At 43.7% G+C, this 144,179-nt stretch overlaps 1 protein-coding gene across 3 annotated transcripts; it reads left to right on the top strand.

The window, feature by feature from the left end:
- Positions 1-52,598: 52,598 nt before the first annotated feature.
- On the top strand, positions 52,599-140,712 carry LOC134351825 (voltage-dependent calcium channel gamma-3 subunit-like). 3 transcript variants are annotated; one of them, XM_063058565.1, is made up of 4 exons: positions 52,599-52,929; positions 90,963-91,046; positions 114,071-114,211; positions 139,834-140,712. In XM_063058565.1, exons 1-4 carry the CDS (start codon positions 52,716-52,718, stop codon positions 140,349-140,351), a joined length of 957 nt encoding a protein of 318 aa, XP_062914635.1. In that variant the 5' UTR covers positions 52,599-52,715; the 3' UTR covers positions 140,352-140,712. The 3 variants fall into 3 exon arrangements, with proteins under 3 accessions (XP_062914635.1, XP_062914633.1, XP_062914634.1); XM_063058563.1 differs by lacking the exon at positions 90,963-91,046 and having other exon boundaries at positions 52,612-52,929; XM_063058564.1 differs by lacking the exon at positions 114,071-114,211 and having other exon boundaries at positions 52,612-52,929.
- Positions 140,713-144,179: the final 3,467 nt, after the last annotated feature.

Raw genomic sequence — 144,179 nt, 5'->3', positions numbered from 1 at the left:
CTGCAGGAGTCAGTGCTGGGACCGCTTCTTTTTATGCCGTATATCAATGATTTAGATGATGGAATAGATGGCTTTGTTGCCAAGTGTGCAAATGATATGAAGATTGGTGGAGGGGTAGGTAGTGTTGAGGAAATAGGTAGGATGCAGAAGAACAGACAGGTTAGGAGAATGGGCAAGAAAGTGGCAAATGAAATACAATGTTGAAAATGCATGGTAATGCACTTTGGTACAAGAAATAAATGTGCGGGCTATTTTCTAAATGGGGAGAAAATCCAAAAATCTGAGATGTAAAGGGACTTGGGAGACTTTGTGCAGAGCCCCCTGAAGGTTAACTTGCAGGTTGAGTCGGTGGTGAGGGAGGCAAATGCCATGTTAGCATTCATCTCAAGAGGTCTAGAATACAAGAGCAAGGATGTGGTGCACTGGTGAGGCATCACCTTGAGTATTGTGAATAGATTTGGGCTCCTCCTCTAAGAAAGGATGTGCTGGCATCAGAGAGGGTTCAAAGGAGGTTCACAAGGATGATTCTGGGATTGAAAGGGTTATCATATGAGGAACATTTGATAGCTCTGAGTCTTATGTTTCAATTTCATTAGCTCAAGCTCATCTGACTGACCTGTGTCAGCTTCTCATTAGATCTGGCCCAAGGCTATAAGCAGTATTGCTTTATGGCCTTTTCCCTCAGATTTGTGCCCTAGGTACTGGCTTTTGTTGTTTTTCAACTCAGACTGGTTCAAACCAGTTCAACCAGGTCAGCCAAACACACGGCCCTGATGACCTAATCTCAGGCTGTTCCTTCATCAAGTCTTCCATTTTACATAATAAACAGCTTTTGATCTGAAAATGGCCTCAGGTTTATCAGATCTTTAGCACAAATCTCATTGTAGTTGCTCTGATTAAGATATCTCTCAGCAAGGACCAGTTCACCAAAGTTTTCAAAGTTGCAGCTGGAAGAACCGTCTCATAAAATGGCTACCTTCATTCCAGCAATAACTTGGTAAGAACAAAGTATTTTGCTTTGTCTGGCTTTACCTGATTCCTGTTCGCTCATCTGTAGATTTTAGTTCTGGCAACAATTATTTCTTGCAAATATACATCTACCTTGCTAAGTTTAAAATTATTGAATATCCTGGGATGTAGAATCAGATATTTAAAATGGGTTTAAGGAAGGAAGTATCATATCAACCTATCCTCACCCAGCTATATATTTTTTCACAATTCTTGGCAACCACTGAATTCACTGCTGTGAGATTAAGTTGAAAGAATCATTGGCAGTAGGAATGATCTGTTTTATATGCCGTTAGCATCTATTGTATGTATTGTGTGCATCTCAAGCCTTTCACAGGGGTTAAATGGTTTTGGTGATCAAACACCCCACCTCTCCCAGAAGTTCCGGGAGTCACCCGTATATTGAGAGTGGCTCCCTGATGCCCGCAGATTATATACAATATCCTGGAAATCGATTTTTTTGAGAGTGAGCGAAGAAAGAGCACGAGAGCGAGAGAGAATGTGTGAGAGAGAGAGCAAGAGCGAGAGTGCCATGGCAGAGTGTTCCAAAAAAGGAAAATATAAAACGTACGTCACCCCAGACTACACTAAAGTGTATGCCCACCTAATAGGGGTCAAAAATAATGACAGTGTTGCTCGCTGCACTGTTTGCAACAGTGATTTTTCTATTGCCCATGGTGGATTAAGACAGTAAAAGACATGTTGAGGTGAGTTTAACAGGTGTCATTCGTTCATTAGCTTCGCTAATGTTATTTAAACTAGCTGGCTAGCTGCTAAGGAGCTACTCTATTGCAGACATCCCACTTCTCCCGGAAGTTCCGGGAGTTTCCCGCAACTTGATGGTGCTACCTCCCTGAAACGAGTTTTTGTAGTGTGGGATGTCTGGGTGATGCAAGTCACCAGTCCTGGAGTCCAGGGCATTTCCATTCTACAAAGAAGACCTACTCTGACTTGTCCTTTCAAAATGTAATACTTTGCACCTATCTGAATTAACTTCCAGTTGCCATTTCTGAGTCTACCGATTATTATCACACTGCAGATCTTGATACTCCTGTTCATTGTTTATGACAGCCCCTATTTTAATGTCACCCACGAAGTTACTAACTATTACTCATGTATTCTCCTCCAAACAGTTATTATTGATGACAAATGACAATGGGCCCAGCAAAGACTCCCTAAGGAACACTTCTACTCACAGACTTCCAATCTGAGAAACACGATCACCCTCTGATTCTTACCATCCAGCTAATTTTGCATGCAATTTGCTATTTCTCCTTCGATGCCATGCAATGGATCAGCCTATCATGTGGAACTTTATCAAAAGCCTTACTGCAATCCATATAATCTGTGTTCAATACACTCTCCTTGTTACTTCATCAAAAAACTCAATCCTTAAACAAGATTTCCATGAACAAAGGCATTCTGGGTACCCCTAATCAACCCCGATCTTTCCAAATGTAAGTATTACCTATCCCTCAGAATGCTTTCTAGCTAGTTACCTACCACAGATGTTGGGCTAACTGGTCTACAATTACCAAGTCTATCCTTACAATGCTCCTTAAATAAAGGCAAAACAGTTGTTATCTTACTGACTTCCAAATCCTCACCAGAGAATAGTGATGTTGCAAATATCTTAGCAAGAGTTCTCTTACTTCCCATGGTATTCTTGAATATACCTTATCAGGACCTGGATATGTATCTACCTCCATACATCATAACACATTCAACTGCTCTCCATTAACTTTGTTAAGTTTTCCACTCCTTTTCCATGGTGAAAACAGAGGAAAAATAATCACTGAGAAATATACTTTCTTTAAAGATAAAGGTGAGCTTGATTTGTCAGATATACACTGAAACATCAAAACATACGGTGAAATGCACCATTTGCGTCAACAATAACACAGTCCGAGCATGGGCTGGGTCAGCCTATAAGTGTCGATATGCTTCCAGCACCAACGTAACGTGTCTATAACCTAATCTGTACATCTTTGGAATGAGGAAGGAAACTAAAGCATTTGAGGAAATCCATGGGATCACGAGGAGAATGTACAAGCTCCTTACATATAGTGGTAGGAAATGAATCTGTATTGCTAGTGCTGTAAAGCATTACACTGACTGCTATGTTACTATGCCAGTATCTCCAGAGGCTCTGCACATGGGTCTTAGTATTGATCTTTGAGAGGTTCTATTCTCTCCGGAGTCCTTACCACTTAAAAATTACCTAGGATCCTTCTTAGTTTCTGTCAAACCCATCTTGTTGCTTCCTTTTAGTCCTACTAATTACTTCTGTGAGTAGAGTTTGGCATCCTCTATATGCTTCTAGTGATTCCTTTGATTCTAGTTGCCTGTATCGACCCAAGCCTTCTCCTTTTTCTTGATCAGTGTTACAATATGTCTTGATACCTAGGGTCCCCTGCTGCCAGCACCATTGCCTTTTACTTCAAGAGGAACAAGTAGCCCTTGAACTCTTGTTATATGACTCTTAAAACCTCCCGTTTGCTAGCAGTCCCTTTGCCCACAAACATCCTAGTGCAGTTAACCTTTGCCAACTAATATGTAATACAGTCAAAATTCCCTTGCCTTAATTCTGAATTTGAACCTATGGACTAGTTCTGTCCTTTTCCATAACTATTTTAAAACTAATGAGCTATGGTCATTTGTCCCAAAGTGCTCTCCTACCATGACATCAGTCACTTGTCCTTCCTTATTCTCCCGTAGTAGATCAAGGTTTGCCCCTCCTTGATAAGACCCTTAGATATTGCCTGAGGAAATTATCCTGAACACATTAAATAAATTCCACCCCAACTAGACCTTTAACATTATGGCAAACAAAGTCAATGTTCAGAAAGTTTAATCCTGACTATTTCAACCTTGTGTTTCTTACTACTCTCACAATCTCCCTACCCGTTTTGCTTTCTAATTCCCAGGCACTATTTGGGAAACTATCGTACAGTCCCAACAATGTGATCATACCCTGCTTATTTCTCAGTTCCACTCATAAAATCTCACCAGATGATCCTTCAGGAATGATCCTCTGTGATAGTTCCCTTAATTAAATAAGCAACTCACCCTCCTTACTCCCCTCCTCTTTTATCTTCCCAGAACACTAAGCTGTCACTTCTGCCCTTCATTTAGACATGTTTCAATAATGGCTATAATACCCCAGTATGTAGCTATCTGTGCCCTACGCTCATCCACCATACCTTCAACCCGACCAAATGTGAAGTGTTGCACCTTGGTAGGTCAAATGCAAAAAGAGACAGAACACTGTTCAGGGCAAGATCCTTGACAGTGACAATGAGCAGAGGAATCTTTGGGTCCAAGTTCATTGTTCCCTAAAAGTCACTGCCTATGATGGTAGGGTGTTTAAGATGCAAAATGGCATCCTTGTCGTTATCAGTTGAGGCACTAAGTACAAAAGTCAGGAAGTTATGTTGCAGCTTTGTAAAACTCTAGTTAGGCCACATCTGGAGTATTGCATACAGTTCTGGTCACCTCACGAGAGGAAGTATACTGAAGCTTTGGAGAGGATGCAAAAGAGATTTACCAGGATGTTCTGATGAAGGGTTTCAGCCCAAAGTGACAACTGTTTATTCCCTTTCATTGATGATGCTTGGCCTAATGATCTACTCCGGCATTTTGTGTGTCACCGGGATCCTCCAGTATTTTGTGTGTCAGTGAGATCCTCCAGCATTTTGTGTGTCACTGGGATCCTCCGGCATTTTGTGTGTCACTGGGATCTTCTGGTATTTTGTGTGTGTGGTAAACCATATTTATATGTTGTAACTGGGTTAACTGTCTGGACACGCCCCTCTGCTGACTGTCCCTGTGGCTTCTCCCACATACCCCTGAATAAAGGCGACTGGGCCTTGGCTCCTCCTCTCAGTCCAGGGGCAGACACTCAGCATGCTGGAGGTCACATTTTACTGCTAATAAAAGCCTTTCAGTATTTACTCTACTTCCACTCTTTTGGAGTTATTGATGGTGTATCAATTTAATTAGCAGTAATTTTAAAGCATGGAACACGTTCTGAGACCCGACAAGTTAAACCTCGACCTGAAGCTGGAAATGCTTTCGGCCTCTGGCTGGCCTGCTTTGAATCATACCTAGAGGAAATTGAAGTGACTGAGTCCACAGCGAAGCACAGAGTTCTCCTCTCCAGGGTCAGTCCACAGGTCTACTCAATGAATAGAGACCAGCTGAGCTATGACAGCGCGATGAGCACCCTCAAAGGACAAAACCTGCGGCCGGTAAACACCATCTACATGTGGCATTGCTTAGTGACACAGCAACAGCAGCCCTGAAAATCAAGTGCTGAGTTTGTCCGGGCACTACAGATACTCGTGTTGACCTGCGGCTGCCAAGAACTGACGGCAGAACAGCATGCGGAGCTCCTAGTGAGAGACACCTTCGTCACGGGAACCAGGTCAGTGTATGTACGCCAGTGGCTGCTGGAAAAAGCTGATCTTACCTTATTTTCGGTGATTGAGCTGGCTGACACGCTGGAGGCCGCTCTGCACAACTCTGAGGCTCAGAGCAACACTTTCAGTACGCTGGATGAACTCAACAGGTCGGGCGACATCAGTCAGAAACGATGAGTTGAGGTTTTGGGCCGGAACCCTTTGTCAGGTCAGGTTGTCCTGAAACGTCAACTCATCGTTTCTGACTGATGCAGCCCGACCTGCTGAGTTCATCCAGCGTACTGAAAGTGTTGCTTTGATCTTTTACAGCATCTGCAGATTATTTTGTGTTTACAACTCTGAGGCTTTCCAGGCACGCGATCCCCCGATGGCCTCTTGGGCGCTGCAGACCCCGCAACCTGCCGGTGAATCGACCTCGGCTGCTGCCAGTCACGAGTCTGCGAAGTGCTACTTCTGCGGACTCAAGAAGCACCCTCGGAATCGCTGCCCGGCCCGAGAAGCTACCTGCTCCAGCTGCGGAAAGAAGGGCCACTTCGCCAAGTACTGTAGGTCCAAACCGCGAGCGGGATCGAGCAGCGCCGTGTGTGAGACATGGGGGTCGCCATCTTCCCTGCATGCCGCCACCACGTGCGAGACATGGGGACGGCCATCTTGGTCGGCACCACCTCCCACCGCCTACGACCAACGGGTGCTCAAGGGGCACCCCACCATGCCGGACCAAGACAGCGACTCAACCCTGGCTCCGTGACCCTCGACCAAAGCGCTCCCCAACAGCTCGCCAGGTCAATGATGGACATCCTGGTGGAGGACACAGGACAAGCTGCCTGTTTGACACGGACAGCACGGAGAGTTTTATCCACCCAGACATGGTGCAGCATTGCAGACTCGCGATACGGCTGGTAAGTCAGAGGGTTGCCATGGCTTCCAGGTCGCATACAACAGACATCCGGGGGGGTTGCGTAGCGACGCTAGTGGTGCAAGGCACAGAATATCGAGACTTTACGTTACTGATCATGCCTCAACTGTGTGCCCCTGTGTTATTGGGGCTCGACTTCCAGAGCCACCTGAAAAGCGTGACAATGGAGTATGATGGGCCCCTCCCACTAATCACTGCCGTAAATCCTCAGTTTTGTAGGGATACGTCACATACCCCACTACTGACCACCCACACACACCGACCCGCACATCCCACCCAACACCATGCCAACTGCCGCACTACTGACACCACTTGCGGCCTCTCCACCCTCAAGATCCCTCCCCACCGCTGTTCGCCAACCTGACCCCCGACTGTAAACCTGTGGCAACTAAAAGCAGGAGGTACAGCGCGGGGGACAGAGCTTTCATTAAGTCGGAGGTGCAGCGGCTGCTCAGGGAGGGGGTCATTGAGGCAAGCACAAGTCCTTGGAGGGTGCAGGTGGTCGTTGTTCAGAACGGGGAGAAAAATAGGACAGTCGTGGAAAATAGCCAGACCATCAGTAGGTTCATGCAGCTCTACGCATACCCTCTACCCTGCATCGCAGATATGGTCAATCAGATAGCACAGTACAAGGTGTACTCGACCATAGACCTAAAATCCGCTTACTATCAGCTCCCCATCCACCGGGAGGACCACCCTTACACCGCCTTCAAGGCGGAAGGCAGGCTTTATCACTTACTGTGCATCCCCTTCGGTGTCACGAATGGTGTATCTGTTTTCCAGAGGGAAATGGACCGGATGGTGGACCAGTGCCAACTGAAAGCCACTTTCCCATATCTGGATAACATCACCATCTGCGGTCACGCCCGGCAGGATCACGACAACAACCTCCAAAAATTTCTCCAAGCGGCCAAAGCTTTCAATCTCACCTATAACCAGGACAAGTATGTGTTCGGAACCACCCAACTTGCTATCCTTGGGTGTGTCCCAAGGACTCCCTCTTCCCAACACCCTCAGAGCCCTCAAAAGGTGCCTGGGCTTCTTTTCATATTACGCCCAATGGGTCTCTAACTATGCAGACAAGGCCCGCCCCCTGGCCAAATCCACCACATTCCCCCTCTCAGCCGAGGCCCACGCGGCCTTCAGCCGCATAAAAGGGGACATTGCCAAAGCAGCAATGCATGCAGTGGATGAGGCCATTCCCTTCCAAGAAGAGAGTGACGCCTCCGACTTAGAACTGGCTGCTACCCTCAACTAGGCGGGAAGACCGGTGGCGTTCTTCTCCCGTACCCTTCAAGGCCCTGAAATTCGGCACTCTACGGTGGAGAAAGAGGCCCAGGCCATAGTGGAAGCTATTAGGCACTGGAGGCACTATCTCGCCGGCAAAAGGTTCACCCTGCTGACTGACCAGCGCTCAGTCGCATTCATGTTTAGTAACCAACAGTGGGGCAAAATCAAAAATGATAAAATTCTGACATGGAGAATCGAACTCTCCACCTTCAACTATGACATCATGTACAGGCCTGGGAAGCTCAACGAGCCCTCCGATGCCCTATCCCAGGGAACATGCGCCAGCGCGCAGATCGACCGGCTATACGCCCTACATGTAGATCTTTGCCACCCGGGGGTCACCTGGATTTTCCACTTCGTGAAAGCCCGGGACCTGCCTTACTCCCTTGAGGAGATAAGGACGATGACCAGGGACTGCCAAGTCTGCGCAGAGTGCAAACCGCACTTCTACCGACCCGAAAAGGCACCACTCATCAAGGTCACCCGTCCCTTTGAGCGACTGAGTGTTGACTTTAAGGGCCCCCTTCCCTCCACCGACTGCAATGTGTACTTTCTTAATGTTATCGACGAGTACTCGCGGTTCCCCTTCACCATCCCCTGCCCCGATACCACGATCACATCAGTTATAAAAGCCCTGCGCAAGCTCTTCACTCTGTTCGGATACCCATGCTATATCCACAGTGACAAAGGGTCCTTGTTTATGAGTGACGAGCTGTGCCAATACCTGCTGGCTAGGGATATTGCAACTAGTAGGACCATGAGCTATAATTCCTGGGGGAATGGACAGGTGGAGAAGGAGAATGCCACGGAAGGAAGGCCACACTCTTAGCCCTCAGGTCAAAGGGACTGCTGGTCTCCCGCTGGCAGGAGGTCCTTCCCGAGGCACTCCACTCCATCCGCTCCCTGTTATGCACGGCCACCAATGCCACCCCTCATGAGCGACTCTTTTCTTTTCCCAGTAAGTCGACCACTGGGACTACCAACTTGGCTGATGTCCCCGGGGCCAGTGCTGCTCCAGAAACATGCAAGGAGCAATAAATACTCCCCGATGGTCGAGAGGGTTCACTTACTTCATGCGAACACCCAGTATGCCTATGTGGTTTTACCTGATGGGCGGGAGGACACAGTCTCCATCCGCAACCTGGCGCCCGCAGGAGCACCGGGCCCCTACCCTGAACACTCCATGGTGAGTATTAACCCCGTATCCACCGATATATATACCCATGAGACACCGTGCACTCCAAGCCCTACACAGACACCACACGACACTCCCATACCGGGCGCAACGCACACGCACAAGGGATTACCGATGCCTAACGTGCTGACACCTCAAGTCAGGCCGGAGCCAGCACAACCACCGTCGTGGGTGCAATTACCACCGGTGCTACGTAGATCACAGCAACGGACTCGACCGCCTGATAGACTTGACCTGTAAATATACTTGTTTTAAATATTGTCAGTCACTTCACCCCACGGGATTCTTTTTAAAAAAGGAGGGGTGAATGTGGTAAACCATATATATATGTTGTAACTGGGTTAACTGTCTGGACACACCCCTCTGCTACTGCCCCTGTGGCTCTTCCCACAGACCCCTGAATAAAGGCGACTGGGCCTTGGCTCATCCTCTCAGTCCAGGAGCAGACACTCAGCATGCTGGAGGTCACATTTTACTGCTAATAAAAGCCTTTCAGTATTTACTCTACTTCCACTCTTTTGGAGTTATTGATGGTGCATCAGTGTGTCAGTGAGATCCTCCGGCATTTTGTGTGTCACCGGGATCTTGCCTGGATTAGATGGCATGTACCTTAATGAGAGGCTGGACTAACTTGGGTTGTTTTCTCTGAAACAACAGAGGATGAGGGGAGATCTGAAAGAGGTTTATAAGATTACGAGAGGCATGGACAGAGTAGACAGACAATATCTTTTATCTTAAAATATCAGAGGGCATGCATTTAAGGTGAGGGGTGTAAATTGAACTGAGATGTGGGAGTTAAGTGTTTTACACAGAGAGTGGTGGGTGCCTGTGCCTGTGCTGTGCTGCCTGGAATAGTGGTAGAGGCAGAAAATAGTAGTAGAAGGAGGCGTAACCATGAGGGAGGTGATAGGCAGCCAGGGGAGGGGACAGAGTGAAATAGGGATAGGGGAAAGGAGGGGGAGGGAATTACCGGAAGTTGGAGAATTCTATGATCATACCAAGGGGCTGGAGACTACCTAGACGGTATATGAGTTGTTGCTCCTCCAACCTGAGTTTAGTCTCATCATGGCAGTAGAGGAGACCATGTGTGGACATATCTGAATGGGAGTGGGAAGCAGAGCTGAAGTAGGTGGCTACCAGGAGATCCAGTCTGTTGTGGCGGACGGAGTTGAGGTGCTCAACGAAGCAGTCCCCCAATCTGCGTCAGGTTTCACCGATGTAGAGGAGGCCGCACCGGGAGCACCAGATGCAATAGATGACCCCAACAGACTCACAAGTGAAGTGTTGCCTCACCTGGAAGAACTGTTTGGGGCCCAAGAGAGGAGGTGTAGGGACAGATGTAGCTCTTACGCTTACAACTTCCGGTAATTCCCTCCCCCTCCCTTCCCCATCCCTATTTCACTCTGCCCCCTCCCCCAGCTGCCTATCACCTCTCTCATGGTTTCACCTCCTTCTACTACCCATTGTGTTTTCCCCTACTCCTTCTTCACCTTTCCTGCCTATCACCTCCCTTTCCCCTCCCCCACCCCTTTATCTTTCCCCTTACTGGTTTTTCACCTGGAATCTACCAGCCTTCTCTTTCCCAATCTCCCCCCACCTTCTTTATAGGGCCTCTGCACCTTCCCTCTTCAGTCCTGACGAAGGGTTCCAGCCCAAAACGTTGACTGATTGTTTCCACGGATGCTGCCCGACCTGCTAAGTTCCTCCAGCGTGTTGTGGGTGTTGCTTCAGAGGTGGAGACTAAGTTGAGATTTCTCTTTCTATCTTTATTACAGCCTAGCTAGAGTAATGAGAAAGAATCCCATATCAGTGGTGTATTCCTTATGTAAGATCTGCAATATCTGGGAGAACTCCAGTCTCCCTGACTGTTACATCTGCCTTAAGTACATCCAAACTGAGTTAAAGAACTGGAGCTGGAGTTGGATGACCTTTGGCTTATTCAGAAGACTGAGGATGTAACAGATAGGAGCTACAGGGAGGTGATCACACCTAAGTTGCAGGAGTCGGGTAGCTGAGTGACTGTCAGGAGACGGAAGGGGAATAGGGAGATAGTGTAGAGTACACCTGTGGCCTTTCCCCTCAATAGTAAGTATAAAGTTTTGGATCCTGTCCATGAGGATAACCTGCCAGGAGAAAGAAACAGCAACCAGGTCTCTGGCACTGAGTCTGGCTCTGTGGCTCAGAAAGAAAGGAGGGAGAAGAGGAGAACAATGGTGATAGGGGAGTCATCAGTTAGGGAACAGGCAGGAGATTCTGTGGGCATGAAAGAGATACCCAGACGTTATGTTGCTTTCTAGGTGCAAGGTTAGGAACTCTCAGATTGGATCTACAGTATTCTCGGGGGGAGGGTGAGCAGCAAGAAGTTGTGTTTCTTATTGGTACCAATATCAAAGCTAGGAAACTGGATGAGGTCCTGAAGAGAGAATATAGGGAACTAGGTAGGAAGCAGAAAAAGAAGGATGGTAATCTCTAGATTACTGCCTGTGCCACAAACTAGAACAGGATGATGTGCAGATGAATATGTGACTGAGGAGGTGGGACAGATGTTTACTAATAAGGGACAGCCGCAGAAAGGGAGGACTGTCTACCGAGTCAGTGTGAATGGAAGTATGAAAGAGGAAGGGAGCAAGGGAGCATTCACTTTTTGGAAGTAATCTATGGAACCGTGGAAGCAGGGTTGTGGTCACAGGTCACTTCAACTTCCTGAATGTTGATTGGCACCTACTTTGTGCAAGAGGTTTAGGTGGGACGGAATTTGTTATGTGTCTGGGAAGGATTCCTGTAGACAGGCCAACTGAAGGAGAAAGGCAATGATACTAGGCAATGTACCTGGACAGGTGTCAGATCTCTTGGGTGAGCATTTCAAGGATAGTGACCACAAGTCCCTGACCTTTACCCTAGCCTTTGCCAGTGATAGGAACTGATGGTGTGGGAAAGTATTTAGTTGGAGGAGGACAAATTACAATGCTATGAGGCAGGAAGCCTGGAGCTTAAATTGATAAAGGCTGAAATCCATTTAATCTGGTTCATTACAAAACACTGAATCCAGAATTGCCTTTTCCCTAGTGAGCTCAGCCACAAGCAATCTCATAAACATTCTACAAACTCCTTCTCTTCACGTCAAGCATCAACCTGTTTTTCCAATCTACCTGCACCATTTCTATCCTAACATTGCTCTTTTTATCTGTCTTTTTGAACTCCCATTGCAATTTGCACATCTGGCTACTGTTCAGAGGCCTGCATATATGTCACGTTAGGGTCTTTTTACCCTTTCAGTTTCTTAACTCTACCCACAATGATTCTACCTCTTCTGATCACATGTCACCTCTTTCAGAATCAGAATTAGGTTTAATATCACTGCCATATGTCATAAAATTTGTTGGTTTTGTAACACCCTGGGAAAGGTTTCACTGCTAATGTAATGGTTTCTCTGTAGCAGCAGTGTGTTTGGGTTATGACGAGAGATAACGGGGGCTTTGGAATGTGCGGAGTCCAATGTTTTTCTTTCTTGTGTGCTTGAGAGCGAAGGATTTGAGAGCTTTTGTTGGCAAAAGATGGAGAGAAAAGATGCCAGAATGGAGAAGCCATAGACTGCAGGCTGAGTGGACGTGGAATGGGGTTGGGAGTCGATGACACCCAGGGGAAATCGATGGAGAGTGAACGGATGGGAAAACCGTGAGCTCCAACATGTGCATTAGACTGTTTCATTAAAATGGGACCTTTTTCTTTTTGTTTTCTTTACTAACCCTCTAGTCAAATTAAGAATTATAAAGCTAAATTGTTTAATTGCATACTGTTTGTTATTTCATTGTACTGATTTGTAACAGAGGAACACATCACGCAGCATCCACACAAACAAGATTTTGCAAGTTTGGCCGGGCCAGAGAGTGTCTTTTCCTAGACTAACACTACCAGCCGAACCTGGGGGTTACAATTTGTAGCAGCAGTACAATGCAATACATAATAAAAACAAAGAATAAATTACAATAAAAAATTAAAATTAAATAAGTAATGCAAAAAGAGAGCAAAAGGAGAAAATAATAGTGATGTAATGAGTTGATTCAGAAATTTGATGACGAAGGGGAAGAAGCTGTCCCTAAAACATTGAGCATGTTTCTTCAGGCCTCCTCCCTGATGGCAGCAATGAGAAGAGGGCATGTCCTGGGTGATGGGTGTCTTTAATGATGGATACTACCTTTTTGAGCCTTTGCCTTTAGAAGATGTTCTCAGTCTTGGGGAGGATAATACCCATGATGGAGCTGGCTGAATTTGCAACTCACTGCAGTCTTCTCTGATCCTGTGCAGTGGCCCCTCCACCCCAGATGGTGATGTAACCTATTGGAATGCTCTCCACAATATACCTGTAAAATTCGCTAGAATCATTGGTGACAGAGAAATCTCCCTAAACTAATGAAATATACCCACTGTTGTGCCTTCTTTGTAATTACATCAATATGTTGGGCCCAGGATAGATCTTCAAAGATGCTTATACAAAGAAATTCGAATCTGCTCACCCTTTCCACTGCTGATCCCTCAATGCGGATTGGTGAGTGTTCCCTTGCCTTCCTCTTCTTGAAGTCCTCAATCAACTCCTTGGTTTTACTGACTTTGAGAGCAAAGTTTTTGTTGTGACACCACTCAACTACCTAATCTATCTCACTCCTGTACAAATTTAGAGATGGCATTTGAGCTGTGCCTAGACACACAGTCATAGGTGCAGAGAGTAGAGCAGTGGGCTGAACACGCATCCTTGAGATGTGCCGGTGTTGATATCCTGAAGTGGGAAGAACAGCCAGAGGTTGTGGTACATATTGGTACCAACAACATAGGCAGGAAAAGGGAGAAGGTCCTGAAAGCAGACCACAGGGAGTTAGGAAGGAAGTTGAGAAGCAAGACCTCAAAGGTAGTAATCTCAGGATTAGTGCCTATGCCGTTGTGATCATTGGGACCTCTTTTGGGGCAGGTGTGACCTGTACAAAAAGGACGGTTTGCACTCGAATCCCAGGGGGACCAATATCCTGGCAGGGAGGTGTGCAAAGGCTATTGGGGAGAGTTTAAACTAGAATTGTTGAGGGGTGGCAACCGAAATGGAGAGATGGAGGAAGAGGCGGTTGGCTCACAAATAGAGAAAGCTTGGAGACAGTGTGAGAGGGAGGATAGGCAGGTGATAGAGAAGGGACATGCTCACCATTGGTTTGAGATGTGTCTATTTTAATGCAAGAGTGTTATGAACAAAGCAGATGAGCTTAGAGCGTGGATCAGTACTTGGAGCTATGATGTTGTGGCCATTACAGAGACTTGGATGGCTCAGGGGCAGGAATGGTTACTTTGAGTGCCAGGCTTGAGATGTTTCAGAAAGGACAGGGAGGAAGGCAAAAGAGGTGGAGCATGGCACTGTTGATCAGAGATAGTGTCACGGCTGCAGAAAAGGAGGAATTGTCATGGAGGGATTGTCTACGGAGTCTCTGTGAGTGGATGTTAGAAACAGGAAGGGGTCAACAACCCTACTGGGTGTTTTTTCACAGACCACCCAATAGTAACAGGGACTTTGAAGAGCAGATAGGGAGTCAGATTCTGGAAAGGTGTAACAGGGTGTTGTGGTGGGAGATTTTAATTTCCCAAATATTAATTGGCATCTGCCTAGAGTGAGGGGTTCAGATGCGGTGGAGTTTATTAGGTGTGTTCAGGAAGGTTTCTTGACACAATATGTAGATAAGCCTACAAGAGGAGAGGCTGTACTTGATCTGGTATTGGGAAATGATCCTGGTCAGATGTTAGATCTCTCAGTGGGACAGCATTTTGGATATAGTGATCACACTTCTATCTCCTTTACCATAGCATTGGAGAGGAATTGGAACAGACAAGTTAGGAAAGCGGTTAATTGGAGTAAGGGGAAATATGAGGCTATCAGGCAGGAACTTGGAAGCATAATTTGGAAAGAGATGTTCTCAGGCAAATGTGCAGAAGAAATGTGGCAAATGCTCAGGGGATACTTCCGTGGAGTTCTACGTAGGTATGTTCCAAATAAACAGGGATAGGATGGGAGAGTACAGGAACCGTGGTGTACAAAGGATGCTGTAAAGCTAGTCAAGAAGAAAAGAAGAGCTTACAAAAGGTTCAAAAAACTAGGTAATGATAGAGATCTAGAAAATTATAAGGCTAGCAGGAAGGAGCTTAAGAATGAAATTAGGAGAGCTAGTAGGGGTCATGATAAGGCCTTGGCAGACAGGATTAAGGAAAACCCCAAGGCATTCTACAAGTATGTGAAGAACAAGAGGATAAGATGTGAGAGAATAGGACCAATCAAGTGTGACAGTGGAAGAATGCATATGGAACCAGAGCAGATAGCAGAGGTACTCAATGAATACTTTGCTTCAGTAATCACTTCGGAAAAGGATCTTGGCGATTGTAGAGATGACTTACAGCGGACTGAAAAGCTTGAGCATGTGGATATTAAAGGAGAGGATGTGCTGAAGCTTTTGGAAAGTATCAAGTTGGATAAGTCACTGGGACCAAACGAGATGTACCCCAGGCTACTGTGGGAGAAGAGGGAGGAGATTGCTGAGCCTCTGGCGATGATCTTTGCATCATCAATAGGGACCGGGAAGGCTCCAGAGAATTGGAGGGTTGCAGATGTTGTTCCCTTATTCAAGAAAGATAGCCCAGGAAATTATAGACCAGTGAATCTTACTTCAGTGGTTGGTAAATTGATGAAGAAGATCCTGAGAGGCAGGATTTATGAACATTTGGAGAAGGATAATATGATTAGGAATAGGCAATATGGCTTTGTCAAAGGCAGATCATGCCTTACGAGCCTGATTGAATTTTTTGAGGATGTGACTAAACACATTGATGAAGGTAGAGCAGTCGATGTAGTGTATTTGGATTTCAGCAAGGTATTTGATATGGTACCCCATGCCAGGCTTATTGAGAAAGTAAGGAGGTAAGGGATCCAAAGGGACCTAGCTTTGTGGATCCACAACTGGCTTGCTCATGGAGGGCAAAGATTGGTTGTAGTCGGGTCATATTCTGCATGGAAGTCAGTGACCAGTGGTGTTCCTCAGGGATCTGTTCTGGGACTCCTTCTCGTTGTGATTTTTATAAATGACCTGGATGAGGGAGTGAAGGGATGGGTTAGTAAATTTGCTGAAGACACAAAGGTTGGGGGTGTTGTGGATAGTGTGGAGGGCTGTCAGAGGTTACAGCAGGACATTGATAGGATGCAAAACTGGGCTGAGAAGTGGCAGATGGAGTTCAACCCAGATAAGTGTGAGGTGGTTCATTCTGGTAGGTAAATATGATGGCAGAATATAGTATTAATGGTGAGACTCTTGGCAGTGTGGAGGACCGGAGGGATCTTGGGGTCCGAGTCCATGGGACACTCAAAGCTTCTGCGCAGGATGACTCTATGGTTAAGAAGGCATACGCGGGATTGATCAACTGTGGGATTGAGATTAAGAACTGAGAAGTAATGTTGCAGCTATATAGGAACATGGTCAGACCCCACTTGAAGTACTGTGCTCAGTTCTGGTCACCTCACTACAGGAAGGATGTGGAAACCATAGAAAGGGTGCAGAGGAGATTTACAAGGATGTTGCCTGAATTGGGGAGCATGCCTTCTGAGAATAGGTTGAGTGAACTCGGCCTTTTCTCCTTGGAGCAGCAGAGGTTGAAAGGTAACCTGATAGAGGTGTACAAGATGATGAGAGGCATTGATCGTGTCTATAGTCAGAGGCTTTTTCCCAGAGCTGAAATGGCTAACATGAGAGGGCACATTTTTAAGGTGCTTGGAAGTAGGTACAGAGGTAGGTCAGGGGGTAAGTGTGTGAAATGGGCTGTTGGCGACAGTGGTGGAGGAGGCTATGATAGGGTCTTTTAAGAGACTCCTGGATAGGTACATGGAGCTTCGAAAAATAGAGGGATATGGGTAATCCTAGGTAATTTCTAAAGTAAATATATGTTCAGCACAGCATTGTGTGCCAAAGGGCCTGTATTGTGCTGTAGGTCTTATATGTTTCTACGTTTCTATCTATAACTGTGCGACAAGATCATCTACCTTATTCCATGTAATGTGTGCATTCAAATATAACATGTTCTGTGACTAGACACTAGACATTAGAATACTACAGCACAGTACAGACCCTTCAGCCCTCGATGTTGTGCCGACCCATATGTTCCTTTAAAAAAAAGTAATAAACCCACACTACCCCGTAACCCTCTATTTTTCTTTCATCCATGTGCCTATCCAAGAGGCTCTTAAATACCCCTAATGTTTTAGCCTCCACCACCACTCCTGGCAAGTTATCCCAGGCACCCACAACCCTCTGTGTAAAAAACTTACCCCTGATGTCTCCCCTAAAGTTCTCTCCCTTAACTTTGTACATATGCCCTCTGATGTTTGCTATTCCTGCCCTGGGAAATATCCACCCTATCTATGCCTCTCATAATCTTGTAAACCTCTATCAAGTCCCCTCTCATCCTTCTACGCTCCAAAGAGAAAAGTCCCAGCTCTGCTAACCTTGCCTCATAAGACTTGTTTTCCAATCCAGGCAACATCCTGGTAAATCTCCTCTGCACCCTCTCCATAGCTTCTACATCCTTCCTATAATGAGGTGACCAGATACTCTAAGTGTGGTCTCACCAGAGATTTGTAGAGTTGCAACATGACCTCTCTACTCTTGAACTCAATCCCCCTATTAATGAAGCCTAGCATCCCATAGGCCTTCTTAATTATCCTATCAACCTGTGCAGCGAACTTGAGGGATGTATGTATTTGAACCCCAAGGTCCCTCTGTTCATCCACATTCTGAAGTAACCGACCATTAACCCTGTACTCAGTCTTCTGGTTTGTCCTTCCAAATTGCATCACCTCACACTTCTCCGGATTGAACTCCATCTGCCACTTTTCTGCCCAACTCTGCATCCTGTCTATATCCTCTTGTAACCTTCGACAAGAAAAAATGAGATACGAAGGTAAACTAGCCAAGAATATAAAGGAGGATAGTAAAAGCTTCTTTAGGTATGTGAAAAGGAAAAAAATAGTTAAGACCAAAATTGGGCCCTTGAAGACAGAAATGGGTGAATTTATTATAGGGAACAAGGAAGTGGCAGACGAGTTGAACAGGTACTTTGGATCTGTCTTCACTAGGGAAGACACAAGCAATCTCCCAGATATAATAGTGGCCAAAGGACCTAGGGTAATGGATGAACTGAAGGAAATTTATAAGGTGTTGGATAGACTGTTGGGTCTGAAGGCTGATAAGTCCCCAGGACCTAATGGTCTGCATACCAGGGTACTTAAGGAGGTGGCTTTAGAAATCATGGACGCATTGGTAATCATTTTCCAATGTTCTTTAGATTCAAGATCAGTTCCTGTGGATTGGAGGGTGGCTGATGTTGCCCCTCTCTTCAAGAAGGGAGGAAGAGAGAAAACAGGGAATTATAGACCGGTTAGCCTGACGTTGGTGATGGGAAAGATGCTGAAGTCAATTATAAAAGATGAAATTACGACACATCTGGATAGCAATAACTGGATCGGTCCGAGTCAGCATGGATTTATGAAGGGGAAATGGTGCTTGACTAATCTTCTGGAATTTTTTGAGGATGTAACTATGAAAATGGACAAGGGAGAGCCAGTGGATGTGGTGTACCTGGACTTTCAGAAAGCCTTTGATAAAGTCCCACATAGGAGATTGGTGGGAAAAATTAGGGCACATGGTATTGGGGGCAGAGTACTGACATGGATTGAAAATTGGCTGGCTGACAGAAAACAAAGAGTAGCAATTAACGGGTCCCTTTCGGCAGGCGGTGACCAGTGGGGTACCGCAGGGTTCCGTGCTGGGACCGCAGCTATTTACAATATATATTAATGATTTAGATGAGGGAATTAAAAGTAACATCAGCAAATTTGCCGATGACACAAAGCTGGGTGGCAGTGTGAAATGTGAGGAGGATGTTATGAGAATGCAGGGTGACTTGGACAGGTTGGGTGAGTGGGCAGATGCAGTTTAATGTGGATAAGTGTGAGGTTATCTACTTTGGTGGTAAGAACAGGAAGGCAGATTATTATCTAAATGGAGTCAAGTTAAGAAAAGGGGAAGTACAATGAGATCTAGGTGTTCTTGCACATCAGTCACTGAAAGCAAGCATGCGAGTACAGCAGGCAGTGAAGAAAGCTAATGGCATGCTGGCCTTCATAACAAGGGGAATTGAGTATAAGAGCAAAGAGGTCCTTCTACAGCTGTACCGGGCCCTGGTGAGACCACACCTGGAGAACTGTGGGCAGGTTTGGTCTCCAAATTTGAGGAAGGACATTCTTGCTATTGAGGGAGTGCAGCATAGTTCACAAGGTTAATTCCCGGGATGGCGGGACTGTCATATGTTGAAAGATTGGAGTGACTGGGCTTGTATACCCTGGAATTTAGAAAGCTGAGAGGGGATCTTATTGAAACATATAAGATTATTAAGGGATTGGACACGCTGGAGGCAGGAAGCATATTCCCGCTGATGGGTGAGTCCAGAACCAGAGGCCACGGTTTAAGAATAAGGGGTAGGCCATTTAGAATGGAGTTGAGGAAAAACTTTTTCACCCAGAGAGTGGTGGATATATGGAATACTCTGCCCCAGAAGGCTGTGGAGGCCAAGTCTCTGGATGCTTTCAAGAAAGAGATTGATAGAGCTCCTAAAGATAGCGGAATCAAAGGTTATGGGGATAAGGCAGGAATTGGATACTGATTGTGGATGATCAGCCATGATCACAGTGAATGGCGGTGCTGGATCGAAGGACCGATTGGCCTACTCCTGCACCTATTGTCTATTGTTTATTGTCTATTGACAACCTACAGCTCCTCCAATCTACATGTCGTCCGCAAACTTACTCACCCATCCTTCCGCCTCTTCATCCAGGTCACTTATAAAAATCACAAAGAGCAGGGGTCCCAGGACAGATCCTTGTGGCACTCCACTAGTCACCGATCTCCAGGCAGAATACACTACTACCCTCTGCTTTCTTTCTTTAAGCCAATTTTTTTATCCAAACAGCCAAGGTTCCACTGATCCCATGCCCCATGACTTTTTGGATGAGTCTCTCATGGGGGACCTTGTCAAATGCCTTGCTAAAATCTATGCAGACCACATCTACCGCCCTACCATTATTAATTTCTTTTGTTACCGCTTAAAAAACTCAATTAGGCTCATGAGGCATGACCTTCCCTTCACAACGCCATGTTGACTATCCTTGAGTAGACTACTTCTCCAAATGCTCGTAGAACCTATTCTTAAGAATCCTTTCCAATAGTTTGCAGACCACCGACGTAAGACTCACCAGTCTATAGTTCCCAGGATTCTCCCTATTACCTTTTTTAAACAAGGGAACTATATTTGTAATTCTCCAATCCTCTGGCACCTCCCCTGCAGCCAAAGAGAATTCAAAGATCATAGCTACTGCTCCAGCGATCTCTTCTCTCACTTCCCACAGCAACCTGGGGTATATCACATCCGGCCCTGGGGACTTATTAATCTTGATGTTTTTCTCTTTCAATATTTTTATTAATATTATACAAATTGCATAAATACAAATACAAAATTCATAAGGATTCAAGTAAGTAATACGAATTACATTACATTTAAATCACAGTAATATGATCACAGTATCCCATATTCCAAATCAATCATGTAGGAAAAAAGATTGAATTATGAAATGAAATAAAATAAAATAATTGTATTTTATTTTAAAAAGTCTACCCCCACTACCAAATTGAGCTGGTTAGTAAAAAAAAGAGAAGAAAAAAAACTTACCATAAAATATTATAATAATAATGGCTCAGATCCATACTTTAATACAGTAACAGTTCAAAGATTATGAAAATAACTCAGAAAGGGTCCCCATAACATTAGAAAATCATGTTTAAAATCAGAAATTGAACAACGAATCTTCTCTAGATCAAGGCACAACATCAGATAGCCATTGAACATGAGTGGGCGGGGCAGCCTCCTTCCACTTGAGCAAGATCACCCTCCTGGCCATAAGAGACATAAAGGCCAATACCTGCAAATTAGATGGCTTCAGTTTTGTAGCACCACCCTCAACAATACCAAACATGGCAGTCAAAGGATTGGGCTTAAAACTAACATTGAAAAGTACAGGAAAAGTTTGAAATACATCTTTCCAAAATTTTTCAAGGCTCGGACATGTCCAAAACATATGAATTAGTGTGGCCACTCCATTAGTACATCTATCACAGTAAGGGGAAATATCTGCGTAGAAATGAGAGAGCTTGTCTTTAGACATATGAACTCTATGTACCACTTTGAATTATAATAAAGAATGAGAAGCACATAATGATGAAGAATTAATAAATTTTAAAATAATCTTCCAGCTCTCTTCGGATATGAAAATCTGTAAATCCTTTTCCCAGTCTTCTTTAATTTTATCTAAAGAGGCCTTTTACAGTCCCAACAGCATGTAAGGTATTGAACCGTTGTCAAAGGGTTTCAGATTAAAAATTGTATCTATTATATTCTTATCTGGGCTTGTAGGAGATGTATGTAATTGAGATCTTAAAACATCTCTAATCTGTAAGTATCGAAAAAAGTGGGTACTGGAAAGGTTAAATTTCGTTGAAAGTTGCACAAAAGAAGAGAGATTCCCTCCATTAAACAAATCCTGAAATCGTTTAATACCCAATCTATCCCATTCTTTGAAAGATAAGTCAATTAAAGATGGTTTAAAAAAACAATTAGAAAAGATGGGACTCGAGAGGGAGAATCTTAATAAACCAAAATGTTTTCAAAACTGTAACCAAATCCTCAAAGTATGTTTGACCGCCACATTGTCAGTTAGTTTATTTAAAGATAAAGGAAGCAAGGATCCAAGTAAAGAAATAACGGAAAATTTCATAACAGAGTTGACTTCCAAAGAATGCAAACACGAGGAAATCTGCAGATGCTAGAATTTCAAGCAACACACATAAAAATTGCTGGTGAACCCAGCAGGCCAGGCAGCATCTCCAGGAAGAGGTACAGTCGTACAGTAAACGTCGACTGTACCTCTTCCTAGAGATGCTGCCTGGCCAGTTGCGTTCACCAGCAACTTTTACGTGTGTGACTTCCGAAGAAACCCATATAGGGCAATTCTCATGGTTAATGTAATATATCCAGAACCTAATATTTCATATATGAACTGCCCAATAATATAACCTAAAATTGGGTAAGGCAAAGCCTCCATTCTGTTTGGTTTTTTGAAGGTGCGCTTCATTTATACGAGGTTTTTTATTCTTCCATATATAGGAAGAAAGAATTGAATCCAAAGAGTCAAAAGAAGATTTAGGAATAAAAACGGGCACAGCTTGAAAAAGGTATATAAATTTAGGTATGATATTCATTTTAATAGAAGTTAAAAAATTTTTCTTAAATAAATCTTTATAATTCTTAGTAATTGTGACTCCTAAATACCTAAATTGTTTTCTTAAAATTTTAAAAGGAAGGTTAATATCAGTTGGTATTAAATTGTTTCAAGTGTTACGTACCCCGTAACTGGGTTGCCAAACCAGCAGAAATGGAACACTCGTTGGAGTCTGGATTACTAGGAACAAATAAAGTTTTATTAAAGAACTAAGTAATATAGTACTCTAATTGTAAGGATATAAATGTGACAGGTTAGCAATGATAATACACATATACACACAGAACTAGGGTAATAGGAATCAACCAAGCTCTATCCCAGTTTAAGGGTAAAATGATCAGTCTTAAGTGACGCAGAGTTCAGTTCAGTTTAGTGCAGTTCGCAGTAATCGCTGTTGTGGTACCATTGGCGGGTGGGGGGGGGGAGAGAGAGAGAGAGAGATATGGATAGATGCAATTTGGATCAGGCAGACCTTTGATGTCTTCTATCCTGCTGTGGTCACCGACTGTGACCCCTCCGTTCCAGATACGATCGTTCTTCCGCGGTGAACCCGGCACCCAGGCAAGGGAGGACACACACCGATCGTACCTCTACACCTTGTGAGCCTTTGGTTGGTTCCCGCAAACCGGTCCTCCAAACTCCTACCACTTGTGGGGCACACCGCTCTTTCCAGGGTCTCGTTGTCTTGTGGTGTCTTGGTGTGTCCTGTGCCTTAGCGAACCTGCTCTTTTTATCCCCCTGCTGGAGTATCACCAGTCCATCGAACTTCAAACAGTTCAGGTTCAAAGTAACCGGTCTGTCAATATTCTGAATTGTGTTTCTTTTCCGTTAATCCTTCTCTTCTCTCTTATTAGCATTTTGAATGTTTCTCCATTGTCTCTCTCATCTCTCTCATTAGTATCAATCGTCCGATAGCTTTGTTTGGCGTCACAAAAGGAAACAGTTCACTCTTATGTAAATTTAATGTATATCCTGAGAACTGACTAAAATGAGTCAGTAACTGGAACACAAATGGTAAAGAGGTTGTAACGTTAGATATGAAAAGCAATAAGTCATCAGCTTAGAGCGACACTTTATGGATAGTACCTCTCCTTAAAATACCAGTAATCTCTTTAGACTCTTGAAAAGCAATTGCTAAGGGTTCTAATACCAAATCAAAAATCCATCTACCGCCCTACCCTCATCAATTTCTTTTGTTACCGCTTCAAAAAACTCAGTTAGGCTCGTGAAGCATGACCTTCCCTTCACAAAGCCATGTTGACTATTCCTGAGTAGACTGTATTTCTCCAAATGCTCGTAGATCCTATTCTTAAGAATCCTTTCCAATAGTTTGCAGACCACCGACGTAAGACTCACCGGTCTATAGTTCCCAGGATTCTCCCTGTTACCTTTTTTAAACAAGGGAACCACATTTGCCATTCTCCAATCCTCCGGTACCTCCCCTGTAGCCAAAGAGGATTTAAAGATCATAGCTACTGCTCCAGTGATCTCTTCTCTCACTTCCCACAGCAACCTGGGGTATATCACGTCTGGCCCTGGGGACTTAACAATCTTGATGTTTTTAGGAAGACTCAACTTTTCTTTTTCCTTAATCTCCACACTGTCCAGCACACAGGCCTGTTCTATTTTGACCTCACCCTGATCAAGGTCCTTTTCACTTGTGAATACTGAAGCAAAGTATTCATTTAGGACCTCCCCAACCTCCTCCACCTCCAGGCACATGTTGCCTTCTTTATCCTTTAGCGGCCCCACCTTCATTCTTGTCATCCTTCTGTTCTTCACATAAGCATAAAACGCCTTGGGGTTCTCCTTAATCCTACATGCCAAAGCCTTCTCGTGTCTCCTTTCAGCTCTCCTAAGTCCTTTCTGAAGTTCCTTCCTGGCTTCCCTATATTTCTCAAGAGTCCCTCCTGCTTCCTGCTTCTTATATCTAACGTATGCTTCCTTCTTCCTCCTGACGAGTTGCCTCACGTGTTTCGTCAGCCACCGTTCCCTTTTCCTCCCATTTTTTCCTTGTCTCAGTGGGACAAACCTATCCTGAACTCAGCACAAGTGGTCCCTAAGCTTCCTCCACATTACTTCTGTGCTTTCACCCTTGAAAATCTGTTTCCAATTTACTCTCGCTAGTTCCTGCCTCATCCCTTCATAGTTAGCCCTTCCCCAGTTAAGCATTTTCCCATTTTGTCTGTTTTTATCCTTTTCCATAGCTATGCTGAAGCTAAGGGAGTTGTGGTCACTCTCACCAAAATGCTCCCCCACCAAGAGGACTGCCACCTGACCAGGTTCATTACATAGAACTAGATCCAGTATGGCCTCTCCTCTCATCGGCCGGTCCACATACTGTATCAGGAATCCTTCTTGAACACACCTGACAAACTCAGGCCCATCTATCCCCCTTGCAGTCAGGAGGTGCCAGTCAATTGAAATCACCGATATGTACAACCCTTTATTTCCTGCACCATTCTAAAATCTGCCTGCTTATCCATCCCGAGGGCTATTTGGGGCTATAGACTACTCCCAGCACAGTGATTGATCTCTTCCTATTTCTGACTTCCACCCACACCGACTCAGTGGACACGCCCTCTGCAGCGTCCTCCCTTTCTATAGCCGTGATACTATCCCTGACCAGTAATGTTACTCTCCCCACCTTTTCCACCTCCCATCCTATTACTTTTAAAACACCTAACCCCCAGTACCTGCATCAACCAATCCTGTCCTGAAATTATCACCCTTTTCAATTCTGTCCTCATTTACCGGAAGTTAAATTCTTACCCCTTTTTAAACTTTTTGTTTTTATTTATTCTGAAGACTTTTGTAGCCTGTCCTGCACTTTCCTTCCCTCACTTTCTAAACTGTTGAACCTACTACTCAGTTTAAAGACATACTTCAAACCATCCCACTGACTGAAATTTTCCCCTGTCCTTCCTTGCAGACTCACAACACATTGCATAGACAGATAGATAGATAGATAGATAGATAGGTATACTTTTTTGATCCCGAGGGAAATTGGGTTTCATTACAGCCGCACCAACCAAGAATAGAGCATAAATATAGCAATACAAAAACCACAATCAAACAACAAAATGCAAACCTATGCCAGATGGAAAATAAGTCCAGGACCAGTCTATTGGCTCAGGGTGTCTGACCCTCCACGGGAGGAGCTGCAAGTTCGATGGCCACAGGCAGGAATGACCTCCTGTGCCGCCCAGTGTTGTATTTTGGTGGAATATGGCCGAAGTCCAACAGTAAAAAATTCAATATCCGGTCTACAAACACGTACCTCGATCATAATATGACCCAGATTGCACCATCTGTTGTTAACCAGAACAGTAGGCACCCAACTCCTTTACGTTTACTGCTCTCAGTGCACTTCCGGTCAGTCCGAACAGTCTGGAAGCATCTACTTGTATACCAACTAATCCATCCTCTGCCCCATCACTCCAGTTCCCATTGAGGGAGGAGAAGATGGCAGTGCGACACAGCTCGCAGCGGCCACTCCAGTGGTGATGTCTGTTATTTGTCAAGTTGGGTGCTGTGCACAATCCTGATTTGATGGAGACGGATGTGAGAGCACGGAGGAACATCTGGTGAAACTTCTGAAATGCCTGCTTTGCTGCTGCTGCTACTGTGTGGTCCAAAATCTCCAGAGGGGAAGGCTCCGAGTCCTCGGCTTCGCTTGTTGCTCAGCAGCCGGGACGGGGTCGAAGCGCTTGGCAGAGGATGGTGCTCGGAGGGGCTGGTCAGAGGCTCGAAGTTTTTGGATGGACCCAGAGTCCGCTGTGGTTGGTGCTTCCAATGGTGCTGCATCGGCAAGGTTGCGGCACTTGGAGGTTCATGGCAGGGAGAGTTTCTCCTTTCTACCGTCTGCGTGAGATGATGAGGCTATCGGGACTTTGAGACTTTTTTTTTACCATGCCCATGGTCTGCTCTTTATCAAATTATGGTATTGCTTTGCACTGTTGTAACTATATGTTATAATTATGTGGATTTGTAAGTTTTAGTCTTGGTTTGTCCTGTGTTTTCTTGTGATATCATTCTGGAGGAACGTTGTGTCATTTTTTAATGCATGTATTTTTAAATGACAAGGAACGAGGATTAAGTGTCCTCAATCTAATCTAATCCCTGAAAAATCAATTTAAACCTGATCACAAAGGTATTGGTCCCCCTTGAGTTCAGGTGTAACCCGTCCTTTATGTACAGGTCTTCCCTTCCCCAAAAGAGATCCCAATAATCCAGAAATCTGTAATGCTACCTCTTGCACCAGTTCCTCAGCCAAATCGTCTGCCAAATCATCCTATTCTTACCTTCACTGCCGCCTGGCACAGGCAGCAATCCAGAGGTTACCACTCTTGAGGTCCTACTTTTCAGCTTTCTACCTAACTCCCTATATTCTCTCTTCAGAACCTCATCCCTTTTCCTATCTACGTCATTGGTACCAATATATGCCATGATTTCTGGTTGTTTACTCTCCCCCGGTACCAATCCGAGATGTCCATGACTCTGGCTCTTGGGAGGTAACATACCATCCAGATGTCTCTTTCACATCTACAAATTTTTCTGTCTCCTTCTCACTATCTGAACCCCCTTTTACTGGGCGTCTCCAGAAACATGGCTGGTTAGCCCCTCACAAACAGCACCAGACTCAGCGGTGAGAAAACCACCTTTCTCAAACTGCATACATCTTGGGTCAATATGACTTGGGGCCCGCCAAACCCGGGAGGAGGGATGTCTCACCCACCCAAACCTTGATCTATGTGAATATTGTGTAACTTACTGCCCCATGCAATCGCTCATCAGCAAGAAATAACAGCCCATACACTGCATACAATTATAAAGAAAGTATATTTATGACCAAACTGTCATTAAAGAAAAAAACAAAAAAACAAAAGGGCCCATCATAATAAAAACAGTCAAATGTGCACAAGGTTGGATCACAAATCTTCCAAAACCTGATGTATCCTGATGTACTTGCGGCGCCAACTCCTATTCAACAATCACCAGTAGGATTTCCCCTTTTGGACTCCATCAAATTGCGCATTCCCATTGGATCAAATTCCTGTTGGTACATGGAGCTTAGAAAAATAGAGGGTTATGGGTAACCCAAGGTAACTTCTAAAGTAAGTACATGTTTGGCACAGCATTGTGGGCCTAAGGGCCTGTATTGTGCTGTAGGTTTTCTATGTTCTATGTTTCTAAATCCTACAGCCATTCTCTCAAGCTTCTTATCTCTCCATCTCCTCCTACGGCCGTTCTCTCAAGCTTCTTCTCTCTCCATCTCCCACCGAAAAGACCTTGACCCACCCCAGTCTGTCACAGAATCTCTTCCCCCAGCATTCTCTAGAACCTTCTCCCAATTCCACCATCCTGACTGAATGACACTACATTCCTAAGTATGAACATCATAAACAACAGGAATTCTGCAGATGCTGGAAATTCAAGCAACACACATCAAAGTTGCTGGTGAACGCAGCAGGCCAGGCAGCATCTCTTGGAAGAGGTGCAGTTGACGTTTCAGGCCGAGACCCTTCGTCAGGACTAACTGAAGGAACAGTGAGTAAGAGATTTGAAAGTTGGAGGGGGAGGGGGAGATCCAAAATGATAGGAGAAGACAGGAGGGGGAGGGATGGAGCCAAGAGCTGGACAGGTGATTGGCAAAAGGGATACGAGAGGATCATGGGACAGGAAGTCCAGGAAGAAAGACAAGGATGGGGGGGGGAACCCAGAGGATGGGCAAGGGGTATATTCAGAGGGACAGAGGGAGAAAAAGGAGAGTGAGAGAAAGAATGTGTGTATAAAAATAAGTAACAGATGGGGTACGAGGGGGAGGTGGGGCATTAGCGGAAGTTAGAGAAGCCGATATTCATGCCATCAGGTTGGAGGCTACCCAGACGGAATATGAGGTGTTGTTCCTCCAACCTGAGTGTGACTTCATCTTTACAGTAGAGGAGGTCGTGGATAGACATGTCAGAATGGGAATGGGATGTGGAATTAAAATGTGTGGCCACTGGGAGATCCTGCGTTCTCTGGCGGACAGAGTGTAGGCGTTCAGCAAAGCAGTCTCCCAGTCTGCGTCGGGTCTCGCCAATATATAAAAGGCCACATCGGGAGCACCGGACGCAGTATATCACCCCAGCCGACCCACAGGTGAAGTGTTGCCTCACCTGGAAGGACTGTTTGGGGCCCTGAATGGTGGTAAGGGAGGAAGTGTAAGGGCATGTGTAGCACTTGTTCCGCTTACAGGGATAAGTGCCAGGAGGGAGACCAGTGGGGAGGGATGGGGGGGACGAATGGACGAGGGAGTCACATAGGGAGCGATCCCTGTGGAAAGCAGAGAGGGAGGAAGGAAAAGATGTGCTTAGTGGTGGGATCCCGTTGGAGGTGGCGGAAGTTACGGAGAATAATATGTTGGACCCGGAGGCTGGTGGGGTGGTAGGTGAGGACCAGGGGAACCCTATTCCTAGTGGGGTGGCGGGAGGTTGGAGTGAGAGCAGATGTACGTGAAATGGGGGAGATGCGTTTAAGAGCAGAGTTGATAGTGGAGGAAGGGAAGCCGCTTTCTTTAAAAAAGGACATCTCCCTCGTCCTAGAATGAAAAGCCTCATCCTGAGAGCAGATGCGGCGGAGACGGAGGAATTGCGAGAAGGGGATAGCGTTTTTGCCAGAGACAGGGTGAGAAGAGGAATAGTCCAGATAGCTGTGAGAGTCAGTAGGCTTATAGTAGACATCAGTGGATAAGCTGTCTCCAGAGATAGAGACAGAGAGATCTAGAAAGGGGAGGGAGGTGTCGGAAATGGACCAGGTAAACTTGAGGGCAGGGTTTAACTTTGGAGGCAAAGTTAATAAAGTCAACGAGCTCTGCATACGTGCAGGAAGCAGTGCCAATGCAGTCGTCGATGTAGCGAAGGAAAAGTCGGGGACAGATACCAGAATAGGCACGGAACATAGATTGTTCCACAAAGCCAACAAAAAGGCAGGCATAGCTTGGACCCATACGGGTGCCCATAGCTACACCTTTAGTTTGGAGGAAGTGGGAGGAGCCAAAGGAGAAATTATTAAGAGTAAGGACTAATTCCGCTAGACGGAGCAGAGTGGTGGTAGAGGGGAACTGATTAGATCTGGAATCCAAAAAGAAGCGTCGAGCTTTGAGAACTTCCTGATGGGGGATGGAAGTATATAGGGACTGGACATCCATGGTGAAAATAAAGCGGTGGAGGCCAGGGAACTTAAAATCATCCCAAAGTTTAAGCGCGTGAGAAGTGTCACGAACATAGGTAGGAAGGGATTGAACAAGGGGGGATAAAACCGTGTCGAGGTATGCAGAAATGAGTTCTGTGGGGCAGGAGCAAGCTGAGACAATAGGTCGGCCAGGACAGGCAGGTTTGTGGATCTTGGGTAGGAGGTAGAAACGGGAAGTGCGAGGTGTGGGAACTATAAGGTTGGTAGTAGTGGATGGGAGATCCCCTGAGCGGATAAAGTCGGTGATAGTGTGGGAGACAATGGCCTGGTGCTCCTTAGTGGGGTCACGATCGAGGGGTAAATAAGAGGAGGTATCCACGAGTTGTCGCTGTGCCTTGGCAAGGTAGAGGTCAGTACGTCAGACTACAACAGCACCCCCCTTATCGGCGGGTTTAATAATAAGGTTAGGATTAGTGCGGAGGGAGTGGAGAGCAGAGCGTTCGGAAGGAGTGAGGTTGGAATGGGAACAAGTTTCGGTGAAGTCGAGACGGTTGATGTCCCGTCGGCAGTTAGCGATAAAGAGATCCAGAGCAGGCAGAAGACCAGAGCGGGTGTCTATGAAGAAGAGGAGGGTTGAAGACGGGAGAAGGGGTCATCGGTGGGGGTGGAAGAGTCCTTGCCGAAGAAGTAGGCTCGGAGACGGAGACGGCGGAAGAAGAGTTCCGCATCATGGCGAATGCGGAACTCGCTGAGGTGTGGGCGAAGGGGAACAAAGGTGAGGCCCTTACTGAGGACAGAGCGTTCTGCCTCCGACAGTTGAAGGTCAGAGGGGATGGTAAAGACCCGGCACGGATGAGAGCTGGGATCAGAGGGGGGGGGGGAGGAGGCTGGGGGTGTCAATGGAGACGGGAGGGTTGGGGTGAGAGGAAGATGGAGCCTCTGAGGACCCAGGAGTTGATGGCGGGATCTGAGGGAGACGGGGTTGCAGAGTGGTGGTGGGGGAAGGGGAGACGGGAGTCACAATAGCAGCACATAAAGACCCGGCCTGGAGTGCAAGGCTGGAGTCGCAGTTGGTGGTTGCGCAATCACTTTGAACATCATAACCTCCTATCTTTAACGGTAACCCAAACACCACCAGCAGAACACACTGCTTCTACAGAAAACCATGAAATGAAATACCCTCAACATTAGCTGTAAAATGTTAACCAATGTGTTACATATGGAATTCCTTATCACTACATAAGCCACTTTCAGTCTAGCTCTTCTGAAGCTGGACTGCCCATTTTCCACGTCCGTGACACATAAGACACAAACAGGATCTCCTCACTGACACATTGAACCTCTCTTCTGACAGACAGCTCCACTATTCCCTGTTACGTACCCCGTAACTGGGTTGCCAAACCAACAGAAATGGATCACTCAGTTGGAGTCTGGATTACTAGAACTAAGAAAGTTTTATTAAAGAAACAAGCAACACAGTACTCTAATCAAAAGGACAATGAATGCAACAGTTCAGCAATGATAAACATACATGTACACAGAATTAAGATAACAGGATCAATCAAGCTCTGTCGTTGTCTAGGGGTAAATGACCAGTTTCAAAGTGACGCAAAGTTCAGTTCAATTTAGTTCAGTTCAGTTCGCAGTAATCGCTGCCGTGAGAGATGGACAGTGGGGGGGGGGGGGGAGGAGAGAGAGAGCAAAGTGAATTAATATTCAAAACGGCTTCCACACACAGATCTTCGCAGTCAGCTTTCGGGCGAGTCCTTTGTGATGTCATCTGAGGTCACCGACCGTGACCCCTCCGTTTCCAGATACGATCGTTTCTCTGCAGTGAACTTGGCACCCAGGCAAGGGTGGACACACACCAGGTTCCCGCCGATCATGCCTTTCCACCCTGTGCGTCTATGGCTTGACCCCGCGACCAGCCGTCCAAAACTTCCCACCGACTTGTGGGAGATGCACCGCTTCCAGGGTCTCATTACCTCGGGGTGTCGTGTGTGTTGCCTTAGCGAACCTGTCCCTTTTTATCCCCCTGCTGGGGTATCGCCTTTCCATCACTTCAAACAGTTCAGGGTTCAAAGGGGGAGCTGATCTTGACAGCTCTCCTTCCGTCCCTTCATTAACATCTCCAAATGCTGCTCCATTGTTTTCCTTATCTCTCTTTCTCCTGAAGACAGGTGGGAGACCAACTGCTGATCCCACTGGTGCCAGCCCAGGCCAGTTAACATCTTAATCTATGTGTATTCTCGTCACACTGGACAGCAAAGTGTTGGGAGTCACACAGAATTTGGTGAGGTCCCTCCACGAATGTAAATGATCCTGTGTCAGTGTTACAGAGTAAACCACCCCAATACCAATTTACTTCCACAGCTTTGTAATTGTTTGTGCATTGGCATTAAACCATGTTTCAGCAACCCCCAAATTGGGGGCAATCTATTTTCTCAGCACAAATTTCTAATTCTAATTAGCATTCTAAAATCTAATTATCTCTGGTAAATGACTGGAGGTCACAGTGGAATGCAATGTTAGTAGTTAATTATTGAATGAAGAATCAATGGTTTGGGCTGATGCAATGACTGTCAGTAATGCACCACTAGTGTATCTCCTGTCCAGTACTGACTGCTGCATTGCTTCTCCTCAGATGGTAAGTTGTCATTTTCAGATGGACACAAAGGACCACATAGCACAGGACAACTATCATAGGTGCCCTGGCCAATGTTTGTCTCTCAATATACGTCACCAAAACAGAGATAATAGAAAGAGTTGTTGCTGGAACAGCCAACATTGCTCAAAGACCTTCCATTAGAATGGAGCAAGTTTACATTCTGACATTATGAAGTTGCAGCAAAGAGAGAGACAGATGTTGGAAGGACAAATGGGGGCCAGCAGAGACTAAAGGACTCCCTTGGTGCTGGGGGTGACTGGAGATGTAATAGAAGATGAATGAAAGGAGAGGCAAGAGAAAGAACAGGGGAAGTATGCACCGTGGGGGTTGTGCAATATAAACTGGAGGAGCCAAGTACCTCTAATGCTGGAAAATAGCAGAATTCGGGGAAAACTCACCAGGTCAGGTAGCATCTCTGGAGATAGAAAACAGAGTTGATGTTTCCAGTTACATCAGAGCTAGCCATTCCTTTTAAAAACTGTAAAGCTAATTATCTGAATTTGTTGAATTGGTCATTAATGTCCTAGGGGCTGTAACTTGCTGAGCCAGAAGATGAGATAAGACATAAGAGCATAATTAGGCCATTTGGTCCATGAAGTCTGCTTCGCCATTCAATCCTTTTTCCCTCTTTCTCAGCCACATTCCCCGGCCTTCTCCCTGTAACCTTTGATGCACTGTCCAACCAAGAACCCATCAATCTCAGCCTTAAATACATCCAATAACCTGGCCTCCACAGCTGCCTGTGACAACAAATTCCATAAATTCTGCACACTCTGACTAAAGAAATTTCCCAGCCTCTCTGTTTTAAATGGATGCCCCTCTATCCTGAGGCTGTGCCTTCTTGTCCTAGACTCTCCCACCATGGGAAACATCCTTTCCACATTTACTCTGTCTAGGCCTTTCAACATTTGAAAGTTTTCAACGGTTTCAAAGTTTTCAAAAATTTTTTTTCTTCTTCTTCTTCTTCCATATTATGTATTGCATTGAACTGCTGCTGCTAAGTTAACAAATTTCATGACCCATGCTCGTGATAATAAACCTGATTCTGAGATCTCCCTCATCCTCCTAAATTCCAGCAAGTACAGACGCAGAGCTATCAAATGTTCCTCATATGATAACACTTTCATTCCAGGAATCATCCTTGTGAACCTCCTCTGAACCCTCTCCAATGCCAGTGCATCACTTCTTTGATGAGGAACCTAGAACTGTTCACAATACTCAACGTGAGGCCTCACCAGTGCCTTACAAAGCCTCAGCATCACATCCCTGCTCTTGTATTCTAGACCTCTTGAAAAATTGCTAATTGCATTTGTCTTCATCACCACCAACTCAACCTGCAAGTTAACTTCTCAGATTTTTGGATTTTCTCCCCATTTAGAAAATAGTCTGCATATTTATTTCTTCTACTAAAGTTCACGACCATGCGTTTTCCAACATTGTATTTCATTTGCTACTTCTTGCCCATTCTCCTAATCTGTCTAAATCCTTCTGCAGTCTTCCATTTTCCTTAACACAAACCATGCCTCCACCAATCTTTGTATCATTTTTAAACTTGGCAACAAAGCCATCTATTCCATCTTTGAAATCATAGATATACAGCATATAAAAGTGGTCCCAACACCGACCCCTGCGGTACACCACTAGTCAATGGAAGCCAACCAGAAAAGGATCATTTTATTCCCACTCGCTGCCCTCTACCAATCAGCCAATGTTCTAACCATTGTTAGTAATTTTCTTGTAATACCACGGGATCTTAACTTGGTAAGCAGCCTCATGTATGGCACCTTGGCAAAGCCCTGCTGCAAGTCTAAATATACAAGATCCACTGTATCCCCTTTATCTATCCTACCTGTAATCTCCTCAAAGAATTCCATCAGGTTCATCAGACAGGGTTTTCCCTTAAGGAAACCATGGTGACTTTGTCCTATCTTGTCCTGTATCACCAAGTACTCCATCACCTCATCCTTAACAATTGACTCTAATATCTTCCCAGCCACTGAAGTCTGGCTAACTGGTCTATAATTTCCTTTCTGCTTCCTTTTTTCTTTCTTAAAGAGTGGAGTGACATTTGCAATATTCCAGTCCTCTGGCACCATGCCACAGTCCAATGATTTTTGAAAGATCATTACTAATGCCTCCACAATCTCTACTGCTACCTTTTTCAGAACCCTAGGGTGCAGTTCATCTGGTCTGGGTGATTTATGTACCCCTAGGTCTTTCAGCTTTTTGAGCACTTTCTCCCTTGTAATAGTAACTGCACTCACTTCTCTTCATTCACACCCTTCAACACCTAGCACACTGCTAGTGTCTTCCATAGTGAAGACTGATGCAAAATACTCATTTAATTCATCTGCCACCTCCTCAACCCCATTATTATTCCTCTGGCCTCATTTTCTAGCAGTCCTACATCCACTCTCATCTCTCTTTTATTTCTTACATACTTGAAAAGGATTTTACTATCCACTTGGATATTGTTTGCCAGCTTGCTTTCATGTTTTATCTTTTCCCTCTTAACGACTCCTTTAGTTGTTCACTATAAGTTTTTAAAACCTTTACAATCCTCTGTCTTCCCACTAATTTTTGCTTTGTTGAATGCTCTCTCTTTTGATTTTACATCAGCTTTGACTTCTCTTGTCAGCCGCAGTTGTACTATTTTGTAAATTTGAGTATTTCTTTGTTTTTGGAATACATCTCCTGCACCTCCTCATTTTTCCCAGAATCTCACACCACTGCTGTTCTGCTGTCATCCCTGCCAGCAGCTCTTTCAGATTTACTTTGGCCAACTCCTCTTTCATACCATTGTAATTCCCTTTACTCCACTGAAATACTGCTACATCAGACTTTACTTTCTCCCTTCAAATTTCAAGTGGAGATGCTATACCTTTGGTTGAACAGGGGGCGAGGTCAAAGGCAGAGAGTTATTCAGAGTGAGAGTGGGAAAGAGAATTAATATGATAAACAAGAAGACCAGGGTTGCACTTGCAGACTAAATTAAGGTGTTCTAGAAAGTGATTACCCAACCTGAGTGTGGTTTCTTCAGCATAGGGACGATTCATCACTAAAGTGAAAGTGAATCACTGCTTCACATGGAAGGACTGTTTGCCCCTCCCTGGATGGTTGGGAGGGACTGGTGTTGTATCTCCCACAGTTGTGTCTGCAGATACTATGAGAATGGAAGAGGGTAATGGAGATGGAAGAGTGAAGCAGGGAGTTACAGAGGGAAGAGTCCCATCAGGATGCTGGAAGGGAATGTGTGGGAAAGGGAAGATGTGTGTAGTGTGGAGGTGTAAATTCTGGAGGATGACCCTTTAATGAGGTGAGCAGACGTTTTCCAACTGAGTGGAAAAGTGGGGGGAAAAGAAGAAGTGAAAACAGGGAAGACATGTTTGAGACTATGGTAGAGGGCAAAATATGAATAAGGAAAATGGAAAACTTGCTGAAAGCAATGATATGGAAAATTTAATCATCAAAGTCGATGCGATGGAATTAGAAGTAGAACATAGAACATAGAAACATAGAAAACCTACAGCACAATACAGGCCCTTCGGCCCACAATGCTCTGCCGAACATGTCCTTACTACAGAAATTACGTAGGGTTACCCATAGCCCTCTATTTTTCTAAGCTCCATGTACCTATCTAAAAGTCTCTTAAAAGACCCTATCGTATCCGCCTCCACCACCGTTGCCAGCAGCTCATTCCACGCGCTCACCACTCTCTGTGTAAAAAACTTACCCGACATCTCCTCTGTACCTGCCTCCAAGCACCTTAAACTGTGCCCTCTCATACTAGCCATTTCAGCCCTGGAAAAAAGCCTCTGACTATCCACACTAGGAATACTGGGAGAACTGCGCTCTTACAAAAAGCGGTCGGGAGAGCAGGAGAATTATGTTGGATATTGATTATTAATGGATACCATGAAATAGGGACAGAGAAGTTGATAAAGTGAAGAGTGTTCCCATATTGAATTGGATATTGATTACTCTACTAACCTTGAGGAGGGGAAGGGCATGGGAGAGTGAGGTCAAGAAAGCGAAGGATAGAATCAGGAACCATGTTATAATTTAGAACAAATTGGCGGCAAAATTGCTGAACTTTCAAGTTCTGCACGTGCAAGAAGCTGCAAATGCAGTACCAATGCATCAGAAGAAAGGATTTTGGGAGGAACCTAAATAACCATATAACCATATAACAATTACAGCACGGAAACAGGCCATCTCGGCCCTTCTAGTCCGTACCAAACTCTTACCCTCACCTAGTCCCACCGACCTGCACTCAGCCATAACCCTCCATTCCTTTCCTGTCCATATACCTATCCAATTTAACTTTAAATGACAACATCAAACCTGCCTCAACCACTTCTGCTGGAAGCTCGTTCCACACAGCTACTGAGTAAAGAAGTTCCCCCTCATGTTACCCATAAACTTTTGCCCTTTAACTCTCAACTCATGTCCTCTTGTTTGAATCTCCCCCACTCTCAATGGAAAAAGCCTATCCACGTCAACTCTATCTATACCACTCATAATTTTAAATACCTCTATCAAGCTCCCCTCAACCTTCTACGCTCCAAAGAATAAAGACCCAACTTGTTCAACCTTTCTCTGTAACTTAGGTGATGAAACCCAGGTAACATTCTAGTAAAAAAAAATAGGATGAGACAAGAACAGGTCCACAAAAGCAAGCATGGTTTGGACCCAAGCAGTATATGAGATGGAACACAAGGGATTCTGAAAATTCTGGAAATCCAGAGCAATGCACACAAAATCTGGAGAAACTCACAGGTCATGCAGCATCTATGGAAATGAATAAACAGTTGACATTTCGGGCTGAGACCCTTCTTCGGGTCATGTTGCAGCTGTAAAAAAAGTTGGTTAGATCATATGGAGTACTGTGTATAGTTCTAATTATGATGGACATAGATAGGAGCCTACAGGGTAATGAAGTCCACAATTAGTGGGCACAGGTTTAATGTGGTTCCATTTGACAGCCGTCAGTGTGGACTGGTAGGCTCCGGCAGGGCACGTCATGAGTGACAAGCTTTGAAGGAGCTAAACCTTGAATAATTTACTGGGTGTGCAATGTCCTTGCCTGTGCCTGACCACTAAATAAAACCTTTGGTCATTGCCTTCATGTGGACAATGCCAAGATGTTGACCATAAAGAATGGCCAAGATATCTTGTCCTTGATGTGTTCCCCAATGACCTCTTCTTACCACCACACTTTGAATGGTAGACTATTCATATTTCTAATGGTGAGCATTTTGCTTCACTAACAAGGAGATTAGGCAATGTGACACCCACCAATGTACATTTCTCCACTTATTGTGACACCATCCTCTTGAGGAGGCTTATCAATCATGGAGGTTTAAAGATAGATGAGAAAAGAACCTGCATGTCTGTTGCCAAAAAGAATGGACCTGGGTTGTTCTTCTGGTATTCAATATCACTACCAACTTTTCTTTGATGGATCTCACTCCCTGGCCTACTGCCTTAAGAACTACATATAAAATTAGTAATTGCATCTTCACAAACAAGAAAAAATCTGCACAAAATGCTGGAGGAACTCAACAGACCAGGCAGCATCTAGAAAAAGAGTACAGTCAATATTTCGGGCTGAACCCCTTCAGCAGTACTGGTGAAAAAAGCTGAGGAGTAGATTTAAAAGGTGGAGCGATGGGAGACAGAAAAACACCAGGTGAGAGTTGAAACCTGGAGGGGGAGGGATGAAGTAAAGAGCTGGGAAGTTGGTTGATGAAAGAGACAGAAAGCCATGGAAGAAAGAAAAAGGGGAGTGGAGCACCAGAGGGAGGTGATGGGCAGGCAAGGAGATAAATTGAGAGAAGGAAAGAGGGATGGGAAATGGTGAAGGAGGGAGGGCGGTAAAGGGCATTACTGGAAGTTTGAGAAATTGATGTTCATGCCATCAGATTGGAGGCTACCCAAACGGAGTATAAGGTGTTATTCCTCCAACCTAAGTGTGGCCTCATCACAACTATGGAGGAGGCCATGAATGGACCTATTGGAATGGGAGTGGGAAGTGGAATTAAAATGGATAGCCATTGGGAGATTCTGCTTTATCTGGCGGATGGAGCGTAGGTGCTCAGCGAAGTGGTCTCTAAATCTACGTCGGGTCTTAACGATGTTCAGGAGACCACACTGGGAGCACTGAACACAGTAAATAACCCCAACAGACTCACAGGTGAAGTGTTACCTCAGCTGGAAGGACTGTTTAGGGCCCTGAATGGTAGTCCTGTAGAAGATGTAGGTACAGGTGTAGCACTTGTTCAGCTTGCAAGGATAAATGCCAGGAGGAAGATCAGTGGGGAGGGACGAATGAACAAAGGAGTCACATAGGGAGCAATCTCTGTGGAAAGCAGAAAGTGGGGGTCGGGGGGGGGGGAAGGTGTGCTTGGTGAAGGGTTTCAGCCTGAAGCGTCGACAGTACTCTTTTCCTCGATGCTGCCTGGCCTGCTGAGGTCCTCCAGCATTTTGTGTGAGTTGCAACTTCAATTTGACATTTATGTCCTTTGGGACTCAAGTGATGCTTCTGCAAATATTTTCCCTCAGTAATCAGAGTGACATACTGGCTGCTAAAGTGTCAAATTACTTTAGCAACAATACGTCACCCTGGTTGCAGAGATACTGACAAATGCCCTGTAGTATCTAGTTGGAAGATCAATCAGGTTGTGTTTGCCTTACATATCAACTGATAATTAATTATCCTTTGTTAGTACTGGCTCTCAGCTAGAGAGTTTGCCCTGGTACATGTATGCGTAGGCATGTGAGAAATTTAGCTTGCTAAAGATTGTGCACCTGCAAGCTCCTGGGACTGTTCGCTATTTGACAGTCAGTTTTGAATGGCCACAAAGGTGAACAGCCTATACCTGGGATCTATGGGCATTAATGTTATATCATCAGCTCACCACACTATCATCCTCGCCCCATGCTGTGTATAGAGGGTAGATTGTGTATTGGGGAGGTCCTAAATGAATACTTTGCTTCAGTATTCACAAGTGAAAAGGACCTTGATAAGACCATAAGACAAAGGAGCAGAAGTCGGCCATTCGGCCCAAAGAGTCTGCTCCGCCATTTTATCATGATCTGATCCATTCTCCCATTTAGTCCCACTCCCCCGCCTTCTCACCATAACCTTTGATGCCCTGGCTACTCAGATACCTATCAATCTCTGCCTTAAATACACCCAATGATTTGGCCTCCACTGCTGCCCGTGGCAACAAATTCCATAGATTCACCACCCTCTGACTAAAAAAATTTCTTCGCATTTCCGTTCTGAATACGTGCCCTTCAATCCTTAAGTCATGCCCTCTCGTACTGGACTCCCCCATCATGGGAAACAACTTTCCACTCTGTCCATGCCTTTCAACATTCGAAATGTTTCGATGAAGTCTCCCCTCATTCTTCTAAACTCCAAGGAATACAGTCCAAGAGCGGACATACGTTCCTTATATGTTAACCCTCTCATTCCTGGAATCATTCTAGTGAATCTTCTCTGTACCCTCTCCAACGTCAGCACATCCTTTCTTAAATAAGGAGACCAAAACTGCCCACACTACTCCAAGTGAGGTCTCACCAGTGCCTTATAAAGCCTCAACATCACATCCCTGCTCCTATACTCTATTCCTCTAGAAATGAATGCCAACATTGCATTCGCCACCTTCACTACTGACTCAACCTGGAGGTTAACTTTAAGGGTATCCTGTACGAGGACTCCCAAGTCCCGTTGCATGTCAGAACTTTGAATTCATTCCCCATTTAAATAATAGTCTGCCCATTTATTTTTTCTGCCAAAGTGCATAACCATACACTTTCCAACATTGTACTTCATTTGGCACTTCTCTGCCCATTCTTCCAATCTATCTCTCTGCAGACTCTCCATTTCCTCAGCACTACTGGCCCCTCCACCTATCTTCGTATCGTCAGCAAACTTAGCCACAAAGCCATCTATTCCATAATCCAAATCGTTGATGTACAATGTAAAAAGAAGCGGCCCCAACACGGACCCCTGTGGAACACCACTGGTAACCGGCAGCCAACCAGAATAGGATCCCTTTATTCCCGCTCTCTGTTTCCTGCCAATCAGCCAATGCTCTATCCACGTATGTAACTTTCCCGTTTTTCCATGGGCTCTTGTTAAGTAGCCTCATGTGTGGCACCTTGTCAAAGGCCTTCTGAAAATCCAAATATACAACATCCACTGCATCTCCCTTGTCTAGCCTACTGGTAATTTCCTCAAAAAATTGTAATAGGTTTGTCAGGCAGGATTTTCCTTTAAGGAATCCATGCTGAGTTCTGCCTATGTTGTCATATGCTTCCAGGTACTCTGTAACCTCATCCTTGACAATCGACTCCAACAACTTCCCAACCACCGATGTCAAGCTAACAGGTCTATAATTTCCTTTTTACTTCCTTGCCCCCTTCCTAAATAGCAGAGTGACATTTGCAATCTTCCAGTCCTCTGGAACCATGCCAGAATCTATCGACTTTTGAAAGATCATCGCTAATGCCTCTGCAATCTCCACAGCTACTTCCTTCAGAACACGAGGGTGCATCCCATCTGGTCCAGGAGATTTATCTACCTTTAGACTATTCAGCTTCCTGAGTACTTTCTCTGTCGTAATTGTGACTGCACACACTTCTCTTCCCTGCCACCCTTGAGTGTCCGGTATACTGCTGATGTCTTCCTCAGTGAAGACTGATGCAAAATACTCATTCAGTTCCTCTGCCATCTCCTTATCTCCCATTACGATTTCTCCAGCATCATTTTCTATCGGTCCTACATCTACTCTCACCTGTCTTTTACTCTTTATATACTTGAAAAAGCTTTTAGTATCCTCTTTGATATTATTTGCTAGCTTCCTTTCATAGTTAGTCTTTTCCCTCTTAATGACCTTCTTGGTTTCCTTTTGTAAGGTTTTAAAAACTTCCCAATCCTCTGTCTTCCCACTAATTTTTGCTTCCTTGTATGTCCTCTCCTTTGCTTTAACTTTGGCTTTGACTTCTTTTGTCAACCACGGTTGCATCCTTTTTCCATTCAAAAATTTCTTCTTTTTTGGAATATACCTGTCTTGCACCTTCCTCACTTCTTGCATAAACTCCAGCCACTGCTGCTCTGCTGTCTTTCCCGCCAGTGTCCCTTTCCAGTCAACTTTGGCCAGTTCCTCTCTCATGCCACTGTAATTTCCTTTACTCCACTGAAATACGGACACATCACATTTCGGCTTCTCTTTTTCAAATTTCACAGTGAACTGAATCATGTTATGATCACTGCCTCCTAAGGGTTCCTTCACCTCAATCTCTCTAATCACCTCCGGTTCACTACACAATACCCAATCCAGTACAGCCGATCCCCTAGTGGGCTCAATAACAAGCTGTTCTAAAAAGCCATCTCGCAGACATTCTACAAATTCTCTCTCTTGAGATCCTGTGCCAACCCGATTTTCCCAATCCACTCGCATGTTAAAATCCCCCACAATTATCATAACTCTGCCCTTCTGACAAGCCTTTTCTATTTCCAGTTGTAATTTGTAGTCCACATCCCTGCAGCTGTTTGGAGGCATATAAATAACTGCCATCAGGGTCCTTTTACCCCTGCTATATCTTAGCTCAACCCACAAAGATTCTGCATCTTCCGATCCTATATCACCTCTTTCTAATGATTTAATATCATTTATTATCAATAAGGCCACGCCTCCCCCTCTACCTACCTTCCTATCCTTCCGATACACCGTCTATCCTTAGACGTTCAGCTCCCAGAGACATGCATCCTTCAGCCAGGTCTCAGTGATGGCCACAATATCATACCTGCCAATCTGTAGCTGTACGACAAGATCATCCACCTTATTCCTTATGCTGCGTGCATTTAAGTATAACACCTTAAGACCAGTATTTTGATACTTTTCGCTTTGATTTCACTGCAACTTTATTGCACTGCAACTCATCCCAATGACTACAAATTTGCCCCATCACCTGCCTGTCTTTCCTGACATCTTTACTGCTCACTTTCTTAGATTTATTTCTGTTTTCCCCTTCCTCCGCTCTGTCATTCCGGTTCCCATCCCCCTGCCAAATTAGTTTAAACCCTCCCTAACAGCTCTATTAAACTTTCCCGCCAGGATATTGGTCCCCTTCGAGTTCAGGTGTAATCTGTCCTTTTTGAACAGGTCATACTTCCCCCAGAAGAGATCCCAATTATCCAAGAATCTGAAGCCCTGCCCCCTACACCAGTCTCTCAGCCATGCATTCATCTGCCCGATTCTTGCCCTCGCTAGCACATGGCACAGGTAGCCATCCCGAGATTACTATCCTGGAGGTCCTGCTTCTCAGCTTCCTTCCTAACTCCTGGAAATCTCTCTTCAGGACCTCCTCCTTTGTCCTATCTATGTCATTGGTACCAACATGTACCAAGACAACTGGCTGCTCACCCTCCCCATTCAGAATATTCAGGGCCCGATCCAAGACATCCCGTACCCTGGCACCTGGGAGGCAACACACCATGCGGGTATCTCTATCAGGCTCACCGAATCTCCTGTCCGTTCCCCTGAATATGGAATCCCCTACGACTACCGCATTTCTCCTCTCCCTCCTTCTCTCCTGCACAACAGCGCCGGGCTCAGTGCCAGAGACCCGGTCACCGTGGGCGTCCCCTGTCAGGTCATCCCCCTCAACAGCATCCAAAACAAGATATTTGTTGCTGAGGGGGACAGCCACAGGTGTGCTCTCCACTATCCGGGCATTTCCCTTCCCTCTCTTGACAGTGACCCAGTTTTCTGACCAGGGTGAGGTCGAAATAGAACAGGCCTGTGTGCTGGATAATGTGGATCTTCTTAAAAACATCAAGATTGATAAGTCCCCAGGGCCGGATGTGATATACCCCAGGTTGCTGTGGGAAGTGAGAGAAGAGATCGCTGGAGCAGTAGCTATGATCTTTGAATTCTCTTTGGCTGCAGGGGAGGTGCCAGAGGATTGGAGAATTACAAATATAGTTCCCTATATGGTGGGGGGTTATATGGGTGTTTCTACCCCTGAGTTACTAGTCAAACACAAGGTCTATGGTGAAGCAAAAAGAAGAGCATGTTCCATTTTTATTTCAGATTTTCAGTATCTACAATATCATATTGGTGGCTGTGATGGAGAGAATGTGATTCTCTATCATGAGGTGATCAGTCTGTGGTGTCCCATTTGGACACCAACCCCAGACTTTGCAAAGTCAACTAGGTAAATCACATTTAGAGAGTTGTCTAGCCTGAGGTGGGGCCAGATGCACTGTTCTGATCCTCTATTGTATACAGTGACTGGCTCCAAGGCTGCTGCCCTGTTAAGGGTAGACTACTCTTCAGTTTGTAGCAATTTGCCAGTCCTATCTGGAAAAGAAAGATAGCCATCAGGTGAGTGAGTCTGCTCAGTTCTGACACACTGAAACCAGACAATGAGGGTGTACAGGACAATTACAACTGGGAACCTCTTGGCACCACAGGAGTGCCAGATCAAATGAGTGGCTCTGACTCAAGCAACTGGGAAAGCACAACTGTAAGTTAGGCTAAGGAGGAATGCTAGACTGGACAGGGGGTTGAAGCTTTGGAAGGATGTACATTCACAGAGAGGGAAGCAATTATTTAACACAAGCGCAGAGAGAATGGGGCTTTTTCTGCCCTAATGAGATTGTCAAGGTATTGGGAGAGAGCGCCAATGAATAGAGGAAGGTCATAACCTTATTAGTGGGAATGAAATTGTCAGTCTCCTTGGCTGATGTACTGGCTGACATGAAGTTTGTAGTGCTTCACAAGGATAAACAAATTCAAGTAACAGTAAGGCAGTGGTTGGCACAGGATAGTCAGACCAGACTGGACCAGAGCAGCCATACTGCTTTGACACACCCAGGCCTAGACAATCTTCTAACCTGCCAACTGGTGCTTTTCAACAATTCCTTGCACTGAGGATCACTGGGCCATGTCCTGTCGCAGTAAGGTGTACTGAAGAATGAAACCATTCATTTATACTCATAGGACCCATAAAGAGAATGAACTGCACAGTTAAGCTCAGCTCCAAAGCCATCCTCAAATTTGCCAATGACACTACTGCTCTTAGAGAAATTACGGGTGGCAAAAAGATTAGTTTTTTTTTATATTAGCTTTATTTTCCACATGCACAGCTAAAATACACTGTTGTTTTGAATCAATGAGCAACAGAGACTGAGGATTGTGTTGGAGGCAGCCTGCAAGAATCATCATGCTTCCAGCATGAACATAACTAAATCTAACTGCAGGTCTTTGGAATGTGGGAGGAAACCAGTGCACCAAGAGGAAAGCCACATGGTCATAAGAAGAACATACATACAAACTCCTTACAGAAAGTGGAGGGAGTTGCTGGTGCTGTAAAGTGACTGTGCTAACCGCTACTCTACCAAGCCACCTGTAATTGCTCCAGTAAGCTGATACATCTACAGTGAGATAGCACACCTAGTTTAGCTGTCCTGAACAAAAACCGCTTGCTCAATGTCAGCAAAACTCAAGAGCTGAGTGTTGACTTCAGGAAAGGGAAGGTGGGCAAACTTGCATCAGTCTATATTGGGAGATTGGTGGTGAAGAGAGTCAGCAACTCGAAATTCCTGGGCACGAACATATCCAATGAGCTGTCCTGAGGTAAGTGTGACAGCATATTTGCTTTTGCAGCAGTTTAGGATGAATGGCCTGTCATCAAACACTCTAACAAACTATTACAAAGGGACTTCTGAAAGAATCCTGACTGGTTACATCATGGATTGGTATGGCATTCGAATGCACAGAAAAATGAGGGAATTTTGAATACTGTGGTGCATTCCATAAAAATGAATTAGGCCATTTGGCCCATTGAATTGGTTCTGCCATTGAATCATGGCAGATCTATTTTCCTGCTCAGCCCTAATCTGCCGTCTTCTCTCCATAATCCCTTCATGCCCCAACCAATCAACTATCTATCAGCCTTAAATATACCCAGTGACTTGGCCTCCACAGCTGCCTGTGGCAATGAATTCCACAGATTCGCCACTCTCTAACTGAAGAAATTCCTCCTCATCTCTGTTCTAAATGGATGCCCCTCTACTCTAAGGCTGTGTCCTCTGATCTTAGACTCTCCCATCATAGGAAACATCCTCTCCACTTCCACTCTATCAAGGCCTTTCACCATTCGATGGGTTTCAATGGGTTTCATCCTTCTGAATCTAGTGAGTACAGGTCCAGAGCCATCAAATTCCCTTCAGATGATAAGCTGTTCAATCCTGGAATCATTTTCACGAACCTTCTTTGAACCCTCTCCAGTTTCAGCACATCTCTTCTAAGATGAGAGGTCCAAACTTACTCACAATACTCCAGGTGAGGCCTCACCAGTGCTTTATAAAGTCTCAACTTTATATCCTTGCTTTTATATACTTGTTCTCCTGAAATGAATGCTAACATCACATTTGCCTTCCACACCACAGACTCAACCCGCAAATTAACCTTGAGGGAATCCTGCACAAGGACTCCCAAATCCCTTTGTGCTTCTTTTTTTTGTATTTTCTCTCAATTTAGAAAATAGCTACCCTTTCATTTCTTCTACCAAAGTGAGTGACCATACACTTTCTGACACTGTATTCCATCTGCCATTTCTTTGCCCTTTCTCCTAAACTATCTAATTCCTTTTACAGACTTTCTACTTCCTCAAAATTACTTGTCCTTCCACTTATCTTCATATCAGCTGCAAACTTTGCAACAAAGCTATCAATTCCATCATCCATATCATTGAAATATAATGTATAAATGATCAGTCCCAACACAGACCCCTGTGGAACACCACTAGTCATCAGCAGCCAGTCAGAAAAAGCTCCCTTAATTTCCCACTCTTTGCCTCCTGCCAATCAGCCACTGCTTTATTCATGCTAGCATCTTTCCTGTAATACCAGGGGCTTGTAGCTTGTTAAACAGCCTCATATGTAGCACCTTGTCAAAGGCCTTCTGAAAATCCAAGTATGCAACATCAACCAATTATCTATTGTCTATCCTGCTTGTTATTTCTTCAAAGAATTCAAAACTAATTGTCAGGCAAGATTTTCCCTTGAGGAAACCATGCTGACTACAGCCTATTTTATCATGTGCCTCCAAGTAATCTGAGACCTCATCCTTAATAATTATTTCCAACATCTTCCCAACCACTGAAGTTAGATTAACTGGCCAATAGTTTCCTTTCTTCTGTCTCTCCCCCTTCTTGAAGAGGGAAGTGACATTTGCAAATTTCCACTCTCCTGGAACCATTGCAGAACCTAGTGATTCTTGAAAGATCATTACTAATAGCTCCACAATCACTCCATCCACCTACCTCTTTCAGAACTATGGGGTGTACATCATCTGGTCCAGGTGACTTGACTGCCTTCGGACCTTTCAGTTTCCCAAGAACCATCTCTCTCGTAATGTTAACTTCACACACTTCATGATGCCTGACACCTGGAACTTGCACCATACTACTCGTGTCTTCCAGAATGAAAACTGATGCATTTCATCTGCCATTTCCTTATTTCCCCATTACTACCTCTCCAACACCATTTTCCAGCAGTCTGATATCCACTCTCACTTCTCTTTTACACTTTATGTGTCTGAACAAACTTAAGGTTCCTTTTTTATATCACTGTGAATTCCACTCACCACCAGCAGTATCTACAGGAAGTCTTGCATCCAAGAAGCAACATCTATCATTAAAAATCCCAAAAAGCAACATCTATCATCAAAAATCCCCATTCTCCAGGCCCTGCCATTTTTTCACAGTTACCATCAGGCAGGAGATACAGAACCAGAAATTGTACACCACCAGATTTAGGAACCACTATTTCCCTTTAGCCATTTCTTTGAACCAATCCTAATCACCATAATTTAGCAACTCTGTGACTACTTTGAGCACATTGCACTAAAATAGATTTTCTTTGAGTTCTTTCTTTTAAAAAGTGTTATTTTATGTTTTTCATGTGAACATCTATTATTGATGCTATATGCCTGTGATTTATGTTTTTTGTGAATGTTTATTATTAACCCTCGCAAGGCAGAAGATCCCGATCGAGTACCTGGTAAGACCCTGAAAACCTGTGCCAACCAACTAGTGGGAGTACCAAAGGACATTTTCAACCTCTCACTACTATAGACAGAAGTTCCCACTTGCTTCAAAAAGGCAATAATTATACCAGTGCCAAAGAAGAATAATGTGAGCTGCCTTAATAACTATCGCCCAGTAGCACAAATATCAACAGTGATGAAATGCTTTGAGAGGTTGGTTATGACTAGAATGAACTCCTGCCTCAGCAAGGACCTGGACCCATTGCAATTTGCCAATTGCCACAATAGGGCAACGGCAGACACAGTCTCAATCTCCACACGGGTTTAGACCACCTAGACAACACAAACACCTATGTCAGGATGCTGTTCACCGACTATAGCTCAGCATTCCCACAATCCTGATTGAGAAGTTGCAGAACTTGGGCCTCTGTACCTCCCTCTGCAATAGGATCCTCGACTTCCTAACCATAAGGCCACAGTCTGTGTGGATTGGTGAACACATATCCTCCTCGCTGATGATCAACACTGGCACTCCTCAGGGGTGTGTGCTTAGCCCACTGCTCTACTCTCTGAATACATATGACTGTGTGGCTAGGCATAGCTCAAATATCATCTATAAATTTGCTGACAGTACAACCATTGTTGGTAGAATCTCAGGTGGTGACGAGAGGGCGTACAGGAATGAGATATGCCAACTAGTGGAATGGTGCTGCGGCAACAACCTGGTACTTAGCATCAGTAAGACGAAAGAGGTGATTGTGGACTTCAGGAAGGGCAAGACGAAGGAACAAATACCAATCCTCATAGGGGGATCAGAAGTGGAGAGAGTGAGCAGCTTCAAGTTCCTGGGTGTCAGGATCTCTGAGGATCTAACCTGGTCCCAACATATTGATGCAGTTATAAAGAAGGCAAGACAGTGACTATACTTCATTAGGAGTTTGAAGAGATTTGGCATGTCAACAAATACACTCAAATACTTCTACAGTTGTACCATGGAGAGCATTCTGACAGGCTGTATAATTGTCTCGTATGGAGGGGCGACTGCACAGGACCAAAAGAAGCTGCAGAAGGTTGTAAATCTAGTCAGCTCCATCCCGGGCACTAGCCTACAAAGTACCCAGGACATCTTTAGGAAGCGATGTCTTAGAAAGGCAGTGTCCATTATTAAAGACCTCCAGTACCCAGGGCATGCTCTTTTCTCACTGTAACCATCAGGCAGGAGGTGCAGAAGCCTGAAGGCACACACTCAGCAATTCAGGAACAGCTTCTTCCCCTCTGCCATCCAATTTCTAAATGGACATTGAAGCTTTGGACTCTACCTCACTTATTTTAATATACAGTATCTCTGTTTTTGCACATTTTAAAAAATCTATTCAATATACGTAATTGATTTACTTGTTTAATTATTATTGTTTTATTTTTATTTTTTTTTCTCTCTCTCTGCTAGATTATGCATTGAACTGCTGCTGCTAAGTTAACAAATTTCACGTCTTATGCCGGTGACAATAAACCTGATTCTGATGCTATGTGCCTCTGATTTATGTTTTTAGGGTGAATGTTTATTATTGATGCTATGTGCCTGATAGAGGTGTATAAGATGATGAGAGGCATTGATCATGTGGATAATCAGAGGCATTTTCCCAGGGCTGAAATGGCTAACATGAGAGGGCACAGTTTTAAGATGCTTGGAAATAGGTACAGAGAAGATGTCAGGAGTAAGTTTTTATATGCAGAGAATGGTGAGTGCGTGGAATAGGCTGCCAGTGACAGTGGTGGAGGCAGATATGACAGGGTCTTTTAAGAGACTTCTGGATAAGTACATGGAGCTTAGAAAAATAGAGGGCTATGGGTAATCTGAGGTAATTTCTAAAGTATGTACATGCTCAGCACAGCATTGTGGGCCAAAGGGCCTGTATTGTGCTGTAGATTTTCTATGTTTCTATGTTTCTATAAATCACCGGCACATAGCATCAAAGATATAGGACATAGATTTCATCTATAATAATATAGGACATACACTATATCTACTGCTCTACCTTCATGAATGTGTTTAGTCACATCCTCAAAAAATTCAATCAGGCTTGTAAGGCATGCGGAGTATTCCTAATCATATTATGCCTCTCCAAATGTTCATAAATCCTGCCTCCAGGATCTTTTCCATCAACTTACCAACCACTGAAATAAGACTCACTGGTCTATAACTTCCCGGGCTATTTCTACGCCCTTTCTTCAATAAGGGAACAACATCTGCAACCCTCCAATCCTCCGGAACCCCTCCCGTCCCCATTAATGATGCAAATACCATCGCCAGAGGCTCAGCAATCTCCTTCCTCACCTTCCACAGTAGCCTGGGGTACATCTTGTCTGGTCCAAGTGACTTATCCAACTTGATGCTTTCCAAAAGCTCCAGCACATCCCCTTCCTTAATATCTACATGCTCAAACTTTTCAGTCCACTGTAAGTCATCCCTACAATTGCCAAGATCCTTTTCTGTAGTGAATACTGAAGCAAAGTATTCATCAATTACCTCTGCTATTTCCTCCGGTTCCATACACACTTTTCCACTGTCACACTTGATTGGTCCTATTCTCTTATGTCTTATCCTCTTGCTCTTCACATACTTGTAGAATGCCTTGGGATTTTCCTTAATTCTGTCCGCCAAGGCTTTCTCATGGCCCCTTCTGGCTCTCCTATTTTCATTCTTAAGCTCCTTCCTACTAGCCTTATAATCTTCTAGGTCTGTATCATTACCTAGTTTTTTGAACCTTTCATAAGCTTTTCTTTTCTTCTTGACTAGATTTTCAACAACCTTTGTACAGCACAGTTCCTGTACCCTACCATTCTTTCCCTGCCTCATTGGAACATACCTACTCAAAACCCCATGCAAATATCCCATGAACATTTGCCACATTTCTGCCGTACATTTCCCTGAGAACATCTGTTCCCAATATATGCTTCCAAGGTCCTGCCTGATAGCTTCATATTTCCCCTTACTCCAACTAAACGCTTTCCTAACTTGTCTGTTCCTATTTCTCTCCAATGCTATGGTAAAGGTTAGAATTGTGATCGCTATCTCCAAAATGTTCTCCTACTGAGAGACCTGACACCTGACCAGGTTCATTTCCCAGTACCAGATCAAGTACAGCCTCTCCTCTTGTAGACTTATCTACATATTGTGTCAGGAAACCTTCCTGAACATACCTAACAACCTCCACCCCATCTAAACCATCTAAGTGGTTATTATTGAAGCTATATGCCTGTGATTTATGTTTTTCTGTGAGTGGTTATTATTGATACTATGTGCCTGTAATTTATGTTTTTCTGTGAATGTTTATTATCAATGCTTTTTACTATAATTTATGTTTTTTTATGTTTATTATTCATGCCATGTGCCTGGGATTTATATTTTTCTGAATGCTTATTATTGATGCTATGTGCCTGTGATTTTTTTTCATGCGAATGTTTATTATTGATGCTATGTGCCTGTGATTTATGTTTTTCTGTGAATGTTTATTATTGATGTTATGTGCCTGTGATTAATGTTTTTCATGTGAATGTTTATTATTGATGTTCTGTGCCTGTGATTTTTTTTCATGTGAATATTTATTATTGATGCTATATGCCCGTGATTTGTGTTTTTCTGTGAATGGTTATTATTGAAGCTATGTGCCTGTGATTTGTGTTTTTCTGTGAATGGTTATTATTGATGCCATGTGCTTGTGATTTATGTTTTTCTGTAAATGGTTATTATTGATGCCATGTGCTTGTGGTTCTGATGTAAGTTTTACATTTCACCTGTACAAACATGTCCTTGTGCACAAGACAACAGACTTGACATTGATTTTGCCTCTGATTACCATGTACTGTCCTTTCTCAGTGTGTGAATCAACAGTTCTATGTTGGACAAATTAGGAATACCACATACCTGTCTCAATGTCTAGCACACAATGACCCACAGGACAGATGTAGGGCACAACTGCCTTTCTATGTCTAATTCAGGTGGTGACAGATACATCTACATGACATTTGCTTGTTGAAAATGTTACAATGCCATCTTAAAATTTCAGGGTTAATCATATAGAGCACTTTCACATAACACAGAAAGAGGCAATTGCTAAGAAGCGTGCGTTTGAGAGGACTTGGATTGTCTAGCAGAAAGACAGGGATTGATCGGGAGCAGGCTATCTGAAATTGCACACTTCCCAGGCAGAATCAAATGACTGTAATTGGGAGCTCAGGATGTCCGGGATCCTTGCTTCCTCCTCCTTTTGGTCGCGGGATTGTATGTATTATGTTGCTGAAGCGAGGCTCTCAAGATGTCCTCATTGCAACTCATTTCCAATATTAAACCTGTTGAAAATTTAGTGTTTTTCAACAGCAAAGGTCTTCATGAAAATGTTCCCTTCAAACCCTTTTTAACCTTGAAGCCACTCATGTGAAAATTAGAGAAAATGAGTATACTATGCTGTGTCATAACTGTACCTCCAAACTGTGACAGAATTTATCATTATCATTACTTTGTGCCATGTTGATGATGCAGGTGATTGTGGTCTTTCCATGACCATGATTGTTCTTGGCAAATTCTACAGAAGTGTTTTGCCATTGCTATCTTCTGGGCAGTGTCTTTACATGATGGGTGATCCCAGCCATTACTAAACTCTTCAGAGATTGTCTGCTTGGCGTCAGTGATCACATAACCAGGCCATGATATGCACTAGCTGCTCATACGACCATCCACTTGCCCCCATGGCTGCATGTGACCCTGATCAGGGAGCTAAGCAGGTGCTACACCTTGCCCAACGGTGACCTGCAGGCTAGCAGAAGGAAGGAGCAGCTTCCAGCTCCTTTGGTAGAGACCTATCTCCACCCCAACACCTGTGAGACAGAATTGGGAAATGGAATAGGTCTGATTGTTGAAAATTTACACCTTAGAAAAAGCAAGAAGCTTAATGAATGCAATTTACACAACAAGCCTGGATAAAGCAAGATCCCACAAACACCTTTAATTTTTTAAGCTCCATGTACCTGTCGAGGGGTCTCTTAAAAGTTCCTATCGTATCCGCCTCCACCACCGTCGCCGGCAGCCCATTCCACGCACTCACCACTCTCTGCGTAAAAAAACTTACACCTGACATCTCCTCTGTACCTACTTCCAAGCAACTTAAAATGTGCCCTCTCCTAATAAGGTTAGGCTGAGGAATGGGAAGGGCTGTTGGGAGTGGGCGATGGGAAGGAGGTTCGGGGATAGGAGTTACGATTGTGGTGAGTAAGTGAAGAAGGCGTTGGGAATGAGCGATGGGGAGGGGCTTGAGATTAGATAGGGTTTGGGGGCGAGAGGTTTGGGGAGGGTAAGGGACCTCCTTCCCGCTTCTCTGAGCCCTCGCTGGCCGAGAGCGGGAGTCACGTTACGGGGCGGGACGAAAATGGAACCACACCCCCCCCACCCCACCCCACCCCACCACACCACACACACACACCGTCTTCCTTCCTCTGTCCATCCCAACGGCGCCAAGGTTTGGGCTCAGGCTGTCATTACTCGGGTGGGCTGGGCCGGTGTCCCGTTCCGAGATGGGGGGCGGCTGCGAGCGGGGACTGCAGATGCTACTGACCACGGCGGGGGCGTTCGCCGCCTTCACCCTGATGACAATCGCCGTGGGCACTGACTACTGGCTGTACTCCCGGGGCGTGTGTCGTAGCAAGGGCGGCGGTGACAACGACACGGTCCGCAAGAACGAGGAGGTGATGACCCACTCCGGCCTCTGGAGGACCTGCTGCTTGGAAGGTAGGTGGCGGATTGAAGAACCCGAGACCTCCCTCCCCGAACCCACTTCATCTTTCTCCCGGGATCCTGAGACCACTCTCCCTGGGGCTCCCTCCCCATCCACCCCTCCCCGAATCCCTACCCTTAGTAACATTCCGCCACTTGCCGGGTGCTGGTCCCGGTCTCGGTTCTTAGAATTGATACGGGCGTGGGTCCAAGGGTGAAGTGGGGATAGAGGGAAGGGCAGCCCCGCACTTTCCGTGTCGGGATCGGTTCGTCGGAACTTGAACTTCAAAATGTAGTTGTTTGTATAAAAAGGGTAACGGGAGATAAATCTTGAAACAAGGTAATTCTACCGAAGTGACAGGGTTTACAGTCCCTAACCAGAGTTATCCGAGTTATAATGCGGTAACTACCCCAGGAGCGAAATAAACTGCCACATGTAACACGAGAAATGCTAGGCTGCCAGTGTAAAGCAACCCCAGCTCGCGTTAAAACACAGCTGACAGTCGCTGTGAGCGGCATCGACTCGGGAAATACTCCCCAGCTGTAGGATAACCCGTGCTCTTTGACACAAGTCTCTGATTCTTTTGACCTATTCGGCTGAAAAGTACATTAAACAAGGGTTTTCTCAGAGTCAAATCAGAACACCACAGCGTGATAAACAGGTTTTAACCATTAGACCTGAATATCCCAACAGAGGAGGATGGCTGAGGCTCACCATGGGGTCAAGGTGAAAGCAACATTTTCCTACATGAACCTATTTCCCTTCACGTGCTCAATATCCACAGTAAATCCCCCGGGTTACGACAGCGATCCTGAGATGATCGTGCTGCCACTCTTTTCTTTCTTGGTTTCATGGCTATCTGGAGAATAGGAATTTCAGAATTGTATACTTTGATAATTAATGAACCTTAGGAACTGTTGGAACAAATGTGTGTGGAGAGGATCACAGAAATAGCTGTGACTGAGAGCAAGCAGAGGCTTGGTCTCCATTAGTCCAGTGTGTCCATAACCCATGTCTTGATGTATTCAGAACCTGAGTCTTCATTCTCACTTTGAGATAGAATTTCCTAAGATTCACTACCAGTTGGAAATAGAAATTTCTTTTCATGAGCAATCTCTGAATTTGGGGAAGTGCCCCATTGTTCTAGGCAGCCCAGTCACAGGAAGCATCATCTTTGCCTCAACTCCCATAGATGTTATCAGCTGTCATTCATCTGAGTTACAGGAAAGGATAGATTCTTCATTGTAATGTGACTAAACAGAAGAGACCCAAACCAATTGTTGTCAGTGAGTTGAATGTTTAAAAGACTTCCAGATTAGGGAAATTCTTTTTTCGGTCTGTGCTGTCATTAAATTAATCACTTTGCAATGTATGACTTGTACCAGCAGTGGGAAGGATTCACTTGGTTAAAAGGAAAGTAACTATATTAAAAAATCAAAAAGATGCAGGTGCTGGGAATGTAAAATCAAACACAATGTTGGAATTACCCGGGGGAAGAGGCCACATCTGTGCAGAGAGAAATGTAATTTATGTTTTAGTTCATATAGAACTGAGGAAGTTAGAGAAAAAGACATTTTGTGGTGCAGAGAGGGAAAGGGTGAAGAGAATGAATGTAACAAAGAGTGAATGGCAGAATTTGGTTGGGAGAGAGACACAAGAGACTGGAGATGCTGCAATCTGGAGTTTTGACCTAGAACATCAGCCATTGCTCTGCCTCCACAGATGCTGCTAGATCTGCTGAAAACCTCCAGCAGTTTGTTTTTCTGTTAATTGCAGCTGATCTGTCTGGGGGAGATGGAAATAGAAGGAGATAAAGAAGAGGATTATCATAGAGTTTACAGCAAACAATTTGGCCCAACTGGTTCATGCCCACCCAGTCTAGTCCCATTGGCCAGTGTTTGGCTTATAACGTAACTTTTATACAATCCATGTCACTGTCCAAACACCCTTTACAAATTGTTATTGTATCTGTTTCAACCACTTCCACTGGCAGCTCATTCCACATAAATACCACCCTTTGTTGTCTCTCAAGTTGCCCTCTAGCCTTAAATCTGTGCTCCCTTGTTCTTGAGAGGCTGTAAAACATTACTGGAATTGAGAGATTCAAAATACTAGTTACTGGAAGTATGAAAAAATAGAAAATGCTGGAAATACTGTGGATCATCAGCACTAGTACAGTGGGAAAACAGTTAATATTACAAGTTAACCTGTCGATGCAACTGGATTTTTTGATGCAGACTAGAAAAATTGGTGATGTGAATTGATCTCATGCCTGGGGATGTAAGGTGCGACGTCAGAAAAGCCTTTGTCAGTAATTTCAGTATTGTAGTAACTTTCTATCAGTTTCCATGGAAAGAATGGCCTTAGGTAAATAAGGCAGTGTTGCCTTGATTACTGAAAGCATTTAGCAGTCATCCGTGTTCTGCAATAAACATATCGCAATGTGTTTCACAGCAATTAATTGTTGCAAGGTAGAAATTGAGGGAACAGATGTAAAAAATGCTGAAATATTTCACATAACCAGAGTAAGGTAACAGGGCAGGTGGGGTGGCACCTCCTCTGTCCCAATCCCTGCTCTATTACCACAGTAATGTGTGACTTCGTCCCATTTTGAAAGCACTAACTCTGCTCCTTCTCACATGATACTCCTGCTCCTAACTAGTGCCCGAGTAAAAATGTTTCTCAGCGTGTATCTTTCAGTCAGTGTTTTAAACCTGTGTCCCTTGGTCTGCAAATAGGAGAAACCTCCTTTTGTATACCTTGTCCAAACAGCCATCACTTTGTCATCATTCTTTGCTCTGAGGAGAATGACTACTGCCATCTAACCATTATACTGATCCCTTGTCCAATAAATCAGGGTAGGACTTGCACAGAGAACAGTAATGATGAAGTTTTAAGGGAATTGGGATAGTAAGGGGTTAATGATTTTGGCAAAAATATACTCTGTCAGCGTGACTGAGTAATGTCTGCCTGGCAGAATTATCTGGTAAACTACTTCTCTGTTTTAATCAAGGACGGAACTATCTGATTCTGTAAAGTAACAGATGTGTGTGTGTGTCTGATTAAAAACTCCAAGGCTGACTACTCCTTTGTCTGACCCTCTATACCTTGTAGTTTCACAATCTTGTACTAAAAACTGGAAAATAACTCCATATATAGATAACGATGGCCTCTTTGAACTGTATAAATGTTGCTGTATGTAACCTGTTGATAGAGGTCTGATACGAGCCCCCAGAGGGAGAGGAACTCTGTCCCCCTGTTGTGCGGCTCCGCATCTCTTGCTGGCTGAGTTTGAACAAATAAACTGGTGAAAAGGATATTGGTTCAGCAAATTTAAGTGCCGTGACTTGGATCCCAACATAGGGAAAGTCCCTATGAGCTGAATAAGTGACGGGGGATTCCGGGTGAGTGTAAACAGGCGGTAGGGCGCCCCGTGGCGTTTTACCTCTGACCGTCCCTTCCACTCATTCAAAACTCCTGCCCCTTGCCCCAAGGAACCTGTACCTTGACGGGATCCAACAAACCACCAGGACCAGGAGAATAAGGTAAGCAGTTGTTTTTGTGAGTATTAAAGTCTGCGGGTGTTGAAGAATTGGGCAGCGGATCAGTGGCAGTGATCTATTACATTTTCTTTTGGGTTGGTCGTGGCGATTGGGCAGTGGGTTAGTGGCAGTAACCTATTACATTTTGGGGCTGGTGGCAGCAACCCAGTAATTAGTTAAGGGGATAACCGACCTGGTCTATTCGCAGTGGCCTGGTAAATTGAAGTAACTAATTGGGTGACAGGCGGTTGACCCGGTAAATTGACCAGCACCGGACGGGACAGGCGTTAGGTACAGAGGGGAAAGGGGCTCACCTGCAGTCTATGTGTGAACAAATACCAGATAAGGAAAAGGATCTCCGGATGTTAAGTGCAGCACTGACAAAGAAACTGGGAAATGGTGTGTGGCCACCAGGGGGAACTTGGGATATAACCTCTTGTGAACAAGCAATAAATTTAATTTGGAAAAAGAATTGTGGTAAAGGGTGGAAATTATTGACTAAAGAATGGAAACAGAAAGCTGATACCAAATGGAATAGTACTTTACTAGCCATTTGGAGGAACAATGCATGTGATAAAGGGGTAGAGGTATGTACAGGTGATGGCACTCCCAAGAGTTGGGAAATGTTGAAGGCAGAGTCTGAATGGGTAGATGGGAGAAGAAAAAGAGAACGAGAAAGACAAAGAAAACAGGCAAAGGCAGATATGCACAGACAGGAAGGTTTAGATTGGCAGTGCTGTGCGTGAGATCCAGGGCCAGTACGGGATCCCGAACGTATGTCTGGCATACCGACCCTGTTTGAGGACAGTGACCACAATGAGGATTGAGCACTCACTGTATCCTCCACCTTACCAGGGGCCAAGTGCACCCAGTGCTCCCGAACCCCAATCCTCCCAGTACTCAGATACGGTAGCCACTTGGGTAAAACAGGGAAGGGTATGCTCTCTATACCCTGAGATCCAGGAGGGGAATACCGAGGATTATTCAGAGACAGGGAGGGAAGAATCCAATAAAATCCCAGAGTTAATGGCTCCACAAAGACAATTGCCCACCCAAATGCTGCCCAGTCCATGAGCAGCGGAGGAGGGACAGCCCTCAGTAATTCCTGTGTATGCACCCCGGAAGCCTCAAGAAATGATAATGATCATGAATTAGGCCCCAGATAGAAAGGAAAAACCAGCACAGTTTGTTCAGTATGTCCGCTGTCGTCGTCTTCTTCTCTTCGGCTATCCCTCGATTTTCGATGTTGACTGAAGCCTGGGCAAAGTTGTATAGAAGACCAGCAGTTGCTCATGCTGCAAGTCTCCCCTCTCCACGCCACTGATGTTGTCCAAGGGAAGGGCACTAGGACCCATACAGCTTGGCACCGGTGTCATCGCAGAGCAATGTGTGGTTAAGTGCCTTGCTCAAGGGCACAACACACTGCCTCAGCTAAGGCTCGAACTAATGACCTTCAGATCACTAGACAGATGCCTTAACCACTTGGCCACAGTACTATACAAATGTATAATGCGACCCTGCAAGATTTATTGGGTCTCTGCTGCATGATTCTCTCAGCTGATGAGGGGCAGAAATGGAAGGCAGAATTAAGATGCCAAACCTATCAGGAGTTACAGGCGGGAATCCATAATAAGAATGAACAGACAGATCGGATTAGTCAAGCCTTGGAGAGGGCTGTCCAACAACCTGTAAATATCACTAAAATACTTGAATGCAAACCTAAGCCTGGGAAATCGGGGACCAGACTATCGGGAGAGATTTGTGGCCTACAATGGCACTTTTGCAGGAGACCAAGCCTCTAATAATGGGAATCTGTTCCTCCAGTTTAAGGCCTTACTGCTCCAATGCTTACCAACTAAGTTAGCCAACATGATTAAAACAAATAACATGGATTAGCCTGACAATGACTGAAATCGAATGTGACGAACTTTGACATATTATTGGGACCCGGCTTTCGAATCCCGATCAACCCTGAAGGGAACTAATATTAAAGGTGAATATGTGTATGTTCAGCGGGAAGAAGGACGCTAGTGGGCTATATCTGGGGATCAGAACTAGGAACAAAAACCTACCAAGGGACAGGTGGGGACAACAACTGCATTCTCTGCCCACAACCTGTTGAGAAATTGACAAGCCAGGATGCTCCTTGCTGTGAGTACCACCCCTCAGGAAGAGCCAAATGTAATATTGCAAGTTGCTGGAATTCCAATTCCATTTATGATTGATATGGGGGCACAACCCATAGTATCGGAACAGGGATTCCAGCTATCAGATGCTACAATCACTCTGACTGGGTTCAAAGGCACGGAACGTACGTATTCATGTACCCAACCACTGCAGGTGGAATTCCAGGGGAACCAGTGTGAGGTTTCACTTACAGCCACTACCAGTCTGTGGTGTAATCTAGCAGTGAGAGAATTGCTCTGTCCATTGGAAGTCAAGATTCTATGCACAGACAAGGGTATCATCCTAGGACTAGTAAACAACTAACAGCTTCCCCAGTTACCGACCCCCTCAGTGGTGGGCACTTAATCTGGACTCCACTTCGTTTGAACCCCCTCTGACAGAGGCAGACCCTCATGTGACTCTGTGCTATGATCCTACGGGATGATAACTGAGGAAAGCCAATATTATGCACCCTTCGAGGGACAGAAGTTCCCAGTCACGGTGATTAGAGAGGTTAAAGGAAAAGAGGGCAGTGCATTACTGGCCGAAGTTCTGGATTCCCTTTGGCAACAGACAGGACTGGTGGTTCCCCATATTACCGTTAGGGTTGGCCCTGGGTTCAAGTCAAAGAGCCTAGGATTCCTTGCCTACGCCCTAACGAAACAAGCCTCCAGCACTGAGGGAAACTGGCAAGACTTGGCCGTGGGCCAACTCCGATACTGGAAGGAGTCTGAGGTGAAGATGGGACATCTGGTAAGACATTCTTTTAACCCAACCCAAGACGTTGTACTCCATCTCTGGGCAATTTCAGGCCATGATGTCGGCCGCACCAACTGCCCCCCTGTCCGGTTCACCGTGAAAGAAGGACAGACTCTCCCATCCCTTCCGCAATACCTCCTCAAGCCCGAGGCAACATTTTATGAGGATGGAAGCTCTTTTGTAGATCCAGCAAGGATACGATGTTCTGGCTATGTGTTAGTGACAGACAGTGAAGTAATTGAGCAGACCTCTTTTGAAACAGCTGTCTCTGCCCAGAAGGCTGAGCTGTTTGCTCTGACTCGTGCCTGTATCCTAGCAACAGACTAAAGTGCAAACGTTTACACAGACTCTCATTATGCACTGACTACGGGCCTCTCTGGGAACTTTGGGGATTCCTGACTTCCTCTGGCCACCCCATTAGTAATGCTACCTTTGTAAACAACTTACTCACAGCTCTACGAGGGGTGATTGATAAGTTCGTGGTCTAAGGTAGAAGAAGTCAATTTTAGAAAACCCAGCACATTTATTTTTCAACATAGTCTCCTCCTACATTTACACACTTAGTCCAGCGGTCGTGGAGCATACAGATCTTGGACCTCCAGAAAGTGTCCACAGCAGGGGTGATTGATAGGCTTGTGGCCTATGATAGAAGGAGTTCAACTCTTTGAGTGATTATGCAGAAAGTTTGAAGTTAATAACTCATCAGGGGTGATTGATAAGTTTGTGGCCTAAGATAGAAGGAGATGAGTTATTATTTTGGGACTAGTGATGCAGGGGGATGGCCCTGGCCCTTTAACATATTCGGGGACTTCCGGGGGGTGTTTCTACATTTTGGAAGTCTGATTGTATTAATTTTATTCATTGTCTGTATCTTACAGTGCCTTTGGCTATGTTTTATGTCATGCCGTGAAAGTAATAGTCTGTTATAACATGTTATCATAAAATGGGAATGATGAAGTTTTAAGGGAATTGGGATAGTAAGGGGTTAACGATTTCTGCAAAAATGTACTCTGTCAGCATGACTTAGTAACGTCTGCCTGGCAGAATTATCTGGTAAACTACTTCTCTGTTTTAATCAAGGTCGGAACTGTCTGATTCTGTAAAGTAACAGATGTGTGTGTGTGTGTGTGTGTGTGTGTGTGTGTGTGTCTGATTTAAAAACTCCAAGGCTGACTACTCCTTTCTCTGACCCTCTGTACCTTGTAGTTTGACAATCTTGTACTAAGAACCGGAAAACAACTCCATATATGGATAATGATGGTCTCTTTGAACTGTATAAATGTTGCTGTATGTAACCTGCTGATAGAGGTCCGATATGAGCCCCCAGAGGGAGAGAAACTCTGTCCCCCTGTTGTGCGGCTCCACATCTCTTGCTGGCTGAGTTTGAACAAATAAACTGGTGAAAAGGATAACATGAAGAACTGTTTGTGTTGTGGTTATTGGTCCGGCGAATTTAGGTTTACAGTAGGGAACAGGGGGATCCGGGAATACAGATCCATAATTCCTTGAATGTGGTGGCATAGGTAGAGAGCTTTTGGCATATTGGCTTTCATAAATAAAAGTACTGAGTACAGCAGTTGAGATATTACACTGACTTTGTCAAGGCCTAATTTGGAATATTGTGTGCCATTCTGGTCACCTACCATCAGGAAAAATATCAATAAGATTGAAAGAGTGCAGAGAAAAGTATGTTGCTGGGACTTGAGGACCTGAGTTATAGGGAAAGGTTGAATAGCTTAGAAGTTTGGCAGGGTACATAGATAGGAGGAGTATGAAGGGCTGTGGCCAAGGTTGGGTCAATGTGACGGGGCAGAATAACAGTTTGACACGGACCAGATGGGCTGAAGGGCTTGTTTCTGTGCTGTAGTGCTCTATGACTCTCTGCCTCTGTGATTTTAAATTGTGTTTCATTCATTGTCATAGAACATGGAAGCGGGTCCTTTGGCCCAACTCATCCATCCTTCCTGAGCTAGTTCCACTTAGCTGCATTTGGCCAGTGTCCACCAAAACGTTCCTATCCATATATCGAGCCAAGTACATTTTAAATGTTGCAATTGTACCACTCTAGCACTTCCTCTGGCAACTCATTCCATATACCCACCACCCCCTGTTGCTCCTCAGGTTCTATTTCAGTCTTTCCCCTCTCACCTTAAATCTGTGCCCTCCAGTCTCTGACTCCCCTATCTCTGCGATCTATCTATATCACTCAGGGAAAGGGTCAGCACGAGGTCTATATCACCTCTCTTGACAGGCATTTTAGTTTGAGCTCACATTCTCTCTAACTTAATTTTGTTAATATAATTGAGAACATACTGTGCCCGATGCTCTGTCAGACAACACATTGTAATGTTAACCACTCAGTGGGTGAAATAGCTTTTCTTATACCGACTTTAATCATATTCCCTGACTATTAACTCCCCAACAACTGAAACAATTTTCTTTAAGTTTAAATAACTGAAAACTTTTACAAAAAAGTCAAATTCTGAAGATACTGGAAGACAGACAATGCTGAAGTAGCAAAGCACAATGGAGCATCAATGGAGAGAAACAGGATGAGAGAGAATCCAAGGAATAGTCTTTGACTTGAAATATTAATTGTGTTTCTCTCTCTATAGATGATGCTTCACCTGCTGAATATCTCAGGTTCTGCTTTTATTTCAGAATTTAAATGTCTTCATCAAGACATCTTTTCTTAACCTAGAGAATCCCAGCTTCTCCATTTTAACCATGGAGTCTCTCACCAAGGAAGTCCATTTCAACCATGGAGTCCTGTAAGTGTCATCTGTATCCCCTTTAAAGCTGAGTGCAGTGCTTGAAATTGGACATGGTCTTCAAAACGAGGCTAAGCCTTTGTTAAAATAGATTTCCTCGTGTTTGCGTTTTAGTATTACTTTCCGGTTAGTTGTTGACTGAAGAATAGCTGTGAACACTGTGCAAAACATTTCTGTAAATGGAATCTTCTGTATCCATCAGAGAGCATCTGAGCCTTAACTGAATATCTCAGCAGACAGGCAACAATACCACTGAGATTCTCCATTCTGCACCCTCTGGGACCGAGTAAAGATTGCCACTGAAGAGTTGTTAACCTTCAGTGCTGCAAACTCAGATCTGAGAAGAGGGGATAGTTATCCTGTGTAGTTCCCTTCTTTATCCAGGCTGGACAGGAGAGGTCAAGAAGCTTCTTTCATGCTGTAAACTTTATGACCCCCTTCATGCCACCTGTTCCAGGGTTTGTGTGAATGAGTGTTTCTGCAAAAGGGACAAATTCATTTAAGATGCATGTTGCAGTTACTCCTCGCTCTTTCCTAATGTCACTTGCTTGTCATAGACAAGAGAAAATCTGCAGATGCTGGAAATCCAAGCAATACACGCAAAATGTTGGAGGAACTCAGCAGGACAAGCAGCATCTAAGGAAAAGAGTACACTTAACATTTCAGGCCGAGACCCTTCAGCAGGACTGCTTATTCCCACGTCTACTAGAGTGACAATGTTTATCTGCTGGTAGAGCATTTCAGATAGTTGGAAAAGGCTATGAAATGACCTTATACTGAGCTTTCACTATTGCGACAGGTACAAAATGGGCAGCAGTGTTCCGATCACCACCCCTGCTACAGCTGCTCATTGTCTTATTCCATTTCATCAAAGTAGTTACTACCAGCCCAGAGCAGTCCTGTTGCAGGATCTTGGTATACTAGGAGGGCCAAGATGGCCTGTTTCTGTGCTGTAATTGTTAATTGTTATATGGTGTGAAATGTCAACTGTTCTCTTTTCCATAGATGCTGCCTAACCTGCTGAGTTCTTCCAGCATTTTGTATGTGTTACTTGCCATAGGCTAGTTTTTTGAAGAGATTTCACTAGTGTTCCAAAGGCAGATTGTTATGTCCTATGGGGCGGAGGGGGGACTGGATTCCAGGCGTGGCTTTGGGTATCAATTTAAACTACCTTCTGAACCCAGCCACCAATTGTCCCAAACACCTCTGAGTTGGACTGAACAAATGGGTGCTTTCTGTGGAATGAAACTGAGGCAGTTGATCCAAGAGAATTTAGATGTATTTTCTTGTTGAGTTTTGGTCTGTTCCCAGCTCCCAATATATTGCCTGCCCTTGTACTAATGCTACTCCGGGCTGGTGAGACAATGAGCAGCTGTAGCAGAGGTGGTGATCGGAACACTGCTGCCCATTTTGTACCTGTTGCCATAGTGAAAGCTCAGTATGAGGTCATTTTACAGCCTTTTCCAACTATCTGAAATGCTCTACCAACAGATAAACAGGCATTACTAAACCTCTCACAAGAGAACAACAGCTTGGGTCTCCTTGACTTACAGTTGTCATTGGAAAAGACTCAGTATCTCTGTTCACTTAAAAGCCCTTTGCCTTTGGAAAAGAACACAATGTTACAAACAATATTTGTAAAGGTTTGGCAAAATGTGTAGCCTTTGAGCACCCTGCCTCCCAAGGTCCACATGATACCTTTATTACAGATATTATCAATATTAAACAAAGCTTGGGTTTCCCAGGAGCTCAGAGTGAACACGGGGAAGCCATTGGTTCAGTGTCTATGCTTCAATTCAGTCATGGAGACCGACAACCATATGGGGATCTATGTGTCCATAAGGACATGTAGACCATCACCAACCTCTCCCTTATTCCCACGCCTACTTCAGTGATTTAAAAAACCCCCACACAACATAGTCAAAAAAACCCATACAACAGAGTCAGTCAAAAAACCCCACAACACAGACAGTCAAAAAAACCCACACAACAAAGACAGTTTAAAAAAACCTACACAACAAAGACAGTTTTAAAAAAACCCACAACACAGTCAGTCAAAAAACCCCACATAAGATAGTTAAAAATACTCCACACAACATAGACAGTCAAAAATACCCCACACAACATAGACAGTCAAACAAAGATGGAGTTCCATCCAGATAAGTGTGAGGTAGTTCATTTTGGTAGGTCAAATATGATAGAATATAGTATTAATAGTAAGACTCTTGGCAGTGTGGAGTATCAGAGGGATTTTGGGTCTTGAGTCCACAGGACATTCAAAGCTGCTGCACAGGTTGACTCTGTGGTTAAGAAAGTATACGGTGCATTGGCTTTCATCAATCATGGGATTGAATTTAGGAGCCGAGAGGTAATGTTTCAGCTATATAGGACTCTTGTCAGACCCCACCTGTAGTACTGTGCTCAGTTCTGGTTGCCTCACTACAAGAAGGATGTGGAAACCATAGAGAGGGTGCAGAGGAGATTTATAAGGATGTTGCCTGGATTGAAGAGCATGCCTTATGAGAATAAGTTGAGTGAACTCGGCCTTTTTTCCTTGTAGCGATGGAGGATGAGAGTTGACCTGATAGAGGTATATAAGATGATGAGGGGCATTGATTGTGTGGATAATCAGAGGCTTTTTTTCTAGGGCTGAAATGGCTAGCATAAGAGGGCACAGTGTTAAGGTGCTTGGAAGTAGGTGTAGAGGTGTTGTCAGGGTTAAGCTTTTTACGCAGAGAGTGGTGAGTGCGTGGAATGGGCTGCTAGCAACAGTGGTGGTGGCAGATATGACAGGGTCTTTTAAGAGACTCCTGGACAGGTATATGGAGCTCAGAAAAATGGAGGCCTATGGGTAACCCTAGGTAATTCCTCAGGTAAGGACATGTTCAGCACAGATTTGTGGACCGAAGGGCCTGTATTGTGCTGTAGGTTTTCTATATTTCTATGTAACAAAGACGGTCAAAAAATCCCACACAGCACAGTCAAAGAAACCCACACAACACAGTCAAACCCTCCCCACACAAAGACAATCAAAACTACCCCCACACAACAGTCAAAAAAAAAACCACATACCATAACACACAGTTAGAAAACCCCACACAACACAGTCAAAAACCCCACACAACACAGACAGTCAAAAACCCAATGTGCAAACAAGAGACTAAATTGTGTCAGCCTTTGGCTCAACAAGCTTGGGCAAGAACAGGCGTAGGCTGGAACTCAAGTTTGAGATGGTCGAAGCATAACAAGTGCAGGCAGGATGGCAGTTCAGGAAGTGGAATGCTCCTCCTGTGAGATGTGGGATTTCAGGGTACCAAAACAGTTTCCCTGCAGGAAGTGCACCCAACTTCAGGTCCTGACTGATAAAGTCAAGGAATTGGAGATGGAGCTGGATGCACTCAGGAAAGTCAGGAGGCTAAAAACTTCATTGATGAGTCTTTTACTAAGGTGGTCACAGGCGGAGTGCAGCCTTCAGAGAGTATATGGGTGACCACCAGGAGAAGTCAGGAGTAAACAGTCAGTGCAGGGTTCCCCTATGGCCATTCCTCTCAGCAACAAACATACTGCTGGGGGGAGTGGCCTATCAAGGCACCGCAGCAGTAGCCAGCCCAGTGGCACTGACAGAGGAATCTCAGTAGTTAACCAGACTGACAGGAAATTCTGTGGCTGGGAAAGAGAAGCCAGGATGGTGTGTTGCCAGGGTCCAGGATGTCTCAGAGCGGCTGCAGAAGATTCTCTAGAGGAAGGGTGAGCATCGTGGTGCAGCCTGGTAGTAGGTAAGATCATAAGACCATAAGACAAAGGAGCAGAAGTCGTCCATTCGGCCCATCGAGTCTGCTCCACCATTTTATCATGAGCTGATCCATTCTTCCATTTAGTCCCACTCCCCCGCCTTCTCACCATAACCTTTGATGCCCTGGCTACTCAGATACCTTTCAATCTCTGCCTTAAGTACACCCAAAGACTTGGCCTCCACTGCTGCCTGTGGCAACAAATTCCATAGATTCACCACCCTCTGACTAAAAAAATTTCTTCGCATTTCTGTTCTGAATGGGCGCCCTTCAGTCCTTAAGTCATGCCCTCTCGTACTAGACTCCCCCATCATGGGAAACAACTTTGCCACATCCACTCCGTCCTTGCCTTTCAACATTTGAAATGTTTCTATGAGGTCTTCCCTCATTCTTCTAAACTCCAAGGAATACAGTCCAAGAGCGGACAAACGTTCCTCATATGTTAACCCTCTCATTCCCGGAATTATTCTAGTGAATCTTCTCTGTACCCTCTCCGACATCAGCACATCCTTTCTTAAATAAGGAGACCAAAACTGCCCACACTACTCCAAGTGAGGTCTCACCAGCGCCTTATAGAGCCTCAACATCACATCTCTGCTCCTATACTCTATTCCTCTAGAAACGAATGCCAACATTGCATTCGCCTTCTTCACCACCGACTCAACCTAGAGGTTAACCTTAAGGGTATCATGTACGAGGACTCCCAAGTCCCATTGCATGTCAGAACTTTGAATTCTGTCCCCATTTAAATAATAGTCTGCCCGTTTATTTCTTCTGCCAAAGTGCATAACCATACACTTTCCAACATTGTATTTCATTTGCCACTTCTTTGCCCATTCTTCCAAGCTATCCAAGTCTCTCTGCAGACTCTCCATTTCCTCAGCACTACCGGCCGCTCCACCTATCTTCATATCGTCAGTAAACTTAGCCACAAAGCCATCTATTCCATAATCCAAATTGTTGATGTACAATGTAAAAAGAAGCGGCCCCAACACGGACCCCTGTGGAACACCACTGGTAACCGGCAGCCAACCAGAATAGGATCCCTTATTCCCACTCTCTGTTTTTTGCCAATCAGCCAACGCTCTATCCACGTATGTAACTTTCCTGTAATTCCATGGGCTCTTATCTTGTTAAGTAGCCTCATGTGTGGTACCTTGTCAAAGGCCTTCTGAAAATCCAAATATACAACATCCACTGCATCTCCCTTGTCTAGCCTACTTGTAATTTCCTCAAAAAATTGTAATAGGTTTGTCAGGCAGGATTTTCCTTTAAGGAATCCAAGCTGAGTTCTGCCTATCTTGTCATATGCCTCCAGGTACTCTGTAACCTCGTCCTTGACAATTGACTCCAACAACTTCCCAACCACAGATGTCAAGCTAACAGGTCTATAATTTCCTTTTTGCTTCCTTGCCCCCTTCTTAAATAGCAGAGTGACATTTGCAATCTTCCAGTCCTCCGGAACCATGCCAGAATCTATCGACTTTTGAAAGATCATAGCTAATGCCTCCGCAATCTCCACAGCTACTTCCTTCAGAACATGAGGGTGCATTTTATCTGGTCCAGGAGATTTATCTACCTTTAGACTATTCAGCTTCCTGGTAAGAGGGTGAAGAGCTCCTGCATAGTGAGTAGAAGGATTTGGGAAAAGGCTGAAGAACAGGACCTCCAAGATGGTATCTCTGGGTTACTCCAGTGCCACGTGCTGGTCAGAGCAGGAGTAGGATGATGGTACAGATGAATGAGTTGCTGAGGAACTGCTGTAGGGGTCAGAGTTTTAGATTTCTGTGTCATTGGGATCTTTTCTGAGGGAGGTATGACCTGTCCAAAAAGGACAGGTACACATGAACTTGAGGAGGGGTCAATATCCTTGTAGACAGGTTTGCTAGAGCTGTTCAGGAAGGTTTAAACTAAGTTGGCAGGAAGATGGTACTGGAATGATATGGATGAGGTTGGGCAATTGGTATAAAGTTGATGCAGTGTGTAGAGAGTCTGTGCGGATGGACAGGCAGATGATAGATCAAGTCTGTGGGATGCGGTGAAGTGGGGGCAAAATTGAAATGCAAGACCAAAGGTATATTTAAATGCACACAGTACATGGAATAAGGGCGATGATCTTGTAGTGCAATTAGAGATTGGCACATATGACGTTGTGGGCATCACTGAGATGTGGTTGAACGATCACAGTTGGGAACTTAACATCCAAGGATACACCATGTATTGAAAAGACAGACAGGTAGGCAGAGGGCTTGGACTGGCTCTGTTTGTAAAAACAAAGAGGTGACATAGGATCAGAAAATGTAGAATCCTTGTGGGTACAACTACAAGGGTAAAAAGACCCTGAACAGTAACCAAGATGTGGGATATAAATTTCAATGGGAAATAGACATGGCAAGTAAAAAGGGCAATAGTCATTGAGATTTTACTATGCAGGTAGATTGGGAAAATCAAGTTGGTACTGGATCCCAAGAGAGGGAATTCGTAGAATGCCTATGAGATGGATTATTAGAGCAGCTCGTGGTTGAGCTCACTAGTAGAAAGGCAATTCTGGACTGGGTGTTGTGTAACGAACCAGATTTGATTTGGGAGCTTGAAATAAAGTACCCTCAGGAGACTGATCGTAACATGATAGAATTCACCTGGCAGTTTGAGAGGGAAAAGATAAAGTCAGATGTATCAGTATGACAGTAGAGTAAAGGGAATTACAGAGGCATGAGAGAGGAGCTGGCTAAAATTGATTGGAAGGGGACACCAGCAAGGATGATGGCAGAGCAGTAATGGCCGGAGTTTCTGGGGCAATTTGGACAGCACAGAGACCCCACATATCCCAAAGATAAAGAAGTATTCTGAAGGGAGGATGCGGAAGGTAGATAAGTCATCAAGACCAGATGGACTATGGAACAGGGTTCTGAAGGAGGTTCTCAAGGGATCATGAGACCAATTAGTAATGATCTTTCAAGAAACAGCGGTTTCCTAATGTCACACCACTCTTAAAGAAAGAAATGAGGCAGAAGAAAGAAAATTGTAAGCTAGTGACCAGTGGTTGGGAAGATGTTGGAGTTCATTATTAAGGATGACGTTTCAGCGTACTTGGAGGCACATGATAAAATAGGCCAAAGTCAGCATGGTTTCCTTAAGGGGAAATCTTGCCTGACAAATCTGTTGGAATTCTTTGAAGAAATAATAGGCAGGATAGACAAAAGAATATTAGTTATTTTGATTTTCAGAAGATCTTTGACAAAGTGACACAAATAAGCCTGTTTAGAGCATAGAATAGTACAGCACAGTACAGGCCCTTCGGCCCACAATGTTGTGCCAACCCTTAAACCCTAACAAGGTAAGAGCCCATGGTATTACAGGAATGATACTAGGATGGATAGAAGATTGGCTGATTGGCAGGAGGCAAAGAGTGGAAGTAAAGAGGGCCTATTCTGTTTGGCTACTGGTGGGAAGTTGTGTTCCACAGGTGTCGGTATTGGGACTGGTTCTTTCCACATCATATGTCAACAATTTGGACAACAGAATTGATGGCTTTGTGGCCATGTTTGCAGATGATACAAAGGTAGGTGGAGGGGCAGATAGTGTTGAGGAAGCAGGATGTCTGCAGAAGCAGATAGTTTGCGGGAATGGGCAAAGAAATGGCAGATGGAATATCGTGTGAGGAAGTGCACTTTGGTAGAAGGAAAAAAAGCATAAACTATTTTCTAAATGGGGAGAAAAATATTAAAAATCAGAGGTGCAAAAGGTCTTGGGAATCCTTGTGCAGGATTTCCTGAAGGTTAACTTGCAGATGAATCAGTGATAAGGAAGCCAAAGGCAATGTTGCCATTCATTTCAAGAGGATGAGAATATAAGAGCAAGGATGTGATACTGAGGCTTTATAAGGCATTAGTCAGACCACACTTAAGAGTATTGTGAGCAGTTTTAGGCCCCTTATCTCAGAAAGATGTGTTGGCATTGGAGAGAGTTCAGAGGAGGTTCACTTTCAATCTTTTTTTTATTGATTTAAAGGAATAAGGGTAAATACAAACCGGAGGAGAGGTTATCTCAAATACATAATTCAATAATAATACAAACAGAGAAAGGAGTATACACTGTCAAAATCATGTATAGTATTAAGCTAATATAAAGAGAAAAGAGAACCACCTCTCCTAACAGTTCATAAAAAAAGATTCAAAATTTTCTATTCTTGGAGGAAAAAAATCCCACTAAACTAACCTAAAACAAAAAAAAAGGGACTGGGCAGTCTATTTTGAGGATACAGTTTAAAAAAAAGGGAAGATCCTTCTGATCAAATCTAAAAATTCACGAAGAAAAAAAGAATAATTAACTATAAAAGTAATAAAAATTAGATCATATGAAAATATTGAATAAAAGGTCACCAAGTTTGCTCAAATTTAGAAGATGTATCAAATGTCCGACTTCTTATTTTCTCCAAACTTAAACAAGATGGAGGAGAGCCAAAAAAGTACAGTAGGTGGATTGGGATCCTTCCAGTACAATAGAATAACTCTCCTAGCCAATAAAGTTGAGAAAGCTATCATGCGTTGAGTGGAAGCAGGAATGTTTCCTGCTTCCGTTGGAATAACCCCAAAGATTGCTGTAAGTGAATTAGGTCCAGACCTATGACTTTTGATAACGTTCTTAAAAACATCTCTCCAAAAGTTATTTAACTTTATGCAGGACCAAAACATATGAGTTAAAGTGGCTGCCTCAGTGTTACATCTATCACAAGTAGGATTTATATTAGAAAAAATATGAGCTAGTTTACTTTTGACATATGCCCCTGTGCACTACCTTGAACTGAATTACGGAGTGACGGGCACAAATAGATGAATTATTAACTAAATGACAAATTTTATTCCATTGATTATCTGAAAATGGTTCTTGAAGTTCCAATTCCCAAGCATGTTTAACCTTATCATTAGACATCTTTCGTAAATTCAATAGCCGTTTATATATGGCGCCTATCAATCCTTTTTGGAATGGTTTAAGCTGAAAGATAACATCTATCATATTTGGTAAATGAGCAAATGGATAATTCGGTAACAAATCACGTAACAAATTCCTGACTTGTAAATATCTAAAAAATTGTGCATTAGATAAATCATATTTGTCCATTAGCTGAGAAAAAGACATTAAACAATCCTCTAAAAACAAATCTAGAAAAGTTATTATTCCCTTAGTTTTCCATGTTAAAAAGGCCTTGTCTAAAATTGATGGTTTAAAAAAAATAATTAAAATGGATATTACTAGACAGAGCAAAGTTATTTAGGTCAAAAGATCTGCGAAACTGAAGCAACACACATGAAAGTTGTTGGTGAACGCAGCAGGCCAGGCAGCATCTATAGGAAGAGGTACAGTCGACGTTTCAGGCCGAGACCCTTCGTCAGGACTAACTGAAAGAAGAGATAGTAAGAGATTTGAAAGTGGCGGGGGGTGAGATCGGAAATGATAGGACAAGACAAGGAGGAGGAAGGGATGGAGCTAAGAGCTGGAATGTTGATTGGCAAAAGGGATATGAGAAGATATAAGAACTTTCCAGCTCTTAACTCCATCCCTTCCCCCTCCTGTCTTCTCCTATCATTTTGGATCTCTCCCTCCCCCTCCCACTTTCAAATCTCTTACTATCTCTTCTTTCAGTTAGTCTTGACGAAGGGTCTCGGCCCGAAACATCGACTGTACCTCTTCCTATAGATGCTGGCTGGCCTGCTGCGTTCACCAGCAATTTTTATGTGTGTTGCTTGAAATTCCAGCATCCGCAGATTTCCTCGTGTTTGCGAAACTGAAACCAAATTTTTAATGTATGTCTAACAATGGGACTAAGATCTTGTCTACCAATCTTAGAAAGCAAAAAGGGAAGAGGAGCTCCCAGCAAAGAAGCCAAGGAGAACCCTTTTACCGAGTTCTCCTCCAAGTCCAACCATGAAGGACAGTCCTGCATATCTATACAGTGAATCCAAAAAGTAATATAATGGATGGTGATTGCCCAGTAATAGAATCTAAAGTTTGGTAAGGCCAAGTCACCATCTTTTTTTATTTTTTGCAGTAAAGGTTTACTCACTCTGGAACTTTTATTATTCCAGATATATGATAAGATCATAGAATCTATTCTATCAAAAAATGTTTTTGGGACAAAGGATGGAACAGCTTGAAAAGTGTATAAGAGTTTCAGTAAAATCGTCATTTTTATAGCATTTATTTGAAATATTCTGGGTATGAATGGGTTAATGTATGTGGAGTGTTTGATGGTCTTTAACTCTCTGGGGCTTAGGAAAATGAGGGGGGATGGAGAAGTCTCCGTGAAACTTATTGAATATTGAAAGGCCTAGATTAAATGGATGTGGAGAGGATGTTTTCTATGGTGGTTCAGTCTAGGACCAGCAGGCACAGCCTCAGAATAGAGGGGCGCCCATTTAAAACAGAAACGAAAAGGAATTTCTTTAGCCAGAGGGTGGCGAATCTGTGGAATTCATTGCCACAGACAGCTATGGAGGCCAAGTCTTTGGGAATGTTTAAGGTGGAGGTTGATGGGTTCTTGGTTAGTCAGGGTGTCAAAGGTTACGGGGAGAAAGCAGGAGAATGGGGTTGATAATGAATCAGCCATGATGGGATAGATAATAAATGGGGTTGATAATAAATCAGCCATGATGGAAGGGAGGAGTAGACTTTAACAAGCTCAGCGATCTAATCTGCTCCTATGTCTTATGGTCATGTAAACAAATGAAACACAGACCATGAACTGCAGGGTCCACATTCACAGGGCCATTTCAGCACTGTAACCATTCTGGGAGCCTGATAGCTGCAGGCCACAGCCATGGGGCCAGTTCACTGCTGAGCTGAGTAAAATAGTGAACTGGCCACAGCTTCCTCCTTCACCCTTAGCCTCAACACCTTGAACTTTTTAATCTGGCTCGTGCTTAATTCAGCTAAACACCAGTTTGTTTTCTGCTCTCGGGCCCACCACTTCAATCCAGCCTCAGGTCCACTCCAGCAACTGTTGCCATGGCTGTACCAGTATTCTCGAGAGTCCAGTACATAGAATCCTTCAGAATACCAGAAAAGTGTCAGGTTATACACACACTTCAAAAGCACCACTCTCAAAGGGAAATTACAGTCTGTGGATTACAGTGATCATAGTCCATAGGAAGATATAATTCATAGAATAATTGGTAGTTTTGTTAGAATAGAATAGAATAGTAATTTTGGTTTGGTTGGGTAGTCAGTGACTGGAGAGAAGGTATTTCAGATCATGGATTGTACAACTTCCAATTGACCAATCACCAAAATAGTTCATATCAATCTTCATATTCCAGACTTATCTCTACCTACACCTCACTAACAAACCAACTAGCTTCTATTGCTTATTAAGATAAAATGCAGTGAACACTCAGCAGGTTAGGGATTGCGTGTGAAAAGATAATTAATGTTTTGGGTTTGGAACAATTGTCAAGATGATGTTGACTATGATTGTGCCTGATCAGTGTTCTAGCAGCCTCTGCTTTATTACAGATTTCCAAAGTATTTTGTTGTTCTACAGCTCCAAGAATCAGTTCCTCCACAGCTCCCTGTTGATTCATATTTATTGCCCTATTTCTGAACTTTAAATATTTTTATTTAGAAATACAGCAAGTTAACAGCCCAATGAGCCTGCACCACTCAATTACACCCATATAATCCATATGTCTTTGGACTGTGGGAGGAAAGTGGAGCACCCAAACGAAACCCATGTGACCATGGGGGGGAATGTCGACTCAGACTATGAGAGGCCTGTGTTGGGCATTTTCATGCCTTACAAGGCGCAGATTGGAAGTCTATGTGGGGTGCCACTCCTTGCACAGACTAGAGCAATGTGTGATTAAGTGCCTTGCTCGAGGGCACAAGCAGGCTGCCACAGCTGAGGCTCGAACTAGCGACCTTGAGATAACTAGACGAACGCCTTAACCACTTGGCCACGTGCCCATGGGGAGAACGTACAAACTCCTTGCAGACAGTGGTAGAAATGAATGAATCCAGGCTGCTGGTGCTGTAATAACATCGTGCTACCTGTTCAATACTGTGCTGCCTCCTACACTGCTGTGGCACCACAAATAATTGATTAAGCAAACTAAATGATGAGGTCAGATGATTCTCAACACGGGTCTAGCCTCAGCAAAGTAGAACTGACCTCCGCAGTACAGATCTCGTCAACACAAATCAGAACTTGTCTCTTTAGTACAGATCCAGGCTGCATAACACAGATCCAGTGTGTGCAACACAGAATGACCTCACACAATGCAGACCCAGTGTACACAATGGAAATGAAAACCATTGTGTTAACAGTGTAATGACATGAGGAGAAAGTGAGGAAGTGAGGTTCCATTTGAGTCATGGCTTGGGAAGGGAGACTTTACATTCCCACCATGGCTAACAAGACATTTCATAATACTTCCAGCTGATTCCATTGCTATTGAGATATAGAATTCACTTGACCCTGTGATGTAGTCAATGACCACGTGTTGTGTAAAGTTGGCCTTCAGGAACTGTGTCAATTCTCATCTTGAGTTACAAGTTGTTGTAAACCTAAGAATCATAGAATACAAATTGGAAAAACCCATCAGTCCAACTACACCAACCCAACAAAGATGCCCATCCAAGCTAGTCCCATTTGCCCACGTTTCACCATTTTCCTCTAAAACACTCCTGTCCATGTATCTGACCAAGTATCTTTTAAGTGTTGTATCTGCTTCAACCACTTCTCTGGCAGCTTGCTCCGTATGGGTGAAAGGATTGCCACTGGGGTTCCTATTGAACCCTTCCCCTTTCCCTTTTCACTTTAAATCTAGGTAGGCCCTCTTGTTTTTGATACCCCAACCTTTATTGGGTGTAGTCAATTATTTTGAGTAATTTTAGTCATTTTTATAAGGTTTAGTGTTAGTAAAATGTGTATGTCTTTGCTAGTGGGTCTAATCCCACAGAACGCATCATGTTTACCAACCATACATGAATTCCAGAATGAAAGTGAATCTTTGCTACAACACCTCCAGATCACAGCCATGGCAGGCCAGAGTTTTCTGTTGAGGTCCATGCTCTCTTGCTACTTAATGACTCTCTGCCATGACTTAATAGTCTCAGAGCAATATATCTCTTGGATGGCCTAACACAGGTTTTGGCCCTGGAGGCAGCATAAATGTGTGGTATTGAGGAAAAATACATGCAGCTTTTCAGTTCGGTCAGTTCTTTAGTTTACCTGTTATCAACAGAAATCAGCCTCCCCTGCCCTTCAGTATATAACCTTTTCCAACAAAAACTGACCATCACTTAGATAACTTACAGTCAATCTGTTGGGTCTCAGCCAATTTTCCTTACTAACCAAAAGTCAAAACTTGCAGGTGCTGGAAAACAGAAATTAAAGCAGAAAATGCTGAGAACACTTGGGAAGTAATAGTCATACAGAACAGAAACAGGCCTTCAATCACTTGGTTCATGCCAACTAAGCTAGTTCCATTTACCTGTGTTTGACTCATCCCTCAAAACACTTCCAATCCAAGCAGCTGGCCAACATTAAATGTGTTAATGCACCTGTCTCAACCACTTTTCTGGCAACTGATTCCATATACTTACCCTCAGGCTGATAAAGTTGTTCCAGGTTCTTATTGAATCTTTCCCCTTTCAAACTGACTGTATGCATTCCCCAACTCGGGGGGAAAAATGATGCATGTTTACCCTATGTGCTTTAAACAGTATTAAAACGATCCTCCTTCATTCTGTTTTGTTCTTGTATATATAAAAAAACTCCAAACCTGCTCAACCAATTTGCATAGCTCTTTCCCTCATGTCCCAGCAACATCCTTATAAATTTTCTCTGGACTCTTTCCTTCTTAATTGCACCTTTCGTGTAGCAGGGTGATTAAAACTGAGTGCAGTCTTGTACAACTGCAGCATAACATCTCAGCTTGTATATTTAGTACCCTGACTGATGAAGGCCAGCATACCAAAAGCTTTCTTCACCACTACATGTATTTGTGCTATTAGGTCCCTCTGTCCTACAACACTCCCTAGAGCCCTACTATTCACTATTCACTTAGAGCCCTACCCTCATTTGTCTTCCCAAAATGCAACACTTTACTCTTAACTGAATTAAACTCTATTTGCCTTTTTTCAGCCTACTTGTCCAGCTGATCAAGAACCCTTTGACCTAAACAATCTTCACTGTCAGCAGTGCCACCTATTTTAACATCATTAGCAAACATACTAACTTAGATTATGAGGACACTCAGTCCTCATTTATTGTCATTTAGAAATGCATGCATTAAAAAATGATACACCGTTCCTCCAGAATGATATCACAAGAAACATAGGACAAACCAAGACTAAAACTGACAAAACCATATAATTATAACATATAGTTACAACAGTGCAAAGTAATACGGTAATTTGATAAAGAGCAGACCATGGGTACACTAAAAAAAAGTCTCAAAGTCCCGATAGCCTCATCATCTCATGCAGGCAGTAACTCTCCCTCCCATGAACCTCCAAGCACCGCAAACTTGTTGATGCAGCACCATTGGAAGCACCCGACCGCAGCGGACTCTGAGTCCGTCCAAAAATTTTGAGCCTCCGACACAGCCTCTCCAAGCACCATCCTCTGACGAGCGCTTTGACCCCGTCCCGGCCACCGAGCAACAAGCAAAGCCGAGGACTCGGGGCCTTCTCCTCCGGAGATTCTGGACCACACAGTAGCAGCAGCAACAGCGAAGCAGGCATTTCAGAAGTTTCACCAGATGTTCCTCTATGCTCTCACGTCCGTCTCCATCAAATCAGGATTGTGCATGGCACCCTACTTGACAAATAACAGATATCACCACTGGAGTGGCCGCTGCAAGCTGCGTCGCACCACCATCTTCTCCTCCCTCCCTATGCCTTGTACATTCCCATACAAGTCATTGATGTAGATGACAGATAACAACATGCCTAACACTGACCCTTGGGAATACTATTAGTTCAGTCTGAAAAACATCCTTCTATCATTATCCTCTGCTAATGATTCCAATTATCTGGCTGCCCCTGGATCCCATGCAATCTTACTTTAAATAGCAGCATATCATGTAAATGTCTGTAATGAAGTCCTTAAAGTTCAAAGTAACTTTATTATCAAAGTACATGTATGTCACCATATACAACCCTGAGATTCATTGTCTTGTGGGCAATCTCAATAAATCTGTAGAATAAGAACCATAATAGAATCACTGAAAGACAGTCCAACTCGGGTGTTCAACCAGATTGCAGAAACAATAAATACAAAAAGAAAGAAAGGAGAATGATAAATAAATAAGTAATAAATATAGAGAACATGAGATGAAGAGTCCTTGAAAATGAGTCCATTGGTTGGGGATCCAGTATTGAGACCAAAGTCTTGGAGCTTGTTGATGAGCTTTGAGGGGATGATATCCATTTAGACTACATTTAGACTCCTACCTTCAATGATCTTCTTAGTTACTTCTTAAAAAAAAACTCAGTTTCATGAGACATGATCTCCCATGCACAAAGCCATGCTGACTATCCATAATCAGCCCTGTCTTTCCAAATACTTGCAATCATTATCCCTCAGAATCCCCACTAGTAACCTATCTACCACAGATTTTAGGCTCGCTGGTCTATAGTTCCAAGGATTTTCTTTGTAGCTGTTCTTAAGTAAATGCACAACATTAGCCATCCGCCAGACTTTCAGCCCTAATGATGATGCGTATATCTCAGCCAAGGTCCCGCAATTTCTTATTTTGCTTCCTGTAGTGTGCTTGGACAGGCAGCATGTTCTGAGAGAGAAACATGGTTAATTTTCTAGAGTCCTGTTAAAGGGGTTTTGAATCTATTTCTCTTTGCATTCTTGCTGCCTGACCTGCTGAGCATCTCCTGAGTTCACTGCGAGTTTCTGAACAACTGGTTCACAAGGGAGAAGACCCCAGGTTCTCAAGCTGCTACATTGTGCTTCCTACTTTGTAAGAACAATACAAGAGCTCTAAAATTAATGCAAGTTAGGCAACAACTCGGGAGAAAGAGGGTATGTTTCACTTGACCATCTTTTTTTAGAAACTATTTTGATGAAGTCATCAACCGGACTCTTTCTTTCTACATACATACATGCTCCTGATCTGCTGTCACTTCACACATTATGACAGGTTCAGGTGGTTACTGAAGAAGGTACAAAATAACAAGAATTTGCATTACCAGAGCCAGTTGTGAGCAATCTGTGCAGGCGTGCTACTGGGATTCACATCACAGCACTGGAGACTTTGAATCAGATGCCTCAGCAAAAGGTTCTGACTTCTTGTTCCAACCCAGACACTTGATAAAATGCATGTACTCCGTGTGACTTCTTGTCCCAGAGAGATAGAGGTGTGGGAGAGTTTACATACCAGAGAGATTGTCTTTATTGGGATGCAGACTCTTATTTTCTTTGATTGTTTTTGATATAAATCTGTGTAAATGCTTAGGACAACTTGGTTGTTTCTGAATGGAAAATGCTTGCCACCTCATCTCCACCAGTGTTTTACCTTTCTCAGAAGCAGTTGACTTTGGAAAGTCATATCTATCTGACTGGATTGATAGAATTTTGTGTCTTGCAGATAAGGGCACTGGGATATGTGAAGCAGCTGTACGCCTCCTCTTGACCACTGGATGAAGTCCATTATTGAACACTCCATCACAGTTGGCAGAAGAGATTACTTTTAATGGAAGTCACAAAGTTAGTGAACTGAACTTGCCACTGAAATTGGTCGATTAATGTAATTATTATTGAACGCAATATTATTGTTGGCTACTGTGTCACACGTAAAACTGAAAAAAGGGCCCATGTGCAACCCAGTTCACAAAGCACCGTTAGCCTGAGATGCAATGACATGCACAACACACACAGCCGTTCCTTCAGCGAGAAGGCTCCATTCACCAGTATGTCATCCAATAAAGTCAAGCCAGACAGGGCTAAGTGGCAAATAGTTGCAACACTAACCTTGTGTGTAATGGCTACTGTGTGCTGATACTGACTTTGCATGTAACAAAGAACTGTGTTCCCAGTGCTGGCAGAATGTCTAACATAGAACAGTGGATATAAGATCCCTGGCCCATCATTCATGTCAAACTGTTTAAACTAATTAAAAATGGACAAAACTAGTCCCTTCTGCCTACACAGGCTTATCTGTCAATTATGTGCAAATCTGAGAGCCTGTTAAAAGCCTGTATTGTTTTTGCCTCCTCTCTGGCAGTGCATCCCAGATACCCACCACACTCTGTGTTTTAATAAACTTGCCTGCACATCTCCTTTGAGCTTAAACCATTTTAGCTTAACTATGTCCTTTAGTATTTGATATTTCAATCTTTGAGAAAACATACCGGTTGTCTACTCTATCTTTGCCCCTCATAATTTTATAAACTTCTGTCAGGTTTGCGCTCAGCCTTTGGTCCAGAGAAAACAACCCGAGTTTGTCCAACCTCTCTTCGTAGCACATGCTTTCTAATCCAGGCAGCAGGCTGCTAAACTGGCATGGCTAGAGCATTGGCTGATTGGTAGGAGGCAGCGAACGGGAATAAAAGGATCCTTTTCTGGTTGGCTGCCACTGACTAGTGGTGTTCCGCAGGGGTCGGTGTTGGGACAGTTTCTTTTTATCCTGTATGTAAAAGATTTAGATGATGGAATAGATGGTTTTGTTGCCAGTTTTGTGGATGATACGAAGGTAGTGTTGAGGAAACAGGTAGGCTGCAGAAGGAGTTAGACAGATAGGAGAACGGGCAAGAAAGTGCGAAATGAAATACGATGTTGAAAATGCAAGGTCATGAACCTTGGTAGAAGAAATAAATGTGCAGACTATTTTCTAAATGGGGAGAAAATCCAAAAATCTGAGATGCAAAGGTACTTAGGAAGTCCTTGTGCAGAACACCCAAATGGTTAATTTACAGGTAGAGTAGGTGGTGAGGAAGGCAAATACAATATTAGCATTCATTTCAAGAGGTCTGGAATACAAGAGCAGGGATGTGATGCTGTGGCTTTATAAAGCACTGGTGAGGCCTCACCTTAAGTACTGTGAACAGGTTTGGGCTCCTCATCTAACAAAAGATGTACTGGCATTGGAGAGGGGTCAGAGGAGGTTCACAAGAATGATTCCGGGAATGAAAATGGTTATCATATGAGGAATGTTTGATAGCTGTGGGACTGTACTTGCAGGAATTTAGAAGGTTGACGGGGGAATGTTGAATGTTGAAAGGCCTAGACAGAGTGGATGTGGAAAGTTTCCCATGGTGGGGGGGTCTAAGACAAGAGGGCACAGCCTCAGGATAGAAGGGAATCCATTTAAAACAGAGATGCAGAGAGATTTCTTTATCCAAAGGGTGGTGAATTTGTGGAATTTATTACCACAGGCAACTGTGGAGGCCAGATTGTTGGGTGTATCTAAGGCAGAGCTTGGTAGGTTCTTGATTGGGCATGGCATCAAAGGTTATGGGGAGAAGTCTGGGAATTGGGGCTGAGGAGGGATAAAAAAAAGTATCAGCCATGATTGAATGGAGCAGACTCAATGAGCCAAATGGCCTAACTCTGCTCCTGTGTCTTATGGTCTAAACCTCTTCCGCACCCTGTTCCAAAGCCTTCACGTCCTTCCGGTGATTGGCAACCAGAAGTAAATGCAATACTCCGGATATGGCTAGCCAAGGTTAAGGATCCTGCCATTAACTGTGTACTTTCCCTTTAATTTTTGACTCCTAAGTACAAGAGCTCACATTTGGCCAAATTAAATGCTCTCTGTCATTTGTCCATTCACATCTGCAGCTGTTCTCTACCCCACTATAAACTTTGATAATCTTCTATGCTATCCATAGTACAACCAATCCTTATATCATCCACAAACTTACTAACACACCCATCCATGTTTTTACTCACCATTTATTTATATATATTACAAATGGCTGACGTCCCAGGATGGAGATCTGTGTAATATCACTAGTCACAGAACTCCAGTAGTGGTTTACATTCATAAACCACTACCTATGTCTCATATGGGCAAGCCAATTCTAAACCCAAACAGGAAAGATACCATTTATGCCATGTACCTTGATCTTCTAGATGGACCTACCATGTGGTACTTTGTCAAACACCCTCCTAAAATCCATCTAGAAAATATTCACAGCTCCAGCCTTACGAATCACCTTCATCATCTTCTCAAAAAACTCATTAAGTTAGTCAGTCAACTTGCCCTACACAAAGCTATGCTAACTGCCCCTAATTAAATCATGGTTCTCCAAATGCTCATAAATGCTCAAGAATCTTTTCCAACTTCCCTACCACTGATGTGAGACTCGCCATTCTCACATTGTAGTTTACAAGATTATCCCTATTTCATTTAAATAATGGAACAACATTAGCTTTTTGCCAGTATTCCAGGCCCTTGCCTGTGCCTTAGAAGGAGTTGAAGATCTTTGTTAAGAGCCCAGTAATCTCATCTTTTGCCTCTCAATAACCTGGGGTATATACCATCAGGCCACAGGACTTGTATACCTTAATGTTCTTCAAAAAGCTAAAAGCTACCTCTTTCTTAATCTCAAAATGACCCAGCATGTTAGCATGGTTCACAATTCTCACACTATTATCTACTTCCTTCTTGTTAAACATCAACATGGTAGTCATTTAGGATCTCGCCCACATCCTCCACCTCCAACCATATGTTTCCTTCTTTATTCTTGAGTAGACTTACCTCCTCACTAGTTATCTTCTTATTCTCTATGTGGGAGTAGAATGCCTGGGATTACCTTTAATCCTATGAGAACCAGGAGGGGACATAAAGGACTACTTTTGGCCGCTTCTGGCTCTCCTAATTCCCTTTGAAAATAAAACATAGGACATTACAGAACAGTACAGGCTCTTTGGCCCACTATGTTATACCAACCTTTTAAACAACTCTAAAATCAATCTAGCCTTCCCTGCTATATAGCCCTCCATTTTCTATCATCTATGTGCTTATTTAAGTGTTTCTTAAATACTCCTAATGTATCTGACTATATCTCCAGCAAGGTGTGCAATGCACTCACCGTACGCAGTGTAAAAAAACAAACAAACTTACCTCTTACATCCTCCCTATGCTTTCCTCTGGTCACCTTAAAATTATGCTTGCTCCTATTGTACTTGCCACTTCTATCCTGGGAAAAAGTCTCTGGCTATCTATACCTTTGACTATATTGTGTACCTCTATCACGTCACTTCTCATCCTCCTTCACTCCACAGAGAAACACCCCAGCTTCCCCAACCTATCCCCATACAGTAAAACATGCTCTCTAATCCAGGCAGCATCCTACTAACTCTCCTCTGCATCTTCTCTAAAGCTTCCAAAGCCTTCCTGAACTAAACACAGTATTGCAAGTGTGGTGTAACCAGGGTTTATACAGCTGCAACATTACCTTGTGGCTTTTGAGCTCAATCCCCCAACTAAAGGTCAACACATCATTCACCTTCTGAACAACCATATCCATTTGAGCGGCAGCTTTGAGGAATCTATGGCTGTGGACCCCACGATCCTTCTGTTCCACCATACTGCTAAGAACCTTGCTAGTAACCCTGCATTCTCCCTTTAAGCTTGACCTTCCAGGGTGAATCATTTCACACTTTTCCAGTTGACCACCATCTGCCACATCTCAGCCTAGATCTGCATTCTCTGTAGCCTACAACTACATTTTACACCACGAGACCGTAAGATCTACGAGCCGAATTAAGCCATTCGGCCCATCCAGTCTGCTCTGCCATTTCATCATGGCCAATCCATTTTTCCTCTCAGCCTCAATCTCCTGCCTTCTCCCCATATCCCTTCATGCCCTGACCAATCAGGAATCCATCAACCTCTGCCTTAAATATACATAAAGACTTGGCCTCCCCAGCTGCTTGTGGCCTAAAATTTCCACAGATTCACAACTCTCTGGCTAAAGAAATTCCTCCTCATCTCCATTATAAAAGGATGCCCTCTATTCTGAGACTGTCCTCTAGTCTTAGACTTTCCCATCATAGGAAACATCCTCTCCACATCCACTTTATCAAGGCCTTTCACCATTTGGTAGGTTTCAATGAGGTCACCCCTCATTGTTCTAAATTCCAGTGAGCAGAAACCCAGAGCCATCAATTGCTCCTCATATGACAAGCCCTTCAAGCCCTTCAATCCCAGGATCATTTTTGTGAACCTCCTTTGAACCCTCTGCAATGTCAACACTTCCTTTCTTAGATAAGGGGTCCAAACCTGCTCACAATACTGCAAGTGAGGTCTCATCAGGTTTATTAAAGTCTCAACATTACATCCTTGTTTTAATATTCTAGTCCTATTGAAAGTAATGCTAACATTGCATTTGCCTTCTTCACCAGACTCAACCTTTAGGGAATCCTGCACAAGGACTCCCACGTCCCTTTGCGCCTCAGTTTTTTTGCATTTTCTCTCTATTTAGAAAATAGCCCTTTTATTTCTTCTACCAAGGTGCATGACCATACACTTCTACCTGCCATTTCTTTGCCCATTCTCCAAATTCTTCTGTAGCCTCTCTACTTCCCCAAAGTTATCTATCTTCATATCTTCTGCAAACTTTACAACAAAGCTATCAATTTCATCATCCAAATCATTGACATAGAATCGATCCCAACACAGACTCCTGTGGAACACCACTAGTTACTGGCCGCCAGTCAGAAAAGGCTCCCTTTATTCCCACTCTTTGCCTCCTGCCAATCAGCCACTTTATCCATGCTAGAATCTTTCCTCTAATACAACGGGCTCATAGCTTGTTTAGCAGCCTCGTGCGGTACTTTGTCAAAGGCCTTCTGAAAATCAAAGTACACAACAACTGATTATCCATTGTCTATCCTGCTTGATATTTCTATGCCTCTGGACTTTCTGAATTAACCTACCATAGGAAACCTTATTCAACGTCTTACTAAAATCAACATTCACTGCTCTGCCTTCATCAAGGTGCCTTGTTCAGCTCAAAAGGCATTACCTGACTCTTACAAACCTGTGCTCACTATTCCTAATCAGGCTTTGCTTCTCCAAATGCTCATAAACTCTACCACTAAGAATCTTCTTCAATAATTTGCCCACCACTGAAGTAAGAGCTTTGACCAATAATTGGAGTCTATTATTAAGGATGTGGTTTCAAGGTACTTGGAGACTAATGATAAAATAAATCAAAGTCAGCATGGTTTCTGTCAAAGAAAATCTTGCCTGACAAATCTGTTAGCGTTCTTTGAGGAAGTAACAAACACGGTGGACAAAGGAGAGGCAGTGGATGTCATTTACTTAGATTTTCAGAAGGCATTTAATGAGGTGCCACACATGTACTGCTTTCCTGGCGTTACAGGAAAGATACTGGTGTGGATAGAGGAATGGCTGACAAGCAGGAGGCAGTGAGTGGGAATAAAAGGGGCCTTTTCTGGTTGGCTGCCAGTGGCTAGTGGTGTTCCTCAGGGGTCAGTATTGGAACTGTTGCTTTTCACATTTTTTTCAATTATTTAGATAATGGAATTGATGGCTTTGTGGCAAAGTTTGCAGATGATACAAAGATAGGTGGAGGGGTAGGTAGTGCTGAGGAAGCAATATGATTGCAGCAGGACTTAGACAAATTAGAAGAATGGGTAAAAAAGTGGCAGATGGAATACAGTGTTGTGAAATGTATGATAATGCACTTTGGTAGTAAGAACAATAGTGCAGGCTATTATCTAAATGGGGAGAAGGTTCAAACATTAGAGGTGTAGAGCGACTTAGGAATCCTTGTGCAAGACTCCCAGAAGGTTAATTTACAGGTTGTGTCTGTGGTAAAGAAGGCAAATGTGATGTTGGCATTTATTTCAAGTGGATTAGGATGTAAAAGCAAGGAGTTAATGCTTAGCCTTCATAGGACACTAGTCAGGCTGCACTTGGAATATTGTTGACAGTTTTGGGCCCCATATCTCAGAAAGGACATGTTGGCATCGGAGAGAGTCCAGAGGAGGTTCACAAGGATGATTCTGAGAATGAAGGGGCTAATATATCAGGAGTGTTTGACAGCTTTGGGTCTGTAATCACTAGAATTTAGAAAAATGAGGGGGGGGATTTCATTGAAACCTATCGAATGTTGAAAGGACTAGATTTGGTGGGGGTATCCAGAACTTGAGGGCACAGCCTCGAAATTGAGGGGCGATCCTTTGGAACAGAGATAAGAAAGAATTTTTTTCTAGCCAAGGAGTAGTGAATCTGTGGAATGCTCTCCCACAGACAGCAGTGGAGGCCAAGTCCGTGGGTATATTTAAGGTGGACGTTGATTGTTTCAGGTCAGGGCATCAAAGTATACTGCAAGAAGGCAGGTGTATGGGGTTAAGTGCGATCTGGGATCAGCCATGATGGAATGGCAGAGCAGACTCGATGGTCTGAATGGCCTGATTCTGTGCCTGTGTCTTATGGTCTGGTAGACCAATGACCGATCCGGACATCAGAAGTCTGAGAGGAGGGGATGTCATTCAGGTCTACTAACCGAGTAGAAGAAGACAGCAGTGGATCACGACCAATCAGCATTTGGGATTGACTAGCAAGAACAAATTAAAGGAAGGCAGGGGCAAGATCTGGAGCAATCATCTGAATGGACAGAGTCAGAGTAGTAATCCTGAGGCTTTAGCTCTTTGATGCTACAGTGAAGAGAGGCTTCTGTTAGAAAAAGCAAAACAACAGAAGCTCCAGGTAAAGTTTTTTTTTCTTCTTTCCCTTCTTTATATCTGCTCAGCTCAGACAGTAAAGATGCCAGGTAGGATAGTTGAATGCTCCTCTTGCGGGATGGGGGAAGGCAGGGAGACTTCCAGTGTCCCTGACGGCTACAACTGTGAGTAGTGCATTCATTTGCAGCTTCTAACAATCCTGTCAAGGAGCTGGAACTGGACGAACTCCGGATTATTCAGGAGGCTGAAGGGATGATAGATAGGACATATAGAGAGGTAGTTACACCCGATGTACAGGATGCAGGAATCTAGGCGACAGTCAGGAAGGGGAAAGGGGTTAAACAGCCAGTGTAGAGTAACCCTGTGGCCGTCTCCCTCAACAACAGGTACTGTATATCACTTTGCATACTATTGGGGAAGTCACTGCATTTGGGTCTGTGGCACTGAGTCTGACTCTGTGACTCAAAATGGAAGTGAGGAGAAGAGGTGTGCTATGGTGATAGGGGATTCATAAATTAAGGGAATGGACAGGAAGTTCTGTAGGTGAGAACGAGATTCCTGGATGTTATGTAGCCTCCTAGGTGCCAGAGTCTGGGATATCTCAGATGAATTCCTCGGCATTCTTAAGTGAGAGGTTGAACAATCAGAGATTGTGATCTAATGACATGGGTTAGGATGAGTGTCGAGGTTCTACATAGGGAGTTCAGGGTCTTTGGTGCTAACTTAAAGGGCAGGACCTCCAGGGTTGTGATCTCAGGATTGCTACCATGCCACGTGCTAGTGTGGCTAGAACTAGGAAGATTATAGTTTAATACGTGGTTAAGGAGTTGGTGTAGGAGGAAAGGCATGTGATTTTTAGATCATTGGGGTCACTTACAGCAAGGGTGAGACCTGTGCAAAAGGGACAGTTTGCGTCTGAACTGCTATCCTCATGTTTGTCAATGCTGCACAGGGTGTTTAAACTAGAGTTCCAGGGCGAGGAGAACCAGAATGCCAGAACAGTTAGTGGAGAGGTTGTGGAGGCAGATGTTGGTAAGACCTCAGACAAAGTCAGGAATCATAAAGTTGAGCATGATGAGACTAATGTCCTGAGCTGTGTATATTTCAATGCAAGAAGTATCGGAGGAAAGGCGGATGAGCTCCGGGCATGGATCAACACCTGGAATTATGATATTGTAGCCATTATTGAAACTTGGCTGCAGGAGGGGCAGGACTTGCAGCTCAATATTCCAGGTTCCGTTGTTTTAGACACGACAGAGCAGGAACGATTAAAGGTTGAGGGGTGGTGTTACTAGTCAGGGAAAATGTCACGGCTGTGCTCAGTCAGGACAGACTGAAGAACTCAGCTAGTGAGATGTTATGAGTGCAACTGAGCAATAAGAAAAGTATGACCATGTTAATGGGGCTGTATTATAGACCACCCAACAGTCCGAGAATTTAGAGGAACAAATTTGTAAAGAGATCACAGGTTGTTGCAGGAAGCATAAGGTTATTACAGAGGTGATTTTAACTTTCCACATATTGACTGGGAATCCCATACTTGGAAGGACTAGATGAGATAGGGTTTGTCTTGTGTGTTCAGCCAAGTTTCCCAGTAGTAACTGTATTTGCAACAGGGACAGTGTGTCCCATGTCTGACAGTGTAAGTGTAACAAGCTGTGTGTCACAGTCGTGATGTTTTAGTGCAACAGGGACTGTGTTGCATTTCTGACTGTGATTGTGTAACCGGTTTGTGTATGTTTAACAGGGATTGTGTCCCAGTACAGTCTTTGTATGTGTAACAGGGACTTTGTGCTAGTTCTAACAGTGTATGTGTCCCAATACTGACTGTGTATGCGCAACATGGACTGTGTCCCAGTTCAGACAGTGTATATGTAACAGGGACTGTGTGTCCCAGTACTGACTGTGTATGTGTAAGAGGGACTGTGCGTTCCAGTACCGATAGTGTATGTGTAACAGGGATTGTGTCCCATTAGTGTCTGTGTATGTGTAACAGTGACTGTGTATGTGTAATAGGGACTCAGTCACAATATTGACTCTGTATGTGTAACAGGGACAGTCTCCCAGTCCTGACTGTGTATATGTAATAGGGGTTCTGTCCCAGTACTGTCTGTGTATGTGTAACAGGGACTGTGTCCCAGCAGTGACTGGATATTTGCAACAGGGATAGTGTGTTCCAGTTCTGACAGTGTTAAGTGTAACAAGCTCTGTGTTGCAGTTGTGATGTTTTAGTGCAACAGGGACTGTGTCACAGTTCTGACTGTGATTGTATAACCGGACTGTGTATGTTTCACCGGATTTGTGTGCTAGTACTGTCTGTGTATATGCAACAGATATTGTGTCTCAGCACTGCCTGTGTATATGCAACAGTGATTGTGTTCCAGTAATATATTTATATGTGTAACAGTAACAGTGTGTCACAGCACTGACCTTGTATGTGTGGCAGGGAGTGTATCCCAGTACTGACTGTGTATGTGTAACAGGGACTGTGTCCCAGTACTGACTGTGTATGTGTAACAGGGACTGTGTCCCAGTACTGACAGTATTGGTATAATCAGAGACTGTGTCCCATGTCTGAGAGTGTAAGTGTAAAAAGCTCTGTCACAGTTGTGACATTTTAGTGCGACAGGGACTGTGTTGCAGTTCTGATTGTGATTGTGTAACCAGACTGTGTATTTTTAACAGGGATTGTGTAAAAGTACTGTGTATGTTTAACAGGGATTGCGTCCCAGTACTGTTTTTGTATGTGTAACAGGGACTATCCCAGTTCTGACAGTGTATGTGTAACAGGGACTGTGTGTTCCAGTACTGACTGTGTATATGTAATAGGGATTCTGTCGCAGTACTGACTCTGTATGTGTAACAGGGACTGTGTCCCAGTGCTGTCTGTGTATGTGTAACAAGGTCTGTGTCCCAGTACTGACTGTGTATGTGTAACAGGGACTGTGTTCCTATTGTGACTGTGTATGTGTAACAGTATGTGTGTCCCTGTACTGAGTTTGTATGAGTAACAGGGACTCTATTCCAGGACTGACTGCTTATTTGTAATGGGGACTGTGCATCCTAGTGCTGACTGTGTATGTGTAATGTGTACTGTGTGTCCCAGTACTGACTGTGTAGCTGTAACAGGGATTGTGTTCTAGTACTGAATGTGTATGTGTAACAGGTATTGTGTGTCCCTGCACTGATTGTGTATGTGTAACAGGTATTGTGTGTCCCACTACTGAGTGTGTATAACAGTGACTGTGTCCCAATAATGGCTGTGTATGTGTGTCCCTTTACTGAGTTTGTATGGGTAACAGGGACTCTGTTCCAGGACTGACTGCTTATTTGTAATGGGGACTGTGCATCCTAGTGCTGACTGTGTATATGCAACATGTACTGTGTGTCCCAGTACTGACTGTGTAGCTGTAACAGGGATTGTGTTCTAGTACTGACTGTGTTTGTGTAACAGGGACTGTGTCCCAGCACTGATTGTGTATGTGTAACAGGTATTGTGTGTCCCACTATTGAGTGTGTATAACAGGGACTGTGTCCCAATAATGGCTGTGTATGTGTAACAGGGATTGTGTCCCAGGACTGACTATGAATGTGTAACGGAATGTGTTCAAGTACTGAATGTGGGTGTAACAGGGACTGTGCCCCAGTCTTGACTGTGTATGTGTAACCAGTTGACTGCTGAATATTATTTTTTATTTTTAAAACTGCACTCTTTTTATGCTAGAATAATTGGCTGGGCCTTTAAGAGAAAACTGTTGTTGTTATGCACGTGTGGAGTAGAAAGGAATAGTTAGATGTTCGAGGTAGACTAACATTGAGTGCAGGGAGCTGTTTTCCACAGGGTTGTTGGTCGTATGCTGAGGAAGGTGAATAATATTTGGTAACATCCATGTAAATTTGTTTATACTTGTTTGTGAATCTAGTATAATGCTGATTTGTCAAGTTTTACTTTTGGATGCTTTAGATTTTCGCAAGTAAGATATTGGTCTATTAGGTTAGTTTTCCTAGTAATTTAACTACAGGGCAATATATTATAAAGGTTTATTTTTGTCATACTTCCTTGTTTCATGACTGAATGTGAGTAATGTGCATGTGTTCATCTCTGTTCATGTGGTGTGAATGAGGAGAATTTGTTTCAGGGTCAATCGTCTGTGCCAAAGTGAGTATACATCGTAGTGAAGATGAGGTGTATTTATTGATATTTTCATGTCGTGTATAACATACAGGTTTGGTGGAATTTGAATGTTGCTGTATTGTTTTTTAGAATTACCACTACCGTATTGGTTTATATATTTGAATTTACTAGATACGTAAACTAGTTGATCAAAATTCAGCTGAGATTGTAACAGCAGGAACTGTATTTTTTTTGTTTTTATTTTGATATCCTCTTTCTGCCTTAGAACATCTCAACAGACTCAAATTTATTTGTGATCCTGAGTGTATTTTTCCCAGGCTACATCTGTGTAGCAGCAAATGTGTGTGTCGCAGGGACTGTGTGTAACAGGATGTATTGTGCCTCATTACTAACTGCGTGTAACAAACAGAGTCTCTGCATAGACTGTGTTAGAGGGACTGTCTGTCAGTTTACATCAAATTAAATGCACTATTTTAACATTGCAAGACTACGTGTTTCAGATGCTTTTTCGAGCCGCTGTTTATTGTGTTGGTTTTAGCTGACAGCTGATTGGATTGTAACCATCATTCCATATTCTACTCCTGGGATTGGTGGATCCAAGACCACCTCTGAACAGATTCTCTCTGCATCAGGTCCCTGTGAATCTTATATAAAATTCCTTCCCATTTACAGTTGGTTGACCTTAATATACATGTGGTTCATTATAATTATTCATTGCATTTCACACTGATAATCTTTTAGGCAATCCCTGGTAGTTTGTTTTCTTCCCCTCCTGTTACTGTTTAAAAAAATACAGACAGTGGCACTATCGATTGCTGTCAGGAAAATGGTATATTTTGCATGTAGTCAATGAAATCTCCTCATGTTTTTCAGATCGGTATAAAACATACAAACTGTCAACTGGTTCCAATGTTCAATTTCTGATAGCTGATTGGATTGTAAGCTCCACTCTACATATCCCTTCTGGCATTATTGGATCCAGGACCTCTCCCCAACAGGTTCTCTTTGCATCTGAGCTCTGGATGTGAAAAACAGCAGCAGATCAAATTTATTTCCAAGATCACCCTTTCTCCAGGCTAATGTACTACAGTAGTTTTTAAAAGTGAAACCAACTTTGTTCTTGTGTAACACTTTTACACTTGTGTAAACTCTGTGTAACACGTTTTTTCCAGTACATTCTTGTTCTAAAATGTGTGTTCCATTAGGTATCTTCAAAGGAGTCTGCAAAATAATTGATCATTTCCCTGAGGATGCAGACTATGAACAAGACACAGCGGAGTATTTGCTGCGTAAGTGTACTGAGACAGTTTCACACAGTTTGAATAGTTTTATTGCAAAGGGAATGTTAACTTTAAAGGCATAACGTATTCCTCTGAACTGACTATACAGTATATCTAACCTTTGTACTTAATGCATTGTTTAAGAAAAGGCTCAGAAAAGTCACAATATGCAAAGACTACCCCCGAAGGGTCTTGGCCCGAAATGTCGACTGTACTGTTTTCCTAGATGCTGCCTGGCCTGCTGAGTTCCTCCAGCACTTTGTGTGTGTTGCTCTGATTTTCCTGAGTCAGTTCACTGCATTTTAGCAACAGCATGATCTATCACCCATTTTTTCAGATTATTCTAAGTATTCATCAACAATATCTGTTTTAAAAAGTGGCTTTTTTGCTAGATTGTTCTTATTTAAATGTGGGTCCTCTGTAATCTTGTGGATGACACCAAGATTGGGGGTGTGGTGGATGGTGAGGAAGACTGAAAGCCTGCAATGGGTTCTGAACCAGCTAGAAAAATGGGCTGGAAAATGGCAGATGGAACTTAATGTGGACATACGTGAGGTGTTGCACTTCAGGAGAACAAACCAAGATTGGGCTTACATGGTGAGTGGTAGGGCACAGAGGAGTGTGGTAGAATAGGGGAATACAGATTCATTATTCTTGAAAGTGGCATTACAGGTAGATAGGATTGTAAAGAGCACGTTTGAAACATTGGTCTTCATAAATCAAAGGAGTTGGGGTATTCCGGTGAAGTTCCATAAGAGCTGGTGAGGCCAAACTTAAAGTATTGTGTGCAACTTTGGTCAGAGAGATATAAATATGATTGAAAGAGCGCAGAGAAAATTTACAAGGATGTTGCCAGGACTGGAGGACCTGAGTTATAGGGGAAGGTTAAATAAGTTAGGACTTCATTGCCTAGAGTGTAGAAGAATAACAGATGATTTGATAGAGATATACACATTTCTGAGTGGTATACACAGAGTAAATGCAAGAAGGCTTTTTCCCCAGAGCTTGGGTGAGACTAGAATGAGAGAGCATGGGTTAAAGGTGAAGTGTTTAAATAGATAGATAGATATACTTTATTAATCCCGAGGGAAATTTGGTTTCGTTACAGCCGCACCAACCAAGAATAGAGCGTAAATATAACAATACAAAACCCCCCAACAATCAAACAGCAAAATGCAAACTATGCCAGATGGAAAGTAAGTCCAGGACCAGTCTATTGGCTCAGGGTGTCTGACCCTCCACAGGAGGAGCTGCACACTCAATGGCCACAGGCAGGAACGACCTCCCGTGCTGCCAAGTGTTGTATCATGGTGCAATGTAGCCGAAGTCCAACAGTAAAAAGTTCAACATCCAGTCTGCAAACACGTTCCTCGATCGTAATATGCCCCGGATTGCACCATCCGTTGTTAACCAGATCAGTAAGCACCCAACTCCTTTACGCTTACCACTCTCAGTGCACTTCTGGTCAGGCGGAATGGTATTACCCACCGAACTCCTCTTCTCCAAAAGTCTCTGTTGTCTCAACCCGGTCCTCTTTCCTCGGCTTTGTGATCCCCCTCTGTGTGTTTTCCTCCGGATTTCAGCAGGGTTGTCCGCCACTCTGTTCGCTAAACCGGAATACACAATGCGACCTTGCTTCTGTCCCGTGTGTCAGGATGTAACCATTTCCAGCACGAAAGAAAACCTAAATAAAACTCTCTCTACCAGCATGTTAGAGAGGGTGCAGCTTCGACGTGTTACTGTGAGAAAAAAATACAAAAATAACATAAATTAAAAAGTAAGAAGAAGAAAGTAGGAATAGATCGGAACGGCTGTACCAGGCTGCATGCACGACCGGCGCATGCGCACTAACACGAACAGGGGAACTGGGGAGAACATAAGGGGGAATGCCTTCACTCAGAGTGTGGTGAGAGTGTGGAATGAATTGACAGCGGGAGTGGTTGATGTAGGTTCAGTTTCAAGGTTTAAGAGAAGTTGGGATAGGTAGATGGATGGAAGGCTATGGCAGAGGTGCAGGTCGATGACACTAGGCAGATTATTATTTCAGCATGGACTGGTTTTGCTGAATGAGCTGTTTTGGTGCTGTAGTGTTCTATGACTATGAATCTGGCCAAGTAATGTGCTAATTAATACTCTATCTTTACTCTTACTAGTCTGACATTTTATGTGCTCCAATAAGGCACTTCTTAAGCTTCTTCCCTTCCCAATTACTTATGGCTGATATTGCAAAGGTCTGTTGACCACAGAAACCTACAGCTCCGAGAAGTCAGTAATTAATTTAGAGAATCACCTTGGCTTTGTTCCAGGCAAGTTATGTTTTACTAACTTCTTTGAGATTCCAGAGCAGGTTGATGGGATTAGGCAGAACAATAGTTGGGCATGGATGTTGATTGCAGTACTGTGCTGATGCAACAGAGGCATTCCAGTGCAGGTCCAGTGAAGAGCTTTAAAAACCCAGTCTCTATAAAAGAGAGGTACCATCTCGCGGATTGGTCATTGTGGGAGCGGTCAGCAGTGGAGTAGTCAGATTAGTAAGGCTTTGGCTCAACAGGGCTTCAGTGAGAACAGGTGGAGGCAAAGTAAATAGATAAGTTCATTCCTTATTTCTTTTTTTTTTCTTGTGTAACTCTTGAGAGAATAGGGGCTATGTCTGCAGGGCCAGTGTTCTGTTCTGGGTGTCAGATGTAGGATTTCCAGGAGACTTCCAGCCTCCCAGATGGCCATATCTGCACCAGGTGCATCGAGACACAGCTCCTTAGAGACCATGTTAGGGAACTGGAGCTGCAGCTCAATGACCTTTGGCTTGTTCAGGAAAGTGAGGCAGTGATAGACAGGAGCTACAGGCGGTAGTCACCGCAAGGCTACAGGACACAGATGAATGGGTGACTGTCAGGAGAAGGAAGGGAGAACAACAGATAGTGGAGAGCACCCCTGTGGCCGTCCCTCTCAACAGTAAGTACTCCATTTAAAGTACTGTTAGGAGGGGACAGCCTACCTGGGAGAAGCAATGACAGCCATGCCTATGGCACTGAGTCTGGCCCTGTGGCTCAGAAGCTAGGGAACTAAAGAGGATGGCAACAGTAATAAGGAATTCTGTAGTCAGTGAGACAGGTAGGACTTCTGTGAACACGAAGGGGAAATGTGGATGGTAGTTTGCCTCCCAGGTGGCAGGGTCTATGATGTTTCTAAACACGTCCACAATATCCTGAAGTGGGAAGGTGAACAACCAGAAGTCGTGGTACTTATTGGTACCAACAACATAGGTAAAAAAAAAGGGAGGACATCCTGAAAACAGACTACAGGGAGTTAGGAAGGAAGTTGAAAAGCAGGATGTCAAAGGTAGTAATCTCAGGATTGCTGCCTTTGCTACACAGCAGTGAGGATAGGAATAGAATAAGGCAGCAGATAAGTGCGTGGCTGGAGGATTGGAGCAGGGGTCAGTGATTCAAATTTCTGGATCATTGGGACCTCTTCTGGGGCAGGTGTAACCTGTACAAAAGGGATAGGTTGCCCTTGAATCCAAAGGAGAACAATATTCTTGCGGGCGGGTTTGCTCGAGCTGTTGGGAGTGGTTTAACCTAAAATGGCAAGGGGATGGGAACCAGTATGATATAACTGGGGATGATCCAGCAGGTTTACAAGTAAATGAAGGGTGTAACATGAATGTAATGAAGGACAAGCCAATGATTGGGTACAATGCAGACAAAGCAAAGAGTTAGATTGTTCCACAGAGGCAAAATTCAAAAGGGTGGAGAATGCAGGACTGAAGGTGTTATATTTAAATGTGCATAGCTTTCGGAATAAGGTGGACAAACTTGTGGTGCAGTTAGAGATTAGTCAGTATGACATTGTGGGCATCATTGAGTCGTGGCTGAAAGAGGGCCATAGTTGGGATGTACATTGTGTAGAAAGGATAGGCAGGAAGGCATAGGCAGTGGTGTGGCTCTGTTGGTAAGAGATGAAATTACATCTTTAGAGAAAGGTGACATGGGGTCAGAGAATTTTGAATCTTTGTGGGTGGGTTAAGAAATTGCAAGCATAAAAAAACCATGATGGAAATCATACATAGGCCTCCAAATAGCAAAGATGTGGGGCTGAAATCGCAAAGGGAGCGGGAAAACGCATGCAATAAGCGTAATGACACAACTGTAATGAGGGATTTCAATATGCAAGGGGATGAGGAAGATCAGGTTGGTATCGGATTGCAAGAGAGGGAATTTGTTGAATGCTTATGAGATGGCTTTTTAGAGCAGCTTGTGCTTGAGCCTAATCAGGGAAAGGCTATCTTAGATTGGGTGTTGTGAAAAAACCCAGATTTTATTAAGGAGCTTAAGGTAAAAGAATCCTTAAGAGGCAGTGATCATAATATGATTAAATTCATACTGCAGTTTGAGAGGGAGAAGCACAAGTCACAGGTATCACTATTACAATGGAATAAAGGGAATTACAGAAGCATGAGAGAGGAGCTTGCGCAGGTGGATTGGAGGAGGATACCGGCAGGGATTATGGCAAAACAGAGATGGCAGACATTTCTGACAATAGTTCACAATGCACAGGATAGATATGTCCCATAAAGGAAGTAGTTCCTAAATAGCAGGGGTTGGCAACCATATCTGACAAGGGAACTTAAGGACTGCATAAAAGCCAGGGAAAGGGAATATAAGGTAGCAAAAGTAAGTGGGAAATTGGATAGTTGGGAAACTTTTAAAATCCAACAAAAGGCAAATAAAAAAGCTATAAGAAGAGAAAAGATGAAATATGAGGACAGACTAGCCAAAAATACAAAGTAGGATACCAAAAATATTTTCAGTTATATAAAGAGTAAAAGGCAGGTGAGAGTTGATATTGATCCAGTGGAAAATTATGCTGGTGAGGTAGTAATGGAGGACAAAGAAATGGCAGATGAACTTAATGGTCTTTACTGTGGAAGACACTAGCAGTGTGGCTGATGTCCGTGAGTGTCAGGGAGTAGGAGTGAGTGCCATTGCTATTACAAAGGGAATAAGTGCCAGGCAAACTCAAAGGTCTGAAGGTGGATAAGTCACCTAGACCAGATGGACTACACCCCAGAGCCCTGAGAGAGGTTTCTGAAGACATAACGGATGCATTGGTCATAATCTTTCAAGAATCACTTGATTCTGGCATGGTCCCAATGGACTGGAAGAATTCAAATGTCACTTCACTCTTTAAGAAGGGAGGAAGGCAAAAGAAGGGAAGTTATACACCTACACCTCGGTAGTTGGGAAAGTGTTGGAGTCTATTATTAAGGATGAGTTTTCGGGGTACTTGGAGACCAATGATAAAATAAGTCAAAGTCAGCATGGTTTCTGCCAAGGGAAGTCTTACTTGACAGATCTGTCAGAGTTCTTCAAGGAAGTAACAAGCAGGGTAGACAAAGGAGAGGCAGTGGATGTCATTTACTTGGATTTTCAGAAGGCATTTGATAAGGTGCCTCACATGAGGCTGCTTAACAAGATAAAATCCTATGGCATTACAGGGAAGTTACCGGCATGGATAGAGGAATGGCTGACAGGCAGGAGGCAGCGAGTGGGAATAAAGGGGGCCTTTTCTGGTTGGTTGCTAGTGACTAGTGCTGTTCCTCAGGGACTGCTGTATTGGGACCACTACTTTTCACATTCTTTGTTAATGATTTGAATAATGGAATTGATGGTTTTGTGGCAAAGTTTACAGATGATATGAAGATAGGTGCAGAGGTAGGTAGCACTGAGGAAGCAAGGTGATTGCAGCAGAACTGGCAAAAACAGGGCCGATGGAATACAGTTTTGGGAAATTTATGATAATGCATTTAGGTGAAAGGAACAGTAGTGTGGATTATTATCTAAATGGGGAGAAGGTTCAAACATCAAAGGTACAGAGGGACTTAGGAGTCCTTGTGCAAGACTTCCAGAAGGTTAATTTCTACGTTAAGTCTGTGGTAAAGAAAGCAAATTTAATCTATGAAATCTATGCCTCTTTTCATCACTATCTTCAAAATGCTCTCCCACTGAGGGACCTGACACCTGACCAGGTTCATCTCCCAACACCAGATCAAGTACAGCCTCTCCTCTAGTTGGCTTATCTTCATATTGTGTCAAGAAACCTTCCTGAACACATCCAACAAACTCCACCCCATCTAAACCCTTTGCACTAAGGAGATGTCAATCAATATCAGGAAAGTTAAAATCACCCATCACAACAACCCTATTATTATTGCGCCGTTCTAGAATCTGACTCCCTATCTGCTCTTTGATGTCTCTTTTACTATTGGGGTGGCCTATAAAAAAACACCCAGTAGAGTTATTACCCCCTTCCTGTTTGACTTCCACACATGACTTCCTCCTTTTCTGCACCCGTGATACTATCCCTGATTAACATTGTGGGCTGAAGGGCCTGTAATATGCTGTAGATTTCTGTTTCTATAAGGCTGATCTAGAAATTCATAGTCTTTAACATTCAAGACAATTGGGCAAATTAGATCCAAAATTGATTTGGTGATAGGAAGCCGAGTGTGTTGGTGGAGGGTGTGATTTGGTGATAGGAGGCTGTGTGTGTTGATAGAGGGTGTGATTTGGTGATAGGAGGCCGAGTGTGATGGTGGAGGGTGTGATTTGGTGATAGGAGGCCGAGTGTGTTGGTGGAGGGTGTGATTTGGTGATAGGCCGAGTGTGATGGTGGAGCGTGTGATTTGGTGATAGGCTGAGTGTGATGGTGGAGAGTGTGATTTGGTGATAGGAGGCCAAGTGTGATGGTGGAGGGTGTGTTTGTGATTGTGATTGGTAGATTCCTGTGGCCAGTGGTGTACTGAGGGACTCAGCAGATTTGAGTAATTCATACTTACAAGATGCTGACATTTTTTGATCAAACTCTCAATTTCACTTGTCAGCTAGGGCAGTGGTCCCCAACACAAAGCATGTGCTACCGGGCCACGAGGAAACGATATGAGTCAGCTGCACCTTCCCTCATTCCTTGTCACGCACTGTTGAACTTGAACATAGGGTTGCCAACTGTCCTGTATGTGGTAAACCATGTATATATGTTGTAACTCGGTTACCTGTCTGGACACACCCCTCTGCTGACTGCCCCTGTGGCTCCTCCCACAGAGTCCTGTATAAAGGTGTTCGTCTTGCCCCTCTCCCTCAGTCCGGGGGCAGACACTCACTGTGGAGGTTGTATTGTACAGCGAATAAAAGCCTTTCAGTATTTTTACCAAACCTCAGTCTTTTGGAGTAATTGAAGGTGCTTCACTGTATTAGCCGGGACATCCCGTATGTTGAGCTAAATTGGTTTGTCCCATACGGGACCGCCCTTGTCCCTTATTTCCCCCTGCTAAGGTAGAGCGTTCCTATGAAACCTTTCATGCCGAAATAGCATAAAGCGAAAAAGCAATTACCATTAATTTATATGGGAAAAATTTTTGAGCATTCTCAGACCCAAAAAATAATCTACCAAATAACACATAAAAGCTAAAATAACACTAACATATAGTAAAAGCAGGAATGATATGATAAATAAACAGCCTATATAGAGTAGAAATAACGTATGTACAGTGTAGTCGGGAAGATTAAGGCAAAACCGATCTGTGGGGAAAAAAATCGGCACGTGCACGCATGCGCACGTCACATGCGCACGTCATGCATGCGAACACAGGTGCCCACACAAGGCTTCATGGTCATGGTAGTCTTTCTCGGGGTAAACACAAGTGTCCTGTATTTGACTGCTACTTTTGTCCCTTATTTGGGAGTGAGAAGGTTGGCAACCCTAACTGTAAAAGACATGTTGAGGTGAGTGTAACCCTACTTGAACACCCCCTCTTCCCCCTGGTCGGCCGGTCCGCAAGAATATTGTCAATATTAAACCGGTCCGCGGTGCAAAAAAGACTCAGGACCTCTGAGCTAAGGTACCCTGAACCTGCTGCCCTTACCTTTTATCCCCACAGGAACACCTTGAACCTGAGTTTTCCCTATTTCACCTTTAAAAGAATTCCACTTCCCAAATGTAAGTTAACTTACAAATTAACATTTTAGCTTTATTTGTCACTGAACATTAAAATATAAACATGCAGTGAAATGTGTCTTTTATGTCAATGACCGATGTTCTCTTTTGTAACTTCAAAACATTAAATTAATTCAAGTAAACTCACTGTAGTCTGCAAATGTAAGACAGGTGTAACCAAGTTTCCATTAAGCAATGTGCGCACGTATCATGTGGTAGAGTATGCAATAAACATATTTATACATATAATCTGTAACTAATTATTAAAATTGACAAGAATACTTAAACATATATATATATACACACACACACACATACACATACAAGATCACTCAAATATTGAAATGTTAAATACACAACACTCCTCCCAGCTTAGCTATAAACTCAACAGAGAATGTATCAACCATATGCACAGTACACCATATAATTTTTAAATTGCTCCATTCAGGCTTAAAGATTTCAATGCTGTGGAGGTGTTTTTACTCTAATGGGATAACATGAGGGATAACTTGACGAGAGGGATCACTGTTTGGTAGGTGAGACTTGCAGCTGTCAAACAATTTCAGGTTCTCGGGTCCCTTTGGTGGTTGTTGGAGTTGACTGAGAATGCAGGAAGTGGCTCTGATAGCAGTAGCCACCTTTCTTCTCTATGAGTTGACTCTGCTGTTCCTAACTGATCGATGTGTCATCTCCAAATTATATCAGACTCAATCTCCACTGTATAGGAGAGTGGTCTGGTTCTGTCCTGATCATTCTGAGTACCTACTTTTGATCACCTGTGTAGTCCCTCACCAGGAGTGAAACATCAAATGTCCTTGTTTGAGGAGCCCACAGTTTGTCTCAGCTGTTTGTCCTGCGTACTCCTTCTGAGATTGGGTTCGAGGAGATCCAAGCGTAAACACAAGGGACAATGCAGGAACAGCATAGCTGGTGAGTTGTTGTTTGTGGAGTGTGCTGCATTGCGATATGCAAGGAAGAAATTGACAAGTTTCTGGTTCAGTATTAGTGTAGTGTGTTCTGTGCTCACTGTGTGTTCTTTGGAGACAAACCTTTCCGTCAAGCTGGGTGGTATGGTGCAAATGCAATAGGCCTTTTTCCAGTTACTTTTAGGAATGATTGAAACTGTTCTGCCACAAACTGTGGTCCATTATCACTGACTAAGTGTTCTGGAACACCAGTCCTTACGAAGCTAGATCAACAGTATGTGAGGTTGTTGGGAACACTTCTGGCCACTTTGTAGCTGCATCCACTACCACCAAAAAATTTGTGCCCATCAGTGATCCAGCAAAATCTACAGGAATCCTCTGGCCAGGGAAATGCAGGGCATTCCAGGGATGGAGAGGCGTGGCTCTTGGCATCTTCTGGACGTGCTGACATCCCATACAGAGCATGGCAAGCTGCTCGATCTGCTGATCTATCCCAGGACACTGGACAAAGCTTGGAGCCAACGCTTTCATTTTGACCATGCCTAGATGACCGGGATGTAGCTACTCCAACACTTTAGTTCTCAGCTTGGATGGTACAGTAACTCTCATTCTCCACATAAGGCAACTCCCCACCGAGGAGAAGTTCATCTGAGCACTGGTAAAATCGGGTAACTGGGATTTCTGCTGTATATTCCAGTTGTTTTAGGTGGATGGGTAGACCTGAGACAGTGGGGGGTCTTTTCTGGTTTCCTTTTGGATCATCTTTGCCACAAAAGAGAGACTTACAATTTGCGTTAGGGAGAATACGTCGAGGAGTACCATTTTTAGTATGTTTTTCCAGTACATACTTCCTTTTCCAACAGCAGCATTCCCATGATTAGTGGCCTTCTTGAATTAAATTTTGTACTTGTGTCATCCAAGAAACAGAGCCCATCTCTTCATTTGTGCTGCTGCTGTTAGTGCAGCAACCTTCTATGGATTGAAAACGGACACCAGTGGTGGTTGATCGGTAATGAGGCTAAACGCTTTCCCATACAAGTACTGATTGAAATGTTTTACACCCCAAACCAGACACAAAACCTCTGTCAATCTGTGCGTAATTTTTCTCTGCAGTGGTAAGGGAACATGATGCAAAGGCTATGGGGCGTTCACTTCCATCACTCATAAGATGTGAGATGACTGCACCTATACCATAAGGTGAGGTGTCACAGGCAAGCTTCACTGGACATTGTGGATCATAATGTGTGAACACAGTGTCAGACATTGTCATTTCCTTTGCCTTTTGGAATGAGACCTCACACTGCTTTGTCCATTGCCATTTCTTCCCGATCTGCAGTAATGAGCTCAAAGGGTGGAGCACAGTAGCCAGGTTTGGCAGGAACTTGTTATAGTTGTTAACAAATCCTAAAAAGGACTGCAACAGCGACAAGTTCTTTGCCCTTGAGGCATCCTCCACTGCTTTATTTTTCTCTGCACAAATTTGTGTAATGCTTGTGTGTCAATTGTGTGAATGCAGTAAAGAATTCACACCTCTTGCATCGTGCTCTGAGCCAATAATCTTCCAATCTTTTTAACTGAGGTTTTGGAGATGTTCCTTGTCATCCTAACTGGTAACAGTGATGTCATCCAGGTAATACTGAGTGCCTGGGCAGCCTTGCAGCCCCGGTCTATAGCTTTCTGCTGGAGTGCAGGTGCAGATGCTATTCCAAGGATAAGCCTGTTATGGTGATAAAGCTTTTTGTGATTGTTTATAGTGAGAAACACTTTGGACTCTTCTTCCATCTCCATTTGTAGGTAGGCCTCAGCTAAGTCCACTTTCCTTTAGAAGGATTTGCAAAGATATCCTCTATCCTGGGCATAGGGTATTGATCTATTTTCAGTACTAGGTTGATACTGACTTTAAAATCACCACAGATTCTGACAGACCCATTCTTCTTGGTTACTGGGACCACTGGCGTTGCTCATGGACTCCAGTCAACCTTGGAAAGAATTTCTTCAGCTTCCATGCGATTTAGCTCACCAGCTGCTTTATCACAGATGGTGTAAGGAACCAGACAAGCTTTGCACAACTTGGGTATGGTATTTTCCCTTGATATGTTTGAGCTTTCCAGTGCCATCCTTGAAAACTGCCCTAGCATCATACAGTGTCTTTCTAAATTCACATTCATATAGTTTCATTTCAGGGGATGTGGCATGCAAATTGTGAATTATTTTCCCATCAAGTTCTAGTTGTCTCAGCCAATCACAACTCCACAATGCTGGCCCTCCTGTTTTTACCACATACAAACTCTATGTGGCTTGTTGGTTGTTGTATTTCGGTTACAGACATTCAAACTAAAAAAGGGCACAGCGAGGAATGGCAAGTGAGGAAAAACTCAGCCCGGCACATGCAGAAACTCAGCCCAGCACAGTATGTTTTTAAAAAAAAAGCAAAGTGGTATGTATTCTTCAGAAGGGAAGACATGAATGAGTATTAAAAACAAGTCAGAACCCAAAAGAATTCATGGGTTCATAAAGACTGAGTACCAGATGATAATATTCATTAAAAAAAAGAGCAGAAATGGCTGGCTGTGTTTTCAAAATTGATATATTTGATTACACAAAGGATAACTGGAGTATGTATACTGAGCTAATTGAACAGTATTTTGAAGCAAATTAAACAGCCAATGAGAATATGGCTAACACGAAAATATGTCAGGGGTAAGTTTTTTACACCGAGAGCGGTGAGAGCATGGAATGGGCTACTGGCGATTGTGGTGAAAGCGGATACAATAGGGTCTTTTAAGAGGCTCCTGAATAGGTAAATGGAGCTTAGAAAAATAGAGGGTTATGGGTAAAAATAAGTACAGGTTTGGTACAGCATTGTAGGCTGAAGAACTTGAATTGTGCTGTAGTTTTCTATGTTTCTGTGAGTTATCTTTTCTCCAAAATAAGTTCTTAGTATCTTTGAAATGCCGTTCAAGCTCATTTTATGGAATGACTGGAACAGCTGAGCCAGTGTCCAATTCTACTTTAATTAATTTGCCGTTCACTTCTGACATAAGCCATATTGCTTGTCTATTGTTTTCACATTGTAAATCTTAAGGCTACAGAGTCCTGCATCACTCTCATCACTATCAGATTTTTCATCAACAGCATGCAGATTAGTGCTCTTTTGAAACTGTTACTTTGCACTTTAGCATTTTCTCTTCTCTAAGCAGATAATTTATTTTTGCCTACCCATCATGCTTTTTGTCTGTATCCTACTTTGCTGCATTCCCTGCAAGTTTTCCCTTTAAATCTGTATTTGTTTGATGTATGTGAGCCCCTGCCACAACGGTAACATAATTTGTTCAGCCAGGCCAATTTCAGTTTAAATGCTGCAACTCAATTGCATCTCTGTCTGAAGTTTCCTTTGAAACAGCAATTTCCTCAGCTCGTTTGAAAATGAGCTATTTTTGAATGCTTTCTTGTAAAATTCCACAAGCTAAATAATCTCTCAGTCCTTCATTAAGCCCATTACCAAACTGACAATTCTCAGGCAATCTCTTCAATTCAGCCACATTCGCCGAAATAGACTCCCCTTCCCTTTGATTCTGTTTATGAAACCCTAAAGTGTTCTGTGATCATCAATGGCTTTGGTTCTAAATACTCCTGCATCACTTTTACAATAGTTGCAAAGTTTATTTCTGGTGGTTTGGTTGGTGCAGACAAACTTTGAACCAAACTGTATGCCTTTAACCCTAATACACTTGGCAATTTGGCATTTGCTTCTCATTGGTTATTTCATTTACTTCAAAGTGCTGTTTGAATTGCTCAGTGCACATGAGCCAATTACCCATTGTGTAATCAAACTCATCAATTTTTCAGATGTAACCAGTCATTTCTGCATTTTTTGTCAATGATTAGTATCACCCGGTACTCACAGTTATGAACCCGGAATCCTATTTACTGCCTTAAAAAACACTTGCTAATGTCTTCCCTTGCGCAGAACATGTGCTGGCTGCTTTTTAAAAATTCAACCATCTCGCCACAATCCGGGGTGCCTTATTTACTCACCATTGCTCTTACTGTGTTTTGATTTATTTTGAATGTCTCACTCCGTTTAACAGGTTGGTAGCCATCTCAGGTTCATTTTAAAATACCTCGTCACCAATATTATGTTTCGTAGCTTCAAAACATTAAATTAATTCAATGAAACTTGTGGGAGTCTGAAAATACCAGTGTAACTTTGCTTTTACTTTAAGCTATGCATATGTATGCAACATGATGTATGATATGATGCATACAGTACGTCATCATGTGGTAAGGTGATGACGTATGCAATTCACCTATTTTTACTTATAACCTGTAATTAATTATTTAAATGAGCAAGAATGCTTAGTCAAACAATATATATACCAGATTAGTCAAATATTATTGAAATATTAAATACACAACAACTAACACGATATGCTAGAGGAAGCCCACAAACATCACCATGCTTACAGCAGCAATATACCATGCCTACACCTCACTAACCCTAATGAAACCAATACAATTTTGGAATGTGGGAGGAAACTGGAGGGCCTGGAGGAAACCCATGCAGTCACAGGGAACTTTCAAACTCCTTACAAACAGCAGTGGGAATTGAAACCCAATCGGTGATGGGTGGTGCTGTAATGAATTGTACTAACTGCTACTCTACCGTAGTTTACCAGATCCTGTTTAATGATCCTGAACTCGACCTTCTGCTAATACAGACACTTATTTTCTCATTCTATGCTTTTCTTTATCTCAAAATTCAATGTAAATTTTATTACCAAAGTACACATATGTCAGCATACACAACCCTGAAATTCATTTTCCTGCAGGCATACTCAGCAAATCTATAGAATAGTAACTATAGTAGGATCAATGAAAGATGAACTAGAGTGCAGAAGACAACAAACTCTGCAAATTCAAACAGAAATAAATATTAATAAATAACAAGAACATGTAATAATGAGATAACAAGTCCATTAAAGTGAGATTATTGGTTGTGGGAACATCTCAATGCGTGGGCAAGAACCTGATGATTGTGGGGTAGTAACTTATCTTGAACCTGGTAGTGCGTGTCCTGAGGCTCCTGTACCTTCTACTTGATGGCAGCAGTGGGAAAAGAGCATGGCGTGTGTGGTGAGGATCTCTGATGATGGATGCTGCTTTTCTACAGCAACGTTCATGTAGATGTGCTCAATGTTTGGGAGGGTTTTACCTCTGATGTACTGGGCCAAATGTACTACCTTTTGTAGGATTTTCCATTCAAAGGCATTGGTGTTCCCATACCAGGCTGTGATGCAGCCAGTCAATATACTCTCCACTGCACATCAATAGAAGTCTGTCAAAGTCTTAGTTGTCATGTTGAATCTCCACAGATTCCTAAGGAAGTAGAGATGCTGTTGTGCTTTCTTCACAATTGCACTTACGTGCTGGGTCCAGGACAGGTCCTCTGAAATAGTAACACCCAGGACCTTAAAGCAGCTAACCCTCTCCACCTCTGATGCTCCGATGAGGACTAGCTCATGGACTTCTGGTTTCCCTCTACTCAAGTCTAAAATCAATTCCTTGCTCTTGATGACATTGAGTTGTTACCAGTAATTACCTTGAGACTTACTAACTTTCATGTCATCCAAGGTGCCTTTCTGAGGTAATCTCATCTGCCTGCATTCAGCTTATATCCTCTAAACATATCCATAAATGTCTTCCACTCCTGCTGGTTGCACCTTCTTAGCTTCTAATCTTTACTCATGCAACCTCCTGTGACAGTGCTTCATGTAGAAGTGCTCAGTGGCTTTACCCGTGATGGACTGGGCTGTAACCACTTCTTTTTGTAGGTTTCCCTGCATAAGGGCATTGGTGTTTCCATACCAGCCCTTGATGCAACCAGTCCACCAGGATAACACCAAAGAATTTAAAGTTGTTGACCATCTTCACCTCTGATCTCCCAATGAGGACCTCTGATTTCCTCCTCCTGATGTTACTAATTTGAGTCATAAAGAAGTACAGCACAGAATTAGGCCCTTCAGTCCATCTAGTCCATGCTGAACCGTTTAAGCTGCCTATTCCCATTGACCTGCACCAGGACCATAGCTCTCCATACCTATCCAAACTTCTCTTAAACGTTGAAATCGAGCATGCATGCACCACTTGTTCTGGCAGCTCGTTCCACACTCTTTTTAACCACATGAACCTTAAGTCAGTGCTCCCCAGATTCCATCAGAACATGGACTTTGCAACAAGAGGGGAGAATGCTTTGGACCTTGTTTACACAAACATTCCCGACATGTACCGGCGGAGCCCCGCCCCCACCTCGGTTACTCAGACCACATTTCTGTTATGCTAATCTCAGCAGACAGACTGCTCGTCAGGTGCTCCAGACCAGTTCAGAAGCAGGTGAAAACCTGGCCAACAGGAGCCATCTCTGCTCTTCAAGACTGCTTTGAGCACACTGACTGGCACATGTTCAGAGAGGCTGCCAACTTAGAGGACTTTAACCAACTTAGAGGAGTACACAGCATCAGTGACTAGCTACATCAGTAAGTGCATCGATGATATCACTGTGGCCAGGACCATCACTACACGCGCTAACCAGAAGCCATGGATGACCGCAGAGGTGCGTGCGCTGCTGAGGACCTGTGACTCCACCTTCAGAACAGGTGACAAGGCAGCCCTAACAACAGCAAGGGCCAAACTGTCCCAGGCCATCAGAGAGGCAAAGCGTGCACACACCCAGCGAATCCACAGCCACTTCCAGGACAGCGACGACATGCAGCGCAGGTGGAAGGGCATTCAGGACATCACCAACTACAAGACAACATCATCTGCCTGTGCTGGTGATGCCTCCCTTCGAGATGTGTTGAACAACTTCTACGCTCATTTTGAGGCAGAAAATGACGTGGCGGCAAGGAAGACCACCACTCCTCCAAATGACCAGTTGGCTGATGTGAGGAGAACCCTGTGCAGGGTCAACCCACGGAAGGCTGCTGGACCAGACAATATTCCTGGCAGAGTGCTTAGAGGATGTGCAGACCAGCTAGCAGATATTCTCACTGACATCTTCAACATCTCCCTGAGCAGCGCCGTCGTTCCAATGTGCTTCAAGGCCGCCATGCTTTCCTGTGCCGAAGAGGTCTTCAGTGTCCTGCCTCAACGGCTACTGTCAGGTTGCACTCACATCCATCATCATGAAGTGTTTCGAGAGGCTCGTCATGAGGCACATCAAGACCCTGCTGCCCCCCTCACTGGACCCCCTGCAGTTCGCGTAACATCCCAACCGTTCAACAGGCGACACCATTGCCAACACCCTCCATCTGGTCCTCACCCACCTGGACAAAAAAGACACATACGTTCGAATGCTGTTTATAGACTTCAGTTCAGCATTCAACACAATCATTCCTCAGAAACTGATTGGAAAACTGAGCCTACTGGGCCTGAACACCTCCCTCTGCAACTGGATCCTAGACTTCCTGACTGGGAGACCTCAGTCAGTCCAGATCGGAAGCAGCATCTCCAACACCATCACACTGAGCACGGGGGCCCCCCAGGGCTTTGTGCTCAGTCCACTGCTGTTCACTTTGCTGACCCACGACTGCTCAAACCACATCATCAAGTTCGCCGATGAGTCAGCATACAGAGAGGAGGTGCTGCGGCTAACAGACTGGTGCAGAGTCAACAACCTGTCTCTGAATGTGAACAAAACAAAAGAGATGGTTGTTGACTTCAGGAGGACACAGAGTGACCACTCTCTGCTGAACATCGACAACTCCTCTGTAGAGATCATTAAGAGCACCAAATTTCTTGGTGTTCACCTGGCAGAGAATCTCAGCTGGTCCCTCAACACCAGCTCTATAGCAAAGAAAGCCCAGCAGCGTCTCTACTTTCTGCGAAGGCTGAGAAAAGTCCATCTCCCATCCCCCATTCTCACCACATTCTACAAAGGTTGTATTGAGAGCATCCTGAGCAGCTGCATCACTGCCTGGTTTGGAAATTGCACCATCTCAGATTGCAAGACCCTGCAGCGGATAGTGAGGTCAGGTGAGAAGATCATCGGGGTCTCTCTTCCCGCCATTACAGACATTTACACCACACGCTGCAACCGCAAAGCAAACAGCATTATGAAGGACCCCACGCACCCCTCATACAAACTCTTCTCCCTCCTGCCATCTGGCAAAAGGCACCGAAGCATTCGGGATCTCATGATCAGACTATGTAACAGTTTCTTCCCCCAAGCCATCAGACTCCTCAATACCCAGAGCCTGGACTGACACTAACCTACTGCCCTCTACTGTGCCTATTCTCTTGTTTATTATTTATTGTAATGCTTGCACTTTGTTGTGCACTTTATGCAGTCTTGGGTAGGTCTGTAGTCTAGTGTAGTTTTTGTGTTGTTTTACGTAGTTCAGTGTAGTTTTAGTATTGTTTCATGTAGCACCATGGTCCTGAAAAACGTCTCATTTTTACTGTGTACTGTACCAGCAGTTATGGTTGAAATGACAATAAAAGGTGACTTGACTTGACTTAACTTGAGTGAAGAAGTTTCCACTCATATTCCCCTTAACTTTTCACCTTTCACCCTTAACTCATCTCCTTGGTCTTGCTGACATTGAGTGAGAGGTTGTTGTGGTACCACTCAGCCAAATTTTCAATCTCCCTCCTGATTTATCACCACCTTTGATTTGGCCAATGGCAATGTGGTTATCTGTAAACCTAACTATGGCATTGGCACTGTGCTTAGCCTCACAGTCATAAGTATAAAGCAAATTGAGCTAGGGACGAAGCACAGCCTTGTGGTGTGCCTGTGCTGTGGAGACTGTGGGAGAGATGTTGTTGCCAATCCAAACTGACTGGGGATTTCAAGTGAGGAAATTGAGTATCCAGTTTCACAAGGAGGTATTGAGGACCAGGACTTGAAGCTTATTGATTACACTTGAGGGGATGATAGTATTGGATGCCGAGCATTCAATGAAGAGCAGCAATGGAAACATCTTCACTGTCCAGTTGGTCCAGGATTGCATGAAGAGCCAATGATGGTGGCTGCAAGCCATTCCTCAGGCAGGAATTGATATGTTTCATCACCAACTTCTCAAAGGACTTCATCATCATGGATGTAAGTGCTACTGGCATTTGTCATCGAGGCAGTTCTTCTTGGCAATGGTATAAGTGAAACTTGTTTGCAGCAGGTGGGTGCCTCAGACTTAAGTGAGAGGTTAATGATATCGGTGAACACTCCAGCCAGTTGGTCACCACAGGTCTTTGGTACTCAGCCAGATACCCCATCTAGGTCCATGGGCTCACCTTCCTGAAGGACACTCACACATTTGCCTGAGAGACTGAAATCACAGTGTCATTGAGGACTGTGGAGGTGCCTCCACGTTTTGATGGTCAAAGCGAACAGAAAAGGCATTGAGCTCGTCTGGGTTCAAAGCCTTGTTGACACCTCTATCACTTGGTTTTACCTTGTAGCAGATGATACCATTCCAGTCCTGCCACAGCTGTCAATCACAGCTTCAGTGATTCAGGTTTGGTCCAGAATTACCACATTGCACGTGAGACGGCTTTCTGGAGCTCCTACCTGGACCTCTTGCATTTCAGTTAGTCACAGACTTGAATGCCACTGGTCTAGTCCTCAGCAGTTTGTGGATGTGATCTTACATCCAGGGCTTCTGATTAGGGAAGACTCAATGATTTTGTGGGGACACACTCATCTACGACCTTTTTATAAAGTCCATGAAAACTGTGCTATATCCGTTCAGATCCTCTATCGAGGCATTCAGGATGAGGTAATAAATTGGATTAGATATTGGCTTTGTGGGAGAAGCCAGAAAGTGATAGTAGATGGTTACCTCTCTGACTGGAGGCCCGTGACTAGTAGAGTGCCGCAGGGAACCATGCTGGGTCCGTTGTTATTTGTCATCTGTATCAATGATCTGGATGATAATGTAGTAAACTAGATCAGCAAATTTGTGGGTGAAACCAATATTGGAGGTGTAATAGACAGCAAGGATGGCTTGCAGAGCTTTCAGTGGGATCTGGACCAGCTGGAAAATGAGCTGAAAGATGGCAGATGGAATTTAATGCAGACAAGCGTGGGGTGTTGCACCCTAATAGGACCAACCAGGATGGGTCGTATTGAGTATAGGAGATAGGGTGTTATGTTGAGGTTGCATAATTTGGAGTATTGAGGCCTAATTTGGAGTATTGTGTGCAGTTTTGGTCACCAACCTACAGGAAAGATATAAATAAGGTTGAAAGGGTACAGAGAAAATTTACAAGGATGTTGCCAGGACTGGAGGACCTGAGTTAAAAGGTATGTTTGAATTGTCTTTATTTTTTGGAATGTAGAAGCTAGTGGGGAGATTTGATAGAGGTATACAAAATTATGAGGAGTATAGAACGAGTAAATGCTAGCATGCTTTTTCCACTGAAGTTGGGTGTGACAACTAAAGGTCATGGGTTAAGGGTGAAAGGTGAAAATTTTAAGGGGAAAATGAGGGGAAACTTCTTCACTGAGAAGGTGGTGAGAGTGTGGAACGAGCTGCCAGTGCAAGTGGTGCATGTGAGCTGGAGTTCAACATTTAAGAGATGATTGAATAGGTACATGGATGGTAGGGGTGTGGAGGACTGTGGTCCCAGTGCAGGTCAATAGGAGTATGACCTCTGGTTCAGCACAGACTAGATGGGCCAAAGGGTCTTTTTCTGTGCTGTATTTTTCTATGACTATATGAGTCCTTGGAACACAGCCCAGCCTCCCAACGTGAAGCAATCCCATAACCACTCCTCAACCTGCAGCCTTGCCTTCTTTGTCCTTACCCCTGGAGCCTTGCTCTGTGGCTGTATGCATGTATCAGGAGAAGAGCTAAGTGATCACAATTCCTGAAATGTGATCTAGGCATGGATTGGTCGACATTCTTAATCGTAGTGTAAACGTGGTTGAGTGCGATGAAACCCTTAGTGCTGCCGATAATATGCTGATGATAACTGGGCAGAGATTTCTTCAAACAAGCTTGAATGAAGTCTCAAAAAATGACTTGAAAGGCATCAGGATAGGTTGTTTCTTGTTTGCTAATCACTGTACTCAATGCATTGAGTGCTTGCTAAACATCTGCCTTTGGAGGTATGTAAAGTGTGGGCAGAAACACGGCGAAGAATTCTCTTGGTAAGTAAAATGATTGGCACTTAGTTTCAGGCCGCTGTGTCGGAGCACCACAAAGAGTTTATCATGAAACACAGACCCACAACTTTTGCATTTTCCAGATCAGCAGTCTGCTCCATCCGTTGTAGAATTGAGAAGCCCTTAGGTCTTACTAACAGATCTGATGTGTCCAGAGTGATCCATGTCCCAAAGCACTTGGGTGCCATGGTGGTGTTAATGGTTGGCATGCCAAATCTTTGCGGACCTCTCAAGAAGTAGAGGTGTTGTCGTGCGTTCTTCATAATTGCTGGACAAGTCTGCTGAAGTGATGAAACAGATGATTCCCCAATGAGGACCGGCTCATAGACCTCTGGTTTCCTCCTCCTGAAGTCGATAATCAGCTCCTTGGTCTTGTTGTTGCGGCACCACTCAGCCAGATTTTCAGTTTCCCTCCTATATGCTGATTTTCACAACCTTTGATTCAGCCTATGACAGTGGTGTTGTCAGAAAACTTAAATATGGCATTGGAGCTGTGCTTAGCCTCACAGTCACGTGTAGAGCAAGTAGAGCCAGGTTCTAGGCACACAGCTTTGTGGTACGCCTGTGCTTATGGAGATTGTGGAGATGTTCTGCCAATCCGAACTGACTGGGATCTGCAAGTGAGGAAATTGAGGATCCAATTGCACAAAGAGGTTTAGAGGCCAAGGTATTGAAGCTTATTGATTAGTTTTGAGGGGATTATAGTATTGAATGTTTAGCTATCATCAATAAAGAACATGCTGATGTATGCACCTTTGCTGTTCAGATGTTCCAGGGTTGAGTTAAGGGCCAATGAAATGTCATCTGCCGTTGTGCCAATAGGCAAATTGGAGTGGATCCAAGTTGCTTCTCAGGCACAAGTTTATGTGTTTCATCAGCAACCTCTCGGAGCACTTTGTTCTTCACTAATGGTGTGCCTCAGGGGTCGGCATTAGGTCTAATATTATTTGTTATTTATAACAATAATTTAAATAAAAATGTATAACACGTGATTAGTAAATTTGTAGATGACACGAAAATAGGTGACAGTAAAGTAGTTGTGATTGACAATGTTAACGAGGATTTCAATGGGTTCTGGATCACCTGGCTAAGTGGCATAGAATGACAAACAAAATTCAGATAATGGCCTGCCTCCAGGCCCCAATTCTGTTTAATTAGGACACATCGGAACCAGTATATTTTGGCCCAATTAAGTGCCTATCATAGGAAGGTACTGCCTAGTACTGTATAGAAAAGCCCTTTGGCCCACCTAGTCCGTGCTGAAACATTTAAACAGTCTAGTCCCAACAGCCTGCAACTGGACCATAGTCATCCGTACCCCTGGCATCCCCAAGACCATAAGACTGGAGCAGAATTAGGCCATTCTGACCATCGAGTTTGCTCTGCTCTTCTAGTATGGCTGATTCTGGATCACACTCAAACACTTACGCTTGCCTTCTCGCCATATCCTTTGATACCCTGACCATCAACTTCCACCTTAAGTATACCCACGGTCTTGGCCTCCACTGCAGTCTGTGGCAGAGCATTCCCCAGATTCACTACTCTGGCTAAAAAAAAAAATCCTCCTTACCTTTGTTCTAAAAGGTCGCCCCTCAGTTTTGAGGTTGTGCTCTCTAGTGCTGGATACCCCCACCATAGGAAGCATCCTCTCCACATCCGCCTTTTCTATTCCTTTCAACATTTGGTAGGTTTCAATGAGATCCACCCCACGTTCTTCTAAGTTCCAGTGAGTACAGGACCAAAGCTGCCAAATGCTCCTCATATGTTAACCCCTTCATTCCTGGAATCATCCTCGTGAAACTCCTCTGGACTCTCCCAATGTCAGTACATCCTTTCTGAGATATGGGTCTAAAACTGTTGACAATACTCCAAGCATGGCCTGACTTGTGTCTTATAAAGCCTCAGCCTTATCTCCTTGCTTTTATATTCTATTCCCCTTGAAATAAATGCCAACATTGCACTTAACGTTTTTACCACAGACTCAAATTCTGAGAGTCTTGCATGAGGACTCCTAAGTCCCTCTGCACCTCTGATTTTTGAACCTTCTCCCCATTTAGATAACAGTCTCCATTATATTTCTCCTTCAATTTCTTTACCAACCTGTCACAGGGTCTGAGGGGGCACCTTGTCAGGCCCTGAGGATTTGTCAGCCCTAATTTGCCTCAAGACAGTAAACACCTTCTCCTCTGTAACCTGAATAGGGTCCATGACCTCACTGCTACTTTGCCTCACAGCTTTAAGACTCTATGTCTGTCTACTGAGTAAATTCAGATGCAAACATTTCATTTAAGATCTCCCCTATCTCTTTTGGTTCCATGCATAGATTACTATTCTGATCTTCCTGAGGACAATTTATCCCTGACAATCCTTTTCTTTTAACATGTCTGTAGAATTCCTCAGGATGCTCCTTCAACTTGTCTGCTATGGCAACTTCATGCCTTCTTTTAGCCCTCCTGATTTCTTTCTTTAGTGTTCTCTTGCATTTCCTATACTCTATAGCACCTCATTTGTTTCTACCTGCCTATATTGCTATGTATTCCTATTTTTCTTAACCAGGGCCTCAATATCTTTTGAACTTGAGTTTCTGGAGAAATTGAACAAGGTGTGGGCAGAGATAGTCATTGTGGAGGAAGGCATGAATGATGGGGAATTTAATTAACTGAAATCATCCAATCAGAACACAAACCTATTGCCATACATTCGCCTTTCTACTCGCAGCCCATTTCCTCAACTTCGTTTTGCCAGGGTGATCATGCTATATGTAAAGCAAAACACCCACACACACCCACCCACCCCCACACTCCCACACCCGCACACGCACACTCTCACACACAGACACAGTCACACACTAATGGGAAGGAAATTTCCAACATTTAGAGTATGTGACAGATATTACTTTGTGACTCACATGACGAACTGTGTGTTGACTCCTGTTCTCTCTGCAGGAATTGTTCGAGCCTCCAGCCTGTTCCCGATACTCAGTGTGGGATTACTGTTCCTGGGTGGGATCTGCATAGCAGCTAGTGAATTCTACAAAAGCAGACATGACATTGTCCTCAGCTCTGGGATTTTTTTCGTTGCTGCAGGTTCGTTGTTTTTTAACTGAGATAATTTACTGAACTGATTTTTTAACTCCCTGTTGGTCTACAATATTAGATTGCTCCTGCTGAGCAAATAGAAGCATCCTTAGAACAAAGCGGATGAGTTTACGAGGGCTGCATAGTACAGTGGTTCTAGTTTGAACATCAGGTGATGAAGGCAGTACATTGGCATTATGGGATTCCTCCCTTAACTCCATTATTGCATCCCTTCACATGCACCCTTGGGTACTGGGACGGACTCTAAAACACTGCAGCAATGTTTTGTTCAGCAGCTCTGTTCATTTGCACACTGGAACAGAAGTTTGCACTGTGTCAGACTCAATCATTTCACACACTTGGACACTGTAAATGAGCTCTCCCTCCCCCTTACCCTCCCTCTCACTCTCCCCCTCCCCCGCACCCTCCCAATCGCTCTCCCCTCTTCCCCTCCCACCTCCCACCCTATCCTCCCTCACCATCTCACTATCCTCCTCTGGCACTCCTATCCTCCTCTCGTCCTCCCCTGCCCTCTTCCCTATCCCATTCTCACACCCCTCCCTATCCCCCTGTCGCACCCCTCACTACCCCCACACTCCCTCACTATTCCTGTCACTATCCACAGCTCTCCCTTCTCTTCCCCCCTTCTCTTCCCCCCTTCTCTTCCCCCCTTCTCTTCCCCCCTCCCCTTCCCCCTCCTCCACACCTCCACCCCTCCCCGCTCACTCTCCTCCACTCAAAGCCCTCCCCACTTCCCCCCATTGCCTTCTGTGCTCAAACCCACCCCTCCACCCCTCCCCTTGCCCCTGGATAAAGTGAGAGTGTTAATGAGAATGTTGCAATCATAGTGACATGGTAGAAAGATGTGCAGAACTGGCACTTCAACAATCTATCCATGATGGCAGCTGTTTGTAAGTGAGGAAAGGGCACGGCATTATTGATCAAGGAGACCATCACTGCAGATTTGAGAAGATAGAAAACCTACAGCACAAAACAGGCCCTTTAGCCCACAAAGCTATGCCGAACATGAACTGACCTTAGAATTACCTAGGCCTTCTATTTTTCTAAGCTCCATGTACCTATCCAGGAGTCTCTTAAAAAACCCTATCCACCACCGCCGCCAGCAGCACATTCCACGCAGTCACCACTCTGTGAGTAAGAAAAACTTACCCTTGATGTTTCCTCTGTACCTACTTCCAACCACATTAAAACTGTGCCCTCTCATGCTAGCCACTTTAGCCTTAGGGAAAGCCTCCAACTATCCACACGATCAATGCCTCTCATTATCTTGTACACCTCTATTAGGTCACCTCTCATCCTCCGTCGCTCCAAGGAGAAAAGGCCAAGTTCACTCAACCTATTCTTATAATGGATGCTCCCCTATCCAGGCAACATCCTTGTAAATCTCCTCTGCACCTCTTCTATGGTTTCCACGTCCTTCCTGTAGTGAGGCAACCAGAATTGAGCACAGTACTCCAAGTGGGATCTGACCAGGGTCCTGCATAGTTGCAACATTACCTCTCAGCTCTTCAACTCAATCCCACGGTTGATCAAGGCCAATGCACCACATGCCGTCTTAACCACACAGTCAACCAGCACAGCAGCTTTGAGTGTCCTATGGACTCGGACCCCAAGATCCCTCTGATCCTCCATACTGCCAAGTCTTACCATTAATATTATATTCTGTCATCATATTTGACCTACCAAAATGAACCATCTCACACTTATCTGGGTTGAACTCCATCTGCCACTTCTCAGCCCAGTTTTGCATCCTATCAATGTCGGGCTGTAACCTCTGACAGCCCTCCACACTATCCACAACACCCACAACCTTTGTGTCATCAGGAAATGTACAAACTCCTCCCTCCACTTCCACATCCAGGTCCTTTACAAAAATCAGAAGAGTAGGGGTCCCAGAACAGATCCCTGAGGCACACCACTGGTCACCAACCTCCATGTAGAATATGACCCATCTACAACCACTCTTTGCGTTCTGTGGGCAATCCAGTTCTGGATCCACAAAGCAATGTCCCCTTGGCTCCCATGCCTCCTTACTTTCTCAATAAGCCTTGCATGGGGTACCTTATCAAACGCCTTGCTAAAATCCATGTACACAACATCTAAGGCTCTACCTTCATCAATGTGTTTAGTCCCATCCTCAAAAAATTCAGTCAGGCTCGTAAGGCACGAGCTACCTTTGACAAAGCCATGCTGACTATTCCTAATCATATTATGCCTCTCTAAATGTTCATAAAACCTGCCTTTCAGGATCTTCTCCATCAACTTAACAACCACTGAGGTAAGACTCATTGGTCTATAATATCCTGGGATATCTCTACTCCCTTTCTTGAATAAGGGAACAACATCCGCAACCCTCCAATCCTCTGGAACCTCTCCTGTCCTCATTGATGATGTAAAAGATCATCGCCCAGAGGCTCAGTGATCTCCTCCCTCACCTTCCACAGTAGCCTGGGGTACATCCCGTCCAGTCCCGGTGACTTACCCAACTTGATGCTTTCTAAAAGCTCCAGCACTCTTCCTTAATATCTATATGCTCAAGCTTTTCTGTCCGCTGCAAGTCATCCCTATGATCGCCAAGCTCCTTTTCCGTAGTGAATACTGAAGCGAAGTATTCATTAAGTACCTCTGCTGCCTCCTCTGGTTCCATACACACTTTTCCACTGTCACACTTACCATAGAAACCATAGAAACTACAGCACAGAAACAGGCCTTTTGGCCCTTCTTGGCTGTGCCGAACCATTTTCTGCCTAGTCCCACTGACCTGCACACGGACCATATCCCTCCATACACCTCCCATCCATGTATCTGTCCAATTTATTCTTAAATGTTAAAAAAGAACCTGCATTTACCACCTCATCTGGCAGCTCATTCCATACTCCCACCACTCTCTGTGTGAAGAAGCCCCCCTCAATGTTCCCTTTAAACTTTTCCCCCCTCACCCTAAACCCATGTCCTCTGGTTTTTTTCTCCCCTTGCCTCAGTGGAAAAAGCCTCACTCTATCTATACCCATCATAATTTTATATACCTCTATCAAATCTCCCCTCATTCTTCTACGCTCCAGGGAATAAAGTCCCAACCTATTCAACCTTTCTCTGTAACTGAGTTTCTCAAGTCCCGGCAACATCCTTGTAAACCTTCTCTGCACTCTTTCAACCTTATTTATATCCTTCCTGTAATTTGGTGACCAAAACTGAACACAATACTCCAGATTCGGCCTCACCAATGCCTTATACAACCTCATCATAACATTCCAGCCCTTATACTCAATACTTTGATTAATAAAGGCCAATGTACCAAAAGCTCTCTTTATGACCCTATCTACCTGTGATGCCACTTTTAGGGAATTTTGTATCTGTATTCCCAGATCCCTCTGTTCCACTGCACTCCTTAGTGCCTTACCATTAACCCTGTATGTTCTACGTTGGTTTGTCCTTCCAACGTGCAATACCTCACACTTGTCAGTATTAAGCTCCATCTGCCATTTTTCAGCCTATTTTTCCAGCTGGTCCAAGTCCCTCTGCAGGCTCTGAAAACCTTCCTCACTGTCTACTACACCTCCAATCTTTGTATCATCAGCAAACTTGCTGATCCAATTTACCACATTATCATCCAGATCATTGATATAGATGACAAATAACAATGGACCCAGCACTGATCCCTATGGCACACCACTAGTCGCAGGCCTCCACTCAGAGAAGCAATTCTCTACCACCACTCTCTGGCTTCTTCCATCGAGCCAATCCAATTTACCACCTCTCCATGTATACCTAGCGACTGAATTTTCCTAACTAACCTCCCATGCAGGACCTTGTCAAAGGCCTTACATGTAGACATGAAGTCCATGTAGACAATATCCACTGCCTTCCCTTCATCCACTTTCCTGGTAACCTCCTCAAAAAACTCCAATAGATTGGTCAAACATGACCTACCACGCACAAAGCCATGTTGACTCTCCCTAATAAGTCCCAGTCTATCCAAATGCTTGTAGATTCTGTCTCTTAGTACTCCCTCCAATAACTTACCTACTACCGACGTTAAACTTACTGGCCTATAATTTCCTGGATTACTTTTCAATCCCATTTTAAACAACGGAACAACATGAGCCACTCTCCAATCCTCCGACACCTCACCTGCAGACAGCGAAATTTTAAATATTTCAGCCAGGGCCCCTGCAATTTCAACACTAGTCTCCTTCAAGGTCTGAGGGAACACCCTGTCAGGTCCTGGGGATTTATCCACTTTAATTTTCTTCAAGACAGCAAGGATCTCCTCCTTTTCGATCTGTACAGTTTCCATGATCTCACTACTTGTTTCCCTTAATTCCATAGACTTCATGCCAGTTTCCTTAGTAAATACAAACGCAAACAACCTATTTAAGATCTCCCCCATTTCCTTTGGTTCCGCACATAGCTGACCACTCTGATCTTCAAGAGGACCAATTTTATCCCTTACAATCCTTTTGCTCTTAATATACTTGTAAAAGCTCTTTGGATTATCCTTCACTTTGACTGCCAAGGCAACCTCATGTCTTCTTTTAGCCCTCCTGATTTCTTTCTTATGTATTTTCTTGCACTTCTTATACTCCTCAAGCACCTTATTTACTCCCTGCTTCCTATACACGTCATACAACTCCCTCTTCTTCTTTATCAGAGTTGCAATATCCCTTGAGAACCAAGGTTCCTTATTCCTATTTACCTTGCCTTTAATCCTGACAGGAACATACAAATTCTGCACTCTCAAAATTTCTGCTTTGAAGGCTTCCCACGTACCGATCACATCCATGCCAGAGAACAACCTGTCCCAATCCACGCTTTTTAGATCCTTTCTCATTTCTTCAAATTTGGCCTTCTTCCAGTTAAGAACCTCAACCCTAGGACCAGATCTATCCTTGTCCATGATCAAGTTGAAACTAATGGTGTTTTGATCACTGGAACCAAAGTGCTCCCCTACACAGACTTCTGTCATTTGTCCTAACTCGTTTCCTAACAGGAGATCCAATATTGCATCCCCTCTGGTTGGTTCCTCTATATATTGATTTAGAAAACTTTCCTGAACACATTTTACAAACTCTAAACCATCTAGACCCCTAACAGTATGAGAGACCCAATCAATATATGGAAAATTAAAATCCCCTACCACCACAACTTTATGTTTCCTGCAGTTGCCCACTATCTCTCTGCAGATTTGCACTTCCAATTCTCTTTGACTATTGGGTGGTCTGTAATACAATCCCACTAATGTGGCCATACCTTTCCTGTTTCTCAGCTCCACCCACAAGGACTCAGTAGACAAGCCCTCTAATCTGTCCTGCCTAAGCACTGCTGTGGTTGATCACTACTTGATTGATCCTATTCGTTCATGCCTTATCCTCTTGCTCTTCACATACTTGTAGAATGCCTTGGGGGTTTTCCTTAATCCTGTCCGCCAAGGCCTTCTCATGGCCCCTTCTGGCTCTCCTAATTTCTTCCTTATAAACTTCAAGATCTCTATCATTATCTAGCTTTTTGAACCTTTCATTAGCTCTTCTTGACTAGATTTACAACAGCCTTTGTACATCACGGTTCCTGTACCCTACCATCTATCCATGTCTCATTGAAACATACCTATGCAGAACCCCACACGAACATCCCCTGAACATTTGCCACATTTCTGCCGTACATTTTTCTGAGAACATCTGTTTCCAATTTTTGTTTCCAAGGTCCTGCCTGATAGCCTCATATTTCCCCTTACACCAGTTAAACGTTTCCTTCAAAAAATGCTGGCTGGCCTGCTGCGTTCATCAGCATTTTTTGTGTGTGTTGCTTGAAATTCTAGCATCTGCGGATTTCCTCATGTAAACATTTCCCTAACTTGTCTGTTCCTATCTGTCTCCAATGCTATGGTAAAGGAAATAGAGTTGTGATCACTATCTCCAAAATACTCTCCCACTGTGACCAGGTTCATTTCTCAATACCAGATCAAGTACAGCCTCTCCTCTTGTAGGCTTATCTACATACTGTGTCAAGAAATATTCCTGAACAAACTCCACCCCATCTATACCCCTCACTCTAGGAGATGCCAATCAATATTTGGGAAATTAAAATCTCACACCTTTACAGGATCTGTCTTCCTATCTGCTCCTCGATGTCCCTGTTACTATTGGGTGGTGTATAAAAAAAACACCCAGTAGAGTTATTGACCCCTTCCTATTCCTAACTTCCACCCACAGAGACTCCGTAGACAACCCCTCCATGACTTCCTCCTTTTCTGCAACCGTGACACTATCCCTGATCAACAATGCCACACCCCTACCTCTTTTGCCTCCGTCCTGGTCCTTTCTGAAACATGTAAAGCCTGGCATTCGAAGTGGCCATTCCTGGCCCTGCACCATCTAAGTCTCTGTAATGGCCACATCATAGCTCCAAGTGCTGATCCACGCTCTAAGCTCATTCACTTTGTTCATAATACTCCTCGCATTAAAATAGACACATCTCAAACCATCGGTCTGATCGTGTCCCTTCTCTATCACCTGCCTATCCTCCCTTTCTCACTGTCTCCAAGCTTTCTCTATTTGTGAGATAACCTCCCTTTCCTCCATCTCTTCAGTTCAGTTCCCACCCCCCAGAAATTCTAGTTTAAACTCTCCTCAATAGCTTTAGCAAACCTCCCCGCCAGGTATTGGTCCCCCTGGGATTCAAGTGCAAACTGTCCTTTTTGTACAGGTCACACCTGCCCCAGAAGAGGGTCCCAATGATCCAGAAATCTGAATCCCTGCCCCCTGCTCCAATCCCTCAGCCATGCATTTATCCTCCACCTCATTCTATTCCTATACTTTCGTTTTTAAATCTTTATTATTAATTATTATTGAAAATCAACAAAAAATACATCAATCAAGTCAACATGTCAATATGTACAATAAGAAGTAAATTATCAAATAACTGATTAACAAAGCTAAACAATATGTCAAACTATTTGTTTTGGAAAAAAGAAAGAAGGAATAAAGAACCCCTACTAACTAAAACATTAAAAAAACCCTACTAACAAAAAAAAGAGAAAAAACCCATTGGGAGCACAACCCCAGAGCTATACGCCATGCAAGCTTCCATAAAAGAAAAACATCAATCCACCAACCAAATCCATTTAAACAAGAATTAGAAGGGGACCATCTTAATTAATTCAAATCAAATGATAGTAGCGGGCAAAAGAACCCCACCTTTTCTCAAAGTCAAATGGAGGATCAAAAGTTCAACTTCTGATTTTCTCCAAACTAAGACATAACATCACCTGAGAGAACCATTGTATCAAAGTGGGAACAGAGACATCTTTCCATTTCAATAAAATAGCCCTTCTGGTCAATAATGTAACAAATGCAATTACATGTTGGTCTGATATAGAAATACCATGAATATATTAAGGGAATATACCGAACAAAACTGTTAGTTTATTAGGTTGTAAATTCATTTTTTAAGCTTTAGAATTGTAGAGAAAATAGATTTCCAAAACTGTTTCAATACAGAACACGACCAAAACAAATGTGTCAATGTAGCTGTCTCAGTTTTGCATCTATCACACTGACTATCAACATTAGGAAATATTTTAGACAGTCTCTCCTTTGTCAAATAGTAATGATGTACAATTTTAAATTGAATTAGAGAGTGACTGGCACAAATCGAAGAAGAGTTAACCAACTTCAAAATTCGCAAGCAATCCTCTGTTATCAAGATCAAAGTTGCTGGTGAATGCAGCAGGCCAGGCAGCATCTCTAGGAAGAGGTACAGTCGACGTTACAGGCCAAGTCCCTTCGTCAGGACTAACTGAAGGAAGAGTTAGTAAGAGATTTGAAAGTGTGAGGGGGAGGGGGAGATCCAAAATGATAGGAGAAGACAGGAGGGGGAGGGATGGAGCCAAGAGCTGGGCAGGTGATTGGCAAAGGGGATATGAGCGTAGGTGTTCAGCAAAACGATCTCCCAGTCTGCGTCGGGTCTCGCCAATATATAGAAGGCCACATCAGGAGCGCCGGACACAGTATATCACCCCAGCCGACTCACAGGTGAAGTGTCGCCTCACCTGGAAGGACTGCTCACCGGCCTTCTATATATTGGTGAGACCCGATGCAGACTGGGAGACCGCTTTGCTGAACACCTACGCTCTGTCCGCCAGAGAAAGCAGGATCTCCCAGTGGCCACACATTTTAATTCCACATCCCATTCCCATTCTGACATGTCTATCCACGGCCTCCTCTACTGTAAAGATGAAGCCACATTCAGGTTGGAGGAACAACACCTTATATTCCGTCTGGGTAGCCTCCAACCTGATGGCATGAACATCGACTTCTCTATGTTCCGCTAATGCCCCACCTCCCCCTCGTACCCCATCCGTATTTATTTTTATACACACATTCTTTCTCTCACTCTCCTTTTTCTCCCTCTGTCCCTCTGACTATACCCCTTGCCCATCCTCTGGGTTTCCCCCCCCCCTTGTCTTTCTCCCCGGACCTCCTGTCCCATGATCCTCTCATATCCCCTTTGCCAATCACCCGCCCAGCTCTTGGCTCCATCCCTCCCCCTCCTGTCTTCTCCTATCATTTTGGATCTCCACCTCCCCCTCACACTTTCAAATCTCTTACTAACTCTTCCTTCAGTTAGTCCTGACGAAGGGTCTTGGCCTGAAACGTCGACTGTACTTCTTCCTAGAGATGCTGCCTGGCCTGCTGCGTTCACCAGCAACTTTGATGTGTGTTGCTTGAATTTCCAGCATCTGCAGAATTCCTGTTGTTTGCTCTGTTATCAAGATCATGTTAAGCTCTCTTTCCCAATCTTGCTTAATCTTAAGTGAAGGATAATTGTACTGTTGTGATAGTAAATTATAATTTTTTTTCCCAATAAAACCTTTCACTAAAGGATTCATTTTTAAAATAATTTCTAACAGGTCAGAATCTTGTATATTTGGACAATTAATTAAATATTCTTGTAAGAAATATCTGACCTGAAGATATTGCAAGAAGTGTGAGTACGAGAGAGAACATTTAGTTACTAATTTCTCAAAAGACGTCAATTGGCCTTCTTGGAACAGATCCGTGAAGGAATAAACTCCTTTATTCCTCGAAAGAGAAAAGGTAGAATCACCAAGTGAAGGTTTAAATAAATAGTTTCGATAAATCAAACTAAGAAGGTTAAATTTTTTAAGATTAAAAGAATTACAAAACTGGTACCAAATTCGTAATGACTGCTTAATCATAGGATATAAATTTAGAATAGGAATTTTGGCTAGTTGTACAAGTAAAGAAGCTCCTAATAACAAAATTAAGTAAAATTGTTTCACAGCTTTCAATTCCAAATCAACCCAAGGTGGTCGTTCATTTTTATCAGTCCAATATAACCAAGAACATTCATAACATATATTAACAGCCCAATGATACATTCTTAAATTAGGCAGAGCAAGACCTCCATCCTTTTTTAATTTTTGTAAATGTTACTTTCCAATTCTTGGTCCTTTATTCCAAACAAAAGATGAAATAATAGAATCAACCTGATCAAAAAAACTTTTAAAAAATATTTTGAAATACATATAAAAATTTTGGTAAAATCATAATTTTATCTGCATGAATTCGGCCAGCTAATGAAAGTGTAAGTGGATTCCATCTACAAAATAATTACTTCATAAGATCCACTAAGGGAACCAAATTAGCTCTATAAAGGCATCCATAATTTTTAGTGATGATAACACCTAAATATTTAAAAGAGTCTGTAACTTTAAAAGGAATGTCACCCTCCAGCAATTCTAGTTTAACCCCTCCCCAGTAGCCCTAGCAAATCACCCTGCCAGAATATTGGTCCCTCTTGGATTCAAGTGCAACCTGTCCTTTTTGTACAGGTCACACCTGCCTCAAAAGAGTTCCCAATGATCCAGAAATCTGAATCCCTGCCCCCTGCTCCAATCCCTCAGCCACGCATTTATCCTCCACCTCACTCTATTCCTATACTTACTGTCACGTGGCACAGGCAGTAATCCCGAGATTACTACCTTTGAGGTCCTGCTTCTCAACTTCCTTCCTAACTCCCTGTCGTCAGTTTTCAGGACCTCCTTCTTTTTCCTACCTATGTTGTTGGTACCAATATGCTCAGATGGAACTTGAAATTAAAGTAGGTGTAATGAGTAGATTAAAAAGAGTGTAACCAGGGAATGAATAAAGACAGAGGGAGTGGGTAAGGTATTTAATGTTTCAACTTCATCCATATTCACTAAGAAGGAACGACATTATAGTTGGAGATTCATTCGTGAAGAGGAAGTATTTCATTTCTGTTGAAGGAGATATTAAATGCAAAACACACAACATGCTAGAAAAACACAGTGGGTCTATAGAGAGTAATTACTCTCTATAGCATCTATAGAGAGTAATAACGAATTGATGACTAGGGCCGGGACCCTTCATCGTGACTGGAAAGGAAGGGGGATGAAGTCAGAAGAAGTAGGTGCAGGGGAGGGGACGGAGTACAAGCTGGATGGTGATAGGTGAAGCTAGGAGAGGGGAAATGTAAGTGGTGAGAGGATGAAATGATAAACTGGGAGGTGATAGAAGAGTGGACCATGGGAGAAAGGGATGGAGAAAGAGCACCACAGAAATGTGATAAGCAGGTGAAGAGAAGAGAGGTGTAAGAGGGGAGCCTGAATGAGGAATGGAAAATGTGAGGGTGGAGGGAAGAAATTAATGTTTATGCCGTCAGTTTGGAGGTTACCCAAGTGGAATATGAGGTGTTGTTGCTCCAACATGACAGTGGCAGTAGAAGAGGCCATGGGCCGACATGTTGGATAGGGAATGGGAAGTGGAATTAAAATGGTTAGTCACCAGGAACCCCTACCTGTTTTGGATGGAGCAAAGGTCCCCCAGTCTTTGTCGGGTCTCACCAATGTAGAGGAGGTCATACTGGACACAGCAGTAGATGACTCCAACATACTTACAAGTGAAGTGTTGCCTCAACTGGAAGGAATGTTTGGGGTCCTGAATGGTGGTGAGAGAGGAGGTGTAGCAGTTGTGCCATTTGCAGGGATAAACGCCAGGAATGAGATCAATGGAGAGGGATGAATTTGACAAGAGAGACGGGTTACACATGAACAACAAGGGGACCAATATCCTTGCAGGGAGGTTTGTCAGTGCTTTTGAGAAGGGTTTAAACTGGATTTGCAGGGGGATGGGAACCAGAATGCCAGAGCAGATAGTGGAGCAGGGGTGAAAATAAATGATGTTAAAAGTTCATGCAAAGTCACAAACAGAAGGGTTGTGTGTGGTGGTAATAATCTTCTGAGGTGTGTCTATTTCAATGTAAGGAGTATTGTGGGAAAGGCTGACGAGCTGAGGGCGTGGATTGACATATGGAATAACGACATTACAGCCATTAATGAAACTTGGCTACAGGGGAGGCAGGACTGGCGGCTTAATGTTCCAGGGTTCTGATGTTCCAGATGTGATAGAGGCAGAGGAATGAAGGGTTGGGGGGAGGGGTGGCATTGCTAGTCAGGGAAAATGTTATAGCAGTGCTCAGGCAGGACCGATTAGAAGGCTTGTCTACTGAAGCCATATGGGTGGAGTTGAAAAGCAGGAAAGGTGTAACCACATTAATGGGGTTGTATTATAGACCACCCAATAGTCAGCGAGAATTGGAGGCGCAAATCTGCTGAGAAATAGCAGACAACTGCAGGAAACATATAGTTGTAATAGTAGGGGATTTTAATTTTCCACATATTGATTGGGATTCCCATACTGTTAAAGGTCTAAATGGGTTTGAGTTTGTAAAATGTGTTCAGGAAAGTTTTCTAAATCAATAGAGGTACCAACCAGAGAGGATGCAATATTAGATCTCCTATTAGGAAATGAGTTAGGACAGGTGACAGAAGTGTGTGTTGGGTAACACTTTGGTTCCAGTGATCGTAACACCATTAGTTTCAACTTGATCATGGATAAAGATTGATCTGGTCCTCGGGTTGAGGTTCTAAACTAGAAAAAGGCCAAATTTGAAGAAATGAGAAAGGATCTAAAAAGTGTGGATTGGGACAGGTTGTTCTCTGGCAAGGATGTGATTGGTAAGTGGGAGGCCTTCAAAGGAGAAATTTTGAGAGTGCAGAGTTTATATGTTCCTGTCAGGATTAAAGGCAAAGTGAATAAGAATAAGGAACCTTGGTTCTCAAGGGATATTGTAACTCTGATAAAGAAGAAGACAGGGATGTATGACAGAGATGTAGGAAACAGGGAGCAAATAAGGTGCTTGAGGAGTATAAAAAGTGCAAAAAATATTTAAGGAAGAAATCAGGAGGGCTAAAAGAAGACATGAGGTTGCTTTGGCAGTCAAGGTGAAGGATAATCCAAAGAGCTTCTTCAGGTATATTAAGTGCAAAAGGATAATAAGGGATAAAATTGGTCCTCTTGAAGATCAGAGTGGTCGGCTATGTATAGAACCAAAAGAAATGGGGAAGATCTTAAATGTTTTTTTTGCATCTGTATTTACTAAGGAAACTGGCATGGAGTCTATGAAAATAAGGCAAACAATCAGTGAGGTCACGGAACCTGTACAGATTGAAGAGGAGGAGGTGCTTGCTATCTTGAGGCAAATCAGAGTAGATAAATCCCCAGGACCTGACAGGGTATCCCCTTGGACCTTGAAGGAGACTAGTGTTGAAATTGCAGGGGCCCTGGCAGATGTGTTTAAAATGTCGGTATCTACGGGTGAGGTGCCGGAGGATTGGAGGATAGCTCTTGTTGTTCTGTTGTTTAAAAAAGGCTCTTAAAAGTAATCTGGGAAATTATAGGCCGGTAAATTTGACGTCGGTAGTAGATAAATTATTGGAAGGCGTACTAAGAGATAGGATCTACAGTTATTTGGATAGACAGGGACTTATTAGGGAGAGTCAACATGTCTTTGTGCATGGTAGGTCATGTTTAACAAATCTATTGGAGTTTTTCAAGGAGGTTACCAGGAAGGTGGATGAAGGGAAGGCAGTGGATATTGTCTACATGGACTTCAGTAAGGCCTTTGACAAGGTCCCGCATGGGAGGTTAGTTAGGAAAATTCAGTCGCTAGGTGTACATGGAGAGGTAGTAAATTGGATTAGACATTGGCTCAATGGAAGAAGCCAGAGAGTGGTAGTGGAGGATTACTTCTCTGAGTGGAGGCCTGTGACTAGTGGTGTGCCACAGGGATCAGTGCTGGGTCCATTGTTATTTTTCATCTATATCAATGATCTGGATAATAATGTGGTAAATTGGATCAGCAATTTTGCTGATGATAGAAAGATTGGAAGTGTAGTGGACAGTGAGGAAGGTTTTCAGAGCCTGTAGAGGGATTTGGATCAGCTGGAAAAATAGGCTGAAAAATGGTAGATGAAGTTTTAAACAGACAAGTGTGAGGCATTGCACTTTGGAAGGACAAACCAAGGTAGAACATACAAGATAAATGCTAGGGCACTGAGGAGTGCAGTAGAACAGGGATCTGGGAACACAGATACAAAATTCCCTATAAGTGGCATCACAGGTAGATAGGGTCATAAAGAGAGCTTTTGGTACATTGGCCTTTATAAATCAAAATATTGAGTATACGAGTTGGAATGTAATGGTGCGGTTGTATAAGGCACTGGTGAGGCCGAATTTGGAGTACTGTGTGTAGTTTTGGTCACCAAATTACAGGAAGGATATTAATAAGGTTGAAAGAGTGTAGAGAAGGTTTACATGATGTTGCCGGGACTTGAGAAAGTGAGTTACAGAGAAAGGTTGAATAGGTTAGGACTTTATTCCCTGGAGTGTAGAAGAATGAGGGGGGATTTGATAGAGGTATATAAAATTATGATGGGTATAGATAGAGTGAATGCAAGCAGACTTTTTCCACTGAGGCTAGGGGAGAAAAAAAAACAGAGGACGTGGGTTAAGGGTGAAGGGTGAAAAGTTTAAAGGGAACATGGAGGGGGGCTTCACACAGAGAGTGGTGGGAGTGTGGAATGAGCTGCCAGATGAAGTGGTAAATGCGGGCTCACTTTTAAAATTTAAGAAAAACTTGGACAGGTATATGGATAAGAGATGTATGGAAGGATATGGTCCAGGTGCAGGTCAGTGGTACTAGGCAGAAAAGGGGCTCAGCACAGCCAAGAAGGGCTAAAGGGCCTGTTTCTTTGCTATAATGTTCTATGGTTCTAAGAGAGTCATGGAGAAAGTGATCCCTGCTGAAAGTGGGAAGGTAAAGATATGTTTGGTGATAAGATCCCACTGAAGGCATTGGAGATTGGGGAGAATGTTTTGGATATGATGGCTCGTGGGGTGGCAGATAAGGATGAGGAATTGTTATGGCAGCGGGAAGATTGGATGAGGGTAGATATCTGGGAAATTGAGGAGATGTGGATGGGGGCTTTATCAATAGTAAAGGAAGGGAAACCCTGATCTTTGAGGAAGGACACCCGAGATGTTTTGGAAAGGAAAGCCTCATCTTGAGAGTAGATACAATGGAATAGAAGAACTGAGAAAATAGAATGACATTTTTAGAATTGACAGGTTTATAAGAGATAATTAACCGAGTGAATTTAAAGGCAGGGTGGAAGTTGGGGAAAAAGTTAATGAAATTGATGAGCTCAACATGGGTACAGTAGGCAGCTCCAATACAGTCATAAATATAGTGCAGAAAGAGTTGGGAAGCATTATCAGGGAAGGCTTGGGACTGTTATTAGACAGGTATTAGATGTCTTGGTGTTTGTAAAGTTAACTAACTCCCCAGAACCTAATGAGATATATCCTAGGTGGCAAGGGAGGAGATTGCTGGGGTTCTGAAAGAGATGCTTCACTCTGCTGGCCACAGATGAGGTGTCAGAATTCTGAAGAGAATGGACCAGTAAGGCCTTTGGCCAAGGGTCACATGGGAGATTGGCCTGGAAGATTACAGCCGTGAGATCCCAAGCTCGTTGACAAAGTGGATCCAGAATTGCTTTGGTAGCAGAGCATGATGTTGGAGGTTTGCCATTATAAGTGGAAGCCTGTAACCAGTAGTTTGCTACAGAGATTAGTGCTGGAACCCTCACTGTTATAAATGCATTAACACTTAAATGGAAACAGAGGTGAAGAGGTGTGACCATACGTTTGCAGAGGACACAAAAATGAGTATTGTTGACAGTGAAGCGGATGATCTGAAACAGTATTTGCTATTGATCAGCAATGGCAAATGGAATTTATTTCTAAAGTGAAGCATTTTGGGCATCTCATATGAATAGCAAATGATAAATGAATGTTTGGGCCTGAGGGAGTACAGAAAAAAATCTGAAGCCCACATTCTTTGTATGTGTGAGCCACTCACAATGTAGGATTTCAAATGAGTTAGTTCAGGGTTTGAAAATTCCACACTTGACCGAACAGATGCTGCTCAACCAGAGTTCCTCCAGCATCATTTGTTGCTCAATTCCAGTATCTGCAGTCTCTTGTGTCTCCACTGTCACAGTTTCCTTTACGGCAAAGAAAACAACCTCAGCTCATCAGTCTTTCCTCAGAACAATAAGTGTCCATCTTTCTTGCAGTGTGGTACCAGAACTCTGCACTCTGTTTCAGCTTTGATTGTGCAAGTGTTTTACACAGTCTCACTGTGACTTTGTTCTTGGATTCTATATATTCAGCATACCCCAATGTCACCTGAATGACTTTACCTCCTAAGATATTCCAATTCCTTTGTTCCTTCTCACTCCTTAGGATCTTATTGTGTATACCTCTGAACTGATTTGAATATCAAGGCAAGAAGGTCATACTGAACCTGTGTTAAATGCCAGTCTTACTTCAACAACACTAGTGGATGGAACTACAGAGTGACTGGGGCAGAGATCCAACAGGGATGCAAAAGCAACACACATAAAAGTTGCTGGTGAACGCAGCAGGCCAGGCAGCATCTCTAGGAAGAGGTGCAGTCGACGTTTCAACACACATAAAAGTTGCTGGTGAACGCAGCAGACCAGGCAGCATCTCTAGGAAGAGGTGCAGTCGACGTTTCAGGCCGAGAGTCCTGACGAAGGGTCTCGGCCTGAAACGTCGACTGCACCTCTTCCTAGAGATGCTGCCTAGCCTGCTGCGTTCACCAGCAACTTTTATGTGTGTTGCTTGAATTTCCAGCATCTGCAGAATTCCTGTTGTTTGAGGGATGCAAAAGGCTGCCCAGCATCTTGTATTCTGCAATTCAATGGTTCCACAATTGGAGTTTACAGCATTTATGTTGGGGAGAGTTGACAAGACCAGATCCCACCCCCAAGGTGTGGAGAAAGATGGCTGACATTCACATTCTCCTATTTCCTGCACTCAAGAGGACAATAGGTTTAGTTTTACATCATGATCTTGTGCAGCAAGTTTCCAGCCTGGTCCCTCTGCCCACAAGAATTCAGGACCAGCAAAACCTGAAGATTCAACCTTGAGATTGTTAAGGATCTCAGAATCACTCTAATTTCCTTGCTCTGCAAATTTCTTCTGAGGAGTCTTTATTAGGCTGAGTGACTGAAGATGATACATGACTCCCATCTTCAGGGAGAGCTAATTGCACTCTGTGGTATTCATACTCATGAGAAGCAAGAGTAAATGGGAACTCCCGAAATGTGCAATCGTGAAGAAAGGTTATGGCCTTTGGTGAAATTGGAGAGTTGGTTACTTATTCCTTCTTGGATAGTCGATATGTTGTCCACAACAGTTCCGCCTCCAGACTGTTCTGGGTGGGGGTGGGGGTGTGAGCAGTATCTTAGTGACAGGCATAATATGATGCAGAAAATGTGGTGGGGAAGATGGGCAAGATGAGGGGAAGGGAGAGAAAGAGAAGGAAGAAGTAGGGAATGCAAAAGTAACATAACAGAATGGAGAGTCGAAGGAGAAGGGAGAGAGGAAGAGAAGAGAGAGGTTTGGGAGAGAGGGAGAGGAGAGGTTGGGGAGGGAGGGAAGGGAGTGGTTGGGGAGGGAGAGGCAAAGAAGGGAGTAGTTGGGGAGGGAGAAAGGGAGAGGAGCGGTTGGAGAGGGAGAGAGGGGAAAAAAGGGAGTGGTTGGGGATGAGAGGAGAGGTTGGGGGAGGGAGAGGGGTAAGAGGTAAAGAAGGAGGAGGAATGTGAATGGGGACAGAGAGAAGGATGGCAGAGTAGAGGAGGTGGGAGAGAGAGGAAAGTGATGAGGTGATAATGGAGAGTGATAAGGGGAAGAGTGAGGAATAGGAGAACGGGGAAATGAGTAGGTTTCTTCTCTCTGGATCTTCACACAAAGGGAGGTGATGACAAGAGAATTCACCAGCTACCAGGAAGCAGATCAGCTATGTTAGTCACATAGCTTTGACTGACGGAATTCCTCATGGCTCTCTGTTAGAGCAACCAAATGAGTCCCAATCTCCCACACTTTCCTCATGTCCTGGGATATTCTCTGGACCACTGGACCAGAGATCTAGACCACTGCTCTGGACAACTCTCCAGCCCAGATCTTTTGCTTACTGTCTAAGCCTCTTGATTTAATCTATCGTATTTGTCCACTACCACCACTGGCAGTACATTAAAGGCACCCACCACTTTTGTTGAATTTACCCCCCTCACATTTAATGCATTGCTTCTGGTATTAGTCATTTCAACCCTGGGAAAAAGATTCTGGCTGTCTACTCTATCCATGCCTCCCAGAATCTTATAAACTTCTATCAGGTCTCCCCTCAGTATCCACTGCTCCAGAAAGCCAATCCCAGTTTGTCCATATCTTCTATGGGCAAGCCAATTCTAAATCAAAACAGCAAAGCCACTGTGGATCCCATCATCTCAGTATTCTGGATGAACCTACCATGAGAGACCTTGTCAAACTCTTTACTGGAATTCATGTCAACAATATTCACAGCTCTATCTTCATCAATCACATTTGTCACCTGCTCAAAACCTCAGTCAAGTTTTAGTAAGATATGACATGCCTCACACAAAGTCATGCAGATTGTCTCTAATTGGGCTATAGTTTTCCAAATGTTTATAATCCTATCTCCAAGAATCCTCTCTAATAGCTTCCTAACCACTGACGTAGGACTCACTGATCTATAGATTCCAAGATTAGCCCTTTGTCCCTTCTTGAACAGTGGAACAAGATTAGTGACTCATCAATCATCCAGGATCTTGCCTATGACTAGAAAGGACACAAAGAATTTTGTCAAGGCCCCAGCAATCTCATCACTTTCCACTCTTAATACCTGGTGTATATCCCATAAGGTCCTTTGGATTTACTTACCTTAATATTCTTAACAAGGCCCAACACTACCTCTTTCTTTCTTCTCAAAATGCCTTTGCATATTTGCACACTCCAAACTGATCTTAACATCATCCAAGCAACACACACAAAATGCTGGAGGAACTCAGCAGGCCAGGCAGCATCCTCCATATCCTCCTCCTTGGTAAATATCTCCCAACTCCAAACACATGTTCTCTCCTATATCCCTGTGTGGTTCTACCCTCTCCCTCATTATTCTCTTGCTCTTGATATATGTATAGAATGCCAGGATTCTCACATAATCATTGATTTATATGCACAGAAATGTGCCTTTTGGCCCACTGGTCCATGCTGACCAAGTTACTCAATCAAACTAGTCCCATTTGCCAAGTGTTTGGCCCATAACCACCTAAATATTTCCAACCCATGTTCCTTTTAAAAGTTGTTATTGTGCCTATCTGAACCACTTCCTCTGGCAGCTCAATCCACATACACACCCCTCTTTGTGTAAAAAAAAGAAAAGTTTCCCCTCGAGTTCCTATCCTCTCACCTTCAATCTATGTCCTCTGGTTCATGATTTTCTGATCTTCAGCAAAAGACCAAGTGCATTCACCCTCCCTATGCTCCTATAATTTTATATGACTCTGTAAGATTGAATCTCAGTTTCCTATGCTCCAATGAATAAAGTCCTAGCCTTTCCAATCTCTCCCTGTAACTCAGCCCCTCAAGTCCTGATGATATTCTTGTAAAACCTTTCTGCACTCTTTCCCATTTAATAATATTCTTCTTACATTTCTTTGGTTCTTTCATCAGGGTGACCAAAACCTAGTGCAGCCTTACCAGTATTCTGTATAACCAAACTTGTATAGTCATTGTCCTGATTTCTGAAGGCCAGCATGCCAAAATTCTTCTACATCTCCCTGTCTACCTGTGAATACACATTAACACTTCTCTGTTAGGTACTACTTGTACTTCAAGATCCCTTTATTCTACAACACCCCTCTGGGTCCTGCCCTTCACTTGAAATCCCAACCTGGATGTGGCTTTGCAAGATGCACCAAATTTCGCTTATTAGAATTAAATTCCGTCTACCTTTACATAGTCCACTTAGTGATCATGATCTACCTGTAATTTTGATAACCTTTATTGTACACTATACCATCCATTTTGTGTCATCTGAAATCATTAAGCATGCTTGGTACTATCATTGGATCTAGTTGATCCATCTGTATTCCATTTGATCCAACTGAATCCACTATTTGATCCTACTGGAGAATCATTGATCTCTTTAATCCAATTCACCGAGAAATTATCAAGGCCTCTCCTAGCTCTTTAATTTCCTTCATGAATTCTTTTCCAGCTTCTCTATAATCCAAAAAGGTTCCATCTGATTTTAGCTTCCTAAATCTTACATGCACTTCCTTTCCCTTCTTGACGAAATTCACCAGCTGATTTAAATTCACCATCTGATGTAAATTTATCACATTTACATCAAAACATACGGTGAAATGTGTCAATTACATTAACAACCAAGGATGTGCTGGAGAAAGCCCGCAAATGTTGCCTCCCCCCCCCCCCCCATTGTGGCTACAACGTAATGAGCCCACAGTGCTCAGCAGGACAACACAGAACACAACAAAACAGAACATAACAAGCCAACAACAGCAGAACCTATCTCTCTCTCTCCCTCGCCCTCCCCCCTCTCCCCCTCCTTCCCCCCTCCTTCTCCCCCTTCCCCCCTCCTTCCCCCCTCCTTCCCCCCTCCTTCCCCCCTCCTTCCCCCCTCCTTCCCCCCTCCTTCCCCCCTCCTTCCCCCCTCCTTCCCCCCTCCTTCCCTCCTTTCCCCCTCCCCCTCACCCCTTCCCTCCTCTCCCCTCTCCCCCCCTCCCGCACACAATCCTCCAGTTATCTTTTGCTTCTTGACACTTCCATCCTTGTCCGTCCTTCTTACTGGAACATATTCATCCTGTAGTCTGTGCAGTTGGTCTGTAAACTCCCTCCACATGTCAGATGTGGGCTTGCCCAAAAGCAGTTGTTCCCAATCCTGCCTAATACTCTTGTAATTTGCCTTGCATAAATTTAATATTCTCCTGCAATATCTATACCTATTCTTATTCGTAGCTATCTTAAAGTCTTGTGATCATTTCCCTAACTGTTCTCCCACTGAAAGGTGAGTCACCTGGCCAGGCTCATTACACGACTATGGCCCTTTCTCTTGTTGGATTATCTATCTATCTCTCCTGGATGCATCTAAAAAAATTCTACCTTCTCTAAGTCCCTTACACTAAAGAGGTCCTAGTCTATATTGAGGAAGATGAAGTTACCCATGGCACCAACCTTTCTGTTTCTTAATCTGCTTGTATATCTTTTCCTCAATGGGGATTGGCATGAGGATTAGGATTAAGGGTTCCATGGAATAATTCCATCAAAATGATAGCACCTTTCTTATTTTTCAGTTCTGCCCATTTAGATCAGTGGAAGTGCCCTTCGTTATGTCTCGTGGGAATCCTTGAAGAAATTGCTTGGTCCCTGGCAGAGATATTTGTATCGTATTTAGCATGGGTGAGGTACAGGACTTCTGGAATGTGGCTAATGTCATGTCTTAATTTAGGAAGGGCTGCAATGACTACAGGTCGGTGAGCCTAACTTTGATGGTGGGGAAGTTACTGGAGAGACTGAGAACCATGATTTATCTGTGTTCTAAGGGGCACAGATTGATTAGGGGTAGTCAGCAAGGCTTGTTTCACAAATAAAAATAAGCCATATGCCATGTTTCACTAATGTAATGCAGTTTTCTGAAGAGGTGATCAAGAGGACTGATGAAGGTCGGGTAGAAAATACAGTCTATGTGGCTTTTGAAAAAGATCCACATGGTAGGCTACTCCAGTATTGGAGATCCAGGTAGCTACCCATTTGGATATAAAATTGACTGGGTGGAATGAGAAAGAGGTTTGTAATGGACACTTTTTACACAATGGAGTCCTGTGACAAGTGTGTACCACATGGATCAGTGTTGGCTCACGTTGTGTTTGTCATATCTATGATTGACTTGGTCTGATTCGTTAGTCTGCTGATAGTGGTGATGTAGGCCATCTAAGATTATAATAGGAACTTGTTTAAATGAGAAGTGGACAAAGAAGTGGCTGATGGAATTAATTGAGATAAGTACAGTGATGCCTTGTGGGAAGTTAAACTAGAGCAGTACAAACACAATGAATAATATGGCCCCGAGGAGTATTATAGAACAGAGACACTTAGGGGATACATGTATACTGTTCCTTAAAATGATAGCACAGGTAGAAAAGTGGTGAAGAAGGCCAACCTTCTGTAGCTAATAAAGTAGACACTTAAGTGTATGTTCATAGTCTTCTGCTGCTGTTGCCCATCAACTTCAAGATGATCATCTGCAAACCACTGTTGTAACTCATGTTTATTTGAGTTACTGTCCCCTTGAACCAGTCTGGCAATTCTTTGACTTATCTCAACAAGGCATTTTTGCCCACAGAACTGCTGCTCTCTGTATTTCTTTTTTGTTTTCACACCATTCTCTGTAAATTCTAGAAACTGTTATGCCTGAAAATCCCAGGAGATCAGGAGTTTCCAAGGTACAAACATACATAAATCATATCTGACACCACATCACATTTCTTCCCCATTCTGAAGTTTGGTCTGAACAACAACTGAACCTCCTGACCATATTTGCATGCCTTTATGCATTGAGTTCTTACCACATTATTGGCTGTTTATATATATATTGTTATTAACAAGCAAGCACACAGGTATACCTAATGTAGTGGCCACTGAGAATGCAGCCTGTTTGGCATGAGCTCATTGGTTCAAAGGGCCAAATAATGTATGAATGTATGGCTCCAAGTGCCATCCTCACACAGGGAGTCTGACCACCTCCAACATGATCCTTGAGTTTAGGGGTACTGCCCACATCCCACAGTAAATAAATGCACTGATCTCTGGAATGTGGGCAGTACACATCGCAGTCACATGCCCAATTACCCAGGATGTGCACAGAATGCATTTTCAGATAGTCAGTGCATTGCATGAGAGAAAGCATCCTGCCAGGTTTTATCTCGGCCTGGTATGGCAACTGCTCTGTTCTGAACTGTCAGAGTCTGTAAATAACGGGAAACACTGACCAGTCCATTACAAGCTTAAAATGTGCATTCATCAAGTCCCACTTCATGCTGTGTTGGTTCAGTAAAGATCATAAGGCCATAAGACATCGGAGCAGAATTAGGCCACTCAACCCATCGATCCTTCTCCACCATTCCATCATGGCTGATCCCAGATCCCACTCAACCCCATATACCAGCCTTCTTGTTATATCCTTCGATGCCCTAAACAATCAGGAAATTATTAACTTCTGCTTTAAATATATCCATGGATTTGGTTTCCACTGAAGAACATTCCACATTTTCACCACTCTCCTTGCCTCTGTTTTAAAAGATAGCCCCTCAATTTTGAGGCTGTGCCCTCTAGTTCTGGATACCCCCACCATAGGAAACATCCTCTCCACATCCAACCTATCTGATCCTTTCAACATTTAACAGGTTTCAGTAAGATCCCTCTGCATTCTTGTAAGTTCCAGTGAGTACAGCCCAAAGGTGTCAAACACTCCTCATATGTTAACCCGGAATTCCCAGAATCATCCTCGTGAACCTCCTCTGGTCTCTCTCCAATGACAATACAGCCTTTCTGAGATAAGGGGCCCAAAACTATTGACAAAACTCCAAGTGCCGCCTAACTGGTGTGTTATAAATACTCAGCATTATTTCCTTGCTTTTATGTTCTATTCCCCCAGAAATAAATGCCAGCATTGCATTTGCCTTCTTTACCATAAACTCAACCTGTAAATTAACCTTCTGGGAATCTTGCATGAGGACTCCTAAGTCCCTCTGCATGTCAGATGTTTGAACCTTCTCTCCATTTTGATAATCATCTACACTATTGTTCCTTTTACAAAAATACACTGCAAATCGCATTGCTTCTTCAGCACTACCTACCCTTCCACATATTTTCATATCATACACAAATTTTGCCACAAAGCCATCAATTCCATTATCCAAATCATTGACAAATAATGTGAAAAGTAGTGGTCCCCATATTGACTCCTGAAGAACACCACTAGTCCCTGGCAGCCAACCAGAAAAGGCCCCCTTTATTCCAACTCGCTGCCTCCTGCCTGTCAGTCATTCCTCTACCCTGTAATGCTTTAGGATTTTATCTTGTTAAGCAGCTTCATGTGTGGCACCTAATCGAATGCACTCTGAAAATCCAAGTAAGTGACATCCACTGCCTCTCCTTTGTCCACCCTGCTTGCTACTTCCTTGAAAAATGCTAACTGATTTGTCAAGCAAGGTTTCCCTTAACAGAAACCATGCGGACTAACTTATTTGATCATTAGTGTCCAAGTACGCTGTAATCTCATCCTTAATAATAGACTTCAACATTTTCCCAACCACTGAGATTAGGCTAACTGGCCTATCATTTCCTTTCTTTTGCCTTCTTCCCTTAAAGAGTGACCATGCCAGAATCAAGTGATTCTTGAAGATCATGACCAATGCTTCCATTATCTTTCAGCATCCTCTCTCAGGCCTTTGGGATGTAGTCCATCTGGCCCAGGTGATTTATCCACCTTAAGACCTTTGAGTTTGCCAAGCACTTTTTCCTTTGTAATAGCAATGGCACTCACTCCTGTTCCTGACACTCATGGATCTCTGGCACACTGCTGATATTTTCCACAGTGAAGACAGATGCAAAGTACCCATTAAGTTCATCTGCCATTTCTTTGTCCCCCATTACTTCCTCACCAGCATCATTTTCCAGAGGTCTATTATCAACTCTCACCTCCTTTTCACTCCTTATACAACTAGAGGCTGTTAATATCCTGCTTTATATTATTGTCTAGTTTGTGCTCATATTACATCTTTTCCCATCTTATAGATTTTATAGTTGCCTTTTGTTGGATTTTAAAAGCTTCCCAATCATCCAACTTCCCACTTTCTTTTGCTACCTTATATTCTCTTTCCTTGTCTTTCATGTGGTCCTTAACTTCCCTTGTCAGCCACAGTTGCCTACCCCTGCCATTCAAGAACTACTTCGCTGGGACATATTTATCTTGCAATTTGTGAACTATTCTCAAAAACGTCAGCCATCGCTGCTCTGCTGTCATCCTAGCCAGTATCCCCCCCCCAATCCACTTGGCCAAGCTCCTCTCTCATGCCTCTGTAATTCTGTAATTCCACTGCGAAACTGATACATGTGACTTATGCTGCTCCTAACTAAGGGTTCCTTTACATTAAGCTGACTAATAAGATCTGGGTTATTACACAATACCCAATGTAAGATAGCCTTTCCCCAAGTAGGCTCAAGCAGAAGCTGCTCTAAATATCCATTTTGTAGGCATTCAACAAATTCCCTCTCTTACGATCTGACACCAACCTGATTTTCCCAAACCCCCTGCATATTGAAGTCCCCAGCTCCCTTTGCAATCCCAACCCCACATCTTGGCTACTAATTGGAGGCCCATATATGATTCCCACAATGTTTTTTCACCCTTGCAGTTTCTTAACTCCACCCACAAAGATTCAACATTCTCTGACCCTATGTCACCTCTTTCTAAAGATGTAATTCCATCTCTTACCGACAGAGCCACACCACCACCTATGCCTTCCTGCCTGTCCTTTAGATACAAGGTATATCGTTTGATGTTAAGCTCCCAACTATGGCCGCCGTTCAGTCACGACTCAGTGATGCCCACAACATCATACCAATCAATTGCACCACCAGTTCGTCCACCTTATTCGGAATGCTGCTCGCATTTGAATACAACACCTTCAGTCCTACATTCTTCACCCTTTTGAATTTTAAAGCTAACAGTATCACCAGGGATGCCACCTTAGCCATACCCTTTTCTCTCTCCTACTTTCTGGGAGAAGATACTGGAACTTGAATACCCAGTTGTTCAGGTTTAAAAACAACTTCTGCCCCAATCCAATCAGATTTCTAAACCAATCACCTTCTAGAGTACATTCTGGTAATGTGTGAATAGGAATGGGTTAAGGCTGCAGCTAGGGCTTGCTTGTGCTGTGCTGGGATGATCCTCTTTCTTAGCGGCTGTTTCTGAGTGAGCAAAATATTTTTGGCATGCCCCTTCAACAAAATCATCTAGCCATATTCAGTTGTTGCTCACAGGTTTTCTCGGTTCCTGAATCCTTTAACTGGGATCGAATATTACAGCTGGGACTTGCCAGTGAAGTAATTAATTGGCTGGATCCTCTGGATCCTCTTCGATTTACAAAATTACAGAAGTTTTTACAAACTTATGATTCTGTGACATGTTTTGCTTCTTTCTCTGTTATATCGCAGCCTGTAATTATAACCCTGTCATTTCCACTCCTTTAGGTTTAAGCAACATAATAGGAATTATAGTATACATATCAGCAAATGCAGGAGATCCCGCACAGAGCGATACCAAGAAGAACAATTACTCCTATGGATGGTCGTTCTACTTTGGGGCACTGTCGTTCATCATTGCAGAAACAATGGGAGTGTTAGCAGTGCACATGTATATTGAGAAACACCGAATGCTGAGGGTAAAGTCTCCGAACCATGAACTGAAGAAGTCCACACTTGCCCGAATTCCCAGCTACAGGTACCGGTTCCGGCGCAGGTCAAGCTCCCGTTCTACTGAGCCTCGATCAAGGGACTCTTCCCCCATTGGAGGTAAAGGCTACAACACACCACCCTCCACTCAGATATCAATGTATGCGCTCTCCAGAGACTCTTCAAAAGCAGTTGTTTCAACAAACTCGACTTCTGAAAGGAATGCTAAATTCCTGCAGGTTCACAACTGTGTTTCGAAGGAATGGAAAGGAAGTCTCCACTCAAACGCTGCCAACAGGCGAACCACTCCTGTCTAACAGTAGCCAAGGAGGGAGTGTGCCATGATGGTAGAGGCTTCATCACAAGCCTTGGCTCCCTCCCACCAAGCTTAGAATCAAAGATTGAAGACAGGTTGAAAAAGTTTCTAGCAAAGCCACAGGAGATACAATGGCTCCACTTCTGCATGTCCCAACTGAACACCCGGTTTCACCGACTGACCTCCCCTACAGAGCAGTGAATAATTTTAATGAGATGGATTGATATATTCTTACCATTTAAATGCTTAATTTTATTAAATTTTGAAAATAAGAGCACAGTTGAAATCAAATAGTTTAATTGCTAGGAGCACTGAATTTGATGACACACATTGGTGATTTATGTAAAAATTGAATAACAGGAATAAATATACAGGTCATTCAACCTTTGTCATCAGTTGTTATTTGTCAGCCAGTTGGTATGGATACTACCAGCACAGAAAGCAATGAACCCTGGTGGATTATTTTGTGCAGATTGAGAGTACCTGTCGTTAGATATCAGTGCACAGTGTTGAATACAGAGTCATGGAACTCTACAGCACAGAAACAGGCCCTTCAGCTAGTCCATGCCAAATTATTATTATGTTTAGTCCAATCAATTTGCACCTGGACCATAATCCTCCATGTCCTTCCCATCAACATACCTATCTGAGCTTGTGCAGGTAATTGAGGACCTGAGTTTGAGGGAAAGGTTGAGTAAATTAGAACCTTATTCCCTAAGGTATCAGAAATTGAACCACAATTTGATAGCAGTATACAAAATTATGAGAAATATAGCAGTCTTTTTTCACTGAGGTTGGGTAAGACTGGAGGACAAAGATTAAAGGTGAAAGGTGAAATATTTAAGGAAAACATGAAGGGGAACTTCTTCACTCAGAGGGTGGTGAGAATATAGAACAGATAAAATTAGTGGATGCAGGTTTAGTATCGACATTAAAGAGTAACAAACAAAATTTATGTACATGAATGGTAGGGATATATGGCCCAAGTGTGGGTCAATGGGAGTAGGCAGAATAATAGCTCAGCATGCACTAGATGGGCCAAAGGGACTGTTCCTGTGATATAGCACTCGACATCAGTGCCCAGTGTTGGATTTCAGTGCCAAATGGTAGGTATTATCACCCATTTCTGGGTATCATTTCTCTTTGTTGGGTGTAAGTGCCCAGTGTAAGGTGTCAGAACTTATTACCACTACAAAAGATTTTGTATTTCAGTGTTTTAGTTTTATTTATTAGAACCCATTGCTGGGTAGTGCTGTCTATGTTGGATAGTGTTGATTATCGGTGCTCAGTCTGGTTATCAATGTTGGGTACAATCACATTTGAGTTGCTAAGGCATGGAAGGATAAGTGGGACTTAGAATGTTAGGGATTCCATGGCTAGCATACAGACTGTGGGCTGAAAAGCCTCTTCTGTGCTGTACCAGTGTCTATTGTAGTTTATTATTGCACAGGTATGGATATCAGTGCATTGAACTTTATGTACTGGGGGGCACTAGCACCTAGTGTTGAGTATCAGAACATAGCACCAATTACACTCCTTGTGTTGGGTGTCAGCACCTACTGCTGGATATCAGCCCCTTGTATGTTGGCAGCTGTTGATGGTTTCAGCACCTATTGTTAAATGTCAGCAGCTCATGCTGTCTTAGAACAATACAGAATGGATACAGGCCCTTTGGCCCAGTCAGTCCATGCTGACCACAGCTAGTAATTCCTCTCAGCCCTGCCCCTCCATGCACCTATTCAAATGTTTCTTGAAAGATACTGTTGTATCTGCCTCAAGGATTTCCTCTGCACATGAAGTCACCACCCTCTGCACATGAAGTCACCACCCTCTGCACATGAAGATTCCTCTCATCTTACATGTATGCCCTCTAGTGTTGGTCTCCCCTAACCAGGGGAAAAGACTGTTACCATATGCCTTAGCTATGCCTCTCGTAATTTTAAATATTTCCATAAGGTCACTTGTCAGTCTCCCAAGTTTCAATGAATAAAGACCGAGCCTGGCTCTTCCTATAACTCAGGAACTTTTCTCCTGGCAACATCCTTGTAAATCTTTTTTGTACTTTCTAGTTTAACCATGTCTTTCCTATAACAGGGTGACCAAACCTGTACACAGTACTCCAAGTGTGACCTCACCAATGACTTGTACAACTGCAACATAGTGTCCCAGCTCCTATATTTAATGCTCTGACTGATAGCCAAAGTGATAAATGCTTTCTTTCACCACACAGTGTATCTGTGACACTGATTTCAACGAATTTTATATTGTCCTCCAAAGTCTCCTGTGTTCAATTATACTCCCTAATGCCCTATTGTACAGAGCATAAGTTCTTCTCTGGTCTGATTTTCCAAATTGCATTACTTCACGCTTGTCTGGATTGAAATCTATTTGCCACTTCCCTAACTGATCAAGAAACCCTTGTAATCTATGATAAACTACTTCACTATCAACAACAGGTCATAATTTTGTGTCATCCATAACCTTGCATTTGCATCCAAATCTTTTTTATAAAAAATGAATGATAAGGGCACATCATTAGTCACCAGATTCCATTCGGAGAAACAACTTTCAATTGTAACCCTTTGCCTCCCAACTCTGAGTGAATTTTCAATCCACCTAATTAACTCTCCCTGGATTCCATGGGACCTAACATTCCAGACCAGCCTATCATGTGGGACACTGTTGAAGGTATTGGTAGAAACCAGACAGACAACATCCACTGTCCTAGCCTAAGCTACCTTTAGGGTTACTTCTTCAAAAAGCTCTGAAAGGTTCGGCAAGCACAACTTCCCACATATAAAGCCAGGTGGATTTTTTCTATCCAAATGGTAATCGATCCTGCCTCTCAGAGTACCTCCAGTACATTCCCCATTACTGATATCAGTCTGACCAGCCTGTAGTTCCATGTATTTTCCTTGTTACACCTTTTAAACAACAGAATAACATGAGCCACTTTCCAGTCTTAAGGAACTTCACCAGTGGCTATCCCTGGAAGGGCTTCCACATTTTCCCCCCTAACCTCCCAGAAAGCCAGATGATGTACTTTCAGGCTGAAAGTACCTCCTCCCTGTTAATATGAATGCCCTCCAAAATATCTCAGCTTGTTCGCATATTCCCTGAGCAAACATGATTTTCTTCTCAGTAAACACCCATCTCCTATGGCTGGAGATATAGGCATCCCTAAAAGGTTCCACTCTCTCCCTTGCCACCCTTTTAATATTACTCTCGAAGTTCTTGGGATTTTCTTAACGTTACCTGCCAGATCCAGGTCATACCTTCTCTTTGCCCTCCTGATTTCCCTCTTCAGTCATCAAAAGGTTCACTCCATCTGACCTCCTAAACCCAATGTATGCTTCCTTCTTTTTTTGACCAGAGCCTCAATATCTCTTGTCCACTAAGGATCTCCAGAACTACGAAGCTTACACTTTGCCTTACCTTTGTCCTGCACATTCAGCTTCCCACTTGCCTTTTCATTCCTTTCCCTTGAACAAGTCTCAGCAAATTGAGCTCTGCTAAGTCCTGTCCAATTTCATCCAAAATTAGGGCCCTAACCTGTGGACCTGTCCTATACTCTTTCATAGAAGAGGCAGAGGACGAGCTTGCTCCCAGTTAGTCTTTTCAATGTCTCCTGAGACGGTGGTGTGCCTCTCATGTGAGATGTGGCAGTCTTGGGGGAACGCCCCTCTCCCGCAGAGTCACGTCTGCCAGAAGTGCTTACGGCTGGACGATCTGGAAGACCGTGTAAGGAATCTGGAGCAGCAACTGGATGACCTTTGACTCATAAGGGAGAATGAGGCAATCATAGGTGAGAGCTACAGGGAGGTAGTCA

This window comes from Mobula hypostoma, chromosome 9, assembly GCF_963921235.1.
Source record: "Mobula hypostoma chromosome 9, sMobHyp1.1, whole genome shotgun sequence".
NCBI classification, from domain to species: Eukaryota; Metazoa; Chordata; class Chondrichthyes; order Myliobatiformes; family Myliobatidae; genus Mobula; species Mobula hypostoma.
Note: the sequence above shows the minus strand (reverse complement) of the source record. Positions and strands in the feature narration are given on the sequence as shown.

Excerpts from the sequence above, each read along its gene's own strand:
- LOC134351825 (XM_063058565.1), top strand. The coding sequence starts at position 52,716 with ATGGGGGGCGGCTGCGAGCGGGGACTGCAGATGCTACTGACCACGGCG. Across the intron at positions 52,930-90,962 it reads GAGGACCTGCTGCTTGGAAG|GTATCTTCAAAGGAGTCTGC; the intron begins GTAGGTGGCGGA and ends GTGTTCCATTAG. Across the intron at positions 114,212-139,833 it reads GATTTTTTTCGTTGCTGCAG|GTTTAAGCAACATAATAGGA; the intron begins GTTCGTTGTTTT and ends CCACTCCTTTAG.